At 35.4% G+C, this 144,179-nt stretch overlaps 5 protein-coding genes and 5 long non-coding RNA genes across 38 annotated transcripts; 5 read left to right on the top strand and 5 right to left on the bottom strand.

The window, feature by feature from the left end:
* The first annotated feature begins 6,149 nt into the window (after window positions 1–6,149).
* Window positions 6,150–6,506, top strand: LOC132601204 (ethylene-responsive transcription factor 4-like). Its single transcript, XM_060314313.1, has one exon. It carries the CDS (start codon window positions 6,150–6,152, stop codon window positions 6,504–6,506), a length of 357 nt encoding a protein of 118 aa, XP_060170296.1.
* A 1,384-nt stretch (window positions 6,507–7,890) lies between these two features.
* Window positions 7,891–10,353, top strand: LOC132602087 (uncharacterized). Its single transcript, XR_009567589.1, has 3 exons — window positions 7,891–8,077; window positions 8,877–8,927; window positions 9,984–10,353. It is a non-coding gene; the product is annotated as an uncharacterized LOC132602087 (long non-coding RNA).
* Window positions 10,354–57,174: 46,821 nt separating this feature from the next.
* LOC132602085 (uncharacterized) lies at window positions 57,175–60,097 on the top strand. Of its 2 annotated transcripts, none has more exons than XM_060315105.1 (4): window positions 57,175–57,406; window positions 57,819–57,915; window positions 58,185–58,325; window positions 59,336–60,097. In XM_060315105.1, the coding sequence occupies exons 1-4, from the start codon at window positions 57,345–57,347 to the stop codon at window positions 59,405–59,407; spliced, it is 372 nt and encodes a 123-aa protein (XP_060171088.1). In that variant the 5' UTR covers window positions 57,175–57,344; the 3' UTR covers window positions 59,408–60,097. The 2 variants fall into 2 exon arrangements, with proteins under 2 accessions (XP_060171088.1, XP_060171089.1); XM_060315106.1 differs by having other exon boundaries at window positions 58,185–58,330; window positions 59,336–60,092.
* A 7,645-nt stretch (window positions 60,098–67,742) lies between these two features.
* LOC132603004 (uncharacterized) lies at window positions 67,743–86,111 on the bottom strand. Of its 3 annotated transcripts, none has more exons than XR_009567941.1 (3): window positions 76,395–86,069; window positions 72,241–74,538; window positions 67,743–69,738 (listed from the first exon to the last, which is right to left on the bottom strand). It is a non-coding gene; the product is annotated as an uncharacterized LOC132603004 (long non-coding RNA). The 3 variants fall into 3 exon arrangements; XR_009567939.1 differs by having other exon boundaries at window positions 67,744–69,738; window positions 79,340–86,068; XR_009567940.1 differs by lacking the exon at window positions 67,743–69,738 and having other exon boundaries at window positions 73,107–74,538; window positions 79,340–86,111.
* Window positions 86,112–90,315: 4,204 nt separating this feature from the next.
* LOC132603003 (uncharacterized) lies at window positions 90,316–93,555 on the bottom strand. The gene is made up of 2 exons (XR_009567938.1): window positions 93,377–93,555; window positions 90,316–90,786 (listed from the first exon to the last, which is right to left on the bottom strand). It is a non-coding gene; the product is annotated as an uncharacterized LOC132603003 (long non-coding RNA).
* A 526-nt stretch (window positions 93,556–94,081) lies between these two features.
* Window positions 94,082–96,568, bottom strand: LOC132603002 (uncharacterized). Of its 2 annotated transcripts, XR_009567937.1 has the most exons (4): window positions 94,974–96,568; window positions 94,761–94,888; window positions 94,468–94,596; window positions 94,082–94,373 (listed from the first exon to the last, which is right to left on the bottom strand). It is a non-coding gene; the product is annotated as an uncharacterized LOC132603002 (long non-coding RNA). The 2 variants fall into 2 exon arrangements; XR_009567936.1 differs by having other exon boundaries at window positions 94,761–96,551.
* Window positions 96,569–96,967: 399 nt separating this feature from the next.
* Window positions 96,968–113,461, bottom strand: LOC132603000 (uncharacterized). 24 transcript variants are annotated; one of them, XM_060315836.1, is made up of 19 exons: window positions 113,374–113,461; window positions 112,693–112,754; window positions 112,080–112,195; window positions 111,634–111,713; window positions 110,868–111,277; window positions 110,592–110,732; window positions 109,868–110,068; window positions 108,172–109,169; window positions 108,000–108,070; window positions 107,313–107,449; window positions 106,878–106,962; window positions 99,633–99,782; window positions 99,272–99,551; window positions 99,099–99,186; window positions 98,647–98,768; window positions 98,492–98,564; window positions 98,231–98,357; window positions 97,540–97,700; window positions 96,968–97,077 (listed from the first exon to the last, which is right to left on the bottom strand). In XM_060315836.1, exons 13-19 carry the CDS (start codon window positions 99,510–99,512, stop codon window positions 97,053–97,055), a joined length of 837 nt encoding a protein of 278 aa, XP_060171819.1. In that variant the 5' UTR covers window positions 99,513–99,551; window positions 99,633–99,782; window positions 106,878–106,962; window positions 107,313–107,449; window positions 108,000–108,070; window positions 108,172–109,169; window positions 109,868–110,068; window positions 110,592–110,732; window positions 110,868–111,277; window positions 111,634–111,713; window positions 112,080–112,195; window positions 112,693–112,754; window positions 113,374–113,461; the 3' UTR covers window positions 96,968–97,052. The 24 variants fall into 24 exon arrangements, with proteins under 24 accessions (XP_060171819.1, XP_060171818.1, XP_060171822.1 ...); XM_060315835.1 differs by lacking the exon at window positions 106,878–106,962 and adding an exon at window positions 105,127–105,184; XM_060315839.1 differs by lacking the exon at window positions 106,878–106,962 and having other exon boundaries at window positions 107,286–107,449; window positions 108,172–108,373; window positions 109,041–109,169.
* LOC132601203 (uncharacterized) lies at window positions 102,100–103,815 on the bottom strand. Its single transcript, XM_060314312.1, has one exon. The coding sequence runs from the start codon at window positions 103,813–103,815 to the stop codon at window positions 102,100–102,102; it is 1,716 nt and encodes a 571-aa protein (XP_060170295.1).
* Window positions 113,462–118,703: 5,242 nt separating the features above from the next.
* LOC132602999 (FIP1[V]-like protein) lies at window positions 118,704–133,897 on the top strand. Its single transcript, XM_060315831.1, has 9 exons — window positions 118,704–119,781; window positions 121,405–121,631; window positions 122,359–122,485; window positions 123,929–123,997; window positions 124,108–124,245; window positions 124,429–124,530; window positions 124,727–125,064; window positions 128,591–130,193; window positions 132,620–133,897. The coding sequence occupies exons 1-9, from the start codon at window positions 118,894–118,896 to the stop codon at window positions 133,178–133,180; spliced, it is 4,053 nt and encodes a 1,350-aa protein (XP_060171814.1). The 5' UTR covers window positions 118,704–118,893; the 3' UTR covers window positions 133,181–133,897.
* A 1,755-nt stretch (window positions 133,898–135,652) lies between these two features.
* On the top strand, window positions 135,653–139,366 carry LOC132602998 (uncharacterized). Of its 2 annotated transcripts, none has more exons than XR_009567934.1 (2): window positions 135,653–136,460; window positions 138,625–139,366. It is a non-coding gene; the product is annotated as an uncharacterized LOC132602998 (long non-coding RNA). The 2 variants fall into 2 exon arrangements; XR_009567935.1 differs by having other exon boundaries at window positions 138,639–139,302.
* Window positions 139,367–144,179: the final 4,813 nt, after the last annotated feature.

Raw genomic sequence — 144,179 nt, 5'->3', positions numbered from 1 at the left:
ACTCAAATATGGTAGTTTTAAGAATATTAAATTTTCAATTCATATAAGGGTTGATTTATTCCGTGGTGTTTGAATACACTTTTAAATCCTTTTTGATTTATGAATCTTTTTTTTGTTAAATGTATTGAGATATGCTTCTATAAAAAGAGTTACATATGCAATGGAGTTCTTTTGTAGCCGTGGCTATATAGATTTTTCCTCCATGTGTTTCTTTTTTCAATCAATGTATCATACTTCTATTTCCTTGAAGAAACTGATAAATCTCTCTATGTTTACTTTTGCATTTCATTTTGCGGAGAACTTTTAACCAAGTAGTAGACGGTTGTGCTGGATTCCAGTTTAGTTTGAGTTTGATTGTGAATCTATCAATCAAAGTTAATAGTAACTAACCAATGAATGAATTTATCAACGTTGAAATTTTCTTTCTGCTTACATTAAATTTTTTTTGCAGTTTTCTTTTCAATTTAATTTGTATCTGCTGTCAATGTCAATTCATTGCTTTAAGTACTTTTGTGTTTTTATCCATAGCCTATTTCGTGTGATTCTATTCTTTATGCTTAATTTATATGCCTACAATTGAAATTTTTGTAAAAGGAGTGGCCTTTACAATTCTTAAACGTGCTAAAATAACCTTCAATTTCGTTTTTAAGCGTAGTGCACTCATGACAATAAAGTGTATAAGGCAGGTGATGGAACTCAAACGCTAAGTAGATGAAATTATCGACATTATTGACTATGTAAGTACATACCTTTAAGTGTATTTTAAAAAAAAAAAAATTGTGGTACTTGGTCTTATTTTATTTTTATTGTATTTTATATTATTTAAATTTTATAGTATTTAATTATTGATGTATATGCCTATGTTTGTACTGATATTTTCACTTAAGATTTTATTGATTGTGTTGCAAGGATGATTATGATTTATGAGTAAGATTTTATTTTCGGATATAAGCAAATTTGATCAAATTAACTTTTTTTATATGAAAAACCTTTTTGTTTTCTATGATTTTAAGGAAGGAAAGTCTTTTGCATCATTTTGACTTTTTAATCCTTTAAAAATAGATTTTACATTAGAAAATATTGTCATTTAATACTTCTTTTTCTAATATTAAGGATTTTAAAATTAAATAAATATTTTTATTAAATCTTCCTAATTTGAATTGTATCAGGAATTTTTGATTGAGTAAGATTTTACTCCTAAAATTTCTCCAGAAAATCACTTTTAAGTTTTCTTTCACGGTTAAATTATACTCCCTCCGTTTCAATTTATATGAACCCATTTGACTGGGCACGACATTTAAGAAAGAGGGAAGACTTTTGAAACTTGTGGTTCAAAATAAGCCTTGAAAATTTGTGTGGCTGTAAATCATTCATAAAATGAATTTGTTTCAAAATTAGGAAATAGGTCATTCATTTTGACACGGACTAAAAAGGAAATAAGTTCAAACAAATTGAAACAGAGGGAGTATAAAAATAAGATCACATGAGCCTTTCCAAATAAGTTACTGTCTTGAAACATTTTTTCGTGCTCACTTTAATTAGTTGGTGGTTTCATTACCGACACTTTTCTCAATTGGAAGGTTTGAATGCACTACCTTAAATATTGGAAGTTCAATAGACTTAATTGTTGAATGTTTCTCTTAAAAATTTAGACTATTGATTCAACTTAAGTTTATACTTGAGAGGAAACCAAAACTTCGTAAAATATATGTGCAGTTAAAGGTGGTCTCAATCGTTTTAACTAATGAAAAGAAAAATATACATATTTATTTCACATTAGACAAAGATTATCATATTAATTATTTTATTGATATTAAAACTTTAAAATGAGTTTAAATTTTACACCGTCTTCACTTTTAAATGATTAAATTTTGTTGACATTTTTTAGAGGCAACCAAGTTACAAGTTAAATAATTTTGAAATTATTTAATCTTAGAAGAGTGATTCACAATTGCATAGTATTACTTACCGCTGCGTGCTTCCAATAAGCTGTTAATAAATTGACAAACAATTCAATACTCTAATTCATTACGAAAAGAACATTAATGAATACAGTTAATTGTATGTTGTTATTCACTGACAGTAACTATTAAATAATTTGCATAATAACCCACAAATACAAAAATATTAATATCAAAAGAAATAAAGTTAAAAACAATATTTGAAGAAAAGAAATATAAAAAATTGATTAGTGAAGACCTAACAAAAATTAAAACAAGAAGAATTTGTGGATGAAGTTTTATGAAGTTCACTTTCCTGATGCGATATTAGTATTCTCGACTTCTAAAATGCGATTAATCAATAGAGATCTGGACGACTCAAAGATTTATTAATAAGTTTTTAATGACCTACATACAAAGCTAATTGCACGAGATTGCAGAACTTTATGAAGAGGTCATGCGTAAGACGTTGGGTGCACACCATACGAATATTCGAGCACTTGAGATGTAAGTTTCGCAAGATAAGAGCCCACGTGTAATGACGTAAGTCCAAAGGCGTTCTACATGTGTCTTGCCTCGGGATCAATCCCAATTTTACCTTACTCCATTGACAAGTGGGAACAAAATAAGATTTAGCAATAAAATATTCATTAATTTTTTTGACCTTTTGAACTCTTTTTTATTTGAACAATGTGGAAGTCTTGATATTTACAATTTTAAAAGCATAAAGAATTTATCCTCTCTATATCATTTTCTTATATTATAACATGACCATAATTATGTTTTTGTCATAACATAGATTATAATTCAATTGATATTTATCTTTGAACTCTACTAATTTCTACTCAAAATAAGTTTTATTTGTCTGTGAAATATTTTCGAAAGACATTCAACAATCCGAACAAATAAGATGAAAATAATTAAAAATATAAAAGATATAGAGAGATATAGGAAGGGAGGGAAGGGGAGAGAAAAGGAAAGAAGACAATCAAACAACTTCGATAGTTGGAGGAATTATCAAAAATCTTCTTTATTCTTGTTTTTGGTATTTTGAATTCATTGGTCGTGTATTATCTATCATTCTTTTAAGTTTAATTACAAAAGCGTGTAAGTTGCATCTATTATATCATGAACGTATGCTATAAAATGTTGAATGCTTCCAATTCCAGTTATAATAGTTTGGGCTTGAAAAGTCTCTCTTCTTTTTGTTCTCAAATAATTAAATCAAAGTTAGAGCCTTTCTTGATGACGATAATAGTTCATTAATCAGAATTAATAAAATGACGTGTAAGTTTCATCTATTATATCATGAAAGTATGCTATAAAATGTTGAATGCTTCCAATTGCAGTTATAATAGTTTGGGCTTGAAAAGTTTCTCTTCTTTTTGTTCTCAAATAATTAAATCAAAGTTAGAGCCTTTCTTGATGACGATAATAGTTCACTAATCAGAATTAATAAAATGATGTATTTTAAAAGCTAGGTATTATTAGACAAGTTGTTACATTTATTTTATCTTTTGTTGCTATTTTACATAATTTTTTATATTTATATAAAACTTTTAAGTTATGCTGCACGTACGCCGAACCTAGTACACTATATATTTTTGTGCGGGAGTTGTTACAATAATCAAGAACTTTGTCATTTATTCAATTATTCTTTAAATTTTTTATCAAAATATAATATACTATTTATTAATTGCTCAAAGAGAAAATGACGAACGAAACTTTTATTTAACTAATTAATTAACTATTTTATTTTTTGTATCTATGAAATGTAATCTGTTGCATTGTTTCAATAATTGAAAGGACAAAGTATCTAATTATACTTGTAGTATCGATAAATTATAATTTTGTTAGAATTTATCTTGTAAGTTTAAATGTGTATCCCCAAACAAAAAACCTTATAAAGCATTTTCTTTAGCTATCCACATTTTCTTGATGTTCTTTTAAAAGTACAAAATTGATGTAAATAAAGAAATGTTGTTTTAATTTGTAAGAACGATACGTGTCATGTTGAAAAAATAAAAAAAGACAAAAGGACATGCAATCATATAACATCAGCAAGATAGTGGGAAAATATTTATCACTTGATCATATATCTGAAGCACGCCAACATCTATTTCATACCGGTTATTGCCGGTTTCAATTTACGAGCTTCCACATGTCATCTTCCTTATTTTTAATTTATAGTTACTAGAAATTATGTTTAAACTAATTAATGATTTACATACATTTGAGTATTGCTGATTAATGATTTACTTACCTTTGAGTATTGTTGTTTGGTTATTGATTAATGAAAACATTTTGGTAAGTATTCCTAGTGGACCCAAAAAGAATGCCCAAGACAAGATTCACTTAATTTTAGCTTTTAGGTTACTAATTAACTAATAACTATCCATCAGTAAATCATTCAATAATTATTTCTCCAATATGAATTTTCAGATAACTATTAAAATTTTCTATTGAAAGATTATCAAGTCATGCTTGAATCTTTATATTTGTTTTCAATGTATTATTGTAATTGATATGCAAAAATGTAGCTAAATGTAAACTATAAACATATCATACAAAATTGTTAATGTTAACTAAATTATGTAATAACTTTTTTGTTGTGGGCTTTAGGAATTCTGATTAAACTAAGATTATTTATCGTGTATACATAATACAATTGATAATTTCCTTTATATTAACATGTCGTAAACTTTTCAACACGTCATATTTATTAAACCCTAGATTTTTTTTATTTAAAATTGTTGGCTATTGCATTATTCCTAAAACCTTTTAAAATCTAACAGCGCAACTAATAATTTAATTTTTTCCTAATATGTAGCTTATAATAATAATAATAATCAAGTTCTTTGCCGTTTAGTTAAATTTTTCGGAATATGCAAGCGCACGCATAACCTAAAAAGATATATTGATTAGACGACGACGCAAAACGAGATAAATAACTTTTTATTGAACTAAATTAACGGTTCTATTTGTCGTATATATATATATATAACATGTAATTTTGTCAGCTAAAATGACGGTTATACTGATCTAAAATAGCGGTTACGCAAAACGACAGACGTAACTTTTTATTGGAATAACAGTTATATTTGTCGTATATATAATAAATAATCTACATCAGCTAAAATAATGGTTATATTTTCCGTACATATAACATGTAATCCCCCGGCGCATACGAAATATTCCATTACTGAAAAACATTCAACAAAACCTTACTTTAAACATATCAACTACAAACTAAAATGGAATTTAACTTTGTAAATTGATTGGTAATTCCCACAAGAACCTCTAAAAATATCTTTAGATCTCATATTTTCTTGAGTTGAGAAAAAATAAGGAATGTGAGTAACCAATGAAAAAGGAAAAAAAGCCAATGAAAAAAGATTCTGGATTTCCTCTCTCCTGAGGAGTGGGGGGGGGGGGGGGGGATTCATGTGTGGCACGTTTGAGAAACAAAAACGACAATATGACATGCAGTTTCACAATAGTAGTTAGGTGCCGGAAGATACAGATGTGTGTGTACCACTTCCAACGTATCAGAAAAGAAATATGAAAAATGCCATCAACTAAGGGTGTGTTTGGTATGGAGGAAAATATTTTTTAATGTCCTCAGGTTTGGTTGGTCAAAAAATTTCGGAAAGCATTTTCTTTAGGAAACAAGTACCTTTAAAAATGATAAAAATAACTTTCCTAATGTAAGTTGGGAAAACAAGTTTCATAAGTGACATTTCAAGTTCATTATCTCCTCCCTGCCCACTTAACACCCCCAACCCCTACCCTTATCACCCGAGGACCCCCACCCCTTACCCCATCCCACACCCATAGTATTTTACTAGACTATATATAAATGCTTATGGGATAATATCTTTTTGCTTCTTACCAAACACTAAAAATTAAGTAAGAAAGTCACTTATTTTCCAAAATTCATGGAAAACATTTTCCTTCATACCAAACACACGCTAAAATCAAAAGCCACGTAAGTAAGTGGACCTCGACAAATCCGCTTGAGAAGCGGCTATATAACCTAGACCTCGATAAATCCGCTTGACAAGCGGCTATATAACCAATCTCCTTCTTCCTACTTCCTCACTTCTTCTTCTCTAAATACTAAATTCCCTACAAATGGCTATATAAACCACTCTCCTTCCTATTTCCTCCTTTTTTCTTCTCAATATACTAAATTCCTTTAATTTTCCAATGGCGCAGAAGGAAAACGGTAACGCTACGGTGACGGTTCCACCACATCAAATGCGTTATAGCGGTGTGAGAAAGGTTCCAGGTGGGAAGTACATAGCTGAGATAAGAGATCCCGGCAAGAAGAGACGTGTCCGGCTCGGGACTTTTGATACACCGGAGAAAGCTGCTCGATTTTACGATCTGGCCATGTGGCTGTTACGGGGCCACAGGCCCGTGAACAATTTTACTCAGACAACTAAGGAATACCTTCAATATGCTAACCGCGGTGGCTCTAACGACGACAGTGGATCTAGGGTCAAGAGTCAGCCAGAGCCTCCAAATCTTGAGCTTTCCCTTGCACCTCCAGGGAGCATGTGAAACCACTGATATTTTTCATCCAATATTGCAGCATATTTCTTTCTTTTTCTTTTTATTATAAATAACTAGTCTAATTTTTTTTGTTGCTCTGAATATACATTAAAAAAAAAAAAAACTGGAGCTCTTGTTTGTTTTTATTTTTTTATGTTTTTGGAACAAGAAAAAAAAAAGATCATGATATATTGTAAACATGTCATTGGAATATGTCATGTTGTGATCTTTTATATCCCCTAATGACAGAAAAAGATGTAGAAGTAATGTTAATTTATAAATTTCTTCTTCTTCTTCTGTGTATATTTTTCTATCTTTGTTTCCTTTTCAAAATTCTGTTGATGAATTTTTGTTTGGTTGTAAATGGCTGAATATATATATTGCCCCTGAAACTTGCTTCTGCTTGAGTCGGGGGTCTATCAGAAACAGTCTGTCTATCTCACAAGATAGAGGTAAAGTTTGTGTATACGTCACCCTCCCCAGAATCTACTTGTAGGATTACACTGGGTATGTTGTTATTTAATTTTTGTTAAAAAGTATTATTCCATATGTTCAAATTTATGTGACACCGATAAAATTTCTAGATTCAAACTTTTAAATTTGAATGTGAATTCAAATACAAAAGCTTTAAGTTTTTTAAAATAAAATTTATATATTACAAAACTATGTAAAAAGTAATATAAACCACAATAATTAACAACTTAAAATATTTAAAAGACATAAGAAAATTTTAGTCAAAGAAAAACTTGGTGACTCTCGAAATTCCAATTTTGTCACATGAATTGGAATAGAAGGAGTAGTAAGTATTTAATAAGTGACTTATAAGTGTTGATCAATATATGCATTAATGTTTACAGTATCTTAATCTAGTTTTAGATTATATTATTATGTGTGCTTGTATACACATTTATAGTAAGTTACTGCATGTTATGACATAAAAGTAAATCAGTGTAATTTTTTTGTTTGGTTGTTTGATGGGAGACGAAAAAGATGAGGGAGAACTGAAGGAGCCCAATGGCTTGAGGGACAATAGTGTTATATCCCGTAATTTTGCACATTCGGATAAATTGAAATAATTGTGACTAGTAAAAGATAAGGCAATATTTTGAATTTATTTAACATATATGTTGTTCATGAAACATATTGATGCGGAAATATCGAGGAAGGCTAAGGGCAAAATTGAAATTTTGGAAATTTGTTTCATGACTTACAAAATATTAACCTAACTAAATGGGCTTGGAAAATCAAAAAAAAAAAAGAGAAAAAGAGGCCCAATGTTTTGTGGTGGCCGGCCATGGCAATTAAAAGGGCCCAAGCCCATGTAAAATTTAAACTCATGTATTAAAAAGGAAAAAGGGGCCACAAGTTCTTCATAATTCAAGAACAACAAAACTAGAGCAAAAAAAAGAAAGGGGGTTCGGCCAAGTGAGGAAGAGAGAAAAAAAATTGTAGCCCATCAACCTTTGATCCAAAAATCTTAATTTTCTAGTATTCTTACTAAGTTCAAGACCCTCTTCAACGTGGTATAATTTTTTAGGCAAGAAAATGCCTTTTGTGGCAAGTGGGAAATTTAAGAAAAGGTAAAAATTCTATCCTTTTTATATTATGGAAGACATATATATATATATATATATATATATGTTGTAGTATGTGGAAATGAATGAAAAGTATGAAATTTGTGTGTTGTGGGTGTAGCCGTGTGGATGTGTATGTGTGTGTGTGGCCGTGTGGTATTGTTGGTGGAGGAAGATGAACAAATTTTATTTAGTATGTTAACGTGTTGATTGTGGCCTTTGTGATGTAAATGGAAGAATAATGGTTCAAGTTGGCATGAAAATTGGTTGTAAGTTGTTGTAGGAAATTATGTGATTTTATTATAGTTTTTATGTAATTATGGAAATGAAGTTGCTAAAGTGTGAATTGTTGTTGTTGTTGATGAAATTGGAAGAAGAAAATGCGACGTTGTGACCTTGTCGCATTTGTGGAGATTTCGAGTGGAATATGGTGTTGGTGGGATTGTTGAATATTTTGTAGAATTGTATGAAATGCTTTTGAATTGTATTTGAATGATCTTGAATTAGTAATGAATATGTAAGCGTTGATATGGGCTTGAAAATGCGTAGTTAAATTGAATGTGATAAGCTACGTAGAGATAGAAGGCTACTAATATTAGAATGCGCTTTAAATTGATTCTTGATGTTATTGGTATGGTTGTTGGTATTGTTGATATGGTTGTTGATGAATTTGGCCAAGTTAAATTCTCAAGAATGTTGAATTTACAGGGGAGATGCTGCCGAAATTTCTGTAGACAAGTACTAGTTAGAATTGGATTTCTAAGTACTTGTAGCTAATGTTTGTTAATTGATAACGTTATTGTAGATATTGGAGAACCCGAGACTTGAGTCGGGATTTGGTTAGCGAGCGATCGAGGTATGTAAAGCCTACCTTTCCTTCTTTTGGCATGATCCTTTTGAAATGAACAAAAATGTATATGTATGCTTATAAAGAAAATCCTACTCTTAGAGCCACTAGGATGACTAACATCTTTGACTTCCATAAGCTATTTCATATGGCTTGATACATATTTGTGATATTCGAAGACTCTAGTGGTTATGTTTCCGAATGTTGTTCGAAAGAAAGTCGAGATGACTAAAGTCTTTGATGAATATTTTGTTACGTAAATATGGTCCAAAAGTCTCCATTTGATTTGATCCATAATGTTATTCGAAAGTTTCCTAATATGAATATTTGATCCATAATGATGTTCGAAAGTTTTCTAATATGAATGATACTTGAATTTCCAAGTATGGCTTATGAAATGTTTTTCAGAAGGTTCTGTACTTCAAAAGCTCGTAACTTTCTTATACTAATTCCGATTGACCCGAATCTTATTTTTGAGCCTTCAGATGTCGGTAAATATATTTGTCCATCGAGGTTTGAAATTTATTTATGTACTTATATGCATATGGTTTCCTCACTACTCCGCTCGTGCTTACTACTATGATATCGTTCGCCGGATCCCGGGCTAGTTTTGTGATCGTGCGCACTATGTTATATTCGGCAGTATGATGTGTTACGGTTCCCGAGACCTCGCCATAGGGCCGGGTACCGCTTATATACGGCATTATGATGTGATATGGCCTATGATGTGTTCTGATGTTGTGATATGTTATGATGATACGATATGTTCGGGGATTGTACGGAGATTTGAAACCTTCTGGAGTATGATGTGTTGTGGCGCCAGCATCGGAGTGGCGACCACGTTCCTGAGCCCTATGCATGATTTTTATTTGCATTATTTATATTTTCAGCACAGGTTTTGATATACTAACTCTGTATCCATTTTTCCGCACTTCTCACTTCAGTTAGGCTTCGGATTACTGTATTTCATGCTTTACATACTCAGTACATATTTCGTACTTTACATACTCAGTACATATTTCGTACTGACCCCCTTTCTTCGGGGGCTGCGTTTCATGCCCGCAGATACAGACGTTCGTTCTGGTGACCCGCTAGTGTAGGACACTTATTCTGCTATTCGGAGTGCTCCCTTTGATCCGAAGCCCATATTTTTGGTACATATCTTCCATTGTACATATTTCTATATGTATGTATGTATGTATGTATATGGCTATTTGGGGTACGATGGGGCCCTGTCCCGTCATATGTTTCTGTTATGGTTTGTAGAGGCCTGTAGACATATATGTGGGTCATGGGTCACGTTTGTTCGATTATGTTTGTGATTTGTGCCTTAAGCGTCCCCGTTTGCTATTATGGCCAAAACGGCCCATATGTTTGTATATGTATGTGTATCCGGGCGATGTGTATTCCGCCAGCCTATCGGTTTTTGGTATGATATTTCTGTACGGGTGACCGCTTAAGATGATATTTATTTTCAGTATCTGTTCAAAATAACGTATGCTAAATTTGAATAAGTCTTTGATATGTCGATCTGGTAAGTAAGTCTGTGTGGGTGCCCAGTTAGGGCACTGGTCACGGCCCACGGGGCTGGGTCGTGACAAATAGGCAGTGCAGTCCTGAAAAAACAACTATAAAATACTCAGTGTAACCCTATAAGTGAGATTTGAGGACCTTACCTCTATCTGGGGAGATGGAGAATCTGTTTTCAATAGACACATCCCAATAAAAGATGGTGAAGTTTAACATTTTTTCACTAGTTCAGAGCAGTAAAATCATTGTCATACTTGAGAATAAAGTAAGTGTTTAATTTTTGATAAAAATATATATATTAGTAATAAGTATTTAATAAGTGACTTATAAGTGCTGACCAATTATAGTAAATAAATATATAGAAGTAATATATGCATTTATGTTTACATGTCTTACTCTTAAAAAAATTGTGCATAAGGAAATTCCTATAAAGAAACAGAGAAAGTTTTGAACAATTACACTGGTGGTGTTATATACTCCATCCGTTCTAATTTATGCGCCACCTTTTGGATTTCGAGATTTAAAAAAGCTTCTCTTTGACCATACTTTCTCACATATTTTTTAAATATTTTGAATTGTCATTTATTGTGACAAATAGTACTTTTTACATAGTTTCTACGAAAAGTGTGGTTTTAGGAATGAATAGTGTGATAAAAGATGTGTAAACTACTTTCTCTGTCTCAATTTATGTAAAAATGTTCGAAGTACGGGGGTCAAATACTTAATTTTGACTATGAGTTTTGGTGTAGATCTTTCATAAAAGTAAAATTTTCATATTTGAAAACTATGCAAAAAATGCTACAAGTCATCAATATATCTAATGATTCAAAATATTTCTAAGAAGTTTGAGAAAATTATAGTCAAGGAATAAACTATTTGACCGCCAAATAATAACACCTTAATTCACATAAAATAGGACTGAGTGAGTAGCTTTATGATGTGCATAGAGAAAATTATTAGACTTTGAACCACCTATTTATATGAATTCATATCATTAGTCTTTTTATCGATTTAAACATAAATTTAAAGGGATCGCAAATTTTCTTTTTCTTTCTTATCATTTTACTTGATATTAACCGTACGCATGCTTTTATGTAAAAATAGATCAGATCCAGCTTCATAGTTTTAGGAAATTTGAGACTAAATATAAACAATTGAGTATAATATTCTTGCTGCTTACTCGATACACGTATATATGTTTAACTAGAGTAGTGTTGTTCGTGCATAGCACAAGCACAACAATATGAGTTTTAATATAATTTGAATGTGCCTCCTGCATCTATATGCGATTGGAACTCTAAATAGCAATAAATAACTTAGAAATAAGAATAACCATAATATATCAAATACAAAAGCATAGTTCCATCCTTGATAAATCGTTATAAACATACAAAATTATATACACAGACTTACGTAGAATTGAGCCACATATTTCCTTTTGTTGCGCTTTTATTTCAAGAGAAAATTTCATAAATAATTACAGTTGTGTATTACAAAACATAACTATCGTTGCTCTATCAGGAGAGTATCTGCAGCAAAAGAGTTGTACTCAGGCGGTGAGTATTAACTATATCAGACGGGTATCAGCTGAAAATGTGCAAAAGAGTAGTTCATCGCACATGTGTAGTGTATTTGCTACAAAACTCAAAATTTAGCTATATTTCGTAATTTTTGAAACTTAACTATGTATTTTAAATATTGTTTAAATGTTTGCTCCATTGCTTTATTTTTCCTTCTTTTAACCCAAGCATATGACTTTAGTCGCGCATTTCCTACCCATCATTCTATGCGGCGTGATCAACATAACCAAAGGTATCATGTTACTATCAATATTTACACCAAGCACAAACAAAGATATCACAGTCCAATTGAGAGTCATATGTACTACAAAAAGTCGTGCATTCCTAAAAAATTCACCACTTTATTCTCAATAGAGGTTCTTAATCTTATTTCGAGACGAGAATACGATGTTAAACATTTTCGAAGTAGCAAAAAGTTAACTAGTAAAAGTCCCATTGCAAAATATGTTACATTGTTATTACGATCTAATGATGCATCTTAAATCTAATTCTTTCTCAAAAAAAAGTATAGATAAATCACTTAACAATTACAAAAATTTGAAGAAAAAAAAAACACTAATATATATAACACTTGTTTTTCCTTTGATAAGCTAATGCGCTGACATATATGGATACACTCACACTTTAATGCAACCAAACTCCAGAGAAGTTGGTCAATTTATTATTACTTACAATCAAGTTAAAGAGAAGAATAAGTTCAATCATAAGATTATACAAAATGACATAAAAGGTCCTTCAAATACAAGAAAAAACATATACATGAAGTAGATACATTGTTACAATTCATATAGCCACTACAAAAATAATATAAGATTGATACTAAGATCTTTTATACCAGTATAATATTATCATCGTGTGCGTTTTCGTCAATAATAATTTTTTTATTACTCATCACGGGAGGGGGGAGGGGGGGGGGGGGGTTGTGGTAAAATAAACCCTACTTTTTTTTCACTTTACTTTTTATCACATATAACACTACAAGCAGGAAACTTTAAGTTCCATAAGCATGTTCCTTCTTTGTAGAATGTAGATATAAAAAAATTCCGTAATATCAAGAAAACTTTGCAGAACATTCTTTGTTTCTGAATGTGACAGAAGAGATTCTATATTTTTAATTTGTCTTTTTTTTTAATTTCCATACCAAAAATGAAATTAGCACGCAAAACATTAAAGCGGAATTTTTTGCATATAAATCAAGAAAAAGTTTGAATTAACAAGTTTAATATCAGAGTCCGGCGCCAAAATGGCACGTTTTTGGACCTTGAAGACAAAAATGGTATGTCTTCTTTTTTTTTATACCAAAAGGGGCTTTTCGTTGGTTATCCAACGAAATGTTAACCCCATTTAACATTTCCGTCAAATGTAAAAAAAAAAATGTATTTCGTTACATACCTGGCGAAATACTATTTTTTTTTTTTTTTTTTTTGTATTTCGCTAGGTTACTAGCGAAATGTAATTCATTTTTTTAAAAAAATCCACTTTTTCGTGTGTTTTTTTAAGTTTCCTAAAATAAAATTATGAAAATATAAATTTTTTAGGACACAAAAAAATCAATTTTCCTGATTTATTGTTTCAGATATTTTAATTAATTAAAAAAATCCAATTTTTCATTTCTTTTCAAAAAGCAGGTTTAAAAAATGAGATTCATTTTTCCTGATTCTAAAAAAACCATTTTCCAAATTTAAAAAAAAAAAAAATTGCCAGTAATAAAATGCCATAATTTTCATTTTTTTTAAAAAATAATTTAGTATTGACCGTTAGTCAAAGGGCATAAATGATCCAAAAAGTTGAATTGAGGGGTATTCGTAGCAAAATAGATGAATGAAGGGTATTTTTAGACCTTTTCTAATAGTTCAAGAGCATTTTTGCCATTTTCTGTTAAATTTTTAACAAAATATTTGAGAGTTGACTAAAAGCACACCACTTATGCAAACATAATGCTCCATGTAAGAGAACGTATATAGCTTTAGGTCCAAACCTAAAAATAATATACTATTTTGATCCTTTTCTCGAGTCGTGAATTAGGATATTCGATCAATATTAAAACCTCTTTTTTCCCATCAAATTTGAATTTTTCCCTAAATTGTTGCACAATTTTCATAGTAAAAATCTAGTGATAAAAAATATATCTCAAGATGGTAATCGGGTAGTACTGATGTTTTGAATGTCAATTTCAAGGCTCGAAATTCAATTTATAAAAACAAGTTAGATGGCATTAGTGAACTTTATAAATAATAAAAAATGTCCACATTGTCACTTTCACAAAATTGGCTTGGCGGTTTAGCCGTTCTTTTTTATCCCAACCACCATGGATCAAACCTATGCGGGTGCATGATTTAGTAAATATTAAGTATATTTTTTTGTGTATAATAAATCTTATTTTTAAAGGATCGCAACATATTCGAAATAAAGTTACGCATTAAAAAATAACACACTTAAGGAACACTTAGTGTTTTTTTTTTCATAAAAAGATCGCAACATCTTATTTTAATAATATTTTTTTGGCAACACTTAGTGTTTGTTTTTTCATACTTTGACCAACGATTAGTTGTGTGTTAAGATTCCGAAATGTTAATATTTTATATAGAACCTGATATTTTTTTCTGCGTACAATAATGTAAGCTCAATACATCAAGGATACATAGATGTTCAGATCGTCGTTTTAGGGGTTGAAAAGGTGCCCGAAGTAAGTTTTGTTTGGAAACTTTAGGTTTAAGTGTTTTATTTTTTAAGGTTTTGATTCAAGCGTGTTATTTTTTAATCAAGATATAACTTTATTTTGAATATAAATCTAATTCAATTAGATAAAAACGTAGTTAAAAAATATAGGAGAAAGAGTAGTTGTAAATTGGTGAAACTTTAAACAGTCATAACTTTGCGCTCGGATATTCGATTTATGCAAAAAAAATTTGATTTGCATATTTTTCCGAGATCTAGCAGCGCAAACGCCGTAAGGCGGTTTGGCCGGGCCGATTTTCTAGAGAACCTCTTTTTTCCCTTCCAATTTTAATTTTCCCCCAAATTGGCGAGAAATTTTCAGTTTTCTTTACTTCTAATATGATGATGCGCAATAGACTTCAACATAAAAATTTCGGAGTAATGTAGCTGTGAATGTAAATTTCACTTATGTGGTTTCAATTTTTGAAAATAAAGCTGACTAATTTTCTCGACATATAAAGTTCTAAAATAACCTTACAAAAATATAACACTTAAACCTAAAGTTTCCAAAACTACTGCAGTAAAATACTGCTTTATACAAAAAATAATCTTTAACGTAGTATTTTACTGTGTTATTGGACTTAATCGCGCCGTTACAGTTTAGTTTTCGAGAAAAGGATTAAAATAGTATATTACATTTAGGTTTGGACCTAAAACTATATACGTTCTCTTACATGGAGCATTATGTTTGCATAAGTGGTGTGCTTTTAGTCAACTCCCAAATATTTTGTTAAAAATTTAACAGAAAATGGCAAAAATGCTCCTGAACTATTAGAAAAGGTCTAAAAATACCCTTCATTCATCTATTTTGCTACGAATAACCCTCAATTCAACTTTTTGGCTCATTTATGCCCTTTGACTAACGGTCAATACTAATTTTTTTTTTAAATGTAAATTATGGCATTTTATTACTGGCAAATTATTATTTTTTTTAAATCTGGAAAATGGTTTTTTTAGAATCAGGAAAAATGAATCTCATTTTTTAAACCTGCTTTTTGAAAAGAAATGCAAAATTGGATTTTTAAATTAATTAAAATATCTGAAACAATAAATCAGGAAAATTGATTTTTTTGTGTCCTAAAAAATTTATATTTTCATAATTTTATTTTAGGAAACTTAAAAAAAAAAAACCACACGAAAAAGTGGATTTTTTTTTTTTTAAAAAAGGGAAAAAAATGAATTACATTTCGCTAGTAACCTAGCGAAATACAAAAAAAAATAAAAAAAAAATTATATTTCGCCAGGTATGTAACGAAATACAATTTTTTATTTTTTTTTACATTTGACGGAAATGTTAAATGGGGTTAACATTTCGTTGGATAATCAACGAAAATCCCCTTTTGGTATATAAAAAAAAAAGACATACCATTTTTGTCTTCAAGGTCCAAAAACGTGCCATTTTGGCGCCGGACTCTTTAATATCACCCTCATAATTCCATTTTTATCTTATACGAAGAATTTCATTATGACTCCATCTATTTGTTTATTATGTATTTTTTCTTCACCCACATGGTTTAAAATTTGTAGATGTTCACACTCAAGAGTTAAGAAAATATTTTATTAGAGTACTTGATTTTAGACTTTTATCATACACTAATTGTTGGAAAAATATGAATCAAGAACACAAAAATCAAGGCTTGAAAAACAAGAATGAAGAATACAAATTAATGCTTTGAGAGGCTTTCCTAAAAACATTATTGGCTCTTTCTCTTTTTTCTTTCTTCTTAGAAAAGAGTATTTTCTAATTCTCAAGTGCAAAATTTGAAGTAGTACGTTTTCCATGTTCAATGATTCCTTCTTTTTTTTTTTTTTGGAAAAACCATTGGGTTAACAGTGAGAGGCAATCACCCTCGTAGAAAATCCCAAAACACTGTTGCATGGGAGAATCTACAGGGGTTATGTGGCACTTTTTGAGGAAAATAAGGCTTTGGTTGAGTGTTTGTTTGGATCAAATTTCAAGTCATTGTCTGACTCAGAAACAGGGAACAGCATGTGGGACATGGGAACTTGCAACCATTTTCTGATTGGCAGGTCTTTTTTTTTTTTTTCATAGAAGATGTATGAAAATACTGGTGGGAAGATAAAAACATTATGGGAATTTTCTATATAACTAAATTTTAGTAGGAGACAATAAATATTTTGTGAAATTAATCGAGATATGTGCACCTTAACACTACGGTTCTAGAAAAAAAAAAACTAAATGTTCACATTACATATTGTGAATTGAACATATAAGTGAAATGTCCATATGATAGAGGGCCAAATATACTTCTTGTTATACTTTGGGTCCAAATATACCTCCATCGTTATATTATTGAATCAAATATACCCTCCTTCGTTAAAGTTATCTAAGGTGGACATCCAATCCCACTTGGCACTTACATTTGATGAGGTGGTTGTCACGTGACATGCCACCTCATCACCCCCAAACCTATTTTATCTCTCCCCTCTATTTGTTCTTTCACCACTAAAAATTCCACCTCCTCTGCCACCATTACCACCACAGAATGAAAGGTATTGTTGTCAGCAGCACCAAACTCAACTGCTGGGTAAAGCATGAGATTACAGGGTTGATTCTCTCATTTTAATCTTTCCACTATTTAGCAACCATTTAGTAAACTTGGTAATAAACTTTTAAAGCAAATGGCGGCTGATGAAAATGAATACAAAAAAGAAACTAATAGACCCATTTTCCTTTTTATAAGTATTTTTTAAATCTAATGCCTAGTGTAACGAGGAGAAAGACGGTTGTGATTAAAGAAGAACTAGGAAGCGGAAGAACAAACTTGGAACATGGGAGAGTCACCCAGTTTTACCGGAATGCATGTTTACAACACTGATTTATCTGTTCTACTCAAATTCTCAATTAACATCACCGATGGTAAAATAAAAAAGTTCGATCTTGTCCAATTTAAGCTTCCATGAATGCCGTAACAATTTCACGAAGATCATAGTCATGGTGGCGGTGATGGTGGTGGAGGGAAAGGAAATTTTAATGGTAGAATAACAAATAGAGGGGAGAGGTAAAATTGGGTTTGGGCTGATGAGGTGGCATGCTATGTGGCATCCACCTCATCAAATGTAAGTGTAAGCAGGATTGGATGTCCACTTTGGATAAATTTAATAGAGAAGGATATATTTGATCCAATAATATAACGGTACGGATATATTTGACCCTTTTCCGATAGTTCAGGGATATATTTGGCCGTTTTCCGTAAAGTCAATGGCTCAAGAATTGGATTTGCAATCTGAAAATATGTAATATGCACCCTGTTTTAAAAAATCAAAATTACTAACCAAGAGAACAGACATTAGGCACCATTTGAGATACAAGAAAAATATAAATTTTGACATATGTAATGTAACCATCCAAGCTAGCAGGTCACGTCTATTTCTATGTCAAGGTGAAATAGCGGAAGACATTAGGCACCATTTGATTTTTAATGAGTAAACGAGGAGTATCTAGGAGATACAAGAAAAAAATAAATTTTGACATATGTAATATAACCATCCAAGCTACTAGGTCACGTCTATTTCTATATCAAGGTGAAATAGCGAAAGAAAGTCTCACGCTCAATCACAATCCCCCATTGAAGCAAGAAAAATAATTTTTTTTTAGAACAAGGCAAAGACAAAGGCAACCATGCCATGGCTGCAGAACACGGGTTGCATGTAAGAGAGAAACCTTAGCACAGGCAACATTGAGTTGCAAAAGCCAAGATACTAGTCTGATCGTCTCCATACTCATTGGTTAGCCCACAAAAAAAGGTACTAGAAGTATCATCACGACTTATTTTACGTGCACTCCAGCAAATAGTGTTTTAAACATCTTTTATAACCGCTTTCATGGAATAATCTCAAAATCAAGGCAACAAAGAATGATAAAATATAAGATATGCACTAAGGCCATCATAGACGAAAACAAATAAAGCTATGGATATCATTCGGCCATGATTATTCCAACATCGAACTATTAACACATGGAAGAGGAAAGTTAGAAACTAATAACCTATCTAAAAAATCCTCCTAATTCCTTATGTTTCCTCATTCTTGTATTTGAATACTGAAAATTACGCAAAATATTCCGTGCAATATATGTGCTTTTGTTACAAAATTGCAGGTGTCAAAAAAATGTGAGGCTCAGATCTACAGAAAAACATGTAAAGAGAAGGTGGCATGGCTACAAACACACCAGTTGCCTGAGAAAAAAAAAGAACTCAAATCGCAAGGCAATCCATTTATTTGCCAAGAATATATACGGTGTTTTTTGGGTGTTCGATCAAGGATGTTACATAAAGAGACAGCTATGATGATCGGCTAAAAAATTATTCGACAAAACCATACCTTTAATATATCAGCTAAAAAACCGAAATCAAATTTAATGTTGTAAATTTTTGGGTTATCCCCACAAAAGCCCTTAAAGACACTTTTAGATCTCCATGTTTTTTTGAGTTGAGAGAAAATGACAAAAGCCAATGAAAACAGATTTTAGCTTTCCTTTTTCGTGACGGGGGTGTGGCGTGATACATTGGAAAAATAGAAAACGACAATATGGCATGCAATTCCATAACAGTAGTTAGGTACTGGAAGATAAGAAGTGTTTGTACGACTTTCCACATCTCAGAAAAGTATGAAAATGCCTTCAACAAAGGGTGTGTCAGTATGGAGAAAAATATTTTTCAATTTTTGATTGGTCAAAATGTTTTGAAAAATATTTTCTTTAGGAGAACAAGTTCCTTAAAATGAGGAAAATGACTTCCAAAATATAAGTTGAGAAAACAAGTTCATAAGTGGCATTCCAAGTTCATTGTCTCCCCCCACCCACCCAACGCCCCCAACCCCCACCCCTATATAATCCCCCCCTTAAACCCCCGGACCCCACTCCTCACCTCATGCCACCCCGTAGTGTTTTGCTACATTACATATAAATTCTGTTGGGATACTATTATTTTTACGTCATACCAAACACTAAAAATTAAATAAGAAATTCACTCATTTTTCCCCAAAAAAAAAATAATCTAGGAAAACAATTTTCATGAAAAAACATTTTCCTTCATACTAAACACATCCTAAACTAAAATACCACGTAAATAAGTGAATCCCCACAAATCCCCTTGACAGGTGGCTATATAAACCACTCTCCTTCTTCCTTTTTCGTTACTAATTCTTCTTCTCTATATACTAAATTCCTTCTCTTTTTAGGATGACACAGAAGGAAAATGATGACGCAACAGTGATGATAGTTGTTCCCCTCGATAAGGTGCATTATAGCGGTGTGAGGAAGATGCCATGGGAGAGGTACATAACTAAGATCAGAGGTCCTGACTAGAGGACATGTGTCTAGCACGGAACTTTTGATACGCTGGAGGAAGTTGCTCGGGCCTATGATATAACTATGTGGCTCTTACGGCTCCACAAGCCTGTAAATAATTTTCCTCAGCAACAGAGGATGACCTCACAAATGCTAACTACGACGGCGCTAACGACGACATTGGGTGTGAGGTCCAGCGTCAGTCAAAGCCTTTCAATTCTGAGCTTTCCCTTGCACCTCCAGATAGCATGTGAAACCGCCTACATTTGTTATCCAATATTGCATCACATTTCTTAAATCCCTTTTCGTCTAATTTTATAAGAATTAGTTTAATTTTCATTTTGTTCTCTGAATATTCATAAAAAAGCTGGAGCTCTTGTTTATTTTTTATTTTTATTTTTGGAAGAGGATAAAAAAATATCATGATATATTTTATACCTGTCATAGGAGTATCCCATGTTGTGATCTTTTCTCATATTTCCTAACGACAAGAAAACGTGTAGAAGTAATGTTAGTTTAGAAATTTTTGTCTTCTTCATTGTATTATTTTTCGATCTTTGCTTCCTTTCGAAAATGTTGTTGGATGTATTTTTGTTGGGTTGCCAATGACTCGATACATATATTTCCCCTTAAACTTGCTTCTGCTTGAGCCGAGAGTTTATCGGAAACAATCTCTCTATCTCACAAGGTAGGGTAAACATTAACTATGCAAAGAGATTAGACTAACATTGAGCAAAGATATGAGATGTGAAAGTTGCTTCATATTTGTCCAAATGCAATTAATGTGCAAGTTTTTATTAACACATGAATTTACGAGAAGTGTCTTAATAATATTTAAGATTGATGGTTTATGTTGGTGGTGATGGTTTATATTGTTACACTCCATAATAATCTGTGCTACTTGTATTAAAACAAGAAAGAATGAGTTAAGAAGGTTCAAGGAAAGTTAATCGAGTTAGTAAGAATATCGTTATATATACATGGTTTCCTTAAGTATCCCAAGGCGACACGGTTACCTAAAGGGTGTGGAATCGCGCTATGAGTATGTATATGAAGTAATGCGAGTGACCTTTTAAAGTATTTGAGATTATTAGTAATGATATAAAGGGTGGACAAAAGATATGAATATACTTTTGCGATTGGAGTTTCGTCAAAGTTTTGTGAGTTCTCTAGTTATGTTTAAGGTTATTGTGAGTCTCTGGACCCTTCGAGATGTGTATATGGATTTTTATTGATGTATATAAGTGTGTATATGTATGCATAAGGTTGGAAGAGGATTAGAAGTTAAACGAAATGAATCGGAACAACTTCAGTAAAATTTCGGACCCGATTTTAGTCTATATTGTAGGAGGCATATGTCCTTGAATATGAGGAGTTTTAAGGTGTTTCAAAAGCCTAAAATGAAGTTCATCGAGTCTAGTTTATAATGCAACAAACCGCTCGTCAAAATGATATCGGGATAAGGAGATATGGACGATGCAAGGTGGGCTGGCAGGGCAGCAAGTTTGGACCCGACCCAAACACTCACATTTCGGCCCATGAGGCCCATTAAACTCAATAGATAAGTCACCACTTTGCCCTATATCATTTCACACGACCTAAAACAGATCCAAAACCCTTATTTTCTCTCCCAAACCCCCTTTCTAATTGAGCCATCATATAAGCTAAATCCTAGACCCTTGACATGATATTAGTTAAAGAGAAGTTGTAGCTTAAGTTTTTTTTTTTGTGTTGTTAAGCAAGCAGCTGGAAAGAGGAACAAGATTCTTGAAGATTCTGATTGCTAAAGGTAATTTCAACCTCCCACTCATGTTATCAATTTGGATTAAAGGTTTAATATGGTGTATACGTGAAGGAAACGTTGATATACAAGCTAGAGAGAGAGAGAGAGCATAAGCCATGGCATTCGGCCATGGCTAGCAAAATTGGAGCTCAAATTTGTTGCTCCAAAAATCAGATTTTCTAGGTATTTCAGCCCTTAGGAAGGTGATAATAACGTGGAGAATTCATTTGGAGCAACAAGAACAAGTATTAGTTCATTTCACAAATTCTAGCTAAGTGGAAAAAGCCAACTTGTTAAGGTAAGAGTTGATCATTTTTCTATGTGTTTGATGATGAAGTTGGACGTGTGGGGAATATGCAAATGTAAATTGTATGTGTGAAATTATGTATCTTGATGTTGAAGCATAGTTGTAACTTGGTAACATGAATTGCACGAATGTTGGAATGTTGTTGAAATGTTGTTGAATGCCGTAGGGGCTGTTTTTAATTGAAATTTGATGGGCTGATTTGAATTAATATTTTGGTTGTTGTAATCATAGATTATGTGATGAGAATGAAGGAATTTAATGGTTAGAGTTAGAGTTAAAATTGTTGTGGGTTGTTGTAAGGATTATAGAGATAATAATGTGATTTACTTGCATATGGATAGATGATGTGGTGTCGTGTGGCTGCTGTTGTATTTCCCTGAAATTTGCTGAAAAGATGGCATGAAATAAGTCGTAAGAAGTGTATTTGGGCTGCTTGGTGTGTTGTAAGTGTTCGTTAGAATTTCGGGCATCGTTATGTTATAGTTTAGGGGCTGTTTTCGGCCCAATTTGGAGAAATTGTTGGATCGTTGGAAATATTATGTGAATTGTTTAGAATGTTCTTGAATGTTATTAGTATGGGTTTGGGTTAGTATTTGAATGTATAGGCGTTGATGTTGGCTTGAAGGTAAGCCGTTGAATTGAATATTTGGAAAGTTGTCGAATGATGAAAAAGAGAGTATTAATGTAATATTGTCCTTCGGATTGGTTATTGGAGTTGCTAGGTTGGTTATTGTGGTTGTTGCTGTTGATTTTGAGCGATTTAATTCTCGGGATGGCCTATTTACAGGGGAAGTGCTGCCGAATTTTCTGTAGAATTTAATGTTAGTTTGGAATGAATGGCTTAAGTGCCTATGTTTAATATTGGATATTCGTTGGCATATTTGTAGACCTTGGGGAGCCCGAGGCGTAGATTGGAATTTACTTTAAATTGGCTATCTTGGAGTGCGTACGAGGTATGTAAAGCGCAACCCTTCTTTCTTTTGGCATGCCTTAGTTTTCAATAGGCTATATCACGAGCCTCGAGGAAATTCCAAATTCGAAATCCGAGCACGTTATGATCCTTATATATATTTCTTGGCATTCTTATGTATGTTGTGATGAAGTATGAACAATTATGTCTTCGAAAGCATTGATTTCCAAACTTTGTACAAAAAGTTGTTTTAAAGAATTTCGTAACTACGAAATGCCATATCTTTTGTATAAAGGCTCGGATTGCTCCAATATTTTCATAAGAGTTTGCATGATGTATAATGAGTATGTTTTCCATGAGCGGGCCCGATTCGGGTCGATACCCATTCGTGGGTCCCGCGACTTTCCTTTATGTAATTCAGACGACTTTTAAAAGAATTTGGTATGATTATCATTTCGAATTTCAAATATGATCATTTTACTTATGTTTGAATTTATGATAATGATTTTATGCATATGACTACTCTTTTAACTACTAAACAAAAAATGTTTTAAATAATTCATTAAGTCTTATAAATTGTTTTGGCACTCGGAACGACTTCAGAAAGGTATGCTTCTGTAATTCATTATGACATCCGAAACTCACTTATTATGATCCCGTCTGACTTCATTGAATTGGTTTGTCATTGATATGCCTCATCGAGTCTCTGAAAATATTTATGATATTTTAACTGCATTTAGTTTCTCACTACTCTATTCGTGGATGCCCCAATGTTTCCCACACTGAGCCCGGGCCAGGATATGTTGTCAAGCGTAATCCTCTGCATTGTTCGCCGTGCCTCGATGTGAGGGGGCAGGTATACGTGTACATGGGTTTGTGGAGTATGTTGTGCCATGTACACATGTTCTGATATGATTTGCCATGGCCATCTGATATGATATACTATGTTACGGGGTTATGCCCCTATTCTGATTCTTCTGTGTTGTGGCACCAGCGTCGGGAGGGTGGCCACGTTCTGTTTGCCGAGTCCCTTGGCAGGGGCCGGATTTGATATGACATATGTTTCTGTACACACTCCGCATGTTTTGAAGATATGTATTTGATACTTTGGATTTTCTACTCACTTTTTTTGTACGTTCTGTACCAGTTATGATTTTGTTTCTGTAATTCAGGCTTTACATATTCAGTACATATTTTGTACTGACCCCCTTTCTTCGGGGGCTGCGTTTTCATGCCGCGCAGGTACCGACGACAGGTCTGCTGATCCGTCCGTCTAGGATATCTTTTCTGCCATTTGGAGCGCTCTTTTATTCAGAGCCCATCTTTTGGTACAGTCTGTCACTACTGTATATATATATTCTCGTTCATGGGTACGGCGGGGCCCTGTCCCGTTATATGATTCTGTCGGTCTGTTTAGAGGTCTGTAGACATGTTTGTGGGTTGGGGTCTTTCTGTACGGATGCGTGTATATGTTGTGTTTGGGCGATCCCATTCGCCGCGGCGGCCAGTCCGCATATGTTTAAATGTTGCTTTGTTGGCCCTGGGTGGTCATTGTTGGTATTATCTGTGCGCAGGGTTAATTTGGATAGTCTGTAAAACAAAGGAAACTCTGCCGAAAGTTTTCTGGAAATTATCTAAATATTGAAATATAGCCTTGTCGGCTTCTGCTATATACTTGAATGCGTTTGATAATATTCGTTCTCAACTCTGTTTAAAAATGATGATTTAGTTTGTATGTCCGTTTGGGTGCCCAAGTAGGGCACCAGTCGCGGCCCACGGGGCTGGGTCGTGACATATATGGTGAAGGATATTGGTGATTTTGAATAGTGGTGGAAGAAGAAAAATTGATTTGGTTTGTTGGCATGTCATTCTAGCTAAAATGGATGATGCTAACGGAAGAATCTAGAGGGCTTAATGCATATACAGCTCCCTAAACTTGTCTCATTTTTTCATTTTGACATCTTAACTAAGTGTTGTTCCTATTGAATCCCTGAACTCGTCCTTATATGTGTCTATCAAACACAATCTGACTTATATAGTATTCTATCTTTAATGTAGCAACATACTAATATATATTCTAATTTAACTATGTCATCTTTTAGCTAAGATTAGCAGCAATTAAGAGGGAAAAAAAGAGTAAGCTCTTAATTAAGGTAGCTGTGGAAGATCAAAACCAGCAGGAACTGACACATTCATGACCTAAATAATAGTTTACCATACGTCTAAAATATTACTTCACCTTATTATCACAATTTAATTTTTGCTTCTAATAAAAATCAGATTTAGAGGGTTTGATAGACACTTGAGAACGAGTTTAGGGATTCAATAAGAACAACACTTAGTTGAGGTGCCAAAATAAAAAATAAAAAAAGAACAAATTTAGAGGGCTTCATATGCATTAAGCCAATCTAGAGGGATTATGGTTATATAATCTTTTGTATCTTTTCTGGTTATGTATATAAATACACACATTGTTGCATGGAAGAATCTAGAGGGATTATGTGGCACATTTTGAGGAAATAAGGCTTTGGTTGTGTGTGTTTGGATCAAATTTCAAGTCATTGTCTGACTCAGAAACGGTGAACAGCATGTGGGACACGGGAACTTGTTCTCCATTAATATTCTTGTGACTCATTTGAGGTAAATAGTAATTTTTGGGGTAGCATTTCATTATGGTTAGATATTTTCTGATTGGCAGGTCTTTTTTTCCCGTAAAGTTCATAGAAGATACATGAAAATACTGATGGGAAGACAAAGAAATTATGTGAATTTTTTATTTGTCTAAATTTTAGTGGATAAAATAATTAATTGGTATATATTTTGTGAAATTAATCTAGATATGCGCGCCTGACCAAAAAAATACTAAATATTCACATTACAAATTGAGGTGAATTGAACATATAAGTGAAGTGTCTAGATGATAAAGTCAATGGCTCAAGAATTGGATTTGCAATATGGAAATATGTAATATGCACCCCTGTTTTTAAAAAGAAAAATCAAAATTACTTACCAACTGAACGGACATTAGGCGCCATTTGATTTTTAATGAGTAAACTAGGGATATCTAGGAGATACAGGAAAAACATAAATTTTGACATATGTAATGCAGCCATCCAAGCTAGCAGGTCACTTCTATTTCTGAATCAAGATGTGTTGGGAATAAAATAGACCCGCAAAAATAATATTCACGGTATTAGTGATAAACGCGGAACACTAAGTTATGATTAAATCAACAAGAATAAAATGAAGCAATAATGACACCAAGATTTTATGTGGAAACTCTTCTGAATAAGGGAAAAAACCACGGCCAAGAGCAGCTGATATCACTATAGTAAGGAATTTTACACTGTGTAGTCACGAGTATAAATATTCCAAAGACCACTACACACTAAAAAGAAATAACACTCTTTTTGGTTTTTCCCACCTCACTATAATATCCCTCACACTCTATTTTTCTTCACAGACTTTTTCTTACAGTTTATGGAATACCTTGCTCGCTATAATTTTTTTCTCTCTTTTCTGGTGTGTTTAAAGATGATGGAGAGCTTGCTATTTATAGGGATGAAATGTGCCATTTTTCATCCTTGCATTTAATTTGGCCGGTGCCAAATTCAACCTTTTGCAACTATTTTTGAAAAAAAGTTGCAATTTGGCTGGTGCCAAATTCAACCCTTTGCAACTATTTTTGACAAAAGTTTCAATTTGGCTGGTGCCAAATTCTGTCTTTGCAATCATGGGGATGGACCCCACAAATCTCCCCTCCAGACCCATTCAACTGAAGGAGGCATCTCCGTCTTCTCAGATAGAGTTAATGCCGACAAGTTCTTTGCACAATTCGAACTTGTCCCTTGGTACCACCTTGGTTAGCATATCTGCAGGATTTTCACTTGTGTGTATCTTCTTGACCTGAAATGATTCGTTCTCCACTTGCTCACGAATCCAATGATATTTGACGTCAATGTGTTTTGTTCTCGCATGGTACATGGAGTTCTTGCTCAGGTCTATTGCACTCTGACTATCGCAATAGACGACATACTCTATCTGTTGCAATCTAAGTTCTTGAAGAAATCTCTTGAGTCATATCATCTCTTTGCCAGCTTCAGTAGATGCAATATACTCCGCTTCAGTTGTAGACAGTGCGACACACTTCTGCAATTTCGACTGCCATGATATAACTCCCTCTGAAAAAGTAAACAAATATCTAGTAGTGAATTTTCTGTTATCAAGGTCACCTGCTGTATCAGAATTTGTATAGCCCTTCAAAATTGGATTTGATCCTCCAAAACACAAGCATTCATCTGAGCTTCCTCTTAGATACCTGAGTATCCACTTCACACCTTCCCAATGCTCTTTCCCTGGATTTTCGAGAAATCTGCGAACAATACCGACTGCATGAGCAATATCTGGTCAAGTGCATACCATTGCATACATCAAACTTCTGACAGCAGATGAATAAGGAATCTTGCCATTCTCTCTTTTTCCTCCGTTCTTGTAGGACACATCTCTTTGCTCAGTTTCAGATGACCAGGAAGAGGTGTGCTAACCCACTTAGCACTCTTCATATTGAAGCGCTCCAGTACACGTTCTATGTACTTTTTCTGCGACAAATAAAGCTTATTTTTATCTCTTGAACGAGTAATTCTCGTGCCCAAAATCTTCTTAGCATGACCCAAGTCTTTCATTGCAAAATACTTACTCAACTGTTTCTTCAACTCGTCAATCTTGGAAGCACTCCTGCCTACAATCAACATATCATCCACATATAGCAGGAGGATGATAAAATCATCATCAGAAAATTTTGTGCAAGCACACAGTGATCTGAAGAAGTCTTCTTACAGCCTTGCTCCCCCATAACAGATTCAAACTTCTTGTACCACTGTCTGGGAGCTTGCTTCAATCCATATAGACTCTTCTTAAGTTTGCATACGAGATTTTCTTTACCTTTTGCCTTGAAGCCCTCAGGTTGTTCCATATAGATCTCATTTTCTAAGTCACCGTGAAGAAAAGCAGTCTTCACATCCATCTGCTCAATCTCCAAATCAAGAATAGCAGTCAAACCAAGAGCTGTCCAAATGGAGGACATTTTCACGACAGGAGAAAATATTTCGTCAAAGTCAATACCTTTCCTTTGACCAAATCCCTTAACCAATCTAGTTTTGTATCTGGGCTTCAAGCTGAGTTCTTCGGCTTTAACTTTGAACACCCACTTGTTCTTCAAAGCTCTCATGCCCTTAGGCAATTTCACCAACTCAAAAGTATGATTCTCATGCAGAGATTTCATCTCATCTTGCATGGCTCCAATAAATTGATTCTTGTGCTCATCTTCCATGGCCTCCTTATAACATTCAGGCTCTCCTCCATCAGTGAGTAATACATACTCATTGTTGACACCCAATTTTGTCCCGCCTCTCTTCCAAAATACCTATTTACGCCTCTAATATTTTTAGAAAAATTAAAATATATATATAGTCATTTTTTACTAAATTATCAACTTCTCATCAATACCGGCACTTTATTATTCTGTTGCAGTTACTATTATTATTATTATTATTATTATTATTATTATTATTATTATTATTATTATTTATTACTATTATTATAATTCACAATTTTATCATTTTTTTTAGTATTTTTTTACCAGCTTACGCACACGCATCGCATTTATCTTTTTTGTGTAATTAAATAATAGTATTTATTTTACTGTGGATTTTCAAAATATTATTGCACGGCTATTACAACGCCATCTTTTTTTTATATCTGAGCATTAATGATTGCATATCTCATATTGAGCAATATTTTAACACAAGTTATTTAAACAGGTCTTTATTTAAATTTAGAAACCAAACTATTTTTTGTGCACGTAGTCCGTATTTTTGACTTACCGGACCCCAAATCAAAGTCCGATTAACTCCTAATATTTTTTGGACTAGACCATGTTTTTTATCTCAATTTTTAGACCAGTACATGTTTTAATTCACTAGTCCATCCTTTTAAAACCCGGTCCACAAATGGACCGGGTCCGATATATTTTCATCAAAATAAGGGAAACCTAAAAAGGGTTCCCCTCATTTTTTTTCCTCCGCCGCTCCCTTCCTCTTTCTCTCTTCTCATTCATCATCTTCATCATCTCCATCCCCCACCGCACCGCTACCCCACTCCCACGCTCCTCGTCCCCACCTCGCCGACGACTCCCACACCGCTACCCCACCACGCTCCTCTTCCTTTTTCCCCCGCTCCTCTCCCCCTGTTTTTTCTTCAACACAAAAGAACCCCCCAAATCCCCATAAATAGTAGAGAAGGATCACAGTTCCTGGACGAAAAAGAAAAAAACCCCTATTTTGTAGTTTTTTTTGTTGTTGTTGTTTGGAGCGGCAAAAATCCCTCGAAATTAGACAGGTTTTAGAACCCCCAAAAGTGCCTTGCAAAAAACAAATTTTGGAATTCAGGAAATCCCCCTAAAAATTAAGCTCTCAGCCGCACAATAACCCTTTTGAAAATTTAAGTCCTTTAGCTTAAAATTCCATAGAAAACGGAAGGTGTTCGTTTTGTTGCTAAACATACTCTAAACCAAAATTTCGATTTTTATCCATCTCTTTTATTTCTGGGAACTAAGTTTTGAAGTGTTCGAGGGATATCGAGACCTTCGCCTCACTTCGCTGCACCCGAAGAAGGTAAAACCTCCTCCTTATTGTTTAGTTTTCAGTAGTTTTAAGGGTGTTTGTGGATTTATATGTATTTGTGCGAAATTAGTTTGTAAATTAATTATTGGTTCAGCCTGTTATTAGTTTTCACAATAGAAATCTGCTTTGGTTTAATCTGATATGGTGTCATTTTTTTTATTTTTTATGTGTTGGCTAATGGCTGTGTCACATGATTAGTTTGATTTAGTTCGATTAGTGTAATGTCAGTTCAAGTATATGCTGTTTAATTAGTCTTTGCGTATGTCGAATCTAAAATTCGTATATGTTTGAGTGTCAGCCAACATTAATCTAGTTCCTTGTTACATGAACATGCCATTCCCATATCACAAAAAATGTATTGTATTAAAATGATTGGCAATGTTAAGATTAGTTTACAAGCTGCATGTTTATTTAACTCATTACCTAGGCTCTCCATTTTGTAGGAATTCACTTAAATGGCATGAAAACTGTCTAGTATAGTTTTGGCCATGTTTTCATTTATATTTGACAAAAGAAACTGCCAAATAACATTGTATTGAGTTAGTATGCCTCTATCGTGGTCTGTTAATACACCTCCCATTAGTTTTCTTTTTTTTGGTAAATGTTTGAGCGCTTGAACTGCTTAGGTGATTCGTTTGCTCAGTTATGATTTAGTTCATGTTTGTGTTTGTTTTTGGTTGTATTACGCGTGTTTGAGCTTAGTTTAATTCTGTGTCTAGTTCTGTAGTTATTCAGTTCTATGTTAGATATCGATTTGGATTAATCATGTGTTTTGTTAGGCTACATATGCTTACTTGTTAAAATAGAATTTGGAAAATCTAAATGCCAGGCTAGTAAATTAAGTTAGCCTTCATATATAACTGGTATGTATGACTGATAATGAAACAATAGCAAAATTGGCTTTAAGATTTCTTGTCCTGTTGGTCACTTAGTGTTGGTCATTGGCCCACCATTATAATATCTAGAACTGAGTGTAGCATCATGATGTCTGATTTAGTTCTCTTTAAGAAATGCCTTAAACTAGTTATATCACTGATGAACCATGTCAAAATGAGGCTAATATCTTTACATTAAAACATAAAAAATGTGATACATTATATTTCTTTTGGTATAATATGGTTATCAGTTCCTCTTTTAAGTCTAAGTCCCTTTGTTGTTATTTGAAATATCAAACTGTCATGGTGAAAGTAAAATTGGTTTTGCTATACTTACTCCATACTATCAGGTGTTATAAATTGTTGAGATTAAAGAAAAGAATAAGAAATGTACTTGCTGGCTTCTGGTAAAAGACTACAAGATAATTCAAACTTGAAAGTCAATTTATGTCCTTATTTTGTCTAAATTAAGTTTAGTTTCTGAACTGGTTTACCTCAACTGCCATCCCAGATGTCTTTCACCAATTGGTTCGATTGTCTAAATGGTAAAATAGTTAGCTGCTCGAACAGTCTAACTACCCATTTTTTTAGTTTTATCTCTGAAGATTAAACCCTTTTCCTCTTTCATATAAGTTACATTCAAGAGTAAATAATCCTTTTCTACAGATATATTAGGCGAATCAACTGCTTGTTATGTTAGTTTTACCAGTTGAGTAGACTGTTGCTGCCAGTCTTGAAATTAGAACTAAGTGTATTTTGGTTGAAGTACAATTTTTCTTTGAAATCTGTGTTTGTAACCTCTGGGGCTGTCACATTTTGGGATAAACTTGTTGCTTCCTTGTCACCTTTAATTTTGGCCTGAAAAGTTTAGATTGAACAAGACTTTTAGATGAATTTCGAAGTGTTTGGATAGGGTCTAAGCATGCTGAACTTGGCGTTAGAAGCAACTGTGTACTAGTTTGGGTTTAAATACTTAAGTTGGTGATGGAATAGTTTGATTGCATTGTGCTGGCTTGTAGGCTTTGTTTAGTCAAATTGCTAAGGATGTTTGTGTAGTATGTTTGATGATTGCCTGATCCATCTGGAACCTGTGAGTGTTTGTTTGATATTTGGGTAGTTTGAAGTAACGTCGGACCGCTTAGATATCGAATAAATAGCTGGTCTTAATCAGTACCCAGTGACCCCATTATACAGTTTATAGCTGTTCCTAAAATGCCATACTCTGTGTCCTGTCATCTTCAGTGAAGGTTCTAATAAACTAGAAATTGATTTAAATCGAAATTTGCCTCAGTGATATTGGTGTCCTCTTAAGTGTATGAGTTGCTGAAATAAAAGGGGTCATTATCTTGTTGATTGGTTTGTTGATTTATTGCTGGTGCATTTGTTAGCTGCTGTTACACTTGAATAAGATGAATTGCTGATGCATCCTTAGTTAAACTTGCTGAAATTGTGGTCCTTTAACTTGATGTACTTGGGTGAATAGCAACCCACTGCACATCTGGGCAAATTGCGTGCATTATTACGATATGAATGCTATAATGTTGTTGAAGCAGTGAAGTCATATATACCTAGTGAAGTCATATATACCTATGTATACCTGAAGTATGCTTAAAATATACATATCATATATCATCTACTGATCCATTTTGAGTTTATATTTTACATGTTTTACCTTATTCGCTGAGTGTATACTAATCCTTTTCCTTTCATTTTATTCATGAACATCGCATACGAGTCCCTTGGGCTCGTCTCCTTCCGCATTCGATGTTGGGCTAAAGCCCAACGAAATCCTCTCGAGTCATTCCCCATCAGTTCATCAGCAACAGCATATAAAAAATTATTATTGGGCCAAAGCCCATACAGTAGCAGCCAATCCGCAGCAGCTACATATAAAATTTATTGGGCCAAAGCCTAATAGCAGGAATAGTTCGCAGCAGTTGGGCCTGGAAAATGGGCCAGATCCATTCAATTTTCTTCCCCTCTACCTTATCTTATTGTTGTGTATGCTTTATTTGCTTTGTATGACTAACCTTATCTTATTTATTTTCTTAATTTAGATGAATCTTAATGAATTAGCAGGTTTAGTTTTTTTTTTTATAATGGGTAGTTGGTTTTAGGAAGACTACAATTAATTCCATAAGTTTTATTCTCTTCTTTTCATGTTTAAACTATTTATAATGTCTAATATTTATCTTTATTCTGGATAATTAATTTGCAAAAGTGGCATGAATATATTTAAAATAAAGGGAATCACATTTTGCTATCATAGACATCTCAAAACATTGTTAATACTCAAATATAAACTCTAGTATATTCATAAATAAATATTCAAGTTTGAATCAATCACGCCTTAAGCATAGTCAATGAAAGATAATTAAAAGAGAAAGAAAACTCACTTCCTTTGCTTCCCATTTATAAAAATAGTCTAGATTTCTCTACACCGTCATATTCATGTCACACTATTTTATTCAAAGTTCAAATTTGCTAAGTCTTCTATTAAAAAACTATTACTCATATGCAAACTATCTTTTGCAAGTTTTATTTAAAAATAGTATTAGTATTTAAAATCATATCAACATATCTTTAAGTGTTATTTAGCATTTCAAATCTTCTTTTGTTAAACGGCCTTTGAAATCTCCTTTCTATGTAAATTATCATATATTCCATCAGTCTTATTCTAGCTAATATTTCTCATTTAAAGCCCCCTAGCAATATCCATAAGTATCATTTTAAATAGCATTATTACATTTTTTTTTCTCTTCTTTTAAAAACCTTAGCAATAATTTACAAATTATTTTCTTAATATTATATTTACGTTTAGTCTATATTAATTAACCTAAGTTTGGTCGGATAACCGTAAGTTAACGGATTCTAAAGGATGTCTAACCCCTTCCCTTTAGGATAATATAGAGCCCTTACCTAGAACATACTGGTTAAGCAGACTATTAATTGAGGTTTAGTTTTAACTCTGCCTTAGTTAACCTCTAGGTGTCCTAATTCACCGTTAAATTAATTAGGTGGCGACTCCTTAAAATAAATAAACAAAAATAGGAATCTCCAATAGGTTGCACTCCTAATTTTGACTCCGGGTTAAAATGGGGTGCGACAGCTTGGCGACTCCGCTGGGGACTTTAGGCTCTAACCATAACAGACTTAGGTTAATAGTTAATTTGTTGAATATTTTGTTTGTTTTCCTATTTTGCCTTTATTATTGTTTTTCCCTTATATGCTTTTGAATGTTTTTATTTTATTCCTTATGTAAATTTTCTATGTAAATATGTATGTTATTGCTTTCCTTAAATTGGCATTCCGTTCATATTTTCCTCCACTCCTGGAAAAATTCACACATATTCACACACTTAAAGCGGCTTCGCAGTTTGCGCCCGTGCACTACTAAATTACCCTTTTAGTTGGATTGGTCTTGTGGATTTAGTCGATCGGCGGTGCAGTCGACGGCCACGGACTTTCCACTTCCAAGTTGTCCGCTTGGGGGAGCCTTGTGTCATAGGAAAACCATTCTTAGTCTACCTAGGTAGAGCGAAAACCAAAACCTTGTAAGGACATGCATCATTTTAAACCTAGGAGGCTTAATACCCTTGGTGTATTAAGTCCATTAGTCAACCTTACCAAATGTCCAAATGAGTCTATGACTCTAAGTGACACTATTCACTATTTATGTGCATTATTTGAAGGACAAATATGTGGATTATGTGGACCTAATACTCTATAGATAAATATTTCAAGGAAACTAACCTTTTGTTGCAGGTTGTTGTGGAGCATCCAAAATTAATGCCGGAGGTTTGAAGACAGCCAAAGGAAATTAGTGGAGTTGAAGTATTAGATATCTTAGATTAACTTTGAATTGTATTATTGACTGGCATGTAATAAATTTTTATTACTCTTGTAAACTAGTTTTAGAAAGAGTTATGGAATGACACATCAAAAAACATGTTTGTCCTTCAAATGTTCGTTAGGCCTACCTCTGGCATAAAGAGGTCCCTTGCATTATAGAACGCGATGTATTATGTGCAATAATGTGTTTATATGCAATAATATGTCCTTACCGTATACTGACTCATTTTCTTTTTTCTTTTTTCTTGTTTTATCTTTTTTCTTTTTAAAATTTATTTTTTTCAAAATAAAAAGGTTGACTTGTGCTAAAGGGGAACTGGCGGAGCATCCATATTTCACACGGTCTAGAGCCAAAAAATCAGACTCTGACTCATCACTAATCATCTGGTTAACTAAAAAGACTCGTTCTAAAATGGAGCAAAGTTTGATCAATGCAACCACTTCATCTGAGCCATCTCTTAGTTTGCCGATCACGAATGATCCCACATCTTCTAATCAACCAGAAACACATTTGGAGATCATTGGTCGTTTGGAGAGACGAGTTGCTGAATTAAGTCACATGGTACTTCACAACCGGTCATTTTCTCAAACGCCACCACATATGACTCCATCTCATGGGGTTCGTCAGACTTTGCCTATGCCACATCCATTCCCAAATTTGGACGAATTTAACCAAGCAAATTATTTTACCACCTCTCAGCCGGTTCGTTCCGAACCCCTCACTCAAAATGCTCCCCTTTTATTTACAGCCACCTCTTCAAAAACTCAGTTCATACCGCCGGCACATGATGTTACCAATACACATCAAGTTCCGCCAGTATATACTTATACCACAGCTCCACCCATGACACAAATCCAGGGACAATGTCGCACAGATGTTGATCATTATGTCGAAGTTGAAAATGAGGCACGGTCAATTAATGATGAAATGATAAATAGAAAGCTCAAAAGTTTGGAGGATGCCATGAGAAGTTTGCGTGGACTTGGTAGTAACCAAAGCGTGAGATATGAAGAATTATGTGCATTTCCTGAGGTAGAATTGCCACCAGGTTACAAGATTCCAAAATTTGAGAAGTTTGATGGGTCGGGAAACCCTTTCTTTCATTTGAAAGTCTATTGTGAAAAGTTGATTGGCGTAGGAAAGAATGAAGGGATAAGAGTCAAACTATTCAATCAGAGTTTGAGTGGAAAAGCCTTGGAGTGGTATTCTAAGCAAGATACAACCAAATGGCGTACTTGGGATGATTTGGCAAATGCTTTTGTGGATCACTACAAGTTTCATGTTGAGATCGCTCCTGACAGAATCTCAATTACAAAGTTGAAGAAGAAGTTCACCGAATCATTTCGAGAATATGCTATACGGTGGAGGGAAGAAGCATCTAGAGTACACCCACCCATGGAGGAGACAGAAATGGTTACTTTCTTCATTCAAGCGCTAGAGCCGGAATACTATGAACGTTTGGTGACAATGGGTGGAAAGACTTTTGCAGAGGTGATCAAAGCCGGGGACATGATCGAAGATGGCATTAAGACAGGGAGAATAACAAGTCTTGCGGCTTTACAGTCTACTAGTAGGGCCATACAAACTGGTACTCTCGGAAACGGAAAGAAAAAAGAGAAAGAAGCAGCATCGGTAATGGCTTTGGGAAACACATCATACCACCATCAACGACCCCCGCGATATCATTCTAACGCTCACCACTCACAATATTTCCAATATTCTCCATATCCATACAACCAAGCTTTATCATCTTACCAACCTCAATCACCACAAATTTCCTACCCCGTTTACAACACACAACCAGCATATCGAGCTCCACGACCACCAACATACCCAGCTCCACCATCACAATCTCATTATCCGAACAACGCATCCGCACCTCGCCCAAATAAACCGTTTCGCAATTTTACACCATTGGGAGAGCCATTGAGCGTTGTTTTTGAAAGACTGCAAGCTTCAGGCTTAGTATATCCTGTGGAAGGTAGAATTCCGGATCCACTACCTAGAGGTTTTGATCCCACCAAAACATGTGCATATCATTCGGGGGTAAAAGGTCATTCCACTGATCGTTGTTACGCATTGAAACATAAGGTTGAGGATCTTATTGAAGCAAAACAGATCACGGTCAAACCACCAACACCAAATGTGGTTAACAATCCACTCCCGACCCATGATGGGGCCACGATAAATATGATTGGAATAGATGAAAATGTTGATGACCCAGCCGAATTTATAGTGCCTGTGGATCGTGTGGAGGATCATGATCTTGTAGCCGTTGCTTCTCCGGCTGTAGTGATAAGGGGTTGTGTGCCTGTCGAGATATTAGGAGCTTCATCAACTCCTGTGGAAGTAGTTCAAGCACCAAATCAGTTACCAGTGCTCGATACAAAAGCCGTACCATGGAATTATCAACAAACTGTGATGGAATGTCGAGGAAAGGACGCGATCACTGACAAGGTTAAGACATCAGGAATGACGAGGTCTGGAAGATGCTATTCCCCAGAAGAGCTAGCTAGATTGGGGCAAGCTAAGGAAACCAATGTACCTCCCAAAAGGGTCGTGACAGAATTCGAAGCAGAAGAATTTTTGAGGAAGATTAAGGCCAGTGAGTACTCAGTTGTGGATCAGTTGAAAAAGACCAATGCCCAAATTTCTATTCTCTCTTTGCTTTTGAGTTCAGATATGCACAGAAATGCACTGTTGAGGATTTTGAATGAAGCATATGTTCCAAGTGAAACAACTAGTGAGGCGTTAGCTGGGATGATCGAGCGCGTGCTTGACAGCCATCGAATCAGTTTCGATAATGAAGAACTGCCGCCAGAAGGATGCATGCATAACAAAGCGCTCTATATAACTGTCAAGTGTCGTAACATGTTTGTGGCTAAAGTGTTGATTGATGGGGGTTCTGGACTTAACATCTGTCCATTAACAAGTCTGAAGAAGATCGGATATAATGTTAGTGAGCTCAAGACAAGTGATGTGAATATTCGAGCATTTGATGGGGCTCAAAGGCGCCCTATTGGAGAAATAGAGTTGAAAGTGTTGATTGGTCCTGTTGAATTCATTATGGATTTTCAAGTACTGGATATTTCCACGACATACAACATGCTGTTAGGAAGACCGTGGATACATCTGGCTGGGGCTGTACCATCTACTTTGCACCAAACTGTCAAATTCGAGTGGGATCAGCAACAAATATGTATACATGGAGAAGGGGATACGTCTTTCTATCGAGAGCAATCCATCCCATTCATCGAGGCAGAAGGAGGGTTCGACGGAGCAGCTTACCACGCTTGGGAGGTTGTGAATGTCATTAAAGTGGGTGAAGTCTGTCAAACTCAAGAGTTTAAAAGGTCATGCACCGCGATTATGGTTGCAAAAGAAATGCTGAGAAATGGGTACCAACCTGGATTTGGGCTAGGGAAGACATTAAATGGGCGGGTTGAGCCAGTCGTTCTCCCTACGCAACAGTTTACATTCGGTTTGGGATATGAGCCAACTGAGGAAGAAGTGAAGAAAGCACGAAAGAATAAAAAGAAAGAGGTTCCATTGCCAAAACCTATTCCTACCATTGATCAAACTTTCTCAAAACCTTCAGATCTAATTATTGAGATTGCCTATGATGATATCGTGGAGGGAATCAAGAACCTGTTCGTGGAAGATGAAGATGATCATGCTGTGATAATCAAAGACTTTGCTGAAATATTGACTTTATAGGCTGTTGAGCCAGGACCTGAGTTGCAGAATTGAACTTCTATCTTAGCCCCAGCCCGCCGGGAGTTTCAGTAATTTAAGTTTAAATTTCCTTTGTAATAGGCCGGAGGCATCAACTAGAACATTTAGTTCCTTTTGTCATGCTGCCTCTATGTTTTGTTACGACCTTTTTTGAATTCAGAGTTTGTCATTTTTGTTTTGTAACGAACTACGTTTGGCCTGACTTCCTGTTGGATACGTAGGCAGCCCACATCGGGTTCGGGCACTCTTTTAAAATCATTTCAGTATCTTTGTTTATGGTTGGAACTACGTTTGGCCTGACTTCCTGTTGGATACGTAGGCAACCCACATCGGGTTCGGCCACTCTTTTCAAATCATTGCAGTATCTTTGTTTGTGGTTGGAACTACGTTTGGCCTGACTTCCCGTTGGATACGCAGGCAGCCCACATCGGGTTCGGCCACTTTTTCAAAATATTTCAGTGTTTTTGTTGTATGGGTGGAACTACGTGTGGCCTGATTTCCTTTTGGATACGTAGGCAACCCATATAGGGCTCGCCCCCCCTTTTTATCAAAAAAAAAAAAAAAAAAAAAAAAAAAAAAAAAACAAACTCAAAAGTCTTTATTTTTATCACGAACTACGTCTGGCCTGATTCCTTTGGGATACGTAGGCAACCCGAGACGGGTTCGGCCCTTCTATTTTGAAATTTTTAATATCTTCGGTTTGTCCAACCATTTTGGTTCCTATAAAATACATAAGGATTTTTATATAAGATTTTGGCCTTCCTACTTTTTAAATTCATATGTCCTAGTATCTTGAAACTGGGACAAATTTTTGAAATCGGTCAAATCACTTTCAAAAAATTTCATTACAACTTTCTCACTTTTCGATTGTTTAGAACCAAGTGCCTCCAGGACTTGAAACTGGGACAAAATTTTGAAATCGGTCAAATCGCTTCCAAAAACTTTCATTATAAGTTCTCACTTTTCAATCGTTTAGAGCCAAGTGTCTTCAGGACTGAAAACTGGGACAAATTTTTAGAAGTAGCATAAAAGTGGTTTTAAATGTTTAACAATTTTAAATAAAAGTCCATCCATATATTTCTAAAATGCGGATAAATTCAAAAATAGAGTCTTCCTAATCATTTTACCTATTAGAGCCACTAAGTATTTCCCTTCGAAATCATTCAAATCTCGTTATTCTTATTTTTGCAAAATACACTTTTATGACTGAAACTCCCCAGGCAAGGCAAAATATGGGATGAGGTATCGAAGAACGTGAACGCGGCCGAAACAAGGATCAATTCAAAGGCCAAGTTCCCCGACCTGCACAAGTCAACCAATTTTCTTTTAAACTCACAATTTTTCTTTGATGAGACAGGTTCATTAACATGAATGTGGTGCATATTTGACTCTTCTTAAAATTTTAATTATGCACGTGATCAAAGAGTTAGCTTTCTTCAAAAGGCAAATATTCTTCAATGTGGATGTAAAGTCAGCCTGCGCTAAACGATGGACGTTGTTCCACTCTTCATGAAATTTTGATCGCAACAGTGGACATGAATTTATCTTCCCAACTAGGGACTGCGAGCGTAATTCTTTCAAACCCAGCTATTTACATATTCTTACCACTAACAGTTGTTTTAGCTCGTGGCATTTCACGATGGATCAAGTGCACATAATCGTGGATTTAACCTTCTTCAAAGTGGATACTGACATGGGACACCTGTTATTGGTTTGAATTCCTCAACTTTGTCATCACTTTGTACATTTTTATTTATTTCAAGTCGCTAACAAGTTCTTTTAGAATGTGGTATTTTTAATAAGATAACAAGATTGAAATCTTGCGTCGTATATTAAATTGTGGGGATAATTATGGATTTAACTTCCCTCACAAACGGAACACGGATTAAGATGTGGATATAAATGCGGATACCTTTCTACAATACTATTTTTTTTAGTGGACGTGGATTTACATTGTGGATGTGGACGTGGAAGTAGAAGTAGATTTATATCGTGGGAAAGAATGTGGATTCATATGAACATTGTGGACGTGGAAGTGGATTTATTTTTAAAGTTTGTGAAAGTGGAGGTGGATTTATTTTCTTGCACCGAGGAAAGTGGATGTGGATGTATTTCTTTTTGCATTGTGAAAGCGGATGTGGATTTATTTTTTGTACCGTATAATACGGACGTGGAGGTGGATGTGGATTTATTTGTTGGACCGTATAATACGGACATGGAAGTGGATGTGCATTTATTTTTGGTACCGTATAATACGGACGTGGAAGTGAATGTGGATTTACATTTTTGTACCGTGAAATGCGGACGTGGATTTATATTTTTGCACTGTGGAAGTGGACGTGAATTTATTTTTCTGCACTGTGGAAGTGGATGTGGATTTACATTTTTTGTACCGTGAAATGCGGACGTGGATTTATTTTTCTGCACTGTGGAAGTGGATGTGGATTTACATTTTTACCGTGAAATGCGGACGTGGATTTATATTTTTTGCACTGTGGAAGTGGACGTGGATTTATTTTTCTGCACTGTGGAAGTGGATGTGGATTTACATTTTTTGTACCGTGAAATGCGGACGTGGATTTATATTTTTTGAACTGTGGAAGTGGACGTGATTTATATTTTTTGCACTGTGGAAGTGGACGTGGATTTATTTTTCTGCACTGTGGAAGTGGATGTGGATTTGCATTTTTTGTACCGTGAAATGCGGACGTGAATTTATTTTTCTGCACTGTGGAAGTGGATGTGGATTTACATTTTTGTACCGTGAAATGCGGACGTGGATTTATATTTTTTGCACTGTGGAAGTGGACGTGAATTTATTTTTCTGCACTGTGGAAGTGGATGTGGATTTACATTTTTTGTACCGTGAAATGCGGACGTGGATTTATATTTTTGAACTGTGGAAGTGGACGTGGATTTATATTTCAGTTCAGGCGCCCACCTCCGAATGCGGGTATTTTATATTTCAGTTCAGGCACCCACCTCCGAATGCGGGTATTTTATATTTCAGTTCAGGCACCCACCTCCGAATGCAGGTATCTTATATTTCAGTTCAGGCGCCCACCTCCGAATGCGGGTATCTTATATTTCAGTTCAGGCGCCCACCTCCGAATGCGGGTATTTTATATTTCAGTTCAGGCGCCCACCTCCGAATGCGGGTATCTTATATTTCAGTTCAGGCGCCCACCTCCGAATGTGGGTATCTTATATTTCAGTTCAGGCGCCCACCTCCGAATGCGGGTATCTTATATTTCAGTTCAGGCGCCCACCTCCGAATGCGGGTATTTTATATTTCAGTTCAGGCACCCACCTCCGAATGCGGGTATTTTATATTTCAGTTCAGGCGCCCACCTCCGAATGCGGGTATTTTATATTTCAGTTCAGGCGCCCACCTCCGAATGCGGGTATTCTATATTTCAGTTCAGGCGCCCACCTCCGAATGCGGGTATTCTATATTTCAGTTCAGGCGCCCACCTCCGAATGCGGGTATTCTATATTTCAGTTCAGGCGCCCACCTCCGAATGCGGGTATTCTATATATCAGTTCAGGCACCCACCTCCGAATGCAGGCACCCACCTCCGAATGCGAGTATTTTATATTTCAGTTCAGGCACCCACCTCCGAATGTGGATTCAACTTTCAAAACAGGGGTTGCAAGTGTAACTTCTCCAACCTCGTCTTATTTACACATATATTTCTTTATTGCTAACAATTGTTTTTAGCTGTTGGCTTTTTGACAATATCGAAGTTGGCATCACACATCAACTCGTGGAACTATTTCTTCGGCAGCGAACTGGGGCAATTTGTCGGGAAGGATAATAAGACTTTCCGACACGGGTCAAGGATCTACCTCGAACACTCGTCTCTAATCACAAGTATTCTTTTGCATTCCAGCAATTGAATTCTCAAGTCTCTATCATAATACCCAGTGTTATCATAATTCAACACTGGGACAATATTTTGCAAGATTCGCGCTAATCGGGTTCAGGTGTCGTAATTGTTCCAGAACTACACTCGACCTGATTCTCGTGCAGCCCGAGATATGTAGGCAACTCAGAGACCGGAGTTCGGTCATATACTTTTCAAGTTTCCTTTAGCCGGGACAAAATAGGCTATTGAGTCAACGTCTTTGCCCGACAACTCTTTTCATCATTACCGGGCAAAGAGGGACAAGTTGTTGACACCCAATTTTGTCCCGCCTCTCTTCCAAAATACCTATTTACGCCTCTAATATTTTTAGAAAAATTAAAATATATATATAGTCATTTTTTACTAAATTATCAACTTCTCATCAATACCGGCACTTTATTATTCTGTTGCAGTTACTATTATTATTATTATTATTATTATTATTATTATTATTATTATTATTATTATTATTTATTACTATTATTATAATTCACAATTTTATCATTTTTTTTTAGTATTTTTTTACCAGCTTACGCACACGCATCGCATTTATCTTTTTTGTGTAATTAAATAATAGTATTTATTTTACTGTGGATTTTCAAAATATTATTGCACGGCTATTACAACGCCATCTTTTTTTTATATCTGAGCATTAATGATTGCATATCTCATATTGAGCAATATTTTAACACAAGTTATTTAAACAGGTCTTTATTTAAATTTAGAAACCAAACTATTTTTTGTGCACGTAGTCCGTATTTTTGACTTACCGGACCCCAAATCAAAGTCCGATTAACTCCTAATATTTTTTGGACTAGACCATGTTTTTTATCTCAATTTTTAGACCAGTACATGTTTTAATTCACTAGTCCATCCTTTTAAAACCCGGTCCACAAATGGACCGGGTCCGATATATTTTCATCAAAATAAGGGAAACCTAAAAAGGGTTCCCCTCATTTTTTTTCCTCCGCCGCTCCCTTCCTCTTTCTCTCTTCTCATTCATCATCTTCATCATCTCCATCCCCCACCGCACCGCTACCCCACTCCCACGCTCCTCGTCCCCACCTCGCCGACGACCCCCACACCGCTACCCCACCACGCTCCTCTTCCTTTTTCCCCCGCTCCTCTCCCCCTGTTTTTTCTTCAACACAAAAGAACCCCCCAAATCCCCATAAATAGTAGAGAAGGATCACAGTTCCTGGACGAAAAAGAAAAAAACCCCTATTTTGTAGTTTTTTTTGTTGTTGTTGTTTGGAGCGGCAAAAATCCCTCGAAATTAGACAGGTTTTAGAACCCCCAAAAGTGCCTTGCAAAAACAAATTTTGGAATTCAGGAAATCCCCCTAAAAATTAAGCTCTCAGCCGCACAATAACCCTTTTGAAAATTTAAGTCCTTTAGCTTAAAATTCCATAGAAAACGGAAGGTGTTCGTTTTGTTGCTAAACATACTCTAAGCCAAAATTTCGATTTTTATCCATCTCTTTTATTTCTGGGAACTAAGTTTTGAAGTGTTCGAGGGATATCGAGACCTTCGCCTCACTTCGCTGCACCCGAAGAAGGTAAAACCTCCTCCTTATTGTTTAGTTTTCAGTAGTTTTAAGGGTGTTTGTGGATTTATATGTATTTGTGCGAAATTAGTTTGTAAATTAATTATTGGTTCAGCCTGTTATTAGTTTTCACAATAGAAATCTGCTTTGGTTTAATCTGATATGGTGTCATTTTTTTTATTTTTTATGTGTTGGCTAATGGCTGTGTCACATGATTAGTTTGATTTAGTTCGATTAGTGTAATGTCAGTTCAAGTATATGCTGTTTAATTAGTCTTTGCGTATGTCGAATCTAAAATTCGTATATGTTTGAGTGTCAGCCAACATTAATCTAGTTCCTTGTTACATGAACATGCCATTCCCATATCACAAAAAATGTATTGTATTAAAATGAGTGGCAATGTTAAGATTAGTTTACAAGCTGCATGTTTATTTAACTCATTACCTAGGCTCTCCATTTTGTAGGAATTCACTTAAATGGCATGAAAACTGTCTAGTATAGTTTTGGCCATGTTTTCATTTATATTTGACAAAAGAAACTGCCAAATAACATTGTATTGAGTTAGTATGCCTCTATCGTGGTCTGTTAATACACCTCCCATTAGTTTTCTTTTTTTTGGTAAATGTTTGAGCGCTTGAACTGCTTAGGTGATTCGTTTGCTCAGTTATGATTTAGTTCCTGTTTGTGTTTGTTTTTGGTTGTATTACGCGTGTTTGAGCTTAGTTTAATTCTGTGTCTAGTTCTGTAGTTATTCAGTTCTATGTTAGATATCGATTTGGATTAATCATGTGTTTTGTTAGGCTACATATGCTTACTTGTTAAAATAGAATTTGGAAAATCTAAATGCCAGGCTAGTAAATTAAGTTAGCCTTCATATATAACTGGTATGTATGACTGATAATGAAACAATAGCAAAATTGGCTTTAAGATTTCTTGTCCTGTTGGTCACTTAGTGTTGGTCATTGGCCCACCATTATAATATCTAGAACTGAGTGTAGCATCATGATGTCTGATTTAGTTCTCTTTAAGAAATGCCTTAAACTAGTTATATCACTGATGAACCATGTCAAAATGAGGCTAATATCTTTACATTAAAACATAAAAAATGTGATACATTATATTTCTTTTGGTATAATATGGTTATCAGTTCCTCTTTTAAGTCTAAGTCCCTTTGTTGTTATTTGAAATATCAAACTGTCATGGTGAAAGTAAAATTGGTTTTGCTATACTTACTCCATACTATCAGGTGTTATAAATTGTTGAGATTAAAGAAAAGAATAAGAAATGTACTTGCTGGCTTCTGGTAAAAGACTACAAGATAATTCAAACTTGAAAGTCAATTTATGTCCTTATTTTGTCTAAATTAAGTTTAGTTTCTGAACTGGTTTACCTCAACTGCCATCCCAGATGTCTTTCACCAATTGGTTCGATTGTCTAAATGGTAAAATAGTTAGCTGCTCGAACAGTCTAACTACCCATTTTTTTAGTTTTATCTCTGAAGATTAAACCCTTTTCCTCTTTCATATAAGTTACATTCAAGAGTAAATAATCCTTTTCTACAGATATATTAGGCGAATCAACTGCTTGTTATGTTAGTTTTACCAGTTGAGTAGACTGTTGCTGCCAGTCTTGAAATTAGAACTAAGTGTATTTTGGTTGAAGTACAATTTTTCTTTGAAATCTGTGTTTGTAACCTCTGGGGCTGTCACATTTTGGGATAAACTTGTTGCTTCCTTGTCACCTTTAATTTTGGCCTGAAAAGTTTAGATTGAACAAGACTTTTAGATGAATTTCGAAGTGTTTGGATAGGGTCTAAGCATGCTGAACTTGGCGTTAGAAGCAACTGTGTACTAGTTTGGGTTTAAATACTTAAGTTGGTGATGGAATAGTTTGATTGCATTGTGCTGGCTTGTAGGCTTTGTTTAGTCAAATTGCTAAGGATGTTTGTGTAGTATGTTTGATGATTGCCTGATCCATCTGGAACCTGTGAGTGTTTGTTTGATATTTGGGTAGTTTGAAGTAACGTCGGACCGCTTAGATATCGAATAAATAGCTGGTCTTAATCAGTACCCAGTGACCCCATTATACAGTTTATAGCTGTTCCTAAAATGCCATACTCTGTGTCCTGTCATCTTCAGTGAAGGTTCTAATAAACTAGAAATTGATTTAAATCGAAATTTGCCTCAGTGATATTGGTGTCCTCTTAAGTGTATGAGTTGCTGAAATAAAAGGGGTCATTATCTTGTTGATTGGTTTGTTGATTTATTGCTGGTGCATTTGTTAGCTGCTGTTACACTTGAATAAGATGAATTGCTGATGCATCCTTAGTTAAACTTGCTGAAATTGTGGTCCTTTAACTTGATGTACTTGGGTGAATAGCAACCCACTGCACATCTGGGCAAATTGCGTGCATTATTACGATATGAATGCTATAATGTTGTTGAAGCAGTGAAGTCATATATACCTAGTGAAGTCATATATACCTATGTATACCTGAAGTATGCTTAAAATATACATATCATATATCATCTACTGATCCATTTTGAGTTTATATTTTACATGTTTTACCTTATTCGCTGAGTGTATACTAATCCTTTTCCTTTCATTTTATGCATGAACATCGCATACGAGTCCCTTGGGCTCGTCTCCTTCCGCATTCGATGTTGGGCTAAAGCCCAACGAAATCCTCTCGAGTCATTCCCCATCAGTTCATCAGCAACAGCATATAAAAAATTATTATTGGGCCAAAGCCCATACAGTAGCAGCCAATCCGCAGCAGCTACATATAAAATTTATTGGGCCAAAGCCTAATAGCAGGAATAGTTCGCAGCAGTTGGGCCTGGAAAATGGGCCAGATCCATTCAATTTTCTTCCCCTCTACCTTATCTTATTGTTGTGTATGCTTTATTTGCTTTGTATGACTAACCTTATCTTATTTATTTTCTTAATTTAGATGAATCTTAATGAATTAGCAGGTTTAGTTTTTTTTTTAAAATGGGTAGTTGATTTTAGGAAGACTAAAATTAATTCCATAAGTTTTATTCTCTTCTTTTCATGTTTAAACTATTTATAATGTCTAATATTTATCTTTATTCTGGATAATTAATTTGCAAAAGTGGCATGAATATATTTAAAATAAAGGGAATCACATTTTGCTATCATAGACATCTCAAAACATTGTTAATACTCAAATATAAACTCTAGTATATTCATAAATAAATATTCAAGTTTGAATCAATCACGCCTTAAGCATAGTCAATGAAAGATAATTAAAAGAGAAAGAAAACTCACTTCCTTTGCTTCCCATTTATAAAAATAGTCTAGATTTCTCTACACCGTCATATTCATGTCACACTATTTTATTCAAAGTTCAAATTTGCTAAGTCTTCTATTAAAAAACTATTACTCATATGCAAACTATCTTTTGCAAGTTTTATTTAAAAATAGTATTAGTATTTAAAATCATATCAACATATCTTTAAGTGTTATTTAGCATTTCAAATCTTCTTTTGTTAAACGGCCTTTGAAATCTCCTTTCTATGTAAATTATCATATATTCCATCAGTCTTATTCTAGCTAATATTTCTCATTTAAAGCCCCCTAGCAATATCCATAAGTATCATTTTAAATAGCATTATTACATTTTTTTTTCTCTTCTTTTAAAAACCTTAGCAATAATTTACAAATTATTTTCTTAATATTATATTTACGTTTAGTCTATATTAATTAACCTAAGTTTGGTCGGATAACCGTAAGTTAACGGATTCTAAAGGATGCCTAACCCCTTCCCTTTAGGATAATATAGAGCCCTTACCTAGAACATACTGGTTAAGCAGACTATTAATTGAGGTTTAGTTTTAACTCTGCCTTAGTTAACCTCTAGGTGTCCTAATTCACCGTTAAATTAATTAGGTGGCGACTCCTTAAAATAAATAAACAAAAATAGGAATCTCCAATAGGTTGCACTCCTAATTTTGACTCCGGGTTAAAATGGGGTGCGACACTCATTAGGTGAATAACGGGAAGAAGGAACATGTTGTCTAGTAGACCTTCTAAGTGGAATATCTGACTCATCCACGACTTCATGAGTAGAAGCATCTATCTCATCAATAGCAGCATCGTTATTATCATCAACATGCTGATCTGGAACATGATTCTGGGCATCACCATCGTCATCGAGCCCACCAACTTCATCAACATTTGTATGAGGGACTTGATCAAGATTAACTAAACCTTCATAACTTGAAGATTTTATCTTCTCCGCTTTGTTAATATCTTCAATGGTTTGATCCTCTACGAAGATAACATCACGGCTTCTCACGACCTTCTTCTTAATTGGATCATATAGCCTGTAACCAAACTCATCAATGCCATAACCAATGAAGATGCACTACCTTGTCTTGGCAGTTAATTTTGACCTCTCATCTTTAGGCGCATGTACAAAAGCTTTGCAACCATACACTTTCAAGTGGTCATAGGAAACATCCTTGCCATACCAAACTCTGTTTGGAACATCACTTTGCAAAGCAACCGCAGGGGATAGATTAATAACATGTGAGGCGGTCAACAAAGCCTCACCCCAAAAAGAATTCGGCAACTTTGCTTCAGAAAGCAAACATCTGACTCTTTCCATCAAAGTCCTATTCATCCTCTCTGCTAAACCATTAAGCTGAGGAGTCTTAGGATGAGTCTTTTGGTGTCTGATACCCTGTTGCTTGCAGTATTCATCAAATGGTCCACAGTATTTACCATCGTTATCAGTACGAATACACTTCAGCTTCTTTCCTGTTTCTCTTTCAACTGAGGCCTGAAACTGCTTAAAGACACCCAACACTTGGCCTTTAGTCTTTAAGACGTAAACCCAAAGTTTCCTTGCGCAATCATCAATAAAGGTAGCTAAGTAAAGTGCACCACCCAAAGTCCTTGTCTTCATTGGACCACATAAATCTGAATGCACCAACTCAAGCAACTCTGTCTTTCTTGAAGGAGGACGAGACTTGAAAGAAACTCTATTTTATTTTCCAGCCAAGCAGTGCTCACACTTTTCTAATTTAGCACTTTCAAAATTTGACAATAATTTCTTTTTGGCCAGAACATTTAATCATTTCTCGCTAATGTGGCTAAGCCTCTTATGCCATAATGTTGAAGAGCTATTGCTCTCAATTGCATTCACCATATCAACACAGGTAGAGGTCGTAGTCCAGTATAGACCACGACGCTTTTTGCCACGAGCCACAATCATGGAACCTTTAGTAAGCTTCCACTTTCCAGCACCATTGGTACTGACATATCCAAAACACCAACAGAGATCAAGTGCAAACGAACGTCGGGTGCATGCTTTACATTGTTTAAAAATAGTTTAGTTCCAATACTAGTTTCCAGACAAATTGTTCCAACACCAGCCACCCTAGATACAGTCTCATTACCCATACTCAAAGTTTTAAAGTCACCCGGAGTATAGGATGAGAAAAATTTATTCCTTGATGTCACATGAGATGCGGCACCACTGTCCATAACCCAGCTTGACTCATCACAGGCAATATTTATCAGATCCGCATCAAGGATAGTAACAAGATCTTCTGTAGTGACGGTGGCCACATGATTGCCATCTTCTTTCTTTTCCTCCTTATCTCTATTCTCCTTTTTCAAAATCCGGCAAAACTTTTTTGTGTGCCCTTTTTTCCCGCAATGATAGCACTCAATATCTTTAAGTCTGCTTCTGGATTTGCTTCTATGATGTTCTCTATTTTGAGAACCACGATTCTTGCCTCTCCCCCTAGTGTCAGTCACCAAGACATCTGATGAGGAGGAACCTTGAGATTTTCTTCTCATCTCTTCATTTAAAAGACTGCTCTTGGCAAGATCCATAGAGATCACACCATCTGGAGCAGAATTTGATAATGAAGTTCTAATAATTTCCCAAGAATCTGGTAGGGAACCAAGTAGAAACAAGCCTAGAATTTCTTCATCAAAATTAATGCCTATAGCAGATAACTGGTTCATGATCCCCTGAAAAATATTCAGATGATCTGTCATTGCGGAACCATCGTGGTATTTTAAATCCAGCATTTGCTTTATCAAAAACATCTTGTTGTTACCAGTTTTCCGAGCATACAAACTTTCAAGATGCTCCCATAGGGTCCGAGCATGTGTCTCCCCAGAAATATGGTTCAACACATTATCGTCAACCCACTGTCTAATAAAGCCGCAAACCTGCTGATGCAACAAATTCCACTCTTCATCTGATTTATTATCAGGCTTTTTAGTGGCAAAGACAGGTTGATGAAAAGTCTTGACATAGAGCAAATCTTCCATTTTGCCCTTCCAAATGGCATAATTTACGCCACTCAAAGTAACCATTCTACTAGTGTTGGCTTCCATCGTTTATCACAAATACAAATACTATTTATTCGGAGACCAAAGTAATTGTTTACTGATGTGGAAGTTCAGACTGTGCTGCAACCACAGAACATACTCAGACAGAACCTTGGCTCTAATACCACTTGTTAGAAATAAAATAGACCCGCAAAAATAATATTCATGGTATTAGTGATAAACGCGGAACACTAAGTTATGGTTAAATCAACAAGAATAAAATGAAGCAATAATGACACTAAGATTTTACGTGTAAACCTTTCTGAATAAGGGAAAAAACCACGGTCAAGAGGAGCAGCTGATATCACTATAGTAAGGAATTTTACACTGTGTAGTCACGAGTATAAATACTCCAAAGATCACTACACACTCAAAAGAAATAACACTCTTTTTGGTTTTCCCCACCTCACTACAATATCCCTCACACTCTATTTTTCTTCACAGACTTTTTTCTTACAATCTATGGAATATCTTGCTCTCTATAAATTTTTTTCTCTTTTCTGGTGTGTTTAAAGATGATGGAGAGCTTGCTATTTATAGGGATGAAATGTACCATTTTTCATCCTTGCATTTAATTTGGTCGGTGCCAAATTCAACCTTTTGCAACTATTTTTGAAAAAAAGTTGCAATTTGGCTGGTGCCAAATTCAACCCTTTGCAACTATTTTTGACAAAAGTTGAAATTTGGCTGGTGCCAAATTCTTTCTTTGCAATCATGGGGATGGACCCCAGAAGATGAAATAGCATAATAAAGATGTGATCAATTAAATATAGTGCATGTAATATCAATAGTAAGAAATGCTTTGCTTCAATAATCTTGAAGTAATGAGTGAGGCTTTGGAATCTCATCACTGCAGATCTTTAAGTTATGAGTGAAGCTTCAACGTCTATGGTTCTGATCGATATTCGTCTAAAATATAGCCACGCTGCCCACGCAGGAACAAGTTCAACAACAGGCATGGTGAAACTTTAGGAGTGCAAAATCTTTTTTCTTCTAACTCAGTAACACGAAAGTCGCACACTCAATAACAACCCTGCATTAAACAAAGAAAAAGATTTTCTTTAGAACAATACAAAGAGAAAGACAACCATGCCATGGCTGCAGAACATGGGATGAATGTAAGAGAGAAACCTTAACATAGGCAGCATTGAGTTGCAAAAGCCAAGATACTGGTCTAGTCGTCTCCATGCTCACTGATTAGCCCACAAAAGGAGGTACTAGAAGTATCATCACAACTTCTTTTACGTGTAATAATATTGTTTTAAACATTTTTTATTACCACTTTCACGGAACAATCTCAAAGTCGAGGCAACAAAGAACAGGAAAATAGAAGATATGCACAAAGGCCATTATAAACAAAAACAAAGTTATGGACAGTACCGTCGGCCATGATTATACCAACATCGAGCTATTACCACATGAAAGAGGAAAGTTAGAAACTAAGAACCTATCTGAAGAAAAATCCTCATACTTCCTTATGTTTCCTCATTCTTCTATTTGAATATTGAAGATTACGCAAAATATTGCGTGCAATTTATGTGCTTTCGATACAAAATTGCAGGTGCCAACAAAATGTGAAACTCATATCTACAGAAAAGATTAGGTAAAGAGAAGGTGGCATGGCTGCAAAAACACCAGTTGCCTGCGAAAGAGAAGAACTCAAATCACCAAGCAATCCAGTTATTTGCCAAGAATATATACCGGTTTGGTAGCCTCAATGCCCAAATTATTTAGCCGATCATCATAGCAGTCTCTTTATGTACCATCCTTTAAAACCCAAAAAGCATCGTAGAATACCAAAATGCCCTCCTATACTTGCTTTAGTGAAGAATATTCGACAAAACCTTACCTAATATATCAACGACAAACTGAAATCAAATTCAATTTTAAACATTTTTTGGTTATCCCCACAAGAACCCTTCAAAAAACATTTTTAGATCTCCATATTTTTTTGAGTTGATAAAAAATGACAAAAGTAAATGAAAAAAGATTTTAGCTTTCCTTTTTCGTGATGGAGGTGTGGCGTGGCACATTGGAAAGATAGAAAATTGCAAGTCTTTTGACGATATCCATTTCAGTGTTGTTGGAATAAGTGTTACTGAAAGTGTTTTTTTTTACTTCTACGTCTCTCTTTGAAAATATAGACTTCAAGAAGCTTCCGACAATATGACATGCAATTTCATGATTGTAGTTAGGTACTGGAACATACAGATGTGTGTGTACTACTCTCCACGTATCAAAAAAGTATGAAAATGCCATCAACTAAGGTGTGTTCAATATGGAGAAAACTATTTTTCAATTTTCTCATGTCTGATTGGTCAAAATGTTTTGGAAAATATTTTATTTAGGAAAACAAGTTCCTTAAAATGAAGAAAATGACTTCCCTAATGTAAGTTGACGGAACAGTTCCACAAGTAACATTCCAAGTTCATTATCTCCTCCCCACCCAATGCCCCCAATGCCCACCCTTTTAAATCCCACCCCCTGTAACCCCCAAACACCCACTCCTCACCCCATTCCAGCCCCGTAGTATTTTGCTAGATTACATATAACTGCTCTTAGGATAATATTATTTTTTTCTTCTTACCAAACACAAAAAATTAAGTAAGAAATTCACTCATTTTTCAAAATAAAAAAAAAAATCTAGGATGAAAAAACATGTTACTTCATACCAAACACACGCTAAACTCAAATACTGTAACACCCCGCACTTTCAGAGCATGAGCATGCCATGTACTTCACCGTAGTAATGGAGTATTGGAGACGTCCCGTGAAGTTTTGGAAGGTACAAGCCATGGGAAGTACGTAACAATGAAGTAAAGGATGAATTACGATCTCGTAAGTCATAACCGACAAGGACAATCTTGAAACACAAGAACATGACCATTATTAAGTATAATAAATGATAAATATCATATATAGGGAGTTTTGGAAGATTCCAGGACCAAGCAAATCAAAAAAAATAAGTTTGTCGAAAATTTGAAAAAAGTTGGCAGAATTAAGGACAGAATTTTGGGTCAACTTTAGAGGGGTATGTCTCTAGGTATATTAGGAGTTTTAAGGTGTTTCAAAAGCCTAAAATGAATTTCGTCGAGTCTAGTTTTCAACTCAACAAACCGCTCGTCGATACGATGTCGGAATAGAGAATTATGAACGTTATAAGTTAAGCGGACAGAGCAGGGCGTGCTACAGTGCCACCGACTTTGGCACACTATATAAGGGAAAAATCTAATCCTAAACTTCATTTTCACCACTCCTCTTCATCCAAAACATATGACAGCTCCCAAGAAACATTGAGAGGTAATTAATGAGCGGATTCAAGTGACGGAGTACTAATTGAGGTCCGGGTAACGTGTAGTCGCGATTATAGTTTCGTTTTGTGTTGAAGTTGGCTTGGAATCAAAGTAAATATTGAATATCTTCCTATTCTATCAAGAATAAGTTAGGTTTATTTACGGCGATAAAGTTATTAAATAGTCGTATTACAAGTTGGTTAGTTGAGAAATTTAGAAAACATCGTGTGGGATGTTTTAGGAAATAGATTGGTATAGATAATGGTGTTGATGATGTTGGTATTGTTGTTGTTGATTGGTTGTTGATATTATGATTTTGGGCTAGGCATATAAACAGGGGAGATGCTGCCCGAATTTCGACAGATTCTAAATAGATTTAAATTAAGGGTTTAAGACGAGCGTATGACGATGAGCCTAACAATAGTATGAATGGTCATATATGTAGATTATGAGGCTACAAATGATTTTAAGTGAATTGCAAGACAGGAAGTAAGTTGGAAGTCGAGAAATTATCTTCCAGGTATGTTAAGGCTATTCCTCTTTCTTTTAAAGGCATGATTCTTTTCCTACCAACCCATACATGAATTCTATAAAAATCCTCATTTCCAAGAATGTTAGAGATTCATTACTCTTAAAGTTTTTATGGTGCTAAAGATGAATAATTTTTTTTATGATAACCATGACGATGATTATGAGGGATTTATTTATCAAAGCTCCAAGGCATACAGATTTCATGTTATTATGAGATGATTTTATTCATAGAGATTTCCAAGTACATGAGCTTTATATTATTATGAGGTGATTGAGCTTGCTTTGCAATTTCTTAATTTCCTACATTGTTGGTAATCTCACCTTATGACCCTTGTTCCTTCAAGGTGGGATAAACGATGATGATTGATCCATAATATAATCGGGGGCTACCGACCTTATGTCACTCCGATATAGTTGTGGCTTTTGATTAGGCTCTTATGCATGCTTTATATATATGTATGTATTTTCTCACACCGCGCCGCGCTATAGTCGGCCAGGTATGGCACTTAGATGTGCACACCACTGCAGTGGGCATGTTATGATATTGCCCCGGACGTGGGAGGCCCGGACGCCGGCTAATGATGATAACACCGAGCCTTAATGGCATGGCATGATACTATATATATGACACCGAGCCTTAATGGCTAGGCATGGTACTATATATATGCATAAAAATGTTTTTTTAAAGGCTAAGCATGCATGACACCGCCTTATGAGGCACCCAGATATACAGGTTATCTCCCTTATTCTATGTTCCCTTTCATATCTATATGATGTTATTATTCATGCCTTACATACTCAGTACATTATTCGTACTGACGTCCCTTCTTGTGGACGCTGCGCTTATGCCCGCAGGGAGACGGATCAGACCCGTAGGTGTTCTATCAGCAGATTCTGAGGAGCACTCCACTTACTTCAGAGTTGCAGTCTATTTGGTATTGTCCTTATGATCATTTGAATTCTATGTAGAGGCTCGTAGACGTGTGTGTACAGTTATATATTTTATAGCTCCACCGGGTCATATTATGGTATAATATATTGGTGGCCTTGTCGGCCTTATTTTGAGCTCTTGATACTTTACTGTTAGTCTTGCTGGCTTTATGATATACGTTGTGTTGTGGCGACCTTGTCGGTCCGCATATGTACATATGTGTTGAATGATCGGATATTCCTATGTTGGGCCTTTTCTGCGTGTCGGTGTTCTTTGAGTTATGGTTTATAATGTTCAAAGTAACGGATAAGTCAGGTGGTTCCTGACCTACGGGTCGGAGCCCGTCATACTCCTCGTAAGGGTGTGACAAATACCACGTAAATAAGTGGACCCCCACAACTCTTCTTGACAGGAGGTTATATAAACCACTCTCCTTTTTCCGTTTTCTTTACTAATTCTTCTTCTTTATATACTAAATTCCTTTTATTTTTTCAAATGGCACAGAAGGAAAACAATGACGCAACAGTGATGGTGGCGGTTTTCCCAGATAAGGTGCATTATAGCGGTGTGAGGAAGATGCCATGGGAGAGGTACAGAACTAAGATTAGAGATCCCGGCTACCACGTGTCTGGCTCGAAACTTTGATACGCCGGAAGCTGCTCGGGTCTATGATATGGCTATGTGGCTCTTACAAGGCCACAAGCCTGTAAATAATTTTCCTCAGAAAACTAAGGGTGACCTCACAAATGCTAACGACAGCGGCACTAACAACGACAGTGAATGTGAGGTCCAGAGCCTCTCAATCTTGAGCTTTCCCTTGCACCTCCAGGGAGCATGTGAAACTGCTGACATTTCTTATGCAATATTGCATCACATTTCTTAAATCCCTTTTTCTTATAATTTTATAAGAACTAGTTTAATTTTCATTTTGTTGCTCTTAATGTTCATAAAAAAGCTGGAGCTCTTGGTTTTTTTTTTTTTTTTTTGGGAACAGGACGAGAAAAGATCATGATATATTTTATTCCTGTCATACAAATGTTCCATGTTGTGATCTTTTCTCATATCTCCTAACGACAGGAAAAGATGTGGAAGTAATGTTAATTTAGAAATTTCTGTCTTCTTCATTGTATTACTTTTCTGTCTTTGTTTCCTTTCCAAAATTCTGTTGGATGAATTTTTGTGTCTTTATGTACCATCCTTTAACACCCAAAAAACATCGCAGAATACCTACTCTTTACGTACCATCCTTTAACACCCAAAAACATCGCAGAATACCTAAAGACCCTCCTAAACTTGGCTTATTGAAGAATATTCAACCAAATTATTTCGTGCAATTTATGTGCTTTCGATACAAATTGCAGGTGCCAACAAAATGTGGAACTCATAGCTGCATAAAAGATCAGGGACAGAGAAGGTGGCATGGCTGCAAAACACCAGTTGCCTGCTAAAGAGAAGAACTCAAATCACCAAGCAATTCAGTTATTTGCCAAGAATATATATGGGTTTGGTAGCCTCAATGCCCAAATTATTTAGCCGATCACCATAGCTGTCTCTTTATGTACCATCCTTTTACACCCAAAATACATCGCAGAATACCTAGAGACCCTCCTAAATGTGTCTTATTGAAGAATAGTCGACAAAATCTTACCTAATATATCAACTACAAATCGAAATCAAATTTAATTTTGTACGTTTTGGGGTTATCCCTACAAGAACCCTTAAAAAACATTTTTAGATCTCTATATTTTTTGGAGTTGAGAAAAATGACAAAAGTCAATGAAAAAAGACTTCAGCTTTCCTTTTTCATGGCGGGGGTGTGGCGTGGCACATTAGAAAGATAGAAAACGACAATATGGCATGCAATTTCATAACAGTAGTTAGGTACTGGAAGATACAGATGTGTGTGCACTACTTTCCACGTATCAGAAAAGTATGAAAATGCCATCAACTAAGAATGTGTTCAGTATGGAGAAAAATAATTTTTCAATTTTCTCATGTCTGGTTGGTCAAAATGTTTAGAAAAACATTGTATAGGAAAACAAGTTCCTTAAAATGAGGAAAATGGCGTCCCTAATGTAAGTTGACAAAACAGTTCCATTAGTGACATTCCAGGTTCATTATCTCCTCTCCACCCACCCAACGCCCCCAACCCCCATCATTTGACAATCCCAACCCCTGTAACCCCTGAACCCCCACTCCACTCCTCACCCCATCCCACCCCCGTAGTGTTTTGCTAGATTACATACCAATACTCTTAGGATAATATTCTTTTTGCTTCTTACCAAACACTAAAAGTTAAGTAAGAAATTCACTTATTTTTTTAAAATATATATATATATATATATATATATTTTCTAGGATGAAAAAACATTTTCCTTCTCACCAAACACACCCTAAACTCAAAAACCACGTAAATAAGTGGACCCCCACAAATCCCCTTGATAGGAGGCTATATAAACCACTCTCCTTCTTCCTTTTTCCGTACTAATTCTTCTTCTCTATATACTAAATTCCTTATGTTTTTCAACTAGCGCAGAAGGAAAACAGTGACGCAACAGTGATGGTGTCGGTTTCCCCAGACAAGGTGCATTATAGCGGTGTGAGGAAGATGCCATGGGAGAGGTACATAACTATGATCAGATATCCCGACTAACACGTGTCTGGCTCGGAATTTTGATACGCCGGAGGAAGCTGCTCATGTCTATGATATGGATATGTGGCTCTTACAAGGCCACAGGCCCGTAAATCATTTTCCTCAGAAAACTAAGGATGACCTCACAAATGCTAACGGCGGCAGCGCTAACGACGGCAGTGGGTGTGAGGTCCAGAGTCAGCCAGAGCCTCTCAATCTTGAGCTATCCCTTGCACCTCCAGGGGGCATGTGAAACTGCCGACATTTGTTATCCAATATTGCATCACATTTATTAAATCAATTTTTCTTTTAATTTTATAAGAACTAGTTAATTTTTCATTTTGTTGCTCTGAATATTCATAAAAAAACTGGAGCTCATGCTTTCTTTCTTTTTTGGAACAGGACGAGAAAAGATCATGATATATTTTATTCAAGTCAAACGAATGTGCCGTGTTGTGATCTTTTCTCATATCTCCTAACGACAGGAAAACATATAGAAGTAATGTTAATTTAGAAATTTCTGTCTTCTTCATTGTATTATTTTTCTGTCTAGTTTTCTTTCCAAAATTTTGTTGGATGAGTTTTTGTGTCTTTATGTACCATCCTTTAACACCCAAAAAATATCGCAGAATACCTGCTCTTTATGTACCATCCTTTAACACCCAAAAACATCGCAGAATACCTAAAGACCCTCCTAAACTTGGCTTATTGAAGAATATTCAACCAAATTATTTCGTGCAATTTATGTGCTTTCGATACAAATTGCAGGTGCCAACAAAATGTGGAACTCATAGCTGCATAAAAGATCAGGGACAGAGAAGGTGGCATGGCTGCAAAACACCAGTTGCCTGCGAAAGAGAAGAACTCAAATCACCAAGCAATTCAGTTATTTGCCAAGAATATATATGGGTTTGGTAGCCTCAATGCCCAAATTATTTAGCCGATCACCATAGTTGTCTCTTTATGTACCATCCTTTAACACCCAAAATACATCGTAGAATACCTAAAGACCCTCCTAAACTTGTCTTATTGAAGAATAATCGACAAAACCTTACCTAATATATTAACTACAAATCAAAATCAAATTTAATTTTGTACGTTTTTGGGTTATCCCCACAAGAACCCTTAAAAAACATTTTTAGATTTCTATATTTTTTGGAGTTGAGCAAAAATGACAAAAGTCAATGAAAAAAGACTTTAGCTTTCCTTTTTCACGACGGGGGTGTGGCGTAGCACATTAGAAAGATAGAAAACGACAATATGGCATGCAATTGCATAACAGTAGTTAGGTACTGGAAGATACAGATGTGTGTGCACTACTTTCCACGTATCAGAAAAGTATGAAAATGCCATCAACTAAGGGTGTGTTCAGTATGGAGAAAATATTTTTCAATTTTCTCATGTTTAGTTGGTCAAATTATTTTGGAAAATATTTTATTTAGGAAAACATGTTCCTTAAAATGAGGAAAATGACTTCTCTAATGTAAGTTGACAAAACAGTTCCATAAGTGACAGTCCAGGTTCATTATCTCCTCCCCACCCACCCAACGACCCCAACCACCACCATTTGACAATCCCACCCCCTGTAACCCCCGAACCTCCACTCCTCACCCCATCCCACCCCTGTAGTGTTTTGCTAGATTACATATAAATGCTTTTGGGATAATATTCTTTTTGCTTCTTACCAAACATTAAAAATTAAGTAGGAAATTCACTCATTCAAAAAAAAAAAACATTTTCTAGGATGAAAAAACATTTTCCTTCATACCAAACACACCCTAAACCCAAATACCACGTAAATATGGACCGCCACAAATCCCTTTGACTGGAGGCTCTATAAACCACTCTCCTTCTTCCTTTTTCCTTACTAATTCTTCTTCTCTACCTACTAAATTCCTTTTGTTTTTCAACTGGCACAGAAGGAAAACAGTGACGCAGCAGTGATGGTTGTGGTTTCCCCAGATAAGGTGCATTATAGCGGTGTGAGGTAGATGCCATGGGAGAGGTACATAACTAAGATCAGAGATCTCGGCTAACACGTGTCTCGCTCGGACTTTGATACGCCGAAGGAAGCTGCTTGGGTCTATGATATGGCTATGTGGCTCTTACGGGGCCACAGGCCCGTAAATAATTTTCTTCAGACAACTAAGGATGACCTCAAAAATGCTAACGGCGGCGGCGCTAACAACGGCAATGGGTGTGAGGTCCAGAGTCAGCCAGAGCCTCTCAATCTTGAGCTTTCCCTTGCATTTCCAAGGAGCATGTGCAACTGCCGACATTTGTTATCCAGTATTGCATCACATTTCTCAAATCCCTTTTTCTTTTAATTTTATAAGAACTAGCTTAATTTTCATTTTGTTGCTCTGTGATTTAAAAAAAAAAAAAGCTGGAGCTCTTCCTTTTTTTTTTTTTTTTGGAACAGGAAGAAAAAAGATCATGATATATTTTATACCTGTCATAGGAATGTGCCATGTTGTGATCTTTCCTCATATCTCCTAACGACAGGAAAAGATGTAGAAGTAATGTTAATTTAGAAATTTTTGTCTTCTTCATTGTATTATTTTTCTGTCTTTGTTTTCTTTCCAAAATTTTGTTGGATGAGTTTTTGTTTGGTTGTAAATGGCTCAATACATATATTGCCCCTTAAACTTGCTCCTGCATGAGCCGAGGATCTATCGGAAACAGCCTCTCTATCTCACAAGGTAGGGGTAAACATTAACTATGCAAAGTTTATTAGATTAACATTGAGCAAAGATATGCCATGTGGAAGTTGCTTAATATTATTCCTAATGTAATTAATTTGCAAGTTTTTATTAGCACATGAATTTACAAGAAATATTTTAATAATGTTTAAGGTAGATGGTTTAGGTTGGTGGTGATGGTATATATGGTGAAGGTATTGGTGATTTTGGGTAGTGGTGGAAGAAGAAAGATTGGTTTGGTGAATTGGCATGCCATTCTGGTTAAAATGGATGGGGTTAACGGAAGAAGCTCAAATTTGAACCACTTTTAAAACCTTAAGGCATGTATGGACCGATAGTATAACAGTAAGGGCATACATAGACCGATAGTATAACATTAAGGACATATATGGACCGATAGTATAACATTAATGGCATATATGGACCAATAGTGTAACGGAGGACAATATTAAACTTTTTCAATAGCAGAGGGGAAAATAAGTAAACGAACACTCATTATAATGAAAAATTAAACTTAAGACTTAGGTTTTATCATCTAAGAGGTTGGGTCAAATCTTCTAGAGCACAAACAAACTGGAAGGTTCACTAGACTATACAAGTTAATGGGTACCTTGGATTTGAAAACTGGAAACATGTACCATGCGCCCCTGTTTTTCAAATTGAATAGTTTGTTTCAATGCTGCCATAGTATAAAGATGATTAGAGAAAGAAAATCAAAATCGCTAAACAAGTGAATAGATAGTAGATACCATTTAATTTTCAATGAGTAAACTGATAACGTCCAAATCCACTCAAAGAGAAAGTCTACACGATCGTCGCAATATAATTTACCCAATTATGAGTCGGGGTCGATCCCATAGAGAACAATATAAAGGCGATTAAGAAAGTTAAGGATTTATCACCAACTAAGCCAACCACTTTTTCGATATTTGATTTTTTATTTAAAACTAATAAAGATAAAACTAACTAAAATGGAGGTAAAATGATTGATGGCCACAAGCATGGATACAAGGGATTTTACTCTCAAATAACGATCTAATATATTTCACGATTTTACAACTAAGAGCGAGTCTATATTATAGATAATGATTTCTAAAATCTCATTAAAAGTCTTCCAACCAAATCATTGAATTTCACTCTAAGCTCTTCCAAGCCTTAGAGTGTGTAGTTAAGCACAATCAATTTAACCTCAAGTAATATTCTATTCCTAGCTCAAGTTATTAGATGCAGTTTAAAGCCTCAAATCCTTGTTAATTAATTTTTCCTAACATCAATTTTTCTCTTTCGAGCTAAAATCGAAGTAAATGGGCGAGTCTTAGGGTTAGCTAATCCCTTAAGAAACATAAAAGAACTAGACTAACTAAAGAAACAAAGATCCACTTCATTAGAAATAAAATTCATTCAATACATAAGCAAAACAAGAGTTTTAATCCAAATTTTAATCATGAATATTCCCATAAACAAGATTCAAGTGAAGAAATAAATATTACACACATAGATGTTCAATACAAAACAAGAAATTAAAGAAATGAAGTAAAGGTTCAAGAAAGTGCTCAATCAAATCTTCAAATCTTCAACCCCAAAGTGTGGTGTAAATACCCTAACTCCCAAACTTGTGTAAAAATAGTCAAAGATGAAAATATTATCTCCCAAGTGTTGCTTTAAAGTTTCCAAAATTTTCCCAATAAAAAGTGACGAAAATAGCCTTCAAACTTCAGATTTTCAGATCTGGCCATTTTTGCAATTTTAGCCACTTTTCTCATTTTCTTCAATTTGGCCTCTTTTGACTTGTTTTTCACTTGATTTCTTCCCGATCATTTCTCAATCATATAAAACCTGTAAAATAGGAATAAACGACATTAAATGCACTATTTTATCAATTAGACATAGCAAAAATTTAAGATTAAAGCAGAAATAAGTTGATAAAATATCAACTTATCATAAACCAAGGGTATCTAGGAGATATAAAATAACTGAATTACAAGCTAGCAGGTCATTACCAATTCTGAATCAAGGTAAAATAGCTAAGGGAAGATGTGATCAATTCAATATTTTTCATGTAATATCAGCAGAAAGAAATAGAGCTTCAATATTCTTGAAGTTATGAGTGGGGCTTTGAAACATTGAATAAGTTTAAGGGGTGTCCTACTGAAATTCACTCATGAACTAGGCTGTTGATTAGAGATGCTTAAGATCCAGTAACTTTAATGTCACGACCCAACTAGCATAGTCGTGATGACACCCACACTAACTCTCTGGTGGGCGAACTATCCCCTTAATCAATTACTTATTCAATTTCTCAAATAACATACATCACAAGATCAATAATAGATAGTCTTAAGTCAATGCCATAAATAATAATAAGTGCAGAAATACTAGTCATAGTACAACCTAAGGATGTGAAGTCATATTACTAAATGTATTTTTATACACAATTATAGTAAGTTACTGCATTTTATAAGATAAAAATATCGGTGTAATTTATTTTAAGAAAATTGTGTAAAAAGTTTTTCCTATAAAGAAATAGCGTAAGTTTTGAACAATTACATTGGTGGTGTTATAAACTCCATCCGTCCCAATTTATGTGTCATTTTTCAGATTTAGAGGTTCATATAAGTCTTTCTTTGACTGTAATTTTTTCAATTATCTTTTAAATATCTTGAATTATAAATTATTGTGACCTATAGTATTTTTTATGTAGTTTTTAAATATGTAAATTTTATTACAAAAAACTTAAAGATTCCATGTCCGCGTTCACGATCAAAATTAAATTGTCTGACTCTCAAAATTCAAATTGTGTTACATAAATTGAGACATAGAGAGTATGGTCCAACTTTTGGAGGTTGTTTCGTCTTTGAGTTTTAGCCAAAGTCGCAAATTAAAACGTACAAGGGCTTATGTCATAAAGTAGAGTAGTCCGTTGGACTTCTCATGAAAAGTTAGGTTTTAAAAATGAATAGTGTGATAAAAGGTGCGTGAACTACTCTCTCCGCCAGTGGCTAATTTATGTACCAAAAGAGGGTCACGTGAACTCACCGATTAAACTCGATATATTATGTGTATGATTTTTAAAATATATCTAGGATTACCTTCTAGCACTCATGCTATAAAAAGCTTAATGGTGCACTTATCTGAAAGCTAAGTTATTTACCTAGGAGTTCAAGGATCAATCTTTTCTTTTTTTAGTAGTGTACTCATATCCTAAAAATCTTAGATTCGCCTTTACTGTTTGTCCCAATTTATGTGAAGGTGTTCGGAGTATTACGACGATGAGTTCTGGTGTAGATTTTTCAAAAATTTAAAAACATAATTTACATATTTGAAAACTATACGAGAAGTACTATAAATTATCAATGATTCAAAATAACACCTTAATTCACATACAATAGAACGGAGTGAGTAGCTTTTATGACGCACATGGAGAAAATAAACAGAGGTATGGGTGTAGATGTTGAAGCTGAAAAAACAAGCATGTTTTCCATGTCCAATGATTTAATAATTTCCAGAAATTAGTATGAATCCAAGGGTTGTTGATTATGATATATATATATATATGTTTGTTTGTTTTTTTTGGAAAAATCATTAGCTTAACAGAGTAGGGCAACCACCCCTGCAAATAAAATCTCTAAAACACTCTGCTTTTGCCTCATTTTCTTTCTTTCATGGGTTAACCCCTTTTTGGCTGGGAAAATTCTTTGGTTTTCACCAAATATTTTTCCATTTTGATCTTTTATATATATATATGTTTGTTTGTTTTGGAAACATTAGCTTGACAGAGTAGGGCAACCACCCCTGCAAATAAAATCCCTAAAACTCTCTGTTTTCGCCTCATTTTCTTTCTTTCATGGGTTAACCCTTTTTTGCTGGGAAAATTCTTTGGTTTTCACCAAACATTTTTCCACTTTTCACTTTTGATCTTTTCCATATATACACACATACTGTTGCATGGAAGAATCTAGAGGGGTTACGTGGCAATTTTTTAGAAAATATATCTTTTATTGTGTGTGTGTATTGGCAGGTCCTTTTTTTAAGTTTCCTTGTCAAGTTCATACTAGGTCCTTTATCTATCGGGTTTGCAAAATTAATCGGTATCTGTTCTTATAGATGGTGGTAGACATTCCAAAAAATTATTGAAATGAGCATAAAACTGATCCGGATACCAAAGTTATAAAATATACTAGAATTTTCACATTACAAATTGAGGTGAATTGAACATATAAGTGAAAGCAAACTTATTACAATGAACATTAAACTTAAAAAAAAAATGTTGGCTCAAATCTTCTAAAGCACAAACAGTTCTTGTTTGGCCCTAACATGGGTCTGTACACTTGGCCAATCTAAGGTAAAAGTTAAGGTGTACTGTGGCCCCAATATATATATATATATATATATATGATGATGAGAGTTTGGCAGGACCCTACCTGTGTATATATTTATCTAAAAAATATACATGGAGGAGGACATAGACTTTAGCCTCTAAGATTACATGTAGAATGAGAGTCCCCATCCTATATTGGTTATGTATAAAAGTGTAGAAACTGATAAAAAAAAGACTCCTCTTTTATATTACAATCATGATTGATACTGAGAAGGATAACCAAAAAATTGATTGACATCATTAACTCAATCATCATTATTAAAGCTGAAATATCCTTTCTTGATCTTGTTCCAAAAGTGGATATATCCTCTTTGGTCATTCTTCAGCGAAGCTTTAGCCTTCAAAGGGATAGACACAGCTTCTGTGAAGAATTCTTCAGATTTCTTGCTCTCACCAACATTAGCTAGAGTATCCGCAACAAAATTTGCTTCCCTAAAGCAATGCACTACTTGACATTGACCCTGCCTCATTAGAGCTCTGGTCTGCAGAATATTATTCTAGAGGTATATTTGTATCTTGTTGTCTCCATTGATCATATTGACTAATAGAAGTGAGTCAGTCTCCAAAATCAAACGATTGTAACCATTTCTAATGCACCACTCGAGGCCTTTTGGCATTGCCATGGTCTCTGATTTATTGTCGCTACAAACACCAAAATAAGCTTAAAAGGACATAATCATATTTCCTCGGTGATCTCTAAGAATGCCACCTCCTGCAGCTTCTCCTGGATTCCCTTTACAACACCCATTTGTATTCAATTTACAGATATGATGAGAGATTGATCCACTTTATCATTTTGATGTCCAGAATCTGTTTAGCTTTATCAACTTTATCAAAAAATTCAGTCCAAATGTAGGAGCATTTAAAGGAGGAAAACTAGCTATTGAGAATAAGACCAACCAACCACCCCACTTTGGCAATGATTCTGCTAGCACTAATTAGAGTTTGATCAAATATCTTACTGCACCTACTCTTCCTCATTTCCCAGCAAACAATGGAAGGAGTGCATTGTAAGATAAGTCCATATATAGGATTTTTAGGTTCAGTTAGCCACCATTGGACTATCATGCTTCTAATAGTCACATTATTGCATTGTATCCCAGCATAGTTGCCGAAAAAAATCCAGACCAGTTTCAAATCCCCAACCCTAAAGATGTGATCAGCATTTTCCATGGATGGATTCCTACAACACACACACATAGAGGGGCCATGGATCCCAAATTTCTGAATTTTATCATCAGTTGGGATCCTATAATGCAGAAGTCTCAAGATAAAAAATGACACTTTGAATGGAAGTTTAGGATGCCATCCTTTCTTACCAATGAGAGAGACACTTCTAGGGATTCTGATAGCTTTCCAAGCAGATTTACATGAGAACTCTCCACTATCATCCTCCATCCATATAGGGTAATCATCTTTGTTTCCTTCAATGTGGATGTTAACAATAGTTTCCACAGGTTATCAGGCAACACCTTTTTGAGTTCCATCTTCCTCCACTTTCCATTGTCCAGGAAAGATGCCACTTTGATCTTCTTGGATCTATTCCCATTAGGAACCTGTCTGGCTAAAGGACCAGAGCCTGTCCAATTATACCACCAAAATGAAGCGTTTCCTTTGCCAATCTTCCATGTTATAAGAGGTCCCACCTTTGTTCTGGTTTCCATCGGTCTTCTCTATGAGTGTGAATCAGCATAGGTCCATTTTTTGGAAACAGGATGAGACCTCTTTCAGTACTTAACTTCCAGGAAATTTCTCAACAAGGAAGGTTTATACCTGAGATTCCACCAGTTCTTAGCAAAAAAAGCATTACAATAGCTTTGAATTGGTCAAAAACCAGCTCCTCCTTCAGTAGGCTAACACAGCTTTTGCCAAGCAATCCAATGATGTTTGTTCTTCCCATCATTCTGTCCCCACAAGAAATTGGCCATGATCAACTCCATGTGTTTGATAGTTGTCTTAGGGAGTTGTATAAAAGATATGATATGAAGTGGAAGGCAAGCTAGGATAGCCTTGATCAGAACAGCCTTGCCACCAAAGGAGAGTGACTTCTTGTTCCAACCACTGACTTTGTTGGCTAGCCTAGCATCTAATTCACTAAAGAAAGAAATCCCCTTCCTTCCAATATAGATAGGGCAACCCAAATACTTGAATGGGAAAACATGTTGCTCAAATCCAGTGCTATGTTTCACTCTCTGAGCAAATGTCTCAGAGGCTTTAGGATGTACCAAAAAATCAGACTTCCTTTTGTTAATGAGTTGACCAGAAGAGTTCTCATACTTCTCCAGAATGCTCATCATCACATTCATGGAGTTCGGTTCAAGGAGAATAGGATTGTATCATCAGCATAACTTAGATTAGTGATAATTGGAACCTTTGCTTCACAGGAGAAAGGAATGAAATTGTTGTCAACCTGCTTGTCTAATGTTCTGGAAAGTACTTCAGCACAAAGAATGAACAGAGAGGGAGAAATAGGATCTCCTTGCTTCAATACTCTAGTTGATTTGAAAAAGCCATGTTTGGTTCCATTTATATTTATGCAGTACTAGTTGTTAGCAATCACCCTCCATATCATACTAATCCATTTATCAGAAAACCCCAGCTTCCTAAGAACTTCACACAAGAAATTCCAAGAAACTCTGTCATAAGCTTTAGTCGTATCTAGTTTCATAGCCACATTGGAATCAGGGTCCTGTTTGTTCATGTTGTGGATCATTTCCTGAGCCAAGGTGATATTCTCAGTAATAGATCTACCTTTCATGAAGCCTGTTTGATTACGGGAGATGAGTTTGTTCAAGATACAAGATAGTCTATTGTTCAAAATTTTGGAAATGAGCTTGCATGAGAAATTACTTAAACTGATGGGTCTCATCTCTAAAAAGTCTTGAGGAGACTTAGCTTTCGAAATAAGAATGCGACAAGAATGTGAAATGGACCTAGGAGTTCCCATCAAATAAATCCAAGACCATGCTATATAGGTCATTAGCTACAATATCCAAGCAGTGATGGTAGAAAAGTCCTGACACTCCATCTGGACCAGGAGCACTATCAGTGCTCATTCCAAATACGATATCTTTAAGCTCTTGCAATGGTGGGGGGTGGGGGGTGGGGGGAGGGGGGACACAATCTTTCATTGTCTTCATTGGTGACCTAGGATGGCAAGATTTGAACCATGTCGAGATCTCTACTCACATTGTCATCAGTGAACTTGACAGGTTCTTGTCCAATCTCCTGTTGATCCTCAATAGAAGTACCTCGGGTTGTTCTTAATTTTATTCAGCTTCAGTCTCTATCTTCTGGATGCAATTACCGAATGAAAGAATTTGGTATTCAAATCACCCTCAGCATGCCACTTGATGCCTAATGTCTGATGAGCTTGGCATTAGCCTCATTGTATTTGGTCATATTCTCCATAGTGTTATCTTGAAGACATATCGTTTCTAATTCAGAAACTTGTCTTTCTTTATCTCTTGTAGCTTCAAATATATACCCCAAAGTATTCTTAGACCACCAAGATAGTCTTTTACAAGTAACTTTCAACTTCAAGTGAAATTTCCACATAGGAGATCCTTCCACCTGCTCATCCCAAGCTTGTTAGACAATGTCTTTAAAATCAGGTTGGTCAACCCAGAGATTTAAAAACTTGAAGTATTTTGGAGGATGAGTGTTAGTTCCTTTTGCTTCAATAAGGAGTGTTGCATGGTCAGAACCTGTTCTGACTAAATGTGTGACTATATTGTCTGGAAAGCTTGTCAACCAGTTTGATTACCCATAGCCCTATCAAGCCTCTTCCATATTCTGTATGTTGGTGCTCTATGATTACACCATGTATATATAGAACTAGTGAATCCCGGGTCATTCAACTCACAGTCATTAACACACTCAATCAAAGGGAAACTTTTCTCCATTCTATGTGGATTAACCACCTCTTTTTTCACTGGGATCAGTAATACAGTTGAAATCACCTACCACAGTCCAAGGTTTAGTATGCATTGATGAGAGCTGTCTCAACTCATCCCATAAAGGCTCCCTCAAATTTATCTTGCATTTAGCATAGACAGATGTCATGATAATGTTTTCATTATCACTTTTTATGGAACAAGACAATTGTTGTTCTCCATCCATAAATACTGAACATTCAGATTCTTCATCAGGCAAAATCCAAAATTTTGTTATTGTTATTGGAATAAGCATAGTGAAATCCCAACCATCTCCTAAATTTATCCAGCTTGCTCCTTTTGCACATAGGTTCTTGAATAAAGAGAATTTTGATATTGTGATGTTTTACCGAGTTTTTTCGGTCTTTCTAAGGAGCTTTTTATGCCCCTAATATTCTAGCACAAATACTTAATCATGGAACTCAAACTTGAATTGTTTTTTTTTACTGCTGACAATTAGCAGTGGTATTGTTCTTCCTCCTCTGCCCCTATAGCTTCCTCTTCCTCTAGTTGAAAAGGATCCTCTTAGGGAGAGACTTGTTCTATCAGTTATTTCTCCAAAGGCCTGAGATATGTTTGGATCCATGATCTGAGGTCCATTAAAGGCTTCTACCAATTTGTCCGCAGCATCATCACTGAGTGGATCTTCTTCCATGCTCTCATATTCATCATCTTCCAGAGTATCGCTTTAAATATCCTCTTCCTCTTCCTGCTAAGAGTTATCTGGTTCATAATCACTATCAGGGACATTTTCTTCATCATCTGATGTAGAGAGGTTGTTTTCAATAGACCCCCGTTCAAGAAAAGCATTTTAAAAAAACTGATTTGACAAATACAGGAGTAAAAGCTATAGTGAAAATACCGTGTGAGTAGCTAGCACAAAAAGCAAAAAACTCGAAAAAATGAGGGGCTTACCAGAGAAGGGAGGAAACCACCCTTTAGGAATCCCACATTTCACTCCAAGGCCTCATTCTTGAGCTATTACTTATCAAAAAATAGCGATACATTACGAGTGAAAAGCATTACAACTGGTAAACAAAAGGGTGTGGGTTCGATATCTTCCACATGAATCATGGAAAAGATATTGCCCTTTTTTGCATTGTAGAAGATAAATATGACCCTTTTAGGGATTTTCTTTACCAAATTGAGGCTTAGATTTGTGTTATGATAAGGCAAAAGAGAAGCCAACATTGCCATGGCTGCAAACTCCGATTGCATGTGTGAGAGAGGCTTCTAAGTCATGGGCCATACCGGGTTGCCATGCCAAGATACGGTCCGGTAATCTCCGTGTGCCCGAATTAGTTAGCCTAGAATAGAGAAAAATCATCATCACTGCCTCTTTAATAATTTTCAAAGCCACGAAGGAAACCCAGAGTTGAAGATCAGAAGGTCGCGTAGTTGTTGTAGTATAGTTGTCTGTACTGGATAAAGAGCATACATTAAGGGTGCAAAAAAACAAAGATACCCAAAAACTGAAATGTATTCTCTGTCTCTTTCTATTTTAAGGTTGTTGGTTTGTTGAAAAAAAATGAAGAATCATAGGCAAAGTAGAGAGGGGCAACCACCCCTTAGAATATCCCATACTGTCTCTGCTGCCTGATTTTCTCCATTTCTGGGATAATCTAAGTATCTAACAAAAGCAAATTTGCAAGACTTGAAGGGTCTTTTGCCCAATTCTTCTCTTGAGGCTCGGATCTGTGATAAAATCAGGCAAAGGAGACAAAGCAACCGTCATGGCTGCAGACCTCAGTTGCAAAACAACGAAGATGTTTTTACAGGTCCCCCTGCCAAGATACAGGGAGCTCCAATGCCCGACCGAACTCTAGACACATTTATCATCACAGCCTCATACCCGTGATTAAAAGCTAGCCATAGTGAAGAGGAAGAGGTCAAAAAGAAGTGAAGAAGCAGAAGTAGTTTGAAGGGCAATATATGTATTAGACCATCTTCGATAATGGTGGTTTACGAATCGGTGAAAAGTGAAAAGGGAATCATCGGCAAAAGAACAGATAGGGGGCAACCACCATTAAGACTCCCCAATGCCTCATTCTTTCAGTCTAGAGTTCAATCTCCCACACCGGATTAAGGGAAATATTTTCTTTAACAAATTGAGGCTCAGATCTGTTGTTATGATAAGGCAAAAGAGAAGACAACCATGCCGTGGCTGCAAAACACCGATTGCATGTGAAAGAGGATTCTCAATCACAAGCCATACCGAGTTGCCCAGCCAAGATACAGGCTGGATAATCTCCATGCCCTAATTAATTAGCATAGATATACAAAACATCATCATCACTGCCTCTTTAAGAGTTCTTAAAGTCATAATGGTCTGACAAACTGAAGAACTGAAGATCACCTAGTTGTAGTATAGTTGTGTTTTAAGGTTGAGTGCAAATTGTGTCGTAAAACACAGTCATACTCAAATCCAATTACCAGGTGTCTTTCCAAACAGGCTCTAAGGATGCAAAAATGCAAAGAAACCAGAAACTGAAGTGTGGTCTCTCTTTCTTACTAACTCTTTTAAGGGCTGGTGGTTTGTTGAAAAAGAAGAATCATAGACAAAGCAGAGAGGGGCAACCACCCTTGAAAGAAATCCCCTATTCTCTGGTGCCTCATCATTGCCATTTCTGGGCTGATCTAACAAAGGGAAATAGCTTAGATGGAGATAATATAGCGAATTTTCCACCAACTTATTGCACAATTCCCTAGTCCCTGTTAGAGTTGAGAATTCCAGCTTTTGTTCACGGTAGAAATAAGACCATAAACCTGTCAAAAGAATTATTTTAAGGAAACAAACACAAAAAAGGAGGATCAGCGCGAATGAAAGGGTGACGTTAATACTTTACTTTTAAAAAATTGATTATTTCTTATCATATGGAGTACTTTTTTCTATAATATTATCTCTTATTGTATAGTTTGTTGATAAAACAAATTATTTCTTATTATATACTTAAGTCTTAAAAGACAAATTATTGACTATTTGAGTGAAAAACACCCTGAACAGAGTAGAGCAACTACCAGTCCCAACTAATTTAGAAATTGCTATTGAAATCAGGTTACAAAACATTGGTTGCATGCGAGAGAGGATTCTCAATCAGGCCATATCGGGATGCCAAGCCAAGATATGGGTCAGGCATTGATTAGCACGGAAAAGAAAGAACTTGAAGTATCCCTGATAAAATTTTTAAAAAAAATGAAGAAGATTAAAAAAACTAGATATCATTAGAGCCCTGTCACGTTTCGTTCACAAAATGTTTTTTGAAACATCCACCTCGTTTTTCCCAAGAGCTTCTAACGAAGAATTTCAAACCCAAGGCAACAAAGAACAGGAACATTGAAGATAAGAACAAGGGACCATAAAATATGTGTACATAAACAAGTTTAAAGACAGGAACACTACCATCAACTTACTTAATAAGAAAAGGAGACTAAAGCAACTTTTTTCGGGGTAACAAAAGCATTTTCTACTTTCAGAAAATTGTAATATTGTTTAACACAAACTAGTATACATACCATCACACTTTCCAGCTATTACCATATGGAAAGCATAGAAGAGGTAATATTAGCTTGTATAATCACAGGGAAGTGAGGATTTCACAGCAAAAGAGATGGAGACAAGCAATTTAGTGGCAGAACAGGGTTTGCAAGAATTTTAAGGCAGAAAGTTGGAGTTTTCACACTGAACACATTTATATATTGCATATATTCATAATTGCGAGGAAATACAAATATGGTAACTGAAAAAAAAAAAAAAAACAAGCAAAAAAAAAAAAAAGAAAGAAAGAACCAAAAGGAAATCATACGCTTACCGGAGAAGGAAGGCAACCACCATTACAAAATCTCACATGTTACTCTAATGCTTCATTATTGTTGTGATGTAAGAACTAATGCAATTTGTTGCAAGGGGGTGATATAGTGGTCGAGGTGTAAAGAGTAACAAATATATCCCATGTTCGAAGACGAAACCTCGCTGTGATGATCAGTATGACCCCACTTTACTGTTGTTAAAAAAAATCTAATGCCTATAGGAATGTCGAAGCAGCAATGTGTACTCCCAGAATTCCCGCCCTATCTTTGTGCCTTTTTGGTCCTTGTTTTTCTTGAATCTTTCATAGCCTGACCTAGGGAACATTATTAGTGTTAGTTGCCAGTTGTGCATAGGTGGTCACTTGGACGCACTACATAAATGTTAAGCATTTTGATCTTGTTACGGATAAAAGATTGGCGGTACATCACGAGGGAAAAGCAATATAACTTGTATTAAAAAGGTGTGGGTTTGATACATTCCATATCCAAGCCTCGAAAAGATAATACTTTCTTTAGCAAATTGAGGCTCAGACATGTGCTATGATAAGGCAAAAGAGAAGCCACCCACGCCATGGCTGCAAAACACCGGTTGCGTGTGTGTGAGAGGAGTCTTCTTTTGGCAATCACAGTCATACTGGGTTGCCACAGCAAGATACAGATCGGATCGTCTCCATGCCCGAATTGGTTAGCCCAGATATAGAAAAAGTTATCATCACTGCCTCTTTAAGATGTTCCAAAGCCATAAAGGAGATAGATTGAAGATCTGAAGGTTGAAGGTTGAAGGTCTGAAGGTCTCTGGTTGTTGTGGTATAGTTTTGTGTTCTGGTTTTATGTATTAGGGGTGCAAAATGCAAAGAAACACAGAAACTGAAGTGTTATACCTCTTTCTATTTCTGTTTTAAGGACTATTATTTTATTAAAATGGGCAGAATCATAACAGTTACCAGTTTCAAAAAAAACAAAAAAAAAAAAAGGCAGAATCATAGGTAAAGCAGAGAGGGGCAACCACCCTTGAAAGAAATCCCATACTCTCTGCTGTCTCATTCTTGCCATTTCTGCTAAATAGCAAATTCGCATGATGAGAGCTTTTAAACGAAGAGACCTCACAAGTCTGCACGTAAGAGAATTCTGCAACTTCAACTGAATATTGTTAACAAGCAGGGATAGCTCAGTTGGGAGAGCGTCACAATGAAGATCTGAAGGTCACGTGTTCGATCCACCTTCACCGCGTTTCCACACCCCACTTGTGGGATTACACTGGGTATTGTCGTTGGTGTAACTGAAATATTGTCCAAACGCCTACTTATGTTCTTCAGCAAATTGAGGCTCAGATGCATGTAATGATATGGCAAAAGAGAAGCTAGCCTCCCCATGGCTGCAAACACCGATTGCATGAGACGGAGAGGAGTTTTCAATCACAGGCCATACCAGTTGCCACGCCAATATACTGGTCGGTTCATCTCAATGCTCCACGATCGGCAGAGAACTAGAAAGATATAAGCATCATAGCCCCTTTCTATAGCAGAATGCATCATAATGGAACACTTTTCAGTTTCCACTAACAATGAGCATAAACGGGAAGATACGCGCAAAGGGCCAAGAGGAGACGGACTGAAGATATGAAGGCGACGTAGTAGTTGTGGTATACTAGTATATTGGGAAAATTTAATGAATTGTAATCCAGAAAACCAGAAACTGAAGTACTATGTTGATCTTTCTTTCTCTCAAGGGCTGTTGGTTTGTTGAGAACGGGAGAATCATAGGCAAAGCAGACAGGGGCAACCACCCCTGAAAGAAATCCCATACTCTCTGCAGCCTCATTCTAGCAATTTCTGGGATAACCTAATAAAGGAAATTTGCTTGTATGAGAGCTTTTAACAGAAGAGACCTCACAAGTCTGCATTTAAGAATTTCTCAGCTTCAACTTAAATAATGTCCAAACGCCTATTTATGTTCTTCAGCAAATTGAGTCTCAGATGCGTATAATGATGAGGCAAAAGAGAAGCCAGCCACGCCATGGCCGCAAAACACCGGTTGCCATGCCAAGATACGAGTCAGGTCATCTCAATGCTCAATGATCATACCAGAAATAGAAAGATCTATAAGCATGATCATAGCCCCTTTAGAGCAGATTGTGAATAACCATTAGAGCGCCAGCTAAGCATGAAAGAAGGGCTGCTGCTTTGACAGTAGCAGAACACAGACATATCACAGGCATGCAGATGGAGGCAACACCCTTAAAAACTTTTCATCCCTGTGCTGCAGCCTCATTCTTGTTCTTGAGTTTAGGATTCCAGTTTCTGTTATGATGTAGAAATAAGGCAAGAGCATCCGTCAATAAAAGAAACAAAAACAAGAAAGAGGAACAAACAAGATGAAAGGGTGAGGATAAAAAGGCAAAACCTCAAATGTCATTTAAGATAACTAAGTTAGTACATTACCTTTTCTAGAATTAATTTTTTCTTATCATAAACTTTTTTAATAAGGTTATTTCTTATCATACACTTTTTTTATATATTTCTTATTATTTGACATTATATATTTTTGTCTTAAAAGACAGATATTTACCTCATTCTCTCCTCCCTGTTACCTCATTCTTCCTTTTTTCAAGCTATACTACACACCTTCAGTTAACAGTGGCCTCCCATTACAAGAATCAAGCAAGTTTTTCATTTTTTGGTAATTAATCAGTTAAAATTCTCAGAAAGTTGATAACAATGTTTAACATTAACTAGTATACCATCACAAAACATCCAGCTATTATCTCAAGGGAAGCATAAAAGAACTTATATTAGCTTGTATAATCACAAAGAACTGAGGATTTCGCCAGCAAAAGAGATGGAAACTAAACAAGTTAGCAGCAGAGTAGGGTTGGCAAGAATTTAAGACAGAAAATTGGATTCCATTTGTTTGGTTTTATAACTGAGAAACATAATATCCTTCAGCACATATTCATAATTCTAGGAAAATACATACATGGTAGCTAAAGCATAAAAGCAAAAGTTAAAAACAAAAAAAAATAACAAGAATAATAAACAATAAGGGCGTGGATTCAATATCTCCCACCTGAATCATGGAAAAGATAAATTTGACCCTTTTCCCTATTTTCTTTAGCAAATTGAGGCTCAGATTTGTGTTATGCTAAGGCAAAAGAGAAGCAAACCACACTCCATATGTTGTTGTTATTGTTGTAAAAGAGAAGCCAACCACACCATGGCTGCAAAACACCAATTGCATGTGTGTGATATGTGTCTCAATCACAGGCCATACAGGGTTGCCACGCCAAGATACGGGTCGGGTGATCTCCATGCCCAAATTAGTTAGCCCAGGTATAGAAACATAATCATCACTGCCTCTCTATGCACATTCATCAACAAATTAAAACACACACACACACACAGATGAAAGACAGATCTGTTTGGTTTACCCAGTTTTTGCTTTTTCATAGGCTGTTGCTTGTTTGATAACAATTTATGTTCGTTAAATTTGATGAAAATAGTGTGTGTGTGTGTGTGGGGGGGGGGGGGGGGAGATTTAACCATAACACCAAGATAGTTCGATCAGATCCTAATATATGCAACACAAATAGTTGCACTAGACACTAAAAAGATATTAAAGAACAAGAACCCAGCAGAAATGAACAGGAACCATTAGATCAGCAGACATAATGAAAGTCACAGACGGAAACCCCAGGAACTGATTTTATTTACTCTCTCTCTATAAAGGCTAATGCCTTTTGGAAAATGGAGAGTAATCGGTATAGGCAACAACCTCTGATAGAAATGCCCTTCTGCCTGTTACCTCATTCCCTCCTTTTTAAAGCAATACAACAGCCTTCAGTCAACAGTGGCCTCCCATTACAAGACTTAAGCAAGTTATTCCTCTTTTGGTAATAATTAGTTCAAATTCTCAGAAAGTTGATAACATTGTTTAACGCCAACTAGTATACCATCACAAAACATCCAACTAGCATAAAAGCAAAACTTAAAAAGCAATTATTGGAGTCCATTTGTTTGGTATTCAAACTGAGAAACACAATATCCTTCAACACATATTCATAATTCTAGGAAAATACAAACATGGTAGCTAACATAAAATCAAAATTTAAAAAAAAAAAAAAAATCAGGGCCTTAGCAGAGAAGGGAGGCAACCACACCTTAGAAATCCCACATTTCACTCAAATCCCCCATTCTTGAGCTGTTCTTATCAAAAAATGGTGATACATTATGAGTGAAAAGTATTATAACTGGTAGTCAAAAAGGGCGCAGGCTCGATATCTCCAACATGAATTATGGAAAAAATATTGCCCTTTTTTCCAAAGTAGAAGGAAAAATTTGACCTTTTTCCCAATTTTGTTTAGCAAATTGAGGCTCAGATTGTGTTATGATAAGGCAAAACAGAAGCCAAACACGCCATGGCTGCAACACAGGATTGCATGTGTAAGATATGTGTTTCAACCACAGGCCATACCGGTTGCCGCGACAAGATACGGGTCGGGTAGTCTCCATGCCTGAATTAGTTAGCCCAGAAATAGAGAAAGATCATCATCACTGCCTCTTTAATAATTTTCAAAGCCATGACAGAGACAGATTTGAAGATCTGAAGGTCGCGTAGTTTTAGACTTTTAGTATAGTTGTGTGTACTGGGGTTTTGAGTATACATTAAGGGGTCGTTTGGTAGCTGGTTAGAGTTATGCAGGTGAAAAAAAAAAAAAAAAAACAGAAACAGAAATATGTCCAGTCTGTCCCTTTCTTTTTTTAAGGGCTGTTGGTTTGTTAAAGAATGGAAAATCATAGGCAAAGCAGAGAGAGGGGCAACCACCCTTCAAAGAAATCCCATATTCTCTCTGCTGCCTCATTCTCGCCATTTCTGGGCCAAACTAATAAATGGAATTCGTAGATGACAGCTTTTAACTGAAGAGACCTCACAAGTTTGTAATTAAGAGAATTTCTCAGCTTCAACTTAAATATTGTCCAAACGCCTACTTATGTTCTTCAGCAAATTGAGGCTCGGATGCTTATAATGATAAGGCAAAAGAGAAACCAGCTACACCGTGGCTGCAAAACACCGGTTGCACTAGAGAGGGGAGTTTCCAGTCAACAGGCCATACCGGGTTGTGCCAAGCCAAGATACGGGTCACAGGGCATCTCAATATTGAATGATCATCCTAGAAACAGAAAGATTTATAAGCATCATCACAGCCTCATGCATCATAATGGAACACTTTCCCATTTCCACTAACAATTTGAGGCTCGTATCTGTGATAAAATCAGGCAAAGGAGATAAAGCAATCTCCATGGCTGCAGACCTCGGTTGCAAAATACGGAGATGCCTTCTGAGTAGCCCCACCAAGATACGGGCAGCTCCAGTGCCCGACCGAAGTCTAGACACCATTTGTCATCACAGCCTTATATGCATGATTAAAAAGCTAGACATAATGAAGAGGAAGAGGTCAACAAGAAGTGAAGAAGTAGAAGCAAGTTTAAGGGGCAATCTATGTATGCATTTGACTATTTTCAACAATGGTGGTTTATTGTAACCTTTTCTTTTTTTCTTTTTCTTTTTTTTTTTTTTTTTTTTTGTGAAAATGGAAAAGGAAATCATCGGCAAAAGAACTGAGAGGGGCAACCACCATTACAGACTCTCCAACGCCTCTCTGTTGCCTCATTTCTTTCCATCTAGAGTTGCAGAACACGAGTTCAGAACCAAAATAAGGTGGTATCCTTTTTTTTTTTTCTGTAAAGAGCCAAAGTACTGGAAGATGAGTTTCTATATACAGGAGAAAAAGACAAAAATGATCCCTTATGTTTGAGGGTAGGTTCAAAATACTCCCTTATATATGCACTAAACAGTTTTGGTCCTTTAAGTTTGCCGAAAGTTAAACTCTTTTATTTATTTATTTTCTTTTATTAGTCTCCATCAAATATTAACTCGTCTGCTAGATTTGACGGAACTATGGAAAAAAGGAAATTAGAGGGAACCATAGAGTAGGGTTGGCAGGATTAAGTCAGAAATTTGGAGTCCATTAGTTTTGTTTTCAAACTAAGAAACATAATATCCTTCAGCACATAATTCATAATTCTAGGAAAATACGAACATGGTAGCTTAGCATCTAAGTTACTCGGACTCACACAGAGAAGGGACACATTACGAGTGAAAAGCATTATAACTGGTAATCAAAAGGGGAGTGGGTTCGATATATCCCACATTAATCATGGAAAAGATATTGACCCTTTTTTCTTTAGCATATTGAAGCTCAGATTTGTGTTATGATAAGGCAAAAAAGAAGCCAACCACGTCATGGCTGCAAAACACCAATTGCATGTCTGAGATATGCGTTTCAAAATCACAGGCCATATCGGGTTGCCATGCCAAGATACAGATCGGGTAATCTCCATGCCAGAATTAGTTAGCCCAGAAATCATCACTGCCTCTTCAATCATTTTCAAAGCCACAACCGAGTAAGTGGACACTTATTAGGAGCCGGAGGGAGTACTATATATCTCTCTCTGTCTTTCTTTTTTAAGGGCTGTTGGTTTGTTAAAAAAAAATGGATAATCATAGGCAAAGCAGAGAGAAGGGCAACCACCCCTCAAAGAAATCCCATACTCTCACTGCTGCCTCATTCTCACCATTTCTGGGCTAATCAAACTAAGGAATTGCTTACAATTTGAGGCTCAGATCTGTAATAACATCAGGGCAAAGGAGACAAAGCAACCGCCATGGCTGCAAACCTCGGCTGCAAAACAAAGGAGATGATTTACCGTCGCCACACCAAGATACGGGTCGGGTCATCTCCATGCACAAATTAGTTAGCCCAGATATAGAAAAAAATCATCATCACTGCCTCTCTTAGATCCGAAGGTCGCGTAGTTGTTGTAGTATAGTTGGTCCAGCTATTATCACATGGGAAGCTTAAAAGGAACTTATATTAGCTTGTAGGGTTGGCAAGAATTTAAGACAGAAAATTAGAGTCCATTTGTTTGGTTTTCAAACTGAGAAACATAATATCCTTCAGTACATATTCATAATTCTAGGAAAATACGAACACGGTAGCTAGCATAAACACATAACGTAAATAAGAAAAAATCAGGGGTTTACCAGAGAAGGGGCTTACGCCTCACGATACATTCTCCCCACAGATCGCCCCGGTGCATTTTTACTATGCCCCGCCCCAGGGTTCGCCTCAAAAACGCCTTTTAAAACACTGGAGAGAACTAGGAAGTATCATTACTACCCCTTTCACCTGATCATCACATTTCTTTAGCATCAGCCGCATTCCCCAATAGCTTCTAAGGAAGAATCTCGAAGCCAAGGCGACAAAGAACAAGAACCCAGCAGAAATGAACAAGGAACCATTAGATCAGTAGAAATCCCACATTTCACTCTAATCCCTCGTTCTTGAGCTGTTACTTATCAAAAAAAGGCGATAATTATAACTGGTAATCAAAAGGGCTTGGGTTCGATATTTCCCACATGAATCATGGAAAAAATATTGCCCCTTTTTGCATATAATCTGACCCTTTTTCCTATTTTCTTAAGCAAATTGAGGCTCAGATGTATTAAGGCAAAAGAGAAGCCACCACGGCATGGCTGCAAAACACCGATTGCATGTGTGAGAGAAGCATCTAAATCACAGGCCATACCGGGTAGCCACGCCAAGATACGGGTCCGGTCATCTCCATGCCCGAATTAGTTAGCCCAGAAATAGAAAACAAATCATCATCACTGCCTCTTTAAGATCCGAAGGTAGCGTAGTTGTTGTAGTAAGTTGTTTGTATTGTGTTTTGAGCATACGTTAAGGGTGCAAAAATGCAAAAAACCCAGAGATTGCAAAAAACTCAGAAATGGAAGTACTATATATCTCGCTGTCTCTTTCTTTTTTAAGGGTTGTTGGTTATTTAAAAGTTGAAAAATCATAGGCAAAGACGAGAGAAGGGCAACCACCCTTAAAAGAAATCCCACACTCTCTGTTGCCTCATTCTCGCTATTTCTGGGCTACTCTGATAAAGGGAATTGCCAATTCGCCAGTAATTACTTACAAGTTGAGGCTCAGATCTGTGATAAGCATTACGAGTGAAAAGCATTATAACTGGTAGTCAAAAGAGTGTGGGTTCAATATCCCCCACATGAATTCGGGAAAAGATATTGTCCCTTTTTGCACTGTAGAGGGCTAAATTTGACCCTTTTGCCTATTTTCTTAAGCAACTTGAGGCTCAGACCTGTGTCATTATAAGGCAAAAGAGAAGCCAACCACGCTATGGCTGCAAAACACCGTGAGAGATATGCATCACAATCACAGGCCGTACAGGGTGGCCATTCAGGGTTGCCACACCAAGACACGGGTCGAGTCATCTCCATGCCCTAATTCGTTAGCCCAGAAATAGAAAAAAATCATCATCACTGCCTCTTTAATAATTTTCAAAGCCACAACGGAGTAAGTGCACACTTTTTATGAACCGGAGGGAGTACTATATATTTCTCTTTTTCTTTCTTTTTTGAGGGCTGTTGGATTGTAAAAAAAAAAAAAGGGGGGGGGGGGGGGGGGGGGGGGGGCAATCATAGGCAAAGCAGAGAGAAGGGCAACCACCCTTGAAAGAAATCCCTTACTCTCTCTGCTGCCTCATTCTCGCCATTTCTGGGCTAACCTAACAAACGGAATTTCCAATTTGCCAGTAATTACTTACAATTTGAGGCTCAGATCTGTGATAAAATCAGGCAGAAGGAGACAAAGCTACCGCCATGGCTGCGAACCTCAGTTGAAAAATAATGGAGATGCCTTACCAGGTCGCCCCGCCAAGATACGGTCAGCTCTAATGCCCGACCCAACTCTAGACAACACTATTTCTCATCATAGCCTCATATCCGTGATTAAAAGGTAGGTAAAGTGAGGAAGTGAAGAAGCAGAAGTAGTTAAAGGGGCCATCTATGTATTTGACCATTTTCAACAATGGTGGTTTATTATTATGAAAATGGAAAAGGAAATCATCGGCGAACAAAGAGGGGGCAACCACCATTACAGACTCCCCGATGCCTCTCCATTGCCTCATTCTTTCCATCTAGAGTTGCACTATACTGCTGTCTTCGCAGGTGATCTATATATAATTAAAGCCAGGCACAAAAGAGATGAGGTGGCACCTCTCTATGGCCAACAATTCTATTTTCTTTAGCAAACTGAGGCTCAGATTTGTGTTATGATTAAGGCAAAAGAGAAGCCAACCACGCCATGGCTGCAAAAACACCAATTGCATATGTGAGAGATATACATCTCAATCACACGCCATACCGGGTTGCCATGCCAAGATACGGGTCGGGTCATCTCCCTGCCCGAATTAGTTTGCCCAGAAATAGCAAAAAAAAAATCATCACTGCCTTTTTAATAATTCTCAAAGTCCTAACGAGGACACGGAGTTGAAGATCTGAAGGTCACGTAGTTCTTGTAGTACAGTTGTGTGTACGGGGGTTTTGAGTATACATTTAGGGGTCGTTTGTTAGCTGGTTAGCGTCTTGCAGGGCGCAAAAAACCCCAGAAACTGAAATATCTTCTGTCTGTCTCTTTCTTTTTTAAGGGCTGTTGGTTTGTAAAAAAAATGGAGAATCATAGGAAAAGCAGAGAACGGGACAACCACCCTTGAAAGAAATCCCATATTCTCTGCTACCTCATTCTCGCCATTCTGGGCCAACCTAATAAATGGAATTCGCAGATCCCATATTCTCTGCTGCTTCACAAGTTTGCATTTAAAAGAATTTCTCAGCTTCAATTCAACTATTGTCCAAACGCCAACTGATGCTCTTCAGCAAATTGAGGCTCAGATGCGTATAATAAGGGCCATAAGGCAAAAGAGAAACCAGATACGCTATGGCTGCAAAACACCGGTTGCATGAGAGAGGAGTTTCCAATCACAGGCCATAACAGATTGTGCCATGCCAAGATACGGGTCAGGGCATCTCAATGTAATGATCATCCCAGAAACAGAAAGATTTATAAGCATCATCATAGCCCCTTTTTGTAGTAGAATGCATCATAATGGAACACTTTCCCTTTTCCACTAACAATTTGAGGCTTATATCTGTGATAAAATCAGGCAAAGGAGACAAAGCAACCGCCACGGCTGCGGACCTCGGTTGCAAAAAGCGGAGATGCCTTACCAGGTCACCCCGCCAAGATACAGGCAGCTCCGATGCCCGACCGAACTCTAGACAACACCATTTATCATCACAACCTCATATCCGTGATTAAAAGCTAGCCATAGTGAAGATGGAGAGGTCAACAATAAGTGAAGAAACAGAAGTAGTTTAAGGGGCAATATATGTATTTGACATTTTCAACAATGGTGGTTTATTGTTTTGTTTTTTTTTTGGTGTGAAAATGGGAAAGAAAATCATCGGCAAAAGGAACAGAGAGGGGGCAACCACCATTACAGACTCCCCAATGCCTCTAAGTTGCCTCATTATTTCTGTCCAGAGTTGCAGAATGCTCTCTTTCGCAGGTTACTTGTCGAGTCCGGAACCTAAATGACGGAGAAAACTTGCCATCCCTATGCAGCCTCATTCTTGTTCTTGAGTTTAGGATTCCAGTTTCTGTTTATAATGTAGAAATAAGGCCAGAGCATACATCAACACAAGAAACAAAAACAAGAAAGAGGATCAAACAAGATGAAAGGGTGAGATATAAAGGCAAAACACCTCAGATGTCAATTAAGATAACTAAGTTAGTTCATTACGTTTTCTAGAATTATTTTTTTCTTATCATACCCTTTTTCATAAGGTTATTTCGTATCTTATACCTTTTTATATATAATTCGATTATTTGTTATTATTTCAAATTATATATTTTTGTTTTAACAGACAGATATTTACCTAATTCTCTCCTTCTGCCTGTTACCTCATTCTCTCCTTTTTAAGCTATTATACAGACCCCTTCAGTCAACAGTGACCTCCCATTACACGACTCAAGCAAGTCTTATCTTTTTTGGTAATTAGTCAGTTAAAATGCTCGGGAAGTCGATAACATTATGTAACACTAACTAGTATACCATCACAAAACATCCAGCTATTATCACATGCGAAGCATAAAAGAGCTAATATTAGTTTTGTATAATCACAAAGAAGTGAGGATTTCACAGGCAAATGAGATGGAAACGAAGAAGTTAGCAGCAAAGTAGGGTTGGCAAGAATTTAAGACAGAAAATTGGAGTCCATTTGTTTGGTTTAGAACTGAGAAAACTAATATCCTCCAGCACATATTCATAATTCTAGGAAAATAGGAAAATGGTAGCTAGCATAAAAGCAAAATTTGAAAAAATATGAGGGACGTACCCTTAGATTAATTGAAAGTTTAATGTGCTTAGTCCAATATCGCAAGGACTAAAATCATAATCTTATCAATAACTGAGGGACCAAAAGTGCTATTAACCCTTCTTTTTTTTTCTTCTTTTTTTTTCTTCTAAAAAAAAAAAGTCCTATTAACCCTTACTAATACTACCTATTCAGTAGTATTGTTGAACACCCTACCAAACGGCCCCTAAGGGTGAAGAAAAAAAAAAAAGGCAACGAAACCCAGAAACTGAAGTACTATATATCTCTCTTTTTCTCTTTCTTTTTTTAAGGGCTGTTGGTTCGTTAAAATAAATGGAGAATCATTGGCAAAGCATTAAGAAGGGCAACCACCCTTAAAAGAAATCCCATACTCTTTACTGCCTCATTCTCGCCATTTCTGGGCTAATCTAACAAAGCGAATTGCTAATTCGCCAGTAATTACTTACAATTTGAGGCTCAGACATGTGATAAATTTGACCCTTTTCCCTATTTTCTTTAGCATAATATTGAGGCTCAGATATGTGTTATGATAAGGCAAAAGCGAAGCCAACATCGCCATGGCTGCAGAACACCGATTGCATGTGTGAGATATACGTCTCAATCGCAGGCCATACCGGGTTGCCATGCCAAGATACGGGTTGGGTCATCTCCATGCCTGAATTAGTTAGCCCAGAAATAGGAAAAAAATCATCATCACTGCCTCTTTATAATTTTCAACGCCCAAAGGAGTAAGTAGACACTTTTTATGAACTGGAGGGAGTACTATTTATCTCTCTTTCTCTTTCTTTTTTTAAGGGCTGTTAGTTTGTAAAAACAAAAAAAAAAAAAAATATGGACAATCATAGGCAAAGCAGAGAGAAGGGCAACCGCCATTGAAAGAAATCCCTTACTCTCTCTGCTGCCTCATTCTCGCCATTTCTGGGCTAACCTAACAAAGGGAATTTCCAATTCGCCAGTACTTACTTACAATTGGAGGCTCAGATCAGTGATAAATTTGACCCTTTTCCCTATTTTCTTTAGCAAATTGAGGCTCAGATATGTGTTATGATAAGGCAAAAGAGAAGCCAGCCACGCCATGGCTGCAAAACACCGAATGCATGTGTGAGAGATATGCGTCGCAATCACACACCATACCGGGTTGCCATGCCAAGATACGGGTTGGGTAATCTCCATGCCCGAATTAGTTAGCCCAGAAATAGAAAAAAAAAAAATCATCATCACTGCCTCTTTAATAATTTTCAAAGTCAAGTAGGTAGTTGTTGTAGTATAGTTGTGTGTGTTGCATTTTGAACATAAAAAATGTTATTAAACCACAACAGACGACACAGTCTATCCAAACATTGTATCCATTAATACAGTAAAATACAATACAAGCAATACTATACAATACGCTATTGTACATTATGAAACCATGGGTAACGACCATCCAAAGTCCAAACAGAAATTGATGAACAATATATCTCTGTCTCTCTCTCTCTTTTTTTTTTTAAAAAAAAAAAAAGGGGGTGTTGGTTTGTTAAAAAAAAAAAAATGAGAATCAACGGCAAAGCAGAGAGAAGGGAAACCACCCTTAAAAGAAAGGGATTTTCAAAAAATTATCCAACCCAACTTAATATATTACACCTACATAGTCATAGTTTCAGTTTACATTCACATAATCAACTTCTTTTTTTTCAACAGTGTTTATTTATACACACGGTATACAACATTATACAAACATGTAAACAATGTGTCACCTTGTATAAAAGTGTATAATAATGTACAACAGGTGTTTAAGGAAAATCTGGGCTAAATCAGGTAAATATTCTCTCCAGTAGACATAGAGCGTAATTTTCCCTAAGGACAATTTTCAAAAAATATACAGCCCGACATAAAATATTACGTAACATAGCCCAATATACAATATGGGCTACGGAGCGTAAATATTTTCTCCCCATAGACATAGAGCGTAAATTTATAATTTTGCCAAGGAAATCCCATACTCTCTCCATTTGTGAGCTAATTTAACAAATGGACTTGCCAATTAGCCAGTAATTACTTACAATTTGAGGCTCAGATTTGTAATAATATGAAGGGCAAAAAGGAGACAAAGCAACCGCCATGGCTGCAGACCCCTTACCGGGTCGCCCCGCCAAGATACGGGCTGCTCCGATTACCCGACCCGAATCTAGACGAACAACATTTATCATCATCATAGCCTCATATATCCGGTGATTATAATAAGAGCCTGTTTGGATTAGCTTAAAAAAAGTAACTATTTTCCCAAGTTTAAGGGGGGCAATATATGCATTTTGTCAACAATGGTGGTTTAATTGTTTGGAAAAGGAAATCAACGGCGAAAAGAGAGGGGGCAACCACCATTAAAAGACTCCCCAATGCCTCTCCATTGCCTCATTTTGTCCGTCTAGAGTTGCACAATACACTTTTTAGCTGGCTATTTTATAAACGCTACAATAGTGGTATCTTCGTTTCACATTAAATTACTGCCCTTGCAAACGTTGAGAAATACTGGAGAAAATAACATAAATGGTCCTTAACTATGAGCATAGTTCAAAATAGTCAATTAACTATGCACTCAACGGTTTTGGTAACTATGAGGGTCGGTTAAAAATAATTCCTTAAGTACGAACTTAATAGTTTAATCTCCGATAAAATATTTATCGAACTATGTTTATTGGATTTAACGAAAACTACGAAAAAAAAGAAAAAATTAGCGAGAACTCACATTTCGAGACACACATTACTAAAAAAAAAAGGCCAAATATCTGGGGATAAAACTAACGTAAGTAAATTAGAAATAGCAGAAACTTCAAGTGAAAAAATGATGGACGGAAATCGATGGATAAAATCAAGGGACACTATTTTTTAAAAAATTATTGTTTTTTTACGAAAACTAATTGACTTTCGTCGGTCATTTTCAAGGAAACATGCGCGGTAATTATTTTTAAAAAAAAATCACTACAATGGAAGTTTTATTTTTATACCGGATTTTCACTAAAAATGAGTCTAGTGTATTTTAGTTAGCCAATGGACTTCCTCGATTTTAATCGACAGAGTCCGTCAGTCTTTGTGTTTCGAAATATGCGTGTTTTCAAGTACTCATTAGGTAGATAAGTTAATTATTTAAAATATGTCATATTCTTTAATTATACATATTAACCTCGAAAATCGTAGTGCAGCAGCCATGTTCCAATTGACATTTTGCGTATAATTAAAAGAGGTGACATATTTTATATGACCAAGTAATGAACTTCAAATCAGGCAAAGATTTTTTCAAATTTGAAGTGAAAGTAACTAATAGAGATATCTTATCATGTGTTTGATAATATAAGGGGTGATTGATGTATTCGGCCTTTATTTTTCATTTTCATATTTTTGATTCTACAACCTTTTGTGTTAGGCATAGAAGTGTACATGGATAGGTTGGTTCGAATTTTTCAAATACCAAATTAAACTAATTGTGTCGGGTTTTTAAATTTATAAACCAAACTAATAAAATTCGGGTTAACCCCAAATTTTCTCGGGTTAATCGATTTTCTCGGGTTTTTCGGATTTTTTATTTCCGGAAAAGTCTTCATACAAAATATATTACTTTTACTTCAAATATTTCTTTAGTCCTAGTAAGTTACAACTATATAAATAAAGTGTTTAATTTCTTAAGAAATACACAAATTGAGATGAGTGATGACATTGTATTAAATTATTCAACAAAAAAGATAACAAATTCAGTTAAAATAAATATTGTTAATTAATAAGCCATAAATAAAATGACCATAATCTAAAAATAATAAGTCGTGCTAAAATAAATATGACTAATAAGTATTAATTACATGACAAAGAAAAAAAATTAAGTCATATTTTCACTCTCTAAACGAATTATGCAAAACTAAAGAATAGATATCCAACATTATTGTCATTCCTAGTGTTAGAATTGAATTTCTTTTGTTAGCATTAGTGTTGAGTTGATTTTAGTTTGGACTTTATTTGAGTTACTAACATCCATGGGATATAAAACTTATCGGCATTCAAAATTCTAAGTTCAAGCTTGAAATAATATGATAAAGGACAAAAAACAATGAAATTTTTTTGTAAGAAATATTTATAAATTACATTACAAATAAATATTTTTATGTATAAAATATTTCAAAAATTGAATACATATAATGTCGGGTTGGTTTGATTAGGTTTGACTTGACTTTTTTTAGCTAAAACAAAACCAAACCAATTATGGTCGGGTTTTTTTTTTCTACACCAAACCTGTAACACCCTGTATCTTTAAATTAAAATAAAGGTTAGACTCGTATCGTTAGAGTTTCAGAGGAAATTTGAAGGTTTGAACGTTTTGTGAAAGTGGCTGAGGGGCCTACTTCGGGTAACCATAACACCTTGATTCGTTGAGAATTTGGAAAAGGTTTCTTAATGAAAGTTTTAATGTATAGAAATACCTTTCCAGGCATATAAGGACTGGGCCAATCAGAGTCCGGATCAAGGAGATATGATCGTCTCAAAATGGATAATAGAGGGGTGCTCAGATTTGATAGAATCGGCTAAGTTTTCGGTAGGTCTTCTTTCCAGCCCGATTAGTGAAAATCTGTTAAGAATTTGAGAAAACGTAAAAATCCAGCCGCACCTTCCAGTACGGCTACCTTGTTACGACTTCACTCCAGTCACTAGCCCTGCCTTTGGCATCCCCCTCCTTGCGGTTAAGGTAACGACTTCGGGCATGGGCAGCTCCCATAGTGTGACGGGCAGTGTGTACAAGGCCCGGGAACGGCACCTATCAGAATCGGAACAGACCAATTACCAGATCCACCTATCATCGTCGACATAACCATAAAAAAGATCATTAAAAAAGCGGATGAAAGTTGTAACCCTTTGAAATACCTTTCCAACGGTATATTATGGAGGTCAACCGGATATCTCTACAAAAAGTTATTGACGTTTTACTGAGAGCAGTTCGGGCTCGCCAAAATCCTTGTGGGGCGAGGAAGGCAGACAAGGCGAGAAAGTCAGGCTCACCAAAATCCTCGCCTTTGGCCTCACTTTACTGGTTTGTGGCGCCCCCAGATGGCCTGGCGCGTCTAAAATTCTCGCAAAGCAAGGCCGGGGGACGAGCTAGGACATGTATAAATACAATACTTAGCTTCTAAAAAATTAGTTTTTCACATTCTTCAAGCCCTAGTACGAAGTTCTTCTCTCCCTACCATTAGAATACACCAAGGTAAGTCTATTCTAATCATTCCAAGTGAATTCCACCATATATTCATGAATATTAAATGAGAAATCATTGTTCTTAACCTAGGGTTTTCAAGAAAATTCATATTCAAGTTTTGAGACATAAGCTTTTGGGATTCTTCTCAAAGTTCGGACTTTTATTGTGGTTTGTGAAGTAATTAAGGTATGTGAGGCTAACTATCTACGTTAGGAAATGTTTATGATTCTCCCTATGTCTCATTCTACATGTTTATTAGTAATTTGACTCAGAATACAGTTTAGCCCTAGTTTCTTGAATAGTTGTAGAACTGCTATCTTTTAGGGTTATGGTTTCATAATTCATTCATGGTGACCATTATAGACTTGTGTATTGACATTACATGAGTCTCTGTCAGTATATAATCAGTTATTTGTTTAAGTTCCATAATCAGAAACAGTTATCATGCTATCAGTTATAGTCAGTCTCAGTTTTTGTAAATTGTTTAATGTTGAACATTGTATCTGTATTTTTGGGCCCTAGGCCACAGTTTATGCATACGTATTGCTTGGCCTGAGGTCACAGTTTTTGTGCACATTATTTGGGCCCTGGGCCACTGTTTATATTTACAGTTTTACAGGTGATTCTTCATTCAGAACAAGGAGTATTTCAGACTCTTGCTTTCCTGTTTAGTTCAGTTTCAGTTTCATTACTTATATTTCTTCTTTCAGTTGCTTTACATACCAGTACAATTCAAATGTACTGATGTCCCTTTTTATTGCTTGGGGGCCTACATCTTGCAATGCAGGTAACGACTTACAGGTTGATGATCCAGCTAGCTAGGACTGCTTGTATTAGCTGTTTGGTGAGCCCCAGTTCCTCCGGAGCGTTATACTGCTTTCAGTCTTTCCAGTTTTAGACAGTTATCTTTTCAGTATTCATAGAGGCTTCATAGACATAGTTCGGTCAGTCAGATATTAGCAGACTTTGATGTATTAGCCTTGTTAGCTATTTATTCAGACGTTTCAGACTTAAACAGTAAATTCCGCATTTAACATAATTTAGTAAGACTTTTTAATAGATCAATATGTGTTAGTCTTATTTCCTTATTCTTGTATGTTTTGATATCCCATGTTAATACAGTCAGCCTATGGGTTCGCTCGGTCACATGCAATTAGGCACCGAGTGCCGTGTTACGCCTAGACCATGGTTCGAGGCGTGACAAAATCACTAGTCCGATTTTTTCTCGATTTATCGATTTGTTGCAGTTTACCGATTTTCTTCGTACACCGCTTTAGGTAATTTGTCTTCTGGGACTTGCATCCGTTTTTCAAAATTAGCAAATGAACGTGAAGTTTGGATGGATATCACATTAAGATTATAAAACCTAGTCATTAGGCTTCTTCGTTTCTGGATTAAAACAACATGCCACATTGAGAATGCTCACATAGATGGGTTGAATTAAAACCTTCATTTTTGTTCAAGCTGTGACTAACACTATGAGCTCACAGTAGATGAGTTGAATTAATACCTTCATTTGTTCGAGCTTGAGATTGACAATATGAAATAAAACAACTTTTCTAGAAATTTATTTTAAAAAAAAAAAAGTCATATCAAGGATGCCGACTTCCAAATAACAAATATTTCCCCTGCTGACTAGCATAAAAACTTAGCTATTTGCCATAATACAACAAGAAAAGGAAAAGGTTTTCTGCTCATGAACATCACTAGAAAACATAAGTCATAGAGCAATACTTTCTACAATCTGCAGCAAAGTGCTTGATTCAACATTCCATTCCAAAAAGCTTTTCATCACTCCAGTTGTTTTTTACATTCCTTGCAAATTGTGCTTCACATTGTAAGAATCCTTTTTCAGCTTGGCCACTTTTCTTCAGACAGCATATACTTGCTTTGATCAAGAATGTCCACAAACATAACCCTTATTGGAAACCTTGGTCACTGCCTTCAAACCATCACACACTCAAATCTCAATGTGAAAATGAGTTCTATTGCTTCACCATTTTAGTCCACTGGCTGCCTTCAACAACATCAAACCATTTACAATTGTCAAGAACTGTGAACTTCTCTTTGATAGCATATTAAAGAGAGCCAATTGAGCTGAAGTTTGTACTGATGAAAAGCACCTGAATCGGTAAACTTTAGCTAGCGGAGAACAACTTCAAGGTTATATCTACCCAAAAGCCATTTACATTTCTAAGCCAAGATACAACTTGGTTCTTCTTTCCATTGGAAAATAAACTTATCATAACAGCCCAAACACAACTATATATTCATAAAGTGTCCATAAAGTGACAGGTGAGCACATATATAGGCTCATATCAGACACAAAATTGGGTAAGGAAGGAGCGCCGCCATGACCTTAAACCATGATAAAAACAACTACTAAACCTCAATATCAAACCAATTGGGAACATAACTGTATAAATCATTAATATCGATATTAATAATATCAATATGGTTATAATTCATCCTGGTATGTGGTTCCGCACACCCTACCAAGACACAGGTCCTGTTGACCCAAACCAAATAAACCCGAGAAGCTTTATCATCACATCCTATACATAAGCATCAATAATACTGCTCTTACGATTGTGATCTTTGTAAGGCATTATGACCAATAAAGCAGAGACAGAAAATACAAGAACACAGCAGACCATTCTCAAGTGTTTTACTTATTTTGTCACTCTGACGGACTATTCTTGGTCGAGTACATAAGTAGGCTCAGATCAATCACAAAATCGGGTAAAGGAAAGGGACACCGCCATGGCTGCAAACCAGAATAGCATACAACAACAACAACAACAACATCAATCACAACAACAACAACATCAATCACTATAGGGTTTAGGACCTATGTCATTCCAACACTCGTTACTCCACTTACAAGACATTTTGGTTTGCCCTGCCAAGATACGGTTCCACTTGACCAAAACCCGATTAACTCAATAAGCTTATATCATCACAGCCTACAAATAAGCATCAGTAATGATGCTCACAATGATTCTGATTTGCGAAAGGAAAAACATAATGACTAAGAAACCAGTAAGGAAAAAGTGCAAGAAACACAGCACATAGTGAATATCCATAACATAGTCACATAAAAATCATTTGCAATCAGAAAGGATTTAAAATTAATAATTTCTAAATAAATTTATTTTATGTTAAAACCAAAGGTAAAAGGATATGAAGGATTATACAAATTCTACTAGAACCATAATTTTTCTTCCTTAATCAGTAGTATTATAGATTATGCAACTATGAAATTCATACTTTACAAATTAATACATACTACTTCCTCCATCCCAAAAAGATTGTCTTAGCCCCCGTTTGGCCATAAGAATTATTCACTTTATTCCGGAATTTTTTTTCACTTTTTTCCGGAATAAGCGTTTGGCCATGAGAATTCCAAATACAACTTGAAGTTGTATTCCGGAATACCAAAAACTCAAAAAACTTATTTTTCAAAAAAAAATCACTTTTTTATAACTACATTTCACCAAAAACTACAATTTCAAAAACTATAGCCAAACACAACTCCAACTCCAAAATTCCAAAAAAAGTGAATTTTTTTTTGGTATCTATGGACAAACAGGGCCTTAGTTTGAGTCGGTACGGAATTGTGTGGTCCAAAACAAGTCTTAAATATTTGTATGACTGTACATCTCCTAATAAAGTTAAAATTATTTCTAAATATAGAAATGTGTCAATCTTTTCGGGACAAACTAATAAGGAAAGTATGTCAATCTTTTTGGGACGGAGGGAACAACAATTTTACAGATTATACACCCATGAATGTCATATTTTCTTTTAAACAACAACAGTTAGTCATCGAAAGCATGCCTCTCTATTCTTTTTCTCGTTTCTAATTTCCTTTTATAAACTCAAAATATCGTTAAATATCACTAAAAAGAAAAAGTTCCTTCAATAAAATTTAATAAGTATAATGACTTCAAAAAAGACATGTACACAAATCTCTAAACAGTATAGAGTCAGCAAAACAATAAGAAAAGCAAATGTGACTTTCATTGAAGGAAATATGAAATTTCTCAATCATAAATAGAGTAAGTTTTAGCCCTTAAAAAAAATCAAAAGTTTTCGATAATACTTTTTTGTTTTGGGGTATTTTGAGGCTCAGAAGTGTAAAAGGAGGGGGCAAAAGAGACAATGTACCCGCCATGGCTGCAGACCCTGGGTTTGCACTACCAACAACAAAGTAGGCCTTACCCGGGTCGCCCCGCCAAGATACGGGCCCCCGCTCCACTTGCCCCATTATGAACTCTAGACAATTATTTAATCATCATAGCCTCTCATCCTTTACAATAATAATAATAATAATAATAGCCATAATGTTGTTGTGTTGAAGATGACGATGATGAGGAAAAAGAAGTAGAAGAAAAAGGAGTAAAAGGGTTAGATATTAAAACCCTAAACCCTCCAACCTGCTTGCTTATATATATATATATATATAGATATGTATGTGTGTATATGTTTCAGAATAACAGCTTAAGCAAACAGAGCCTTAAGATAAATGGTGGTTTATTGTTATGAAAAAGGAAATCATCGGCAAAAAGAGAGAGGGCAACCACCATTAAAGACTCCCCAAATACCTCTCTCTTTGCCTCGTTCTTTCCGTCCAGAGTTCATGAGAAATTCTTTTCAGCACAATTAGGTTAATTTATAGTACCCTATAGTGTCCTCGTTTTACGTTTGTGTCCTTATATTTACTCAGTATTTGCAAAAGTTGTACGACAAAATGACAAAAATGATCCCTTATATTTAGTAACTAGACGGTGTAAGCCCGTGCTGCTGCACACGGGCCCAACACTTTGAATTATAATGTATTTATATAATATATATATATATATGTAATTGTGTACAATTGTAAAAATTTATGTATTGAATAGTGTTATTATTGGGTAGTGTTATTATGGTTAATGTTAAAGTAATTATTGTCATTTAGGATTTAAGTCACATCTTAGGTGAATGAACTTGTGCAAGTAAAGGGTAGCTACATTAATTAGTATCACATTTATAAATATTGCGTCCGTGCGCAGCACGGGCGATATTATAAGTAACAATAAATCCTGAAAAAGAGAATATCTAATGGTTTACTAATGCATCAGTGATGCATAATTCGATACACGATATCCTAAAAGATGAAAGTGAATAAATATGAAGGTAAGCATCTAATGAGAAATGATAGTTAGATAAACATAATATTACAGGTCAAACTCACCAACCAAGGTTCTTCAGACAAACTTTTTTAGCGGGTTTAAGATATCTTTCAAAGAAATGAGAAGTTCAAGCAAATCTTTGATCAATTTATGCTCTTCCCAAAACCAACGTAAAAATCGTTCACTTTGACAATATTTAGGGATGATTTAAAATATCCAACAGTAAGAAGATTATTGTAAGTAATGAGGTAAGATAGTATAAGACAACTAAAATAAGTTTGCACTGTTTATGCATATATACATTTGTCTATTACATTGATGATTGCACTGTCATATATACATCATTTATACTACACATTTACAGAAAAGGTATTTTCTTAGTAGTAATCCTGCATGTTGTAGTTGTGCAACGCCATGGTTGACAAAATACCTGTAGAAATTTGTTGTTAAAATTAATGCACGCTTTCAAGTGATGGATGTAGAGAGTGTAGTTGTAGTGCAGTTCAGCTAGTTGTGTCATGTACCTTTTTAAAGCAGGAGGTGTCACATATGGTTGTAATGTAGCTTTTCAAAAAGGCAGTCTTACGGCAAAAAAATAGTAGCTTGACAGTGCATTGGCAAAAAGATGTGCTCCAAAAACTTGTTGGCAAAACCTGATAACAAAATGATGCTAGGTTTGGTTAGGAATGTAGATGTTGAAAGTATACAAATTACCCATGTACCCAGAGTAACCTTAAACTTCAAAAACTGAAACATCATTTCTCCCAAAAAAACTACCAATTACAGTTAAAAAAAAAAAATGGAACTTTAAAGTGACCTCTTGAGTAATAGAATCCTGTTACTTAAATGTGCAGGACTTAGTTTGTGCATGGTTTTTGTTTGTATGATTTGATATCATCCCACATCAAGGCACGACCAACTTATGTTCTATTTCAACCCCCAAAACTGAAATTTGAACAAACTCAAAATCATCAGGCACTGGTATATATCAATATAACTTAAAGATTGTCGAATAAGCAGTCAGATTTACCAACAGCTGGAAGATCCATCCGAGAATCAACATTCATAAGGGACTTCTGACCAAGGTTTTGATTCACTACATGGCTATCTCTGTTTGGTATGTCCATATCCTTACCGATGTGGGAATTCAAATATTAGAACTTGAAACTAATAAAGGAAGCATATTCAGCAAATCTCTCATTTTGGGATCTAAATTATAAGTCTTTAATGTCTCTAGTTGTTCAAGCAATGAAAGAAGTTAGTTTTCTATATGCACTGCACAAGCATACAACATAAAACTTACTATCTACTCTACAGCTCTTCCTAGGAACATTAATGTATCATTAATGGGCTAAATTGTACGTATCTAAATCAGCCAATTCTTGAAACAGAGAGCAGCAAAGAGTAATCCCTTGGTTTCCAAATATGCAACATTTTAGAGGCCAGCTACACCTTCAAATATAGAAAAGGGTAAAGAAAAAACATTGCTGACCTAGTGGCTTATTCCAGTCCAACAGAAAAATGTATCCCACCAGACCCGCCTTCTTATTAGGCAACCATTCAAGTTTCTACGAATTCATTATTGAGCTTCAATAACTTGCCAGTTCTTCAGTATTTTATGATCAATTTTGCATGTAAATTCGCATGGCTAAAAGACTCTTCCACTCTGCTTTTGCGAGTGTTTAAAAAATTTCTAAATGACTCAGGAACCTAAGCTCACTATTCCTATACCTCACAGCTAGATCAGTACATCTGTAACTTGTCTTTCTGACACATTTACTCGTAATACCATAAACATCCCTTAAACTTTAAAGTGACCATCTTGTCCATGCACCTTTGGAGAAAAAACAATCAAGAGAACCAGAATGCAAAACATGGTAGTTTGAACCTTAATTGAGTAAAAAATAATTAGAAGAAGAAGAAGAAAACAAATATATACCCATCAAACTTTCCGATGTTAACAAACTGATACAACATAACTCAAATTAACACAGAGATTTAGAAAGAACAAAAAAAATGAAGATGAAGAGAAGTGGAAGAAATTTTGGCAAATATTAAGAGAAAGGATGTTGAAATTGTAAAAGCTAGTTGCAGAGGAACAATTGATAGATCAGCATTAGACAAAAGTGGTTACTATAGCAGCAGTAATTTCCAGAAATAGCATGACAATTGTCATATAGACCAATAGCTTAATCTAACAATAGTGTAAGAACATCTCTTTACGTCTATTCAGAACTTATATCAGTGTGTTTTTCATAAAAATATATGGAATTCAAAAATGGCAAATGTATGGTACACTGCCCTTATACTAAAACCTTTTGAGCCAACACTAATTACTCAGATAAACCATATGCCAACTACAACAACACAAAGTATCGCTCCTTGTCCACAGGTTTTCTATCTTGCACATATGTTCCAGATGTACCATAGAGATCCATCAACACATCAAATTGCAACTTTAAAATTAGAGTGTTGTTTTTAGCAAATGAAAAGCATCTGTTATGTATTTCTGTTGGCCATTGCCAACTTTTTTTTATCAAATTTCTATTAGTATAGCAGAAAATAAACAACCAAATAATGGTAACTTTAATAATGGTAATAAGTAAGGAGAAGATTCAGTTGTGTGTGAAATTGTAAGACTTACATTTCCAGTAGCTTTCACTCCCTTTTGAGAGGAGTCTTGGTTTCTGTTTTTTGTCTAGCGCTGGAAGGTGTGTCTTTGGGCAGGTTCTGTTGATTCGTTCGGTCGAAGTTAATCTCCATAGCCTTGCGCTAGCTTGTTTCAGCAGTGTTGGTCATTGGTGCAGTTGGTGATGGTTGGTTTGTAGGTTCTTTTTCCTCATAATTCATGATAGCTAGCCTATCTTGATTTTTGGAAAATAATCTTTTCATTTGGATTCTGAAAGTCTTTCGTCCCAGTTGTTTATGTGCATTGTCAAGAAGTAGCGCTTTTCTCTACAGCGACAAAAAGTTAGTTAGTCATGATGATTGTCATAAGTTTATAAATTCGATGATATAAAATACCTGTGCATGGCAGATGTCATAAATCTCTTGTACAGTGAGGTTCAACATCTTCGTTGCTGATTGATCCGAGATGGAGGCTACTATGCTACCAGTGTGATCCATGACCATAACTTCAAATTGGATTATGTCATAAAGTAAAAAAAAAAATCAAGTTTAATAAGTGGCACCACGGGCCCAAAATATGTTAATCATTTTATTTTTATGCACTAATAAGACTTCTCGAACATGTGTAAACATCATTTGGACGATCATATTCCAAGCCTAAAACGTGATAATCTTTACAACTTTAGATATATAAACTTAAAAATATTTCTAGGAAATAATAAATGAAGTTCGGGAAATGTTCGTAGAGTAGTATAGTCTTTAAAATTTCATATATATAAATGGTAATTATATGTCTTTATTGTATGATATAATCTATGGTATAAGATCCTCCTCCTATTTTTATTTTTACGCGAATAAAGTAGTTTCATAGTAGTTTCAGCGGTTGAGTTGAGTAATGTAAGTGTAAACGTCTTTTAGTATTTCTTTAAAGGTTGAATATTTGTCGATGCTATGTTTATCAGTAATACCTGGGAATAAGTTGGGTGGATCTTTCGCACTGAATGCAGTAGATTGGCCTTGGTGTAGTAGTTCTTAAAAATGGCAATTTACAATCTGAGCACGCCATGGAGCAGAAATGTTGGTCTTCATTTATCAGTGAAAGTTGACCGTCAATATAGAATATTTGTCCCTGTAAATTAACAAATTGATTTAGTTTTTGTTGAGTGAAAAAATAGTGGCAAAGAACTTCACTACCGCTTTATACAAATTGATTTAGCTATGTTAGAAACAATTAAATTCTCATGCAAACGATCAAGAATTGTCATCCTAGTATGCTGACACATAAAAATATAAGTTCTGACCCAGTTTATTATAACCAAAATGAAGACAGATCATTTCAAAAGCTCAATTGTGCCCCTTTTTTTCTGTTTAATGAAGGCAATTTAAAAGCTTACAACATAGTTATTCCAGTGAGCCAACAGATGAAGCTAAATACCAATGCCTTTTTACACCAAAATGAACAATAGGGTTTTCTTTTCAATTCTAAAATATATTATTTCCTTTCTCTAGAAAACAAATATGCAATAAATAATCTCTGAATAAGAACTCATCAGAACAAATGTTTCAAATGGAAATAATAAACAACTTAGTAATTTTTATACTGATACTATTGATCTTAAAAGTTTTGCACCCCGTGTTAAAGTTTTAAACAGAATGTACCTGTGGCTGCATTTGGATATCGGATATGAATATTGATTCTTCTTCAAAGGGAACAAAAAGAAGAGTGCCTTCTGGGGACATGCTTCTAGCTGTGTACTCAATGAGTTGTCGTTGAATTGTTTTGGCCCTGCAAAAAAGGTAGTTTCAAAAATGTTGTTGCGTCTGAGTTGAATCCTGTAAAATTAAGACACTTGTGCATATTTTTGAAGAGTCTAAATAAGTTATCGGAAACAACTGTTATAAAATTTGTATTGTCATTACCATGCAGCTAATGTGGTAGCTTGTGGATATGTGGGATGTAAGAGTATTGTTGTGTTATATCTGCTCCATATCCCTGCATGGATATAGATATTTATTTTTGGTTAATTGTTAAGTGTTTAGGGGGAAAAAAAACCATAATTCTTCATGTATTTTACCTGATGATGATTTTACCACTCTTCTAGCCAGGAAGACGGGATAGTGTTTCACTTTCTCTGAAAGTTCATTTCCATAATGTTCGACAAAGTCCTCCCAAAGTGTTAGCTTTTTAGGCCTTTTTCTGTGGATGATACAAAGCAGATGTTTAACCATTTGAATTGATGTAAACTTCATCAAAACAAATTGACTATGGTAAAGAGAAAGTTCTATTCATGATCAACTAATCTTTTTTTTCTTTATATAGTAAAATATACACATTTGACAATTATGTGAACCGTAATTCGGTCAGTCGCAATTATCTATTTCAAAATTCTGAAATCTGATTTCAATTTTATTGTGTGGAACAGATGTTTTTGCAAATAATTGCTACCATGAGAATATAAAATGATGTAAAAACAAGTGAATATTGAAATTAGTTAGTTGGGCAATAGTCAAGATAGTATAGACTTACTGAGTATCCATAATGATGAATTCCTGAAATTTCTTCCCATTTGATGCGTTACTTGCAAGTCCAGCATTAATAAGTAGTCCAAGGACATCTTTAGATAAAAAAAAAACAATAAATGAATAAGTAAAAAATAGAGTGTGAATTTGCAAATGAGATATTGAAGGTTTTTTAGTTACCAAATTCAAAATCTTTCATTTGATGCTCAATAGCCTCAAAAGGGGTGATAGCCAATCGTGTTGGCGGTGGTAGTGGATTATCTGGAGGAATGACTTTTTCAATTGGTTCAACAATAGTATTTCTATCAATTGTCCAAATGTATTTGTTGAATGGATTAGCATATGCAGGATTCGGTTCTTTTACTTGTGCAACTGACACCAGGTATGTTTGGAATGGTTTGAAATACTTGTCAAATTGCATTATATCAACATTCCAAATGATGGCTTGAATTTGATTTTCCTGTAATCAAATAGCACATAAGATTGTGATTAAATTGTCGAAACATGTATAGTTTGTAGAGTGTAAAAGCGGTAAAGGCACCTCTTAGTCTTGCAAAAGCATCAGTTGGTATTTTCCACTTTTGTCTTTCTTGTCTCTGGGAGGATATTTATCTACTACTTGAATTTTGCATATCCAATCCTCAGTTTTTGGAGTGATTGACTTGATAGTAGATTTAACTGCCATCTCAATCTATTTTGCAATTACGTAACAAACAGATGTTAATACAATATATATTATATTAACAAATGATAGCAATGACAATGTTCTATACACTACCAAAAGGTAAATAACAACTATTGTGTTCTACCAAATGATAGACTCAGTCCACAGAAAAAGCCTTTTCAATCACTTCATCATAGACTACATTATAAGTAGAGTGATCGTCGTTGTCCTCAGCTGTAGACGGTCTAATTAATACTTTGACACAGTTAGAATTTTTGGCTCGTGATAAAGCGACATATAATTGACCATGGGAAAATGGTGGCTCACGTAGGTAAATACCAACAAAATCTAACGTTTGACCTTGCGCTTTATTTATAGTCATGGCGTAACATAATCGTATTGAAAATTGTGTTCTTTTAAACTGAAGAGGTAATTTTTCATCTTGCGATGTTAGGAGAGGGATTCGTGGAATGAATACATGTTTGTTTTTAAAATCACCACTTGATATTGTTACACTGATGATATGACTTTTGAAATCGTTACATATTAATCTAGTTCCATTACATAGACCATCACAAGGATTTAGATTACGTAATAACATAATTGGACAATTTTTTTGTAATGTCAACTTGTACGGAGGTAAACTTACAGGATTTAAACTGTGCATGAAATCTTCATATTCGCTTTGATCTTTTGGATCAATTGTTTCATCAATAGCCAAATAAATTTTTGGAGGGGTTGGGTATTGTGTTATTAACATATTGTTAATTTCATCAACAAAGTCATTTTTTGTTGTTAAAACAGCGCGAGAAGTAATAAATGAAGCATCTGAATGATGTACATGTAAGTTGGGATAAGTAACTCTAAATAAAAGCTGCAAGGATTCTTGTTCGGAAGTAAATGGAATAATTAAAGAATGAGGAATTGTAATTTTTCCTTGAGTATTTTTCTTTTCGCTTCCATTACCAATTCGCATTAGGTATTCACAGAAAGCAGGATCTGTTTTTGCACGCATATTTTCTGTTAATTGCAATTTTTCAAGTTGATTCCAAATATCAGAGCACAATAAACTCTCACGAATAAAATCTTCTTTTTTCCCACTACGCACAACGGGAAGGGTCTGTCTAAAATCACCGCTAAAAACAACTACTTTTCCGCCAAATAGTATATTTGTCTCCATTAAATCTTTTAAAAGTAAATCTAAAGCCTCAACCATTTTCTTTTTTGCCATTGAGATTTCATCCCATACAATTAACTTAGCGTCTCGAATCAAAGAAGCTGATGAACTTTGTTTGCTTATATTACAATTAAAATTTTCTTCAATGTCAATAGGTATTTTAAAGCGTGAGTGAGCAGTTCGACCACCGGGAAGGAGTGAAGCTGCAACACCTGAGCTTGCTGTAGCTAAAGCTATGAACCCGCTATGTCTAACAATAGCTAATAAAGCACGATATAAGAAGCTTTTGCCTATTCCACCGAGGCCATCAATAAAGAAAGCACCCGATTTGTTTGAAAATATTCTTTCAAGTATGACATGGTAAGCTCTTTTTTGCTCGTTATTTAATTTTTTTTCTAATAATAAATCTTGTTCACTAACTTTAATACTTCTTTCGAAATGAACATCTTTAGCTTCGTTTCTATCTCAGGGGGTTTTATCATTTCTGGTATAAGTTGGAATTCGTTGATATCATGACCCATTGAATGTAAAATATCATTAATATGATTTAATACTCTAAAATGTATATCTCGTGTGCCTAAGTTGGTATATTTATAAAAATCCTCAGACAATGGTTTCTCAAATTTTTCCCACAATTCTTTTGGATTAGTAGGATTGCAATAAATTAATAATGTAGCAAATAAATGCCTCAGACTGTTTGGCATTCGATAACTTATAGCTTCAGACATACATTCTATCAAATTGTTATCGCAAAGTAAGAATCCTCTTTTTTCAGCTGATTCTCGAAATGTATTGTATAATATTCTATTTACAGTTCGCAAATCTTCATAAGATTTTGGTCCTCTAACATTCATTAGTAGAAGTCTAAGATAATATCTTTCTCCTTCTGTTGGATGACATGTTACAACACGACCAATAACTTTTCCTTGCTTGCGACGGGACCATGTTTTATCTGTTGACCACACAAAGTATTCTGGAAATTCTCGATATAGTAAATTAAGGTTTTTAGCATCTTCATCTTCAACATTCATCAAGAAGAATTCTGTCAACATTGTTTTTCCGATCGTAGGATTATTTAGAATTTTAGTAATGTTATCAGTACTTTTGAAGGAAACAAATTGTTGTCCTTCTAAATGTACTTGAAGGTGATATACACTTGGAATCATTTCACTGATATGAAAAGCAAATATACGCCATGTAGCTTCTGGTCCATACCCATCTAGCAGATTGATATTCTTTTATTTCATCAATTTCTATATTTGTATCATTTGAATGTACATTAAACGCAATTTTATCATGTCCTTTGCAGATGTACTTATAAATGTATTTAATAACTTTTATATATGAACAAATCTCTACATTTATATGACAGCTAAATTTACAAAGTAAAGATGGATTATAAGGAACAACCCATGAATTATCAATTAGATGTTCTCTAATTTGTACACTCTTTCCGGTATTTCGTCTTTTATAAATTGGATATGAATTTTTTCCCTTGGTTGTTTGTTCAGCAAACTCTTTTGGATACTTAAATTTGCAGTACCCTTTCTTTCTAGTACACATACTTGCTGGATTTAATGCACCACAAGGACCGTGAATCATATGTTTTGTAACAAGTGCATATAATTCAGGGTTGGTATCAGGATCTGGTAATTCAGCACAAACATATTTGTCGTATGCTTCAGGAGTCAATAACTTGTATTTTTCATCTAATATAATGAGAAAATGAGCATGTGGAAGTCCCCTTTTTTGGAATTCTACAGTATACATAAATGTCGCAACTTTACCAAATATATTTCTTCTTAAGATGTCCTTTTTTAACTCTTCTAGTTTTGCATGAAATATTCGACTAACTAAATCCGGTCTATTTTGTACTTCATCTGTTTGTAAGATATTAGCTTTTATTTCAGGCCATGTAGGATTATATGTCATAGTCAAAAATATATCAGGTTTTCCAAATCGTTGCACCAATGCAATAGCATCCATATATCGACGACGCATGTCTCGTGGTCCTCTTGTAAAGCTGTGGGGATGATATCTATTTCTACCTATTTGCGAAGCTTCTCTTTCGCCACGACGTAACATATCTAAGAGTCCTTCTAACATATCTATTCTAAATAAATCTTGATTAAGTGAAGCGAAATCTAATCGTTGGCTTTCAATTTTAATCCATTCATCTACTGCATATTGTTGAAATAATCTTCCATAATGCAAAATTATATTTTCATCATTTCTTATTTGTAGTTTGTAACAATAATACTCACGGCAAGAAACAGTATTTCTTTTGCGTTTTCCTTTTTGCATGTTTTCAGCTTCCATATGAAGAAAACCATCTATTGAACACATATTTTTTACATTGGGCAATTCTTCGTGTTCACAATACATTAGGTTGTTGGATCTCACATTTGAAGGTTTTATTTTTTTAATGCCACAGTGCCATCCATTTTGACCATAAGGCAATAGTAATGGATATTGTAATGAATCATAACGACCATAATAGTAATTTACTATTTGACTTCTATTACTTTCTGTATATATGCGAATATGTGGTGCGGATACACAATTATTATTATCATTTTCTACCCATATCCCACCAACTTCTGAAACTGTTGGTAAGTTGTAGATTCGTTGATCTAGACCAGCATCACATCTAAGGGCAATGTAGAAACCAGACAATTGCGAGATGTTTATTAAAGATTTCAAAAATTTAGAGTAAGGATTGTAAGACTTTAAGATGTCCATCAAAGATTTCACAATTTTTTCATTAAGCTTGTTTGAGCATGCCATTCGACTTTGCAGTTCGTTTTCACTGTCAAATAAATACAATTGTAAGTTCTTAGCCCTTTGATTAGTTGGAACCAAATCATTTATAAAATGGTACATTTGTCCTTGGACTTTGAAGGTATAAACTCCATTAGTTCGTTTTGCTAAATTTTTATCATAAGTTACTCCGAGTGAAGTGAAAGCGAATGTGTTATTGTATGTTCTAATGTAAGTTCGAAATTCCTTTGATTCCTCAGTGTTTCCTAAATACAAATTTCTTAACTCTTGTGGCATTTGATATGAAATTAAGTGAATCGAACCATTACTACAGAACCATTACTACAACAAAATGCAGGCGGTTCATATTCAAACTTTTTGGCTCCACAAAATTCACAATTCGGAACATCTTTCAAGCTAATATAGCTGGTTTTTGCTTCTGCACTACTTAAGGTACCAACTTAATTGTAGTCATGACTGACTTTTTACCATGATGTATAAGCTTTGTGCCTGACGACGATCCTGTTTATTCAATAAACAATTTTTTTTAGCTTAAGTTATTTTTTTAACTCTTTCTGCATATTAAACTTTAACGTAAGCACAAAATAATAGGCAATTTAAGCAATGTGTGACGATTATTATTTTTAGTGAAACGGTTGGAACCAACCTTGATTTGTAGTGATCACTGACTTTTTACCATGATGTGTAGGCTTTGTGCCTGACGACGATCCTGTTTATTCAATAAACAAAACTTTTTAGCTTAAGTTAGTTTTTTAATTAAATTCAGAAATTGTAGAAAAACTGCTTAACTTGTTTCACCAAGAAGCAGTGACCGTCTTACAACAGACGAAGTCTGCTCTGCGAAAGAAGTGCTAACTTCAAAAGATGATGGATTAACTGAATTAGCTAGAACTGAATTGTCATGCAGACATTGCTTTTTTATTTCAGCTTTGTTTCCTCGTTGCCGAGCTAAACATGTCTCCTTTTTTTCAAGTGTCATTAGCTTATATAACTCCCGTCGTCGAGCTAAGCATGCCTCCTTTTTTTCGGGCGCCATTAACTTATATAACTCCCGCCGTCGGGCTAAACATGCTTCCTTTTTTTTCAGGTGACATTAGTTTATATGACTCCCATTCCCTAGCTCTTCTCTTAGCATTTATGGTTTCAGAGGTTTGATCTTTTCTACATTTATCGTTTGACATTGCTGCAATTTTTGTAATGTTTTTATTTTTTGTAAAAACAGTTTAATGAGTGCGATATATTTAGTTTGACGGTATAATTTTAAGAAAACAACTCAAACGAATGTAGAGTACATATTTTCTATACTCAAATTAAATAAACAACAAATAAAGAGACAACTAAATCCCGTAACGACAAAATAAATTGAAGAAGCAATTTGACAATAATCTAACAATGCAGAAGAGTGACACTTACTTAAATTAAAGAGGTTGAACACACATATGTACACAATAACTGCAACACAAAGTTAAACCTACAGCAAATAAGATCAAACAAAATATAGCAATCCAACTATTAGTAATATATAAAACTTATTATTATTTTTTAAAAGGCAGAAAGAATTTAAGATGAAAAATTTACCTAAAATCCAACCAAGAAATTTCACCAACACATTCAACCAACTTTGTCAATAACATAAAGAAAGTTCCAACTTTATAGTAATGGCAGAAATCAAACAACATTAAAACTATTATGTACTTGAAAAAACATTAACACTATTATGTTTCATCACTGTTCAATCTTTCTTCGACTCTATTCTCTACCCATATTCCCTATCCAAATGCTTCTAAAAAAGGTGCTCTGTAAAATGAGCTTTGGGTTATTATCAATTTTCATGGAAGGCTGGAGTGAAATCTAAGCTATATAAAGTACCCACTATCTCTTTTCTTTCAATTTCCAGCCTTTTGCTGTTTTGTGGGCACTTTGAATGCCGCAGCCCTCTTAGTCTTCCCTACCCTTGCTCTTAACCCTATAATTACATGGCGTAATCACACCCAATTCTCAACCACCCCTTGAGTATTGAAGAGTGTAATTACACCCTCTCAATTAAACTCAATTCCCACCTAACTGTATAATTACTTAGTCAAATAAATAGGCCAAACTACGTAATTATACCCAATTATAGTTACCTGGGTGGCTTTCCAAACAGGCTCTTAGTTCCTTTTATCTTTCCCACTTCATTTCCATTACATGACCTTCCTAAGTCCGAAAGATAAAACAAAACAAAACAAAACAGAAGAAAAAACTTCCTCACCTACCACACCCCCAAATCTCCTGTATCAACAACAAAAAGGCAAAACCCCAAAAAAATTGGACTTGTGCAAAAGATTCAAAATCCACTAAACTAACAATATTCCCAAATTAATCCAACAAACTCTTCACCTGTAACTGTAAGTACCCTATCATTTCTTTTCCATAATTTCGTTTATTTTACATTAGAAAGTTGAAGAAGCTTTAAAAAATGGTGAAGAAGCTTGAAGAAGCTTTAAAAAATGCTATCAAAAGAAGAAACGATGCTCAAATTAGAAGAGTTCAAAAATTAATACCTGATATATTGATTCTGGATTGAAGGTAATTAATATTTCTACCCTTTAGAAGTGCAAGCAGCTGAAGTGGGTATTCTACCCTTTAGAAGTGAAAGCAGCTGAAGTGGGTTTATTAAAAAGCAGGTCATTGAAAAATATGTGAGAAGTTTCTGGATTGATTCTGGATTGTTGAAGGTATAATATAATATTCTACCCTTTAGAAGTGAAAGCAGCTGAAGTGGGTTTATTAAAAAGCGGATCATTAAAAAGTATGTGGGCCCATAATTTTTTTGGGCCCACAAACGGACGACGAAGGTGCCTCTTAAACTGGCTCTTCTAAAGAGTGTAAACTAGATGGCCCGTGCCCGTGCATGGCATGGGCGTCTGCCCGGTATAGCTGTGTGCATTATTTGTTGTAGTATTCGATGGTATTGGTCTGAAGAAGCAGATGCATAATATTTGTATTAGAAAAATCGTCAATACCAGATTAATTAGTAATCAACTCTTTATCAAGTGCAGAATCTCCAAATTATACTGAGAGTTAATCTACTATAACCCAGAACATGTGCATACTCAATTTCCCATTTCTTTAACCAAAAAATTGCAAATTTTGAGTTATGAAGAAAGTGAGAGGTTTCTGACCTGGGCAGAGGCTAGTAAGAGTTATCAGCTGTTTGGTTCACCAGAGAAGAAAGGGAAGAGTTATTAGCAGAGGCATTTCAAAGCTCTGCAAATTGGGACGTATACAGACAATGCAGAGAAGCCAACAAAAACCATTAGGACTTTAGCTCAAGGTTACTAAATCCATGTATACAAAACAGTAGTGGCAATTGAATTAACAACACAATCCCCACAAGGAAATTCTCCCGAAGTTATATGTGACTACGGACTCACATCATTTTCAACAGTGAATATACAAAAATCAAAAGGTGGCATAAACACATTGGTTTAAAATAAATGACTTGCAATCGTTAACACAAAAGATATGTACTCATGAATTTCTTATAAAACATATGAGAAAAAAGACATCAAATTTAATATTGTATTGACAGTGACAGAAGCTCAACAGTTACTGACATGTCCTCATTCTCTGCTCAAGCAATTCCTCCATCGATTGACATCTATCATTTTACTCAATGTTTAAGCTGGCTGCCTGAGATCGTCCCAACACTATTTTTTTTGAATCAGCTCTCTTTCTCACCTATTTATTGGAACTGTTACAAGTTTCAACCACGAAAAATTCAATATAATACTATATATACTGCATAAAAAAAAAGGTTACCAAAATTTTTAAAGAGCAACTACCATCAAATACATATCTTATTGAGCAGAAGAGCCAGTAATAAAAGTGGAAGTGAAGCCAGTTTTACACTTTTCTCCCACAAACCCAAAAAGTTAAACACGTGTCACTAAAATAAGAAAAATATGAATATGAAAGCTCTGAACCGAAGGAAAATGTACCAAGATGCTCCTGTTCATCATAAGTTTACAGTACAACTTATGTTGAAGTTAGTGGAAGATAATTTATAGAAAAACTACCAAAATAAGACTAATTTATCATATTTCAAAACATATATCAAATTCAACTTACAACTAAAATTATGTATGATCATAGAAAGACATTTTGCTGGTTCAAGTTGAGGATTTTCAAAGTTCTAAAGAAAAATGGCAAGACTTTTCCTTCATTGGAGTGTGGAAAGTTTTGTTCTCTATTAATAAGATCAACATGATCAGAAAATACAACAACATGTAGAAATTGAGTACCTTAGCATGTGGAAATAACACGAGCTTCGGCTGAATTAGTGGAGAATACAGTCTGCTGGTCTGCAGCTAATCTGTGGGAGAAGCAAAAAGATTATCAGGAAGGATATGCTCCAAGCTACTTCAGTACCAAAAAAAATATCGGAAGGAATCTGAAAACGCTAATTAGCAATACCTTAGAACTATTTCCAGCAAAATTTGACAACCTCAATTGGGAAGCAAAATGAACAACTTTTAACTGCCATTTGGAACTGGAATTCCAGCAATAATCTTGAGAATCCATTGAAGAAGTTGTTGCTTAGTACCTTTCATGAAGATTAGAATCATCCGTACTGAATGATGCCAATTCGGTTTTGAGCATGTCCAGGCAATATTTCCTAAGGCACTTTCTTATTAGCTACATCAGATAACTTGGTAGCTTCATGAATATCATTGTTTTCAATTAAAACAAATAAAATCAGCAAACGCTTGATCTATCTAACTAAACAGATATAGTCACGATGAGTTTATTTCTTGACATCTGTAGTGCATGGTGACAGAAGCATTAATAAGTGTCTTGGTCAATTGTACTAAAAGACCAAGTAAAAATGAAGTATCAACCTTAAGGTGCTGCACTATAGCCTTCATGGAATCCATTTGGAACACCAAACTTTTCCCTCTTCTTTATAGAATCTCAATCTTTTGTTTAGAATATCATTTTCGGAATGACTCACTACCAAAATAAGCTACATGTAAGTCATAGAAGTAGAAAAACTATCCAAATGGACAGTTCTAGAGAAACAATTTGTTCAACAACTCAAAAGCGTATGATTAACGTCCACAAACACTTTAACAAACTTAGAATTAAACAAATGGAAATAGGTTCATTCTTTTTCATGAAAAAGTTTCACAAGAATGTTTTGATCAAGAAAGGAGGTGAAAAGTGAACTACATGGCTTAATTGATTTCCGCATGGAATCAGATAAGCTAACATGAAGTTAGATATAACATGCAGAGTCAAGTTTTGACATTCAACACTTTCTAGAAACTTTTAATATCCAAAACCTTGAACCACTCTTGTGAGTCTGACCATCGTCACAAGAAAAACCCAGAAGCTTGACTCCTCGTTCAGCTAACTTCCTAGATAAGTCGCCACTGTACCAAGCTCCGTGATGCATACTGGCATGAAATCTCCTGCATCCAAACAGTAAATTAATCACCTTTAAGTTGATGAAGTATCATGAAAAAATATATATAATCTTGTTATAACAGGTTATGATCTACTTTATATTTTGGTTATCACCATTGTTATAAATAGCTACTCCTTTTGTTTCTATATTTTATGAACAGTTCAGATCAAGAAAATGCATATGCTCTACCAGCCATATGAAGGTTGGTGGGGCATTTTGAAAAAAGTATAAAAACTTCAAACACCAATTTTAAAATCTACTGTATTTTTCATTCCAAGGAACTTAGAAAGTTCAAATGAAGAACCATTCATAGAGAATTTACAACAAAAAATTATTGGCTTCTATTGGCTAACAACTAATAATGTTATTGTTACAAGTCCTGCAAACTCTAAAGGGAAGTTCCTGCAAGAGCTTGAAGGTGCACAATTTTTTTTTTTTTTGTTATCATATTCCTTTTACCATATTGGTATTAGAAGCTAATTTGATAGCTGCAACTGCTGCTTAAATATCTTAAAATAACTCATTTGCCACGTTCACTCTAGCTCTAGTTTTTGGGGATTCCATTTTAATCCAGTATAAGCATATTGGTTTTCTTTTTTTGGATAAGGAAAGGTTTTATAAGCCTATTGGTTTAATAATAGTACAGCAGTAGTAATGCGATCATATTCAACTACTCTCTCACTGTTATCACAAACTACGTACCTCTGTATAAGCGAAATTGAAACCAACATGGAGAGAATATTGACTTTGACGGATTCAACACTTGGGTTCTCCTTCTGCAAGCTCTTGTCCTGACCTTCTCAACACGTTAACTGGGATGGTGTTCATCTCACTAAAGCCAGCCATATATGGCTAAATTGTTTCTTCATGAGTCATCTCTCACGTCAACTCCCATTTAATTATCTAGTAAAAAGAGTAGTAATTTTGAAATGAGCCAGTACTTAGCTTTTGATTCATAGTGAATTGACAACAGATAATACATAAAATAATTTTCTACTGGAAGTAAGCAATGTTGCTTTGGAGTTTCTGAATGATAAATGTTTATTTTATGGAACAACTGGATAAAAGATTTGTTCAGTTGATTCAAGTTCATCGTCAAACAAATTTGTCGCATCAAAATTCTTCCCTTCTTGTTACCTACTATTTTGTTCCTTGATGGCTATTCAGTGTGATTCGATAGGAGAAATTTAACAAATAACTACATCCATGTACAAATTGAACCAAGAAAATATGAAGAAGAATAAGAATAAGAATCTCCTGGAACCAGAATTTAGTAAAAATAGACAAAAGAAAAAAGAAAAGGTTGAAAGCAGTGCATCCATCCTTTTTTTGTCCCCTCTTCTCTTTTTTCCTGTTGCATCTACTATTTACTGTCAAGACTTATGTCTATTACTTGAAAGAGCAAGCTATAGCTGGAAAATTGTACCTAGATGTCGAAAAAGGTAAATCAAAGTGCTAATCTTGGATATGCTTCTTTCTATAGTTGCTTCAAGACATTGAAACACTGCTTGCTTTCCCGCATCTTGATTTTGCAGGTGATCCACCAAGATGCCTTATGTAGTATTCCCTGAACGTAACAAAGTTTATCATAAAGTCTACAAATATATATATATATATATATATATATATATATAGAACAAGTTCAAGTTAGATGTAAATCCACAAACAATGTAAAATTTCTGAAACACAAAAAATATAGTACCTCTTAATCTTCTGGCCCTTCAACAACATGCTGCACATCTCCCAGAGTTTAGATCATACATAGAAGTTTTAGCCATTTAGGCTACCCTTGCATCGAATTATCACTACTGAGTAGTCATTGTCATGCCATTTAACAACATATTTGGCCTTTCTTCATCGTCTGACTCTTCACTGTGGCATGTTAATATTCCGTGTATACAAAAATCAGATGGTTAAGCCTTCTCTCAGTCTAAGTGGCCCCATGATACAGCACTGCACGGCATCTCTTGATTTTTACCGCCTCTAAGAACACTGCATAAAAGTTGCTTGATCTTAAGCAACTTTTCAAGGTCCACAGTTGTAACCCCATTTGTTTTCTCATCAGTAACTTGTGATATAACTTTCGTCACTTCAGCATTCACCATATTGCATCTAAGATTGGTGAAGGCAGCCCTTACTTTAGATAGTAATCACAAATTTATATGTTGTCGCCATTATGACAACATATAAAATGAAGGAGGGAAAGTACCTTTTTAAATTATTTGCTTAAACCATTTAGTTTAGGATATAATCACACCTTTACCTTTCACAAGAAGGTTATTAAGTGGAAAGGGAAAATAGGCCATAATCTCATAGCATTTGTTTCAACTACTGAAATCTATGTCGACATCTCGATACCCAGTTGTAAGATTAAGAGGACGTTAACCATCTGGTTACTCAAATATATGACAGCATCATGCTTCGTTTATCTAGAATTATTACTTAAGATTCAGTAGTTTAGTTTATACCTCAACTTGATTGAATGTTCAGGTTTAGCGCAGGAAATTCATGACTCCCAAAAAAAAAATGATTCCATAAAAGTAAATCCCTGCATCAGGATAAGAGTAGGTTGTAAAAAAGGGCTCACCGCAGTTCATACAACATAGGCAACATTTTAAGAAATGTACACCCACGACCTATTGTAAAATTGCAAAATCTTCTAATTTTTGTATAAATGTCTAAAAGCTAATAATTGTCAACAAATCAAGTGATGTATTTATACGTCTTTCTTTTTCTTCTGTAATGAAGCAGTTCATTACAGAAGCAGGTCAGCAGATTGAGAAATCAATTTACTAAGATATAACCAACCAACCAACGTACCCAGTGCAATCCCACAATGTGGGGTCTGGGGAGGGTAAAGTGTACGCAGACCTTACCCCTACAGTTTACTAAGATATAGAATGAGTATATATACCTATCTGCAACTCATCACCATATTGGTCTTTTCTAGAAATCATCTTCAAAATTCGAGGTTGTGAACTCCTAATGCAGCTTTCAGCAACATAATTCTTTAGTCATTGTTGTACTTCCCTACAATTGAATAATTCGTTATAGCCAATAGAATTACCAGTTCAATAACTTCATCTCCCATTCTCTCTAATTCAAGTTGTGCTCTTTTGCACCATTCAAAGAAACCATAACTTAGTAATGTAGCACAAAACAATCATTTAGGTTGATTGGTAAAGAAATTTTTTTCTCTTACTATCAGGACTATGCTCAACATTTGTTATAAACAAGGCCATCACAAAAATTCACCCTCAAAATGTTAGCTTAACACACAAAGTCACAAGAATATACTCGGACCAAGGCCCTAGATATATATTTCTGAGCATGCATGTCTTAGCAGGTGGAGATAGTAAGATGCATGTAATAAATTCCAGCCAAAAAAAGGATGTAAAGAATAGAAAAGCTAACAAAAATCCATCAAATTCCTATAATAAAAGAAATAAAGAAACAAAGGAGCACAACTCAGCAGATAACATTATAGCTAAACATATAACATCAGAACCAAAAAGTACAGAAATAACCTCTTATAATGGAAGAATTGTCCCCTTTTCCGCACCTTGAGCAATTTCCACTTTTAGAAACCCTGTGAAATCAAAATTTTGCAACTGTTATATTCCAACTATATAAATCATAAATATTCAGTAATTTCATGTACTGAGAAATTCAAATCCACAAATCATGAATAGTGGAAAAGATGTAAACGGGTTGACACTTGACCCAAAAGATTATAATCACTTAACAAGAAATCAACAACAAATGGTACATCTTTGGGAGCCAGAGAACGAAAAGAGGTAAGCACTATTGGTGTCTTCTAGGAAAAAAAAAATCATGAGTTTACAGTTTACTAACCAAAATGAATAAATAAATAAATAAGTAATTTCATTTTCCCCTTGATGCTTTGTATGAGCTGAATTCACAAGAAATGGAAATGGGTGTCCACCAAACAACATCCACACACATGACGATTTGTAATGTTCAGGCTCATTCGATGTTCCTCTGTAGTGAAGAAACTGAAAATAACACATGCGTGGTTGAAATAGCAGAGTAAACACAAAGAAGCTATCCGTTTCACTAATTCTCTGTAGCGAAAAAACTGAAAAGCCACCGATGAAACCCAAAGAGAACACCCAGGTAAATAACACAAATAAAAAGAAACACGAAGAAAACAGTGAGCAAAAAGGAAGAAAAAGAGAAGAACTTACCAGTGCAGCCAGAAAGGCTCAAGAAGAAGTAAAGAAAGAGATTCATTTTTCTACAAAAAAGCCAGAATTTAGGTGGAGATGTACGAAGGTTAGAAAGAAACTTTGCCCTCATTTTTGCTATTATTTACGGAAATAGCATATGGACGACGAAAAGTTTCACTTATTAATATAGTCACTTATTAATAGTGGAAATTAGGTTCCAAGTAGCAACATTTGAGCAGTTTTGGTCCTTTAAGTTTATTAAAAGTGATTTTTTTTCTCCAAATATTCACCAAATTTTGACTATTTAAATTTATTGGAATTGTGAAAATATAAAATATCTAGGCGGAACTCGCATTTGGAGGCACATTTTGACTAAACGATCAGGTATTCCATGTCACGTATCATCCACTCGGCTCAAGTCGAGAAGAGATAAAGAAGAATCAAAGATATAATCATTGTGGGTTTAGATTTTTATATTGTGGTTTCAGAGATTTCGACAAAAAAAATGTGTTTCTAGTTAAAAAAAAAAAAAACTTACAATTCTGGTTAAATTTAACAATCTAAATTAGATAATTAAATATTCTATAGAAATCAAAAGTACTCATGTTTGACAAAATTAAAGGACCAAACTACTCAGATAATACTTATGGGACTACTTTGAACTTGCTACTAAATTTTAGAGACCATTGTGTCATTTTGTACACTGGATGAATACAATCTTCAAGGGTAATTTAGTCATTCTATGCTCAAGCTCATCCTTATAAATGAGAGAATAACACTTTGGTCCTTTGGTTTTCAATAAACTTGATATTGATCCTTGTGACAAGTAACTCAATACATCTTGACATTCATTCAAGTAATTACCACGCTTGTTTTTTATCCCTTCATGTAAGAAATATGTTATATTTGAACTACTTTTATAAGTATACTAGTGTCGTTTACAAATTAAAATTTATATTTAAAACCTGTTTTTGTGTTTTTTTTTTTTTTGCTACTCTTGTTTTTTTTTTTTTTTTTTGTAGCATTATATTAGTTGTAAAAGTAGTTCGACAATTTCTCAATGTTTCTAATATATTGAATCATATAGAAGTTTTTGTAAGTAAGAAAACAATATATTTCTTAGGGTATATCTAGACTTCCTTTTTATTTTCAAAAAAATGCATGCACTTTCCAAAGTTGCTTAAAATTTGCCAAAATGTACAATGACAAATAATATACAGGGTAATCTAATAGTCGACTCGGTTCATATTAGCTTGGGTGCACCCCTTAAGAAATTACTTACCCTTAGAAAGTAAGAAGCATTTTACTAAATCACCTTAATTAAAGAGTGCCCATTTAATATGATTTTTTGGTTGTGTAAAAATTCACTTATCTAAATAATGATAAAATAAATTTGATATCTTCTTAATTATATATAAAAAAAATATTTATTTGGACTAAATATAAAAGCTAAAAGTACCATATAAAAAAGATTCACAAAAAATATTATAAATATTAATATACATCAATTTTAGAGACCCACATAGAAATGGACAAGAAAATAGAGTGGAAAATGAGAATAGGCTAAGAAAGTCAAAAGGAAAGCCTAACCATTAGTTAGAATCTAACTAAGTGACTACAAAATCTTTAGATTCCCCTTATTATAAGTAGTAATTACTCTCCAGACAGAGTAACAATATTAGTTTAACATAAAACTGATAATTAAACGGTGAAACTGTTAACAATTTTGAAAATTTATGTATATTCATAAGCAAATGGAATCAAAAGTGCATGTTTCATGTAATTGAAAATTAAATATGCTTAATTAGATATTACAAAAACTAAAATTAAAAGTTACCAATAATTGAAAAGCCAAAAATGCTATTAACCCTAAAACAATTAAGGCCTTTTCATTTTCATGTTTAGATTTAGTTTTTCATCTCTTCGAGTTCTTATATTTCTTGCCTTGGACGATTTTATCCGTTTAACATATATATCACTATATGTTCGTGTTGTTACACATTTTTGAAAATGAATCTAATATTTTTAGCCATTTTCTTGATCACTCCCCACTCCAAAACAAACTCTGTACACCAATTAGTTATTATGACACGTCCAGTGTAGTTTGTTTTCTTAAGGAATTTTTTTGATAGACAATTTTTGTTATATGTTCGGTTATTGTTGCATAGATGTGAATTCATTGTGATGTTGAATCATCGGGATAAGATTCGGGAAAAAAAGATATTGAAGATCACTGAAACTATATGCAAATTTTTCATACGGTCAAGTTCCTCAACTGTATCTAAGGAAGTCTTAGTATCTTAGAAGAAAGTCTATTTTCCTCAAGTCAAGTTGATATAAGCTTAAATGTTATCAACTTATACATGTGGATAAGTTGCTTAAGTGAATCAACAACGGAATGTGACTATGAAGAAAGACTACTTTTATAGTCGATGGATCCTCATCAAGAACCATATTGTGGGAACATTTCCCCATTTCCAGGAATGCAACTTGAGTGGTTAGGAGATTATTGAAAATTAGAAAATTCATTCTACAACTCAACTCCATACAAAGGGGTTATTGGGTAGATTGATCAACTTGCAACATGTTGAGAAATTATGTATCAAGAAATTGATTCGTCGATTCATCCCTCAACATTAAAAAGTTCCATCGAAGAGTATTTCTTGCATTCCAACCTTTATCTTAGATTTAGGTTTATCCTCTGACTGTTCTCAAGACAAACTTGCCATGGTCAATGGGTTGTAGCAATTTGGCTTCCAGGAGTCTCAAACTAGTGACTTTTGTTGCTTCGCTGATGAGATATTTGAACACTTATTCTTTGGTTGTCATATTCTTAGGGGGGTTTTGGAGTTGAATTCTAATTTAGTTGTAATTTCAAAGACATATTTGTAATTGGCAGTCAGAACTTCAATGGGAATATAGTATAGCAAAAAAGATGATCACGAAGGTAAAATATGTTCTCGACTTAATAGCCACTCTATGTGGTTTTTTCATTATACTTACGCATTTTCTTTCATATTTTTGTGTTGCTGCAATTTGTTTGACATCATTGACTTGAAGTTAGAATGAGCTTTAGTACTCTGCAAAACACGTCAGAAATTTGACTCAAGACCAAAATTATATGTCGCCACTAAAACACAACAACAACAGCATACCCAGTGTAGTCCCACAAGTGGAGTTTGAGGACGGTAGAATGTACACAGACTTTACCCTTATCTTTGTGGGATAGAGAAACTGTTTCCAATAGACCCTTAGCTCGAAAGAAAAGAAAAGGATTTGAAACACGGTATCAAGAAAAATACGACAACAAAATAGCAAGATAGAAAGCAAATGAAGCAATGGGTAGTAATACACATTGAAGAAAAAAAACTAGGCGATTACTAGCTAATACTACTAATAAGAAGAGCAGTCCGTTACCTACTAACCTTCTAGCCTAATCATCGACCTTCACAACTTCCTATCTAGGGTCATGTCCTCTGTGAACTGAAGTTGTGTCATGTCCTGTCTGATCACTCCCCACCCCCACCCCCCTGGACCCCTCACACTTCCTTACTGTCGTGAGAAATATCATTAATCATGCATGTCTGACCTAATCCTAATAAGTAATGTTTCAAATACCAAATAATGTAAATCTATAAATTAGAATTCAACCTTTATTCATCATTTTAGAAGGGAAATTTTCAAAAATATAATGTCCAACGTATAATATCACGCCACGTAGCCCAATATACAATATTATACAACAGTATACATTATATCGGGGGGGGGGGGGGGATGCATTATACATAATGCATCAAGACAGATTTTCCATGGTCAATCGGTTGCAAAAATTTGGCTTCCAAGAGTCTCAAACTTGTGATATTTGTGGCTTAGCGGATGAGATATTTGAACACTTACCTTTTGGCTGTCATATTCTCGGGGGGGGGGGGGGGGGGGGGTGGAGTAGAATTCTAATTTGGTTGTAATTTCAGAGACATATTTGTAATTGACAACCAGAACTTTTATGGGAATATAGTTTAGAAAAAAATGATCACAAAGGTAAAATATGTTCTCGACTTCGTATCCACTCTATGTGTTTTTTTCATTATACTTTCATATTTTTTTATTGCTGCAATTTGTTAGACATCATTGACTTGAAGTCAGAATGAGCTTCAGTACTCTGCAAAACACGTCAGAAATTTGACTCAAGACCAAATTTATATTTCGCTACTTAAATACAACAACAATGACGACGACATACCTAGTGTAGTCGCACAAGTGGAGTTTGGGGATGGTAAAATGTACACTGACCTTACCCTTACCTTTGTAGGGTAGAGAGACTGTTTCTGAGCCTTAGCTCGAAAGAAAATAAAAGAATTTGAAGCACGGTATCAAGAAAATTATGACAAACAAACGGCAAGATAGAAAGCAAATGAATCCACATTAAAGAAAAGAAACTACGTGATTACTAACTAATACTACTAATAAGGAGAATACTCAGCTACCTACTAACCTGCTAGCCTAATCCTCGACATCCACACCTTTCTATTTAGGGTCATGTCCTCAGTAAGCTGAAGTTATACCATGTCTTGTCTAATCACCTCCCAGTTCTTTTTGGGTCTACCTCTATCTCTCTTAACTTCTGTTACAGCCAACCTCTCACACTTCCTTACTGATGTGAGATATATCATTAATTAAGCTCGTCTGACCTACATAGAACGTGACACACAATAACATTATCTTCCATTCTTTCTAGTCCGTTTCAAATACCAATAATTTTAAATCTAATAAATTAGAATTCAACCTTAATTCATCATTATATTTTCAGAAGGGAAATTTTCAAAAATATACAGCCTAACATAACTTATTACGTCACGTTGCTCAATATACAATATTATACAACATTATACCTGAGGAAAGCATTATAAATAATGTATCAACTTTGTACGTAGTTAACCAGCCTTGAACCTTTAGAATGAATATAAAATCGACATTCGTATTATATATGGATTCTTGTTCTGTAATGGCGGTGCCATTAAATACGAGCCTTGCGCTCAATCTTGTCAGCAAGTACTCTAAGATTCACCGTTAAAATCCCCAGAAATCGGCCCCTCACTTTCTTACTTCCATAGACAATCTCATATAAGGTGTCCATAACCGCTCTATCACCCCACTTTATAAGCTCGAGATTGTGTATAATAATGTATAAAAAGTGTTTATACACAAATATGGGCTAAAAACAAACTCAACATAAGATACGTGGCGTAAATATTTTTTCCCAATAGACATCAAGCTTAATTTTCCCTTCTCTCAAAACTCAAATTTTGGTTACTTCACCTACCTCTTTACTAGCAACAACCTCTAACCTCCTAAATAATTTAGGAAATCTTCCCTAATACACTATTCATTACCAAAATTTGTAGTCCTAGTTTTGTACCCTTCTTAAGAAGACCCTCAAAACCAAGGTTGAAGAGTAGTACAAATTATATATATTATACCTTTCTTAGTAGCCCTCAAAACCCTCTCTTTCTCTTGCGTTTCTCTACACTTCTCTCTCTAATGGAAGATGATGACGAATTCGGAGATCTCTACACCGATGTACTCCAACCCTTAACGGCATCGTTTCACTCTCAACAACAACCCGACCCGACACCCGCCGTCGATCCGACCCGGACCAAGATCGATCTGAACAACATCAACAGCGATGACGAAGAGATCCTATACGGAGCTCCGAAATCGAATTCTACTGCTCCGAATAGTCAAGAGAAGAAAACCCTAGCTTTGCAATCCGGGTCGGGTTTACCTGGATTACCCGAATCGAATCTGAATTTTGATATTACAGCTGGGAAAATTGGGGGTTTGAGTGGAATTAATGAATCGGATACGAAAACTAGGGTTTTGGAGAAGAGTGATGATGTGAAATTTGGGGAAAAAGGTTTTCATGATTCGAATTTCATGGATGAAGCTAATATTGATATTGTAGTTGAAGAAAATGATGATAAAGACGATATCTTGATCGAAAAAGACGGTGAAAACGATGAGAATTTGATACCTGGGTTGTCTATTCCGGGCGTTTCGGATAATAAAGATGGTAATAATGTTGTTGAGGATGATTGGGATAGTGATGATAGTGAGGATGATTTGCAAATTGTGTTGAATGACAATACTCATGGACCAATGGGTATGGATAGAATAATGGGTGTTGAAGACGACGAGGACGATGAAGATGGAGAGCCATTGGTTATTGTCGCGGATAACGATGGTCCCTCGAGCCATCCTCCAATGATGGAGGATCAAGAATGGGGCGAGGAAGGTGGTCCCGGTGCTAACGGGGAGAGAAAGGAGATAGGCGATGGATTGAAAGTGAATGGAGCGCCCGGTGGAGTAGCAACGAAAGTTGGGTACAACAATCACGCGTATCATCATCCGTATCATTCACAGTATAAGGTCAGTGATGTTGTACACCTGGGAGTATGCAATGTAAGCTGTCTTGTAATTTACATTATCGTATTGTGGGTCATTGGTGATGTTATAAGGCCGATCACACTCATTGTATGCACAAGCTGTATAAAGAAGTGTACTGATGATAATATTATTATTAATGAAATTCATTTCATAATTTTGTTGGAGATAATTCATGTTTGGTCATTCTATAGCATGGTCATGCTTTAAAATGATGTTTGCAATGTTTCAATACAAGGCATCCGCAATGGCTAACAGTGCTCATCCACAAATTGAACTCTGTTTGAGATATCCAAACGTACAATTGAAAATCTCCTTAATGAAAAGATGTGAGTGGATGTGTGATGAACTCTAACTAATCAAGATACTAAGTGGTTGCATGTCGGTTCACACGTTTATCGCCACGTGATACATTGAATGCTCTCGTCTAACAGTACTCATCTAAAAGCATTTCAAAGAGTGGGTAACTGGCTGTTGTTAGCACCTTTTTAAATAGATAAAAGCTATTTTTGAACTATTTATCACTGGCTGCAAGATATATCTGCTGCTGCTATGTTAGTAGGTCTTGAGAATGTAAATGGAGAATTTCAGAAAACTTACGGACATTAGTTTGTTGGACCATTTCTGACTTTGATCTCTTTTCGGCTTTGCTATGCTTTTCTTTCTTGTCAGCACCTTCATTTTCCAGACGGGCTGGACCTGTGCAAGTAGGTCATTAACCGATGAACTATGAAGCCTATTCAAGCCAATCTGTTGCTTAAACTGATAATGAATATTCCGAAAGATTGGTGCATTTTCTTATTCTGAGTGATCAAGTACTTTCAATTAGTATTTGGACAAATATACAACAACAACAACAACAACAACAACAACAACCCAGTGAAATCCCACAACGTGGGGTCTGGGGAGGGTAGAGGGTAGAGTGTACGCAGACCTTACTCCTACCAAGGTAGGACGGCTGTTTCCGAAAGACCCTCGGCTCAATAAAAAGATTATTGGACAAATATAATGAAAAGAAAAGATTATATAAGAATTCGTAAAGCTGATAACTGTTTTCTTTCATTTGCATAAGGTTTATCACATTTAAGCTACATATGCAAGACCTATTTTCGGACAACAACAACATACCCGGTGTAATCCCACAGGTGGGGTCTGGGGAGGGTAGAGTGTACGCAGACCTTACCCCTACCTTGAGAGGTAGGGAGGCTGTTTCCGAAAGACCCTTGGCTATTTTCAGACGTCTTAATAAAACTGAAGATTTGGGTCCATGTTTCTCATTTTTGCTTTTTGTATCCGTGAAAGCAATGTTTTACGTGCTTATCTGGTTAGATACTTGACACATTTGAACTGTTCTTTTGCCACATATTTACTCTTGCTCTCTTACTTGATGAAATCCTTCAGAACTGCTAGTATGCCCATTTTTGTTGTCTGTTTCTTGTCTGATGATTGAAAGATTTGCTATATATTTTTACTTTTACTGATTAAAAAATGATTTACTATATATGTCTTATTTTTTTTTTTCCCATTGCTGTCGTGATTGTTGTTCCCTGTTACATTATTTCAACAACTGATAATGAGTGTCTTCTCCCTTTTTCTTGTCTCATGTAGTATGTAAGACCTGGTGCAGCTCCTATACCTGGAGCTCCTCCGCCGGGTCCTGGAGGAATACCTGGTCAAGTCCGTCCTCCTGTCAATGTAGGCCCTGTTGCTGGACGTGGTAGAGGTGATTGGCGACCACCAGGAATGAAAGGTGGCTATGGGATGTCCGGTTGGGGAGGCGGTGCGTCTGGGCGTGGCTTTGGGATTGGGTTGGAATTCACTCTTCCTTCACACAAGTATGTTTCCTCGTGTGTCCCTGATTTATACCGTATTTGGAATTGCCATTGTTTCTGTTTGGTGAGTTTTTGTATTTACTGTTATGAAAGAATTTAGTGTAACACCTCTTTCTAGCTATCACTGCTTTGCTCCCAAATTTATTTTTAGCTTACCTTGTGTGTTGATTCTGTAATTAATTTGATTAGTGTCATTATGAGCAAATCTGACGTTCTGTCCAAAAAGCGTGAGAGTGCTTTAGTTCCTATGGCCAAAATTCTTTGGGACTTTAGAGCGATATAACTATATTCGCAGAATAATGTCTTTACATGATGCAGTCAGTAATCAATGACTCTTCCTGCCTCTTATATTATGGCACTGTCTGCATGCTGCTAGAAGAAGTGTTTGCTTCCAATAAATTTCCTAAGTAACTTGTTATTTTTGATCTCTCTAAGACCTATTGAAGAACTTGTCCTCGTGTTGTGAAACTATGGGGAAAAGGGTAATATATAAGGATGTGGTAGATCTATGAGGTTCAGGTTAAATTCATGCTATTTATGTGGTATGTGCATGTAATTTCGGCTGATAGGAAAGCTGATGGTATGAATATGTTGGAGTGTGGTGAAAGTATTATTGTGCACAACGTCAGATCACTACTTTTCATTTCTTATGTTTCTTTGGGCAAATCATGTAAATGCTGGAAATGTTCAAAGACACTCAAAATGCTTATTTAGCCTTGTAAAATGTCAGGACTATATTTGAAGTTGACATTGATGGTTTTGAAGAGAAACCTTGGAGACTTCCAGGCATTGATGCAACAGATTTCTTTAACTTTGGTTTGAATGAGGATAGCTGGAGAGATTATTGCAAGCAGCTGGTTGGTTAACTATATTTCCTGTTCTTATATTAAGTTTCCTTGTGAATACATGCATCGAAAAGCCTTAAAACGATTAGTTGTTTTAAACCATGGAAGTATTTTGAATTTTAAGGTTGTCCTCTCTAGTCTCTATACCATAAGCTTCTTAATAAATTGGTTTCCAAGTCCTCCCTACAATTTAAATTTTGCAAGCTAAGCAAGAATTGTAGAATATTCCCTCCTTTTCAATTTTAGGATGTGTTCAGTATGAAGGAAATTTTTTTTCCAGGAAAATAAGTGGGTTTCTTTCTTATTGTCTTGTGTTCGGTACGTAAGCAGAAATATTATCCTAAAAGCATTTGTGGGTGGTGGGTGGTGGTGGGAGGGTGTGGTGGTGAGGGTGAGGGGTGGTTGGTGAGGGGTAGGGGTGGGGGAGTGAAGATGAGGTGAGTTCGAGGTGTGGAGGAGACAAGCAATGTGGAATGCCACCTGTGGGACTTGTTTTCCCTACTTTCATTTGGGAAGTCATTTTCCTCATTTTTAAGGAACTTGTTTTCCTAAAGAAAATGTTTTCCAAAATTTTTGAGCAACCAAACATGAGAAAATTGGAAAACATTTTCCGAATTTTTTTTCCACTATACCGAACACACCCTAGGTGTTTTACTTTCCTTTCTAGTATGTTTAAAAAGAATGCACTCTTTCTATATTTGGTAACTCTCTAATTCCAACAATTTACACGGGATCACAAGATTCAAAGGGCATTTTGGTACGATACACACATCTTTAGTTTAAGATTAGTAGTTTCAAAAGTCTCTTTTATTTTCTTAAACTCCGCGCCTAATCAAACTAAGACGCTTATATTGAAATGGGGGGAGTATGATTTTATTAGGATGCCTTACGTAAAAAAAATGAACAACCTGGTTCCCCCCTTAGTATGAGCCTGTTTGGATGGGCTTATGCCTATAAGCTGTTTGCAGCTTATAAGCTAAAAAAAATAAGTTGGGGTAGTCTAACTTTTTTTTTTTTGGGCTTATAAGCTGTTTTCAGCTTATAAACTGCTTTAGATAAGCTAAGTCAAATGGGCCCCAATTGTTTTTTTGAGCTTATTTTAAGCACAAAATGACTTTAAGCTGGCCAGCCAAACGCTCAAAAAAGCTGAAAACAACTTATAAGCAACTTATAAGCCAATCCAAACGGGCTCTATGCCCCTTCTCCTTTCCTTGTTCTGGTTGTCATGGGTGCTTTCCAGCCATGCCCCATAACCTGTTGGTCGCGCCCCATAGCACAGTGGCAAGCCTCTTAACGCCTGAGAGACACTGTGCATTCATAAGAGAGCTAAGAAGAAGGAACAAGTTTGGAGTGCAACCACATAATAGCAAATCAAAATGCATTGTTTAGTATGTATGAATGTATTGGTTCTGTAGAGTGGAAATCTTGAAATATGATAATCGATCTTTGCTCCAGGAACAACTTCGACTCGAGTCAACTATGCAAGGAAGAATTCGGGTGTATGAAAGTGGGAGGACAGAGCAGGTAATGTAATGCTTATGCAGATGAAGATACTATCTTCAGCAAGACGTGCATGTCTAAGATACATATCATACTTCAAAATTGTTCTTATTCTTATTTGGTGTTCGTTTTAGGAATATGATCCAGATCTTCCACCAGAACTTGCAGCTGCAGCTGGTATTCAAGACATTCCATCGGAAAATTTGAATGGTAAAAATGATGGAACTTCAAATGACCTAGCAAGAGGATCTATACGCATGCGACCACCCCTAGTATGTATTTTGAACTCAAGCCTTACCTTTAGAAACTTTTCTGGTATTATGTGGGCCTAACATTCCACTTGGCTATTGGTTGAAGTATGCTTACTATTACATCTTTAACTATAACAAGTTATGGTACCAAAGTTTCAGATATTACTTGTCGTACTATACTGATATGATATGATTTTCTACTAGCCCACTGGAAGACCGATACAGGTTGAAACTGGTTCTGGTGATCGTCTACCATCAATTGATACCCGACCACCACGACAGCGCGACTCAGATGCAATTATTGAAGTGAGTGATCTGAACCTGTCTTTTTCCAAATCCAAAAAGGAGGTGTCTATCAAAATAAAAAAAGTCTCAGATTCTCGTGCTGAAATCTCTCTGCATTATTGTTTACCTACTTTTTGCTTGTTTCTATCAAGACTGTGCTGCGTCTTATTTTCTACATGTTTTATTTATTTCTTTTGTTATTTTCTTGGGTGAACAGATTGTATGCCAGGATGATGACCAACACGCAGGGAATGACAAGAATGAGGTGCAACTGGGCAATAATCCTTCAACAGAGGATTTTAGAGGTGATGCAAGAAGAGGACCCCTGCAGGAACATGTTCAAGAATCTGATAGTTTCCAGCATCCTTATAAGAGCCACAAGCGAGAGCCCAATGCTAGGAGAACACAGTTTATGAATCCTGTAGGTGATCATTTGACCAAAGGGGACGGAGTGGTTCCTTTCTCCTCAGAGGCTCCTCGTCAGTTTGTTTCTGATTCTGGAGGACAGACTTCTGCGCACGACAGTGAGAATTGTGGTGTTCAGCATGAGGAAAGGTACTATATATGTTGCCCAAATAATGTTTTTCCCTTTCTGAGCGCGTGGAGCTTGATCTTTTTTCCTGTTTTAACTGGTAACTAAGATAGAGGCAGGCATGAGGTTTCACTTATTTTTTGGTGTTTGCAAAATTCCACGGTGTATGATGAAAAGAATAGAAGTGTCAAATAAACCTTCAAACAGTCCTCATCATTCAAATGCAATTAAGCAGTAGATACTCCAGATGTAGCTGTGTCTATAGCCTATCATCCTGAAGTTTTGGAGAATAATCACCCGTTCAAGCCATTGGGGCTTTGGTTCAATGTTAAATTTTGCGACATGACTGTTAGGCCAAGGTTGGTATTTAAGTTGCGAAGGGTCAAGAGGGCCATTATAACGTAGTTGTGAATCTGAAATAACAGATTTCTCAATCATAAAAAAGTACTAATTGCAATAACTCAGTTTCAACAGTAAAGTGAAAGTAAAAAGTTTATAGGGAGAGGAATTCTATATGATTTTCCATTAATAGGGTGCTAAGAGAAGTTCTTATGTATGGTTCTTGAGAAGAAAGGAAATCATATCATGTATATAATGTCAAGAATATGTGAGAACACTGAGAGGAGCTGCAGAGGAATTCTCTATGACCATGTGCTTGCACTAGTGATCAGCTCTGTCTCCATACTCGTTTATCCTAGTCATTGTAAGGTAGTAACTAGTATGTAGGATGAGGTCCCATGGAACATGCTACTTGGAGGGTTGTTATGTTAATTGACGAAACTAGCGAGGGAGTTACAAAATTTGGAGTTGTTTAGAAGCACTATTCAGGGTTTTTTGGATAAGTGGCTACATAATAAGTAGAAACAAGGCAGAATATATACATTGCAAGTTTAGCTTTCATAGAGAGAATGTTGGCGAGTGAGATTAGACATGGCTTGATGCCTAAATGAGAAAGTCGATATCTACGTGGGAGAATGACATGATGGATAAAATTTAACACATTAAATTAGATGGCTATAATGGAGAAGTGATACGACGGTGATGCAATTAGAAGATACATGACAAAATGAAAGAAAATTCTATAGAACTATTATGAGCGCACCATGTTAATGAGTAAATGTTGGCCTTCAAGGCTTAACATATCCACAAGATGAATGTAGTATAAGTAGCCCATAAGGCTTTGTTCAAGTGGTGAAGGTTGTGGGACTTGTGACTTAGGTCACAAGTTCGAGCCCTGTATCATGGGAACTAAGCCTGGTATTTAAACGGAGAAGGGTAGGGGGGCGGGCTCATTATTCCCTAGTTTTTATTGTTGCAGTTGGTCTTAAGATTGTTCCTATCTAACGAAACTTTTCTACTGGGTCAAATGACAAAGTCATTGTTGCCCCTAGACATATTTTTCCGGTCATAAAAAGATGAATGTAGTAGTAGTGAGAACGTTAAGATGGATGTGTTGTCCTATGAGATTGGTCAGGATTATAATGATTACTTCGGGTAGAGGACAGAGGATGCAAGTAGTACACATAGAATGACTTGAGGAAAGGTGTCTTATATAGATTTACCACGTTTGTATCTACGATAGTATGATGATTAAAGGAGATAAAAAGGGGATGTGGCTGACTTAAAATTATGTAGAGAAAAGTTGTTTCAAAAGACTTACAATCCCTATGGTAATACGGACTTAGCTAAGTACATAACACAATGTCAACAAAGGAGATCCATGTAGGTAATACCATGTAGTTGGGATTATAGCTTAATTCCACCACTCATGCTTGCGCCATGGTAGATTCCCTACATCACACTTCTTGGGGTGCGACTCTTACCCGGACCGTGCGTAAACACTTTCTTCGTGCACTGGGCAGTCTTGCTGTTTTATTAGGCCAGACGTTTCTTAGGAGTCCTTTGATTCTATTTGGGAACTTGTATTCCGCGTATGAAAGTAAAAGTGTGTTTGGCTAAGCTTCTAAGTCGGTCACACTAGCTTATAAGCACTTTTTGACTTATCTACGGGTTTGATAGACAACAATAGTGCTTACAAGACAAATCAACTAAAAGCCATAAGTTGGTTACCCTAACTTATGGTTTTACAAGTTATATATGCTGGGCAGTATATGTTGTTGTTTGGCTTTTATGTACTTTGTTTTTTTTTTTTTTTTTTTTGGTAAAGTTACTTTGTTACACTGTGTTTGGCAAGTTTTCCTCTATGGTACTGTTGGGCGATCTACTTTGTGTCATGGTATTTGAAGATGGCAGTTAAGTTTAGCAAGATAAAAGTAAAGGTCCAGACAAATGTGGAGGTCCAAACATCAAATAATAGTGGTGGTCTAGGATGTCTGATCCTTCACAGTGGGAAAAAGCATGGACAAGTTGATCTCAGAAGGCAGTAACTGTCGCTATTTTGGAAATGTTGGAAATTGTCAACCACAAAGAGACTTTGTTTTGTGCATTAGCATAAGAAGTTATATGATAGTTCTTTTTCTTCTATTTAATAGGTCAAAAAGTCATGGTAAGAAATTTGTGAGAATAATAAATGCTTCTGTAAAACAGATTTTAGAAAAATGCTTCTTTAAATGGTGTATCATATGTCCTATATCCGACTATTTTATTTTTGTTCAATCCAAATTGAGTCTATCTTCCATCAAACTTCTTTGTTACATGTGTGTCATCAGGTATGTGGTTTGATCCATCAAGTTCATGCTCTAATGCATTGAGTGTTAACTAGTCATAACATCATCATCATTATTATTATTTTGATAAAGTAACTTGTCACAACATTATATTGAATCAGATTAGGTTACTCGGATGGAGTTGAGCATAATGAAGTCAAAGATTAGCATTTAGTTAATTCTAGTAGCTTCTCATCGGGTATTGAGCTGACAGAATGATTTGATGATACATTACTATATCCCTTGATATCATCTTTCTGTGCTTGCTAACTTTTATGTATTAGCAGATCATATCTTTTTTTTAGCATTGTTGTTTCACAAGCATAATAGGTTTGTTAGCAATGTCCCAAGTCTTTTCCTTTTCTTTTTTCTAGTTAGAAAATTAATTATTGCAAGCAAATAAAGATTACAGAGGAAGCACATGCGAGCCCCTTAAATAAGGGGGTACAGAAGATATAACACAGACAAAGCTTTAAACAAGGAGTGCTCACCCGTCCTTGTTTATCAGGTTATTATGTTGTATTTGATTGGTAGCTGCTTCTACCAACGCAACAACCTAGAGTTCAAATTGATGCGCAGTATAAATTTTGATTTACCTTGTTCAAAGGTGATTGATGTGAACCAATGATTTCCTAGACAATGATCTATTTTTGGACAAACGAGAATCTGGGGATCTCTGGTTGATATTGCCATTTTATTAAAGCTATTTGACAAGCTTCCTATCTTATTTGGATGTCTTACGGAGTAAAGTTTTGTCACACATTATGCTAACTTCCCATTTACTCTTGCTATTTGTTAAAAAGCGCTCATACGATGCTTCTTTACTTGGAGTCTATTGCCTCGCGTTTACCCTAATTTTTTCTCTCTCCATTTCCTACTTCAGGGGAAAAAAGGGAAGTGCACACGACAGATCACCTGACGTTTCTCCCAGCAATAGCAGAGACAGACTCCAAGTTGATAATCTGAAGGAAGAATCATTTGAAAGTGGTGATCGTACACACAGTCCTGTCCCTCCTTCTCCCACTGCTGATAGACATGCTCAGGAGCAAGATACGGAAGATGGAGATGATATCCCTGATCAAATTGTTGGAGCAGACACAAATAGTGAAGTTGACAGAGAGGAAATGGCGTTGGATGCAAGAACTGATAGTGAAGCCATGAATGATGAATTTCCACATTCTGCTAAAAAGCAAAAGTTAAGTTCACGACGTGAACAATCTGATCCTCAAGAAACTGATGATGGAGAAGACTCCAAGGCTGGAAGAAGTAGCGAGAATAGCAAAGTGCAATCTGGAAGCAGTAGAGGTTATCACAAGTCACGGGATGATATTGAGGACGAAGTTGTTCAAGATGGACGTTCTATGCGCATAGATAATGCCAAAAAAGCAGTTGCCAGAGACGAGGATAGAGTCCGAAAGAAAGCCCGCAATGAGAGAGAAGCAGAAAAACACCCTGTGGTAGTGAAAGGGAGGGAAGATTCTTATTCCCGTAAAGGCGTTGACTCTAGTTCAGCCCATTACATTGACCGACGAAGGGAACGTGAATATTCAGAGGGAGTATGGCAAAGGAGGGAGGACGATCTACAGGGGAGGAGAACTAAAGTAGAAGAACCACGAAAGAGGGAGTTTATTGATGAATTTGGGTCCAGGCACCGCAGCAAGGCGAGAGAATTTGAGGGAAGTGATAGAGAAGAGCGCCATTTATATAAAAAGCAGCTGGAGAACGTTAATTTAAGGCCTGATTATGATAAGGATATGGGAGCAAGGCACAGAGACAGGGATGAGTTGAAGAGGTATGACACCTTGGATGATCGCCACAATAAAAGAAGGAAAGAAGAGTCAAAATTAAGTAGGGAATACATTGACAAGGAAGAAACCTTCCATCCCCATGGAGAAAATTTGGTTCGCAGGAAGAGAGAGAGAGATGATACCTCAGATCACCGAAAGAGAGATGAGCTGATGAGACTAAGAGATGATGAGCAGCACTATATCAGGCACAAAGAAGATGGAGTGTTTCAGAGGGAGAGGAGTGAGAGACAGCGAGAACGTGAGGATTGGTATAGGCTTAAACAGTCCCATGAAGAGCCACTACCAAAAAGGGAGAGAGAAGAAATAAGGGGTGGTATGCGGGCTGGACGTGTTCCGGAAGAGAAAGCTTGGGCCGGTCAAGCTAGAGGGAAAGATGAGTACAGAAACTCTGATCAGCATTCAAAGGATGTAAGGCATGCTGACCATATTAGGAGGAGGGATCGTGTTGAAAATGAAAGTCCTTCGAGGCTGAGGACACGTGAGGATGAAAGAAGAGCAAGGCATGATAGGGTGAGCTCACGTGAAGATCGTGCTCCCCATGCTTCTGATAACTCCAGGGTGAATGAGAAAAGGCATAAAGATTACCTAAAGAAAGGTAAAGAATTTGAGGGTGATCATAACTCCCAGATAGCTTTGAACACGATCGAAGACGAACCGAATGGACAGAGAAATGAGTTGGTAAGTACCTACTTCATGTATTTATGCCAAGAGTTTCAAGTTTTCGTTATCACATTGCATTAATGATAATGATTTAGGACCCTGTGTCCGTGAAAATGGGATAGCAAATTTTACTCATTTAATAACAGATGCACAACTAGCCCGGTGGAATCGAAAAGACTTCCAAAATTAAGACAACTTTGTTTGGTCCTTGTCTATGCCGACTTTCCTGAAATGAAGATAAAATACTTTTAGAAATAAAGACAGTCAAAAGGTTGGTTTTAACAAAAAACAATACATGATAAGTAACGCCTCAATCCAAATTAGCTAGGTTGGCTATATGAATCCTCTATATGTTTTTACTCTACTCAAATTCATTCTAATTCGAAAATTCTCCAAAAGAAATTTTCTTTCAAAAATAGTCTGGACCCCACTTGTTTGTACCAAACATCGGGTGGAAACCAAAAAGAAATTCTTTCAAAATGTATCTAAGCACAACTTTCCCAAAATTGTTCTCAATCTTTTCTAAGGTCTAATTTTCCCAAAAAATGTTACCAGTTCAAAAAAAAAAAAAAAATCCCCCAAAATTAGATCCAAACCAAAGACAAACGCCAAGGGATAGACACTAGGTGGTGATCAAAAGATGTGATGTTACTTGAATTCCCTCTTTTTTTTTTTTTCTTTTTTTGGGGTTTTTTTTGGGGGGGAAGGTGTTGGCGATAATGGTGCTGGACCAACTTGCTTGCACCGTAATTAATCCATCATGTATTTCTACTTCACACCAGCAAAGATACTTAGGCAGATAGACAGCTGACGCCTCTGCTACGACTTGAACCTTGGTTCTCAAGGTGTTTACTTCAACTCTCGACTGTTAGGCAGCCCCTTGGAGGCTCTAACAAGTTGGTTTCTTCTAATGTTCATGAGAAGGTAAAGCTATAGACAAAAAGAGACAGCACGGCGAACTATTTAATGGAAATTATGGTAATTACAAGAGGCCTGGTATTCTGATTACACATGGTGCTGATACTTAGACTCTGTTGGCTTAAATGGTATTTCATAGAGATTCTTTCAGCATTTGACGACTTAAGAAACTTTTGATATTTCTATGAAGTACTTTTTGAGTATTGTTTTCTTTTAAAGTTATATACAACTGTGGTCAGCTGGAGTTACCTAGTACCTGTACGGGTGGAAAGTAGCAAATATACGTAGGAATAGTCGAGGTGCGAGTAAGCTTGCATGGACACCGTGTTATTAAAAAAGTTATATATAACGTCTGGGCTTAACTTACCTGTTAAAACATTAGGAGCACAAATGGCTGAATGTAAGGGGAAAAAGTGGTAAGCGGTGCAAATGGGGCTTGAAGGCAAAGATTACATAGAAATTTTGAATCCCTTGTTGAATTTCTTTTGAATATCACAAAAACCTTTTTTTGTGATAGGGAAGTCCTTACATACTATTTCATAGAACATCTCATTATTATTATTATTATTATTATTATTTATATAGAGAAGAATATCAGCTCCAAAAGTGTTTTAAGAAAAAGTTTCATTAATTTATACAGAGGGAATTGTCAATTGTTTCAGAGACTATCAAGAGGTATTTCAGATATATTACTCAAAAGAAATGGTACAATATGCCTAGTCGATTAGAATTGAAAAATCCTGTCCGTATTGTTACAAGCATACAACTCATTGGGAGATAAAGAAATAGAGCGAACCAAGTGCCAGTGCTCTTTTGTTCCTTTACACCTAGGTCTTTTTTGGACAGAACTCAAAATTTCTGATGCACTCGATTATGGTATGGGTAATTTTCAGGTGCAAAATAATGTGGTGGGCCATTTTGAAACCGAGTCCTAAACCCTTGAAGCTTGTTGTGAGACCAAATAGTAACCTAATTTCGATAATGGCTCGGATTCTTTGAATTTTGTAAGCTTGTACTCTCAAACCTACTTGGACATTATAAAAGTTTCTGTTGACTAGATTGTAGGTACTTAATCATGAACGAACGCTGTGAGACTATTAAAAACTAATTTCTAGATTCAGAAGGTGCATTTGGAGTCCAAACAGATAGTTAACGTCACGACGGGTGACTGGAAGTATTGTTCTGAAGAACTAAGTTTAGATCATTTTGGAAAAGATTCTATGCTTTCAAAACACTACTATTACACGAAAATATTCTATGCTTTCAAAACACTACTATTAAACATTAAGTTGGCAAAAGAAACTTAAGAAGCACACTGGTTTAATTTGCATTAATATCCAGGCGCAATCATATGTAATCCACATTACCCTGGGTTTCTAGTTTAGATGCATGGAGTATTTAGTGGAAGCAATGATAAAGGGGAATCTGGGTCTATCAAAGTATGGTTGGTGTGGGGGTGTAGAAGCATATTCTTCAAAATCTAATTTAACTCCCATAAGTTAAATGTGCGGTTTCCTTACCTTCAGGTGAGCTCAAAGGGAAAATTTGTGCAAGGAACCAATGAGAACAAGAACCACAGGAATCGCCAACCCTCCAAGAAACATCAGGAAGCGGCTTCATCAGATGACGAGCAGGAGGATTCCAGGAGGGGACGTTCCAAGTTGGAACGATGGGCAAGCCACAAGGATAGAGACTTTGGTATCGTTGCTAAATCATCAGCTTCCTTGAACACGAAAGAAAACGATGTACACAAGGGCACGGGTACTTCAGTAGCTAACAAAAATCAAGATGAAGCTTTAAAGATGGTCGAAGACAATCAACAACCTGCAGCTAACAATAAAAATGGAGGGGGCCCTGAGATTAATAACGTAGAAACAAAGCCTATGGAGGATAAACACTTGGAGACAGTTGAGAAGCTGAAGAAGCGGAGTGAGCGCTTCAAGCTTCCAATGCCAAGTGAGAAAGAAGCTCCAGTAAGTAAAAAGGTGGAAGCTGATCCATTATCCTCGGTCCAAAGTGAAATCCGTCCAGATTCAGAAGTGAAGCCAGAGCGTCCAGCACGGAGGAGGAGATGGACCAGCAATTAAATGAGAGCATTGAAGGAACGTCTTTGTTGGATGGCTTATTTCCTCCTCGTGGAGCTACTGTGTTTTCCAATATGCACCAACTTGAGGAGCACGCCTGTACTGCTGTTGTCTATTCAGAATCTGAGGTTCGTTTAGACCTCCCAAAGTAGATTTGGGAATCTGTAACCATGTTGAGATTATCTATTTGGCTTTCTTAATTCTGTAATACGTGTATATACCAGTAAGCATAACATCATAGTGGCCCATTGTTGGGGTGCCAAGCATTACATTTTTGGGTATTAAATGACATTGAATTATAGTGTATGAGTAGTAAACACTGTATTCAAGAACCATAGTTAGTGACTCTGGCAGATAACTATGTCCTCCATGGTCTCTCTTCCTTGAAGACCACTCTCTGCAAGGACTCTTCTCTGTTTGCTGTCACTTTTTTGGACAATGAATGATGAGACTCCAGGAACCGAATCCCGGGATCAACAAGATGAAGGGGACTTGACAGAGAAGCAACTTTAAGGAGAATCTGGAAATAGGAAACAGGGACCTGAAATTGCCCTTACCCGTGTAGTATATATCGCGATAAACTGCTTTGTCTCTTGGAAAATTTATTTGTTTCGTGGAGCACAAAGTCAGAATGCGATTTTTTGTATGCTGTGTTAGAGAAAATTATCTTGAGTTACAGAAATTCTAACAGAAGAGAAGAAAATCTCTTGACCACGCAGATATCTTTTTTCTTTTGTAGCTTTTTTGGTTTTTCTTTAATATGAAAATTCCTGTGGTTAGAATTGGAAAGGTACGTCGTATAAATGATTACACGAGGATCGCTGATCGCTTACCTATCAACGAAGAAATGTTTCTATGTGAAGAGTTGTGAGTATTCTTGGATGTATGCTAGTATGGTCATGCAGAAAATGAACTTTGAAAGAAGTTTGATTTAGCAGTTGATTTCAGACGAATGAAATTAGTTTTGAATAGAGCAGAATGGTTACACTGATCCGGACACGGCTGTTGCTCCGCGGTGATTCGGACTCGACCCACTCCGGGGGGCAAGAATCTCTTCGAGAATAGTTAGATTCTCCTTCTAAGACTTTTGTTGGACGCTGAGTGCAGGTTTGGTGATTCATGCCATGTCGGATGAGCAACATATGCGGAAGATGGGGGGGGGGGGGGGGGGGCTTGCGACCAATTCTACAGGTATTTGTTATTTTCCACTAGCATAGAAATTGGGTAATTATGTCTGTCAAGGCTTGGACGTATAGTTGTCTCGAGAAGTACTCGTATTATAGCCAATTTAATCCTTGTAGTTTACTCTCTTTTGTCTTGATAATCCTATATCAATCAATTTGTGAGGAAAAGATTTCTTTACTATGAAAAACTGGTACTGAAAAATTCAACTACAAGTTGAAGTGAAACATTTACGTATAATGTATAACCAAACAGTTAAACTGGAAATTAAAGCTTGGAAAAAGGTGAAACTATTTTTTATGTCCAACATCTCTTAATCATCTTCTTTCATCTGTGCATTCACAACATCTAAACCGTAAAATACACCTTTACGAAAACAAGCTACACTGATGTGCCATATGACTCATTGGTAAGTTTTGTTTTGATGCTGTGGGACTGCTACAAGAAATTATGGTTAGAACTCTTAAATTTCATTTTCAAAAAATGTGTAAAAACAATACTCCCTCCGGATCAAAAAGTGTACACTTACATTTTTTTTTGCAATTTCAAAAAGAGTGTTCACTTACCAAATCAAGAAACAATTAGTTTTATTAAGTGTTAACTGATCAAATTCTGATAACGATTTAATTAGGGGTATTTTTACTTATTTTTATCCAGAAATTAATATTTTCTTACGGGGTGTGTAAATGGTCTAAGTAGACACTCTTTTTTATTCGGAGGGACTAATACTTAGAGCCCGTTTGGATTAGCTGAAAAAAAGTGATTTTTAAGCATAAGCGCTTAAAATACTTTTTATGCGCTGAAAGTTATTTTATAAATAAGCAGTTACGTGTTTGGATAAAATGCTTAAAGGGTTTTAGAATAAGGATAGTATTGAAATTATTAGAAAATATAAGAGATAAAAGGATAAAGTAATTGGCCAAATCAAAATAGATTTTAAACGTAAAAAAATAAGTTAGGATTGAACAACTTCTTTATTTTTAGATTATTTTAAGTATTTTTAATTTAATTTAAGTTATTTTTTATTTTACCAAATACATAAATAAATTAAAAATGACTTAAAAGCTGGTTTGAGCTTGTCTTATATGTCAATCCAAACGGGCTTCTTATTGTTAGGTCCAAGAAAAGCAAAAAACCAAAAAATGCTTGTAAAGATAAGCTTGAGCTTAGAATGACTAAACTATCCTTGCATGCTGTACTGATCCATTCCTACTTTATGCAAGGACACAAAAGTAAATAGGACACTATCAGGTACTACTATAAAGTGACCTAATTGTGACTGAAGGGATTCATATGAACTCTAGACTTTAAAGAAATGAGGCAAAGAGAGAGGTATTTGGGGAGTCTTTAATGGTGGTTGCCCTCTCTCTTTTTGCCCATGACTTCCTTTTTCATAACAATAAACCGCCATTTATCTTAAGGCTTTGTTTGCTTAAGCTGTTGTTCTGAAACATACACACACACATACATATCTATATATAATATAAAAGCAGGCAGGTTGAAGGGTTTAGGTTTTAAGATCTAACCCTTTTTGCTTCATCATCTCGTCGTATTCATCATCATCATCAACACAACAACATTATGGCTATTATTGTAAAGGATGAGAGAGGCTGTGATGATATTAAATAATTGTCTAGAGTTCATTATTGGGCAAATGGAGCGGGGGCCCGTATCTTGGCGGGGCGACCCGGGTAAGGCCTACTTTGTTGTTGGTAGTGCAAACCGAGGGTCTGCAGCCATGGCGTGTGCATTGTCTCTTTTGCCCCTCATTTTACACATCTGAGCCTCAAAATATCCTAAAACAAAAAGGGAATTATCTAAAACTTGTAAAAAGCACTAATTTAAGGCTACTATTTAAAATTAGTGAAGTTATATTTTGCTGACTCTTCTGTTTAGAGATTTGTTGCACAGTTAATTATTGAAGTAATTATATTTACAAATATGGAGTACCTTTTTTTTTTCCAGTCACTTAGATGATTACATAATAAACAAAATTTTTTTTACGTACTATTTACTTTTACTAATTGCAAAATTTCCTATAATGAAGTTATATTTGCTTTCGTTTTAGTTTGCTGACTCGTGTTTAGAGATTTCTGTACAGGTATTTATTGAAGTCATTATATTTACAAATGTACAGTGTCTTTTTTCCAGTAAATTAGATGGTTACGTATTTAAAACAATTTTATTTTTTTATATAAAGGTGAATGGATTTGTTTGTAAGAGCCCGTTTGGATTGGCTTATAAGTTGCTTATAAGATGTTTTTAGCTTTTTTGAGTGTTTGGCTGGCCAGCTTAAAGTCAGTTTGTGCTTAAAATAAGCTCAAAAAAATAATTGGGCCCATTTGACTTAGCTTATCTAAAGCAGCTTATAAGCTCAAAACAGCTTATAAGCCAAAAAGATTATCCCAATTTATTTTTTTTAGCTTAGCTTATAGGCATAAGCCCATCCAAACAGGCTCTAAGAAGTGTTTCTTTTATGTTAAAGTTCCTAGTGTATTTTTGGACTAAAATGGTGAAAGAATGGTCATTTGACATTTTCAGTGTATAGGTGGAATGAAAAGAGAGAAAGAACAAGTGGAATATTTTAGATGACTAACTAATGTTTTTTTAACAAAAAAAGAAATGAGTGCATTTTCTATTGTACTGATTAAGGTAGAGAATATTTTGGTGTTAGTATAATCAATTTGTAAAATCTGTCATACTTTTTTCTGTACGGTTTTAACATAAAAATACATTTGTAGAGAAATAATCAATTCTATTAATATAATAACAGGATGTTCTGTGTTTCTTGCAGTCTTTCTTTTTGCTTGCTTAGTGTGTTTGTTAGTCTTATCTGATCTCTTTTTATGTTTTTTTATTGAGCTGAGGGTCTTTCGGAAACAGATGGACACCTTGGTAGGAGTAAGGTCTACGTACATTCTATCCTCCCCAGACCCCCACTGGGTTGTTGTTGTTGTAGTCTGTTAGTCTTTTTATTTTCCCAGATCTGAGCCTACTTAATGTACGCAACCGAGAATAATCTGTCAAGAAGTGTGAAATAAGTAAAACACTTGTGAATAAGAATGAGGAAGCATAGCGATGGGCAGTTTGTAACGATGGTTGCCTCCCATCTGAATGCCAATGACTTCTCCAGGATCTGCTATTGTCATTGCAAAGAACCCTTCTTTAATACTGTGCCATGACACTGTCATGGTTATTGGCAATTTGCCGTGTTGTGTTTTTCTGACTCTGCTTTCTTGGTCATATCCTTTCAAAAATTACAATCATAAGACCTGTAATACCGATGATTATGTGTAGGCTGTTATGATAAAGCTTCTTGAATTTATTTCGTTTTGGGTCAATTGGACCGGTATGTTGTGGTCATGTGGAACCGAACCCTAAACCAAGATTGTATTATAAGCATAGGTTTATGCGTATTAGATTGAAACTAGTCTAAATGGAGTGATATCATTATTTTAAGGAGTTACAGTTGATCCCCATTTGTTTGGTATTGAGGTGTAGTTGTTATTGTATGCTATCATGGTTTGCATTTTGTGTTAGGTCTAAGCCAACGTGTGTGTAGATTCTTATTATTATTGTATGCTAGGGGTCGTTTGGTAGCTGCTTAGAATTATGCAGCTATTAGTTATGCCGGTATTAGTTATGCAAGTATTAATAATGTAAGTATTATGCAGGGTTTAATTATGCATAAATTATTTCGTTGGATGCTGGTTTGTTATATTAAATTAATAAATATTACTATTTAAGTGGGGAGTGGTAAGGTAATATTGTCATTTCAATTTTTTATTCATATATTAGTTATTCCATCTTCTACCCCGAATAGAATAGTACATAGATTTCATCATAACTTATACATGTATTAGTTACGCGGGTTTCTAAATTACCAAACATCGTATTAATTTTATACATGAATAACTTACTTCCTAACTAGCTACCAAACGTGGTATAAGTTATGCAGAAATTAATCCTGAACAAGGTGCCTCTTTACTAGCTACCAATGTTTAATGTTAGATCTAAGCCTACATATGTTTGGTATTGGAGTGTAGTTATTGTGCTATCATTGCTTGCATTTTGTGTTAGATCTAAGCCTACATTTTGTGTTAGACCTGTCACTTTATTGATAAATAGTTTGAGTGTCTGGGATGTCGTGATAAGTTTCTTAATGAATGGATAGAACCAAGTCGTATCTTGGCTTAGAAATGTAAATGACGTTTAGGAATATAATCTTGAAGTTGTTCCCCTCTGTCTAAAGCTTACTGATTCAGGTGTTTTTCATCAGTACAAGCTAAAGCTCAACTGGCTCTCTTTAAGATGCTTCTATCAAACAGAACTACACAGTTCTTGACAATGTTCAATGGTTTGATGTTGAGGCAAGCAATGGACCAAAATGGCGAAAGAATGGAACTCATTTTCTTATTGAGATTTAGCGTGTGATGGTTTTAAGGTTGCGACCAAGGTTTCCAAGAAGGATTACATTTGTAGATATGCTTGATCGAGGTAGCTTATACTGTCTGAAGAATAGTGACCAAGCTCAAAAAGGATTCTTACAATGGGAAGCATAAGTTTGCAAGCGATGTGAAAAATAGCTTGAGCGATATGAAGCTTTTCGATTAACCTAAGGAAATTTTTGTGGTGGTATCATGCATGAAGCTCTTTAGAATGGAATGTTGAATCAAGCTTCTACTTTGCTGTAGATTGTAGAAAGTATTGCTCTACGACTTATGTTTTCTAGAGATGTTCATGAGCAGAAAACCTTTTCCTTTTCTTGTTTTTATTATATGGCAAACAGCTGAATTGCTTACATACTTCTATGCTAGTCCAAAGCATGAGAAATACACTAGAGATATATGGTGTTCATATTTGTTAGCCGCAGCACCTTTTTTTATCAGCTTTAAGACATCAGTATTGCTATAATGGTTTATATATTTGTAATTTGGAAGTCAGCATCCTTGATATGACTATTGTTCTTTGCATTTTGTTTCTATAATAATTGTCATTTCAATTCAACTCAGCTGTGTGAGCTTGCTTATATTGTTAGTCTCAAGCTAGAAACAAATGAAGGTTAGTAAGTTGACAGTCAATTTATCCCAGCTTGGAATTGAAGTGCATGTTTTAATTCAGAAACCAAGAAGAAGCCTAATAACTAGGTTTTGTAACCTCAAAGTGACATCAAACCAATCATCACGTTCATTTGTTAATTTTGGAAAACGGAGGGAACTAGCACAAGACAAATTGTCCAACACAAAAGGTTATAGAATTAGAAACATGAAAAAGTAAAGGCCGAATACACCAACCGGCCCTCAAAAGTATTTCTGTAAGTCCCTCTTGCTTCAAATTTGGAAAAATCTTTGTGCGTGACTAAAAGTTAACGATATTTTAAGTTTGTAAAAGGAAATTAGAAACGACAAAAAGAATGGCGGGGGATACTTTAGATGACTAACAGGTGTTATTAGAAAGAAAATAGGACATTCACGGGTGTATTATCTGTAAAATTGTTGTTCTAGTATAGATTAATTTGTAAAATAAGTATTACTTTCATGATTGCATAATCTATACTACTTACTCAGGAAGAAAAATTGTGGTTCTAGTAGAATTTGTATAATCCTTCATATACTTTACCTTTGGTTTTAACATAAAATAAATTATTTAGAAATGACTAATCTTAAACCCCCACTCTTGCATTTTGCTTTTGTCCTTTTTTGGGAAGTATCTGAAAGTTGTTGCCTCCCAAGTCCCCATCTCCTTGCAAATGATTTCTATGAAAGCAACATCCCTTGCTTTGACTGTGTTTCTCGCAATTTTTCCTTACTGGTTTCTTAGTCATTATATTTTTCCCTTTCACAAATCAGAATCATTGTGAGCATCATTGCTGATTACTTGTGAGCATTTTCAGCTTTCAGCTTTTTCAGCATCATTGTGAGCATTTTCAGCTTCCTTTTTTTCTTTTCTTTTGGTTGAGTAATTTCTGACGTGTTTTGCAGAGTACTAAAGCTCAATCTAAAATAAAGGTTGGAATACAAGAAATACTCTTCGATGGAACTTTTTAATGTTGATGGATGAAACGATGAATTAATTTCTTGATACATAATTTCCCACCATGTTGCAAGCTGATCAATCTACCCACGAGGCCCTTTTGTATGGAGTTGAGTTGCAGAATGAATTTTGCTGATTTTCAATAATTTCCTAACCACTCAAGTTGCATTCCGGGGAATGGAAAATGTTCCCACAATGTGGTTAGATACAATTGAGGAATTTGACCATATGAAAATTTTGCCTATAGTTTCAGTCATCTTCAATATTTTTTTTTCCGAATCTTATCGCAACGATTGAACATCACAATTAATTCACATCTATGCAACAATAATCGAACATATATAAGAATTGTCCATCAAAAATTTCCTTAAGAAAACAAACTACACTGGATGTGTCATAATGGTTAGTTGGTGTACACAGTTTGTTTTGGAGCGGGGAGTGATCAAGAAAATGGCTAAAAATATTAAATTTCATTTTCAAAAAATGTGTAACAACACGAACAGATAGTGATAGATACGTTAAACGGATAAAATCGTCCAAGGCAAGAAATATAAGAACTAGCAGAGATGGAAAACTAAATAACAACAACATACCCAGTGAAATCCCATAATGTGGGGTCTGGGGAGGGTAAAGTGTACGCAAACCTTACCCCCACCTTGAGAGGTAGGAAGACTGTTTTCGAAAGACCCTCAGCTCAAGAGAAAACAAGACAAAAGAGTCAGATAAGGACAAGCGTATCAGAATAATGCGAAAAATAAGAAATAACAAGAGCGAAGAGCCAACAAATATAAGCAGAAATCACAGGGCAATAAACGATAGAGCAAAACTACGACCACTAGTGCTAGAGAATAAGTGAGACTACCTACTAGCCTTCTATCCTAATCTGAGTCCTCCACAATCTCCTATATAAGGTCATGTCCTTGGTAAGCTGAAACCGCGTCATGTCCTGTCTAATCACCTCTCCCAAATACTTCTTTGGCCTACTTCTACCTCTCTTGAGACTGTCCATAGTAGAGATGGAAAACTAAATCTAAACAAGAAAATGAAAAAGCCTTAATTGTTTTAGGGTTAATAGCATTTTTGGCTTTCCAATTATTGGTAACTTTTAATTTTAGTTTTTATAATATCTAATTAAGCATATTTAATTTTCAATTACACGATATATGCACTTTTGATTCCTTTTACCTATGAATGTTCATACATTTTCAAAATTGTTAACCATTTCACCGTTTAATTATCAGTTTTATATTGAATTAATATTGTTACTCTATTTTGAGAGTAATATACTTATAAAAGTAGTTCAAAAACTTCAAATATAACATATTTCTTACATGACGGGATAAAAAACACACTGTAATTACTTGAATGTCAAGATGTATTGAGTTACTTGTCACAAGGATCAATATCAAATTTATTGAAAATCGAAGGACCAAAGTGTTATTCTCTCATTTTTATAAGGATGAGCTTGAGCATAGAATGACTAAATTAACCTTGAAGATTGTATTCATTCGGTGTACAATTTTGAGAAAATGACAAAATGGTCTCTAATATTTAGTAGCAAGTTCAAAGTAATCCCTTAATTATTACTTGAGTAGTTTGTTCCTTTAATTTTGTAAAAAATGAGCACTTTTAATATCTATCAGAATTTATCAAACTTTAACTGTCAAATCTAATTAGAACTGTAAGAAAAAAGATCTACTGCTAGAAACACTAGAAATTTGCGCCAAAATCCCAGAAGCCACAATATATATATATAAAAAAAAGAAGAAAAGAAACTGAACCTCAAAAACTTGCACTAAACTCTTCATAAACTTGCACCAAACTATTATAATAAACAAAAAATAACATAAACTACAAAATTGTACTTTCAGATCCGCGTTCCGGTTAGATATTTTTATTTTCATAATTCTGATTAAATAAAATAATTAAAATTTGATAAATATTTAACAGAGATAAAAAAATACTCACTTAAAAGGACCAAACTGCTTTATATGATACTAAAGAAGCTACTTTGATCCTACTACTAAAAATAATGAACCATTTCTGTCATTTTCTCGTACAATTTTTGGAAATAGCGAGTAAATACAAGGACACAAACGTAAAACGAGGACATACAATAGGGTACTATAAAATAACCTAATTGTGCTGAAAAGAAATTCTCATGAACTCTAGACTTTAAAGAATTTGAGGCAAAGAGAGGTATTTGGGGAGTCTTTAATGGTGGTTGCCCTCTCTCTTTTTGCCGTTGATTTCCTTTTTCATAACAATAAACCACCATTTATCTTAAGGCTCTGTTTGCTTAAGCTGTTATTCTGAAACATATACACACATACATATCTATATATAATATAAAAGCAGGCAGGTTGAAGGGTTTAGGTTTTAAGATCTAACCCTTTTGCTTCATCATCATCATCATCAGCACAACAACATTCTGGCTATTATTGTAAAGGATGAGAGGCTGTGATGATATTAAATAATTGTCTAGAGTTCATTATTGGGCAAATGGAGCGGGGGCCCGTATCTTGGCGGGGCGACCCGGGTAAGGCCTACTTTGTTGTTGGTAGTGCAAACCCAGGGTCTGCAGCCATGGCCGGTACATTGTCTCCTTTGCCCTTATTATACAGATCTGAGCCTCAATATACCCTCAAAATAGAAAAAACTTTTGATTTTTTTTTTAAAGGTTACGTACTATTTATGTTTACTAATTTCAAAATTCCTATAATGAAGTTATATTTGCTTTCCTTTTAGTTTGCTGACTCTTCTATTTTTGAAATTTGTATATATGTTTTTATTGAAGTCATTGTATTTACAAATATGCAGTCATTTTATAATCGGATGATTAAATAATAAACAATTTTATATTTTTGTAAATAAAGGTGAATATCTTTGTTTGAAGTAAGTTTTTCTTTTTAGTTAAATTTCCAGTGAATTATTTGACTAAAATGGTGAAAGAATGGACATTTAACGATATTTCGAGTTTATAAAAGGAAATTAGAAACGAGGAAAAGAACAGAGGGAATACTTTCAATGACTAACCATTGTTAAAAAGAAAAACCGTTGTTCTGGTATGATCAAATTTGTCAAATATGACATTCATGATTGCATAATCTGTACTACTGATTATGGAAGAGATATTATCCTTTACCTTTGGTTTTAACATAAAATAAATATATTTAGAAATTACTCCCTCCGTACCATACTAAGTGTCCTCTTAGCAAAAAAAATAAAAAATTATCCTATAATAAGTGTCATCTTAAGAAATCAAGACACAAATTGACTAATTTTTTTTTTCAATTCTATCCTTAGACAAAAAGTGGCAAGTTAAAATAACATCTAAATTGATGATTGAAGAAGCCACATAGCAATTTGGTATTGTTGGATTCTTAATGTCAAAAGATTTATTGCTTGTGAATGGTCTAATCAAGGGGGAAAAATAATTTATTTTTATTATATTGGAGTAATTTGGTAAATTTCACATTGCATTATTGATTTCTTAATATGCTTGTTTTTTGTTAGGTGACACTTATTATGAGACGGAGGGTGTAATAAGTTTAAATCCTTCCTGATTGCAAATGATTTCTATGTGTTCTGCTTCTATGAAAGCAACATCCCTTGCTTTGCTGACCATGTTATAGAAATTTACGTGCTGTGTTTCTTGCACTTTTTCCTTATTGCTTTCTTAGTCATTATTTTTTCCCTTTCACAAATCAGAATCATTGTGAGCATCATTGCTGATGCTTATTTGCAGGCTGTGATGATATAAGCTTATTGATTTAATCGGGTTTTG

Source organism: Lycium barbarum, chromosome 7 (genome assembly GCF_019175385.1).
Source record: "Lycium barbarum isolate Lr01 chromosome 7, ASM1917538v2, whole genome shotgun sequence".
Taxonomy (NCBI): Eukaryota; Viridiplantae; Streptophyta; class Magnoliopsida; order Solanales; family Solanaceae; genus Lycium; species Lycium barbarum.
The sequence above is the reverse complement of the archived record's forward strand: the minus strand, read 5'-3'. Positions and strand labels throughout refer to the sequence as shown.

What these genes read in the sequence shown, in the direction of transcription:
- LOC132601204 (XM_060314313.1), top strand. Translation starts at nt 6,150, where the DNA reads ATGGCGCAGAAGGAAAACGGTAACGCTACGGTGACGGTTCCACCACAT.
- LOC132602085 (XM_060315105.1), top strand. Translation starts at nt 57,345, where the DNA reads ATGGTGTCGGTTTCCCCAGACAAGGTGCATTATAGCGGTGTGAGGAAG. An exon ending in CGACAGGAAAACATATAGAA is followed by an intron (nt 57,916 to 58,184) that starts GTAATGTTAATT and finishes TACAAATTGCAG; the next exon opens with GTGCCAACAAAATGTGGAAC. An exon ending in TTTGCCAAGAATATATATGG is followed by an intron (nt 58,326 to 59,335) that starts GTTTGGTAGCCT and finishes CAACTGGCACAG; the next exon opens with AAGGAAAACAGTGACGCAGC.
- LOC132603000 (XM_060315837.1), bottom strand. Translation starts at nt 99,512, where the DNA reads ATGCAATTTGACAAGTATTTCAAACCATTCCAAACATACCTGGTGTCA. An exon ending in AATGAAAGATTTTGAATTTG is followed by an intron (nt 99,187 to 99,271) that starts GTAACTAAAAAA and finishes TTTTATCTAAAG; the next exon opens with ATGTCCTTGGACTACTTATT. An exon ending in ATATCCAAATGCAGCCACAG is followed by an intron (nt 97,701 to 98,230) that starts GTACATTCTGTT and finishes GTTAATTTACAG; the next exon opens with GGACAAATATTCTATATTGA.
- LOC132601203 (XM_060314312.1), bottom strand. Translation starts at nt 103,815, where the DNA reads ATGTACCATTTTATAAATGATTTGGTTCCAACTAATCAAAGGGCTAAG.
- LOC132602999 (XM_060315831.1), top strand. Translation starts at nt 118,894, where the DNA reads ATGGAAGATGATGACGAATTCGGAGATCTCTACACCGATGTACTCCAA. An exon ending in AAAGTGGGAGGACAGAGCAG is followed by an intron (nt 123,998 to 124,107) that starts GTAATGTAATGC and finishes TGTTCGTTTTAG; the next exon opens with GAATATGATCCAGATCTTCC. An exon ending in ATGGACAGAGAAATGAGTTG is followed by an intron (nt 130,194 to 132,619) that starts GTAAGTACCTAC and finishes CCTTACCTTCAG; the next exon opens with GTGAGCTCAAAGGGAAAATT.